Here is a 144179-nt window from a genome sequence, read left to right on the forward strand (position 1 = left end):
GGATTCAGGAACTCAGCTGGCTTAATATGGACTATTTTTTATTTCCTTAGGTATCAGCTTCATTGGTTGCCTGATTGCACTGACCGTGAAACATCATGACCTCAAGTGCTGCAGCATGAGGCAGGTCATGTGAATTCAGGAGCCGTGCAAACACAAGACTGGCTCTGTTAGCATTAGTGACAAATAAGGTAAATTTAAACTGTACCATTAAAGGCCTGAATTCCCACTCTGTGTGAGCTGTGGTTCAGTAAACCCTAATTATCATTCTTTTGAGATTATGTGAAGGTGGAAGGGCTAACCCTTGAATATCAGTTAGCATATTGATAAGTATTAGCAGCCATAGAAACAAAACACACACAAAAAAAGCAGACTGTCTCCAAACACAGGGAAAGAGAATTATTCTGTTGAGAAACGTATTATTTAGCCAGAAATTTGCTGCCTCATCTGAACACTGAAATCAGTTCTAGAATACAGCTATCCATTCTCATCTCAGAAACTATTTTGAGGCAGTACCGTCTAACAAACCTTTTGTGATAAAATTAAAAAGCAAGGTTCTTCCTTCTATGTCTGGTTTGAAGTCCAGAATCACTGCTCTCCATCATCCTAAATATCAAAAATGTTCAGCAATTGCCACGATTACCCTCTTTCTTCCACAGAAGATTACTGCTATACTATTAAGTAAATGACAGTTACAGATCATGTATGGTTTTCTAAAGCTGGAAAACCTGTCATTTGATTTAATAACTTCAGAGCAGTTTTCAAATGTTTACCTTCTAGATTACTGTTTGTGTGACTGAAGTAACAGTTTAAATCTAAAATTAACTTCGGATCTTAATAAGAATTTTTATTTAAATCCGAAGTTAATTCTAGAATTATCTCTAATTCTGTTACTACAAAATATGTTAATAAGTGAATAGTCTGTTGTGTATTTTACATCATATAAAACCTGCTGAAAAGAGAAACAATACATTAATGATTTATATTATTATTATTTAGAAAATTACCATATATTTTCATCAAGTTATGTGTTCAGTTTCTTGACATCAAAGAATATCATCAATGGCAAAGAGATGGGAGTTTTTAGTTTATAGGACATCAATAAACTACACATGAAATAGAAGGCAATAGCCACAGTTCATAATATGCACAATTTTGCTGAAACTGGAAGCAGAAAAATATTCTATGGTACACCATAATTCAGTCTCAGTGTTTTTGCTCTACAGTTCAGATGCAGAAGTATGAATATTATCTTAATATGCAATTCTATCACAAGCCTCCAATGCTTTACAAAGTATTCTCATTCAAGCTAGCAAGTATTGTAGAAGTTGTTTGAGGTACCTTCTCTCACTATTGGTACATAATTAAATTATTTCTTATCCACTTGATATGCATCAAAATAAAGCTTCACCTGAAAGGCAGCAAAAGGTTTAAATATTTCCTGAAAGTAGAGCAGGCATGAACAACTGGTAACCCTACACCACCCAGAATTTTCTAGCACCTGTCTGATCTGAAGTCTCATTTGTCAGTACATGGAGCAGGGCCTTCAAGACCTTTACCATACAAGCCTCGCTCATGTAGGAGTCTTGTGTTACTAAAGCACTCAATATGCTCCTCATAAAAGTGTCTCATAATTTGCTTTTCTTCATTATAAATTTCTAAGCCCATATCTGATAATTTCAAAACTTTGTAATTTAGTTGTCCTACCTTTCTCTGAGGTCCTGGTCTACTAGATCTACATATTCATTCTCATCTGCTCCATTTCAGTTGCTCAACTACTTTAAGAACAAGATTTTTCATGTCCATTTTCTCTTTCTCTTAGGGCTTCAAAATTTCTGCTGGTGGTTTCTAGCAATCAAATAAAGAAAGCTATGAACACAAAATCAACAGAGAAACCTCAAAACTGTCTTCCTTTCTGAGAGGGAGACCTTGGTCCTAATAATTATGAAGTCAATGATTTGTATCTTCAGCATGTTACTGCAATGAAGAGACTTGAATGGCTTCCTCCTGTGATGACAACAATGAGCAGGAAAATTATATCAATTTCTTAAAAATACAAGAAAAAAACGATACAGTGTGAATTTCTGTATACAGGTCAGACACCCATATTACTTGTTGCCACCCCATGGAGAGCCAAAAGAATTTTCTTACCTTGCTAATGCTGGCAAGCAGATCATGGAGAAGACACAGTCATCTTGACAAGCATGTGTTGCTTGTGATGAAGTTTGCATGCTGTGAAGAAAAAAAGCTGTAGAAGTCAATCCTCTTACCATTGCCTCCAGCAGAGAGGAGAATAGGAGATAATTTCCTCCCCTTTGTTGATGTCTTTTTCCTCAAAAAAGAAAGAGAGGAAAGGGTTAAGGAGCCAGTAGATCACTGTCTGAAGAAAGGCAACATCACCAAAAGCAAAGATATAATGTTCAGGATGTTACCATAACTACTTAGTGATTCTTGCTTGATGCCATTTCATAATAATCTGAGGATTGAGTTGAGGATAGTTGTGATACATGATAGCACAAATTTCTATGAGTATTTGTTTCAAATATTATCTGCTGTGGTGGTGAAGGACACTACACTTAATAAATCTTTACATCGCAGAGGTCAATATTTTCTCAAAAATATCAGCACCATTCCTTATTTAATAAAGAAAAATTAAATTCAATAATAAGAATGCTCATATGTCCTGTCTCTTCCATAACTTTGAAAACAACTAGCAAATATCAATCACATATTACAGAAAAACAATGATAAATAATCTGTGGTCTTGCAGAGTTAATAAAAATGGTTAACCAGGTAGAAGACAGACATCTAATTCATGCCCATCTTTTGGAGAAGTTTCCCAGTTAGCTTAATATTATTAGTCAACTTATTTAAAAATACCTTTTCTCAAGGGAAATATAGGTTAATAAATGCCTCCACGGTGAAAGATGGTGCTTCTCCTTTATCAAATTTCTTGAAATCAAAGAAGAAGGATCAAAATGATAGGAAACTATGTCTTACTCATTCTGCTGACAACAGAACATCTGCTCTTTCTCCTTCTTTCCTTTTTGGCTTTCAAACTAAACTAAAATGCTGTAACTGTGGGACACCGTGTGACAAAATTCCTCCTTCATGCAACTCCCACAGAAATTGTGGGGCCATCTTCAGCAGAACTCTATAAATAATGCTGGAATCTTTTTGATTTTCTTTCTAAATTGTAACATGAAATAATGGAGTAATGAAGTCAAGTGTTGTGCCTCCCTAAAATGTAGATCATGCACTACACGGGTCATATGAGCTTGTTGCAACATGTTCCAGACTCTAAAGTTGTTGGTTTGAGGGTTTTGTTCCCTTGCAAGGTAAATCATCAGCATCCTCCAGAGACCTTGCACAGGGGCGCTGCTGCCCAGTAGACTTTAGCAGGCCATCTATCTTCCTCCTGCCAGAGTTGGATATATGACGAATCAATTTACAGTCAAAAATAGGCTGGGGGGAAGAAGTTGCAAGGTACTTGACACAGTAATGGGCATTCTTTCTGTTTTATACCTTATTACACTATCCTCATCTTGATAAAGTTTATTGTTTTTCTGTATTAGTGTTCAAGTATTCACTACTTTATAGTGCTCACACAAATGAACACATTTACTGCAAAAGTTTCCATTGAAATCTCAGCCAGCTAAGCTGCATTAAGGCTGCCAATGCCTCCTTCAACCCCAAAGAGCCCAGAGCAGCAGCCACAGGGTGTGAAAGCACTTCCCTTCTATAAGGGATGGCTTGGGGAAGGTGGGGATATGCTGTTTATCACTTTGCTTAGTGTAATATTGTTAGTTGTTTAGTCAGAATTAATCTTTAGCATGTTTGTGAGATAAATATGATCATAAAAGCTAGACATTTTAAGAATTACTGGGGTAACTTAGGAAGACAAGAAGGATTAGTTTGGTCAGAAGAAAAACAGCTAGTGGCATATGCCATGATGTTTGGGGGGTTTTGTCCATTTTTGTTTGTCTTTTCCTTTTAATAATATAATTTCTTTATAGTTGGGCTTCCTACAGAAATATTTTTGTGTTGTCTTGTACAGACCTCAAAGATTAATGACATTTTCATAAGCTTTTTTCCTATAGTCTACTGTATTAACAAAGAGAAAAAGGTATTTCTTAAAAGGTAAAGTTGATTTGTAATATTCTTTTCACAATATAACTTTCAGTTGATTTGGAAAGAGATCAAAGGAAAAAATAAGAACCAGAATATCATCTGAAAATACACCATACTTTTTTCTGAAATTTGAAGCCTTATTTCAATAGGCAGGAAGCAACAATAGACATATGCAAATTTAGTTCTTTATAGTCAACATTATTCCAAAAAAGTATGTTTTTATATATGCTGTGATTCAATTAGTTTGTATACTAAATGTTAGAAATATCTACCATATTCTTAGGATTGTTTGCATTTGAAGTTACAGTGACTTATCTCTTCAAATAAAGATCTAGGACTACTGTAGAAATGAACAGGTATTAAGGTGGGTCATGAAATTGCACTTTCCCATATACTCATACATACTCCAAGGCATCACTTCCAAACATGGTAAAATATTCACTGTCAAATGTAGTTCTGGACCATCCTGGCTGCTTTGCTGCACAGTGTGAGAGAGAGTGGTGGATATGTCTGGCTTCTTCATTCGAGCACATGGTTTCAAATTTGTGGATTGAAAACATGCAAAGGAACAGTAATGACATTCCATAACAATTAAATTTCCTTTTTTTTATCTCCAAGGTAAATCGTGAAAAAAATCAAAACATATCTCTAATATATTTAATCTTTGAATTAATATGGGTGACTGATATTTGGTCAATTTTTTATGCTTTAGAGGCTAAGACAGATGTTCAAGCCTGCATTTTAAACAAATATATCACAGCGAAACATAAGTTAAGTTTGCTTGACACTTATTTCTCTTACTAGATTTTCTGAAGTAGATACTACTAATTTTATACTTGCAACTGGCTTTTTTAAAAGTATAATGTTTGCTATGCTGATGAGGATTTTTGTTACTTTTATCATTTTAATATTCATTAGCATTAGTTAATTAGAAAACTAAACTGATATTTCTATCTAACTTTATATGACATATCTGAGGCATTGCTCTTTGCTTTGATGTTGTTAAACAGACCTTTATCCCCACCCATTTTTTGTTGCTTTATTCTCCTTAGGCTATATTGGCACTTAAATATTTGCAGTTCCCGGAGTGGTTTCCCAGTTGTGGATAATTTGGAGAATAATCAGGCTAATGTAATATTATCTATCTTTAATGAAATACTTCTGTTATGCTTTCTAGAGGTGGAATTTAATACTTTTGGGATACTTAGCGGTGCAGAAAACTGACTGTACCTGTTTTGGGGGTGCAAATCTAGTATTACATAATAGCAGCGATGACTGTATTTCTTAAGAACTGGATGACTCTAAAAGAACCCCCACCCCCAAAATATTTAGAATTTCTTTCCTTGGCTCAGCCTATGCTTTACTTTTAGAGCCAGTGCTGCACTGCTTACAGGAGCTTCTCTGACCACACTTCATCTCTGCTTTGTGCTGAACCAGCTTTTATTTTGAGAAAAAAAATACATGTATAGCATTGTTCATTTTTTTCTTGTGTATTTATTCTCATTTTCTTAGGGAATGACCAAACAATTAAAGACAAATATAAACCACACATCCAGTAGTATTCAGCAAAGAAAGAAAGCATTCTTTTACTTTGTAAAAATACATTGATACATAGCATAATGACAAGATTCATCACGAATCAACAGCCTTGTCCAATAAATTTTTTTTTGCTGTTTGGTATTTAACATTTTGATTTGAGCATTCCTTGTTATAGAATGGCATATATTCACTCTGTAATAACTTCAGGAAGCTTTCATAACACACATTTAGCCAGACTTAACAACATGTGGCTTGTCATATCTTAGTTCTAAGCTCTTTTAAGGTAGCTTTTTGATTTTTGTCATGCCATGCTCAGTAAATTAACACACGTTTGGAGTTCTCTGCCCCTTGGAATCCAGATGTTTCAACTCACTCACCCGAGATTTAGGCAGGAGTGCTCAATTCAAAGTTCTCCAACAGAAAAGGGCTTTTCTACAGTTGGTGGGAAAGCTGGCCATCCATTAGGAAAAATTAATTCAGCACTCAAGGAAAATATCCTTTACACAGTTTAAGGCATATGGTTCATGAAAAAGGTGCCAGCTCTTGGTGAGGGGGATCATACAGTTTTGAACAAACTGGTAAGTATGGTTAGCACTGTTTTTAGAAAAACAAAAGGTCTTCCATGGGTTTGAAAGAGAGATTTGTGAATCTTCACAGACATGCATTCTGTAATGTTTTATTCTATGCTTTTGCAGTTTAGTGCAACCTAAAATAGATTAGTATAATGTTTGAGTTACTTAGACTATCAGGATAACAGAAGTAATTTATTGTCAGCTTCTGTATTAACTTTCTGCAGACATATAATTTCAGCATTCTGATTTTAAAAGAGAAGTACCACATTTGTTTAACAATACATCATTTACAAAGGGGAAAGTAAGACATAAACTAAACACCCATTTAAGACAATGCACTCTGCACCTGGAGGCAAGTTCTGTATGCAAAAGAATATACATATATATATATATATTTATGTACAAGCACCTTCTAAAAATCAAATCGCTGCAGCACTTCAGTTCTGAAAATGCAAGAGGCTTTGCTAATTGCCTGATACTCCACTCTATTATATAGTGTTTCAAGATCAGTATACATTAGAATGTTTTGAAATCTACACTAGGTCAATGCAGTCTAATTCTTAAGCCATGAGCATTTAACATTAAGTTATAAACAAAAACAAGCAAATAAATTCAATGTAGGTGAAAGCAATGTCTTATTTTCCTTCACTAGTTCCTAATACTTTAGGGAAGAATGACCTGACTGCTTGGAAGATGGATTGATTTTTGAAGTCTGGAGCCTTACACCTTCAATAAATGCAGACTGGCAAATATTGCAGCATGATACTAATAGTAGGCAATGAGGCACTGCTAAACCATTTCCTGGTTGATTTTTCATTTGTATTTAAATAAAAATGATTGATCTGACATTGAGGAAGCATCAAAATTAAATGGTTTTAAAATTGCATCTTTGTCAAATGTAGGTTATTGAATCCAGAACTTGAGAAGCTACTGAAGCAGAAAACAAAAAAGGAGTGTATGCTCACACAAGCTAAATTCCTTAAGAAAATGAACCTAAGAATTTTTTCTCCCTATGTCCGTTCGTATCAAACAGATTTCTAAGAATACGTATACTTAGCATTGGTGAAAAAAGCAAACTAGGGCAGGAAGGATCCAGCATAAGGACAATGGAACTGATGTAGAGTCTGGAGCACAAGTCTGATAAGGAGCAGCTGAGGCATCTGGGGATGCCTTATTCAGCTTGGAGAAAAGGAGGCTCAGGGGGGACCTTGTCACCCTTTCCAGCTTCCTGTAAGGAGGTTGTGGCCAGATGGTGGCCAGTGTCTTCTCCCTGGCAAGTGACAGGACAACAAAAAAGCAGCCTCGATTGTGCCAGAGTGTTTAGATTGTATATAAAGGATAATTTCTTCCCAGAAAGGGCAGTCAGGCATTGGAACAGATTGCCCAGGGAAGAGGTGGAATTGTCTTTCTGGGAGCATTCAAAAGGCCTGTGGATATGACATTTGTTCTCTTAGCCACCTGACAACTATGTGGTACATTCTGTCAGCCTAAAGATATGCCCCCTTGTCCTATCTTTACATGATCTTGTGAAAAGTCCCTCTCTAGCTCTCCTGTAGCCCCACTTTAGGTAGTGGAAGATGGTATAAGGTCTCCCTGGAGCCTTCTCTTCTCCAGGCAGAACAGCCCCAGCTGTCTCAGCCTGATTTCATAGGAGAGATGCGCCAGCCCCCCGGCCACCTTCGTGGCTGTCCCTTGACAGCTGCAGGAGGTCCATGTCCTTATGCTGGGGGTCCCAGCACTGAATGCTCCAGGTGAGGTCTCATGAGAGCTGAGCAAAGGGGAAGAATCACCTCCCTAGACCTGCTGGCTACTCTTCCAATGTAGCACAGGACGTGTTTGGCTTTCTGGGCAGCAAGCTCACATTGCTGGGTTATGACAACCTTATCATCCACCAACATCCCAAGTCCTTCTTCCTGGAGCTGCTCTTAGTTGGAACATGAGACATGTTAGCTGTCAGTTATCTCCTTACTTTCTACGTGCCTTACCATAATTTTGAGAAGGGTCTGCTCTGTTGCTGGGTGCTGAGGTGACTCACTGTCCGGTTCGGCTGTCTGTCTCTGCCTGGACACAGGTAGGGTGGTTCTTGAGTGGCCCGCGCTTCAAAGGACGAGTCTGGACTCTTCGGTTTTTCAATCTTCAGATTGTTTATTATTTCTTATCTACAGAATTTTCTGTCTGCCCAACAGAGGTCTGACCTGCAAGGCAGCCAAAGCACTCTGACCACCCACGGGGTGGTTATGTCTTTTTATACTAAAAACTATGTATATGATATTTACCTTTATTTCCCAATACCTTTCACCCATATTAGCAAGTGCACCTTCACCATGAACCAATCTCCAAATGCCAACATCACCACAGGAAATGGATGACAAGAAGAAGAAAGAAGAAGGACAAGACACGCCCTGATCCCTCCATTTTGTCTCCATAATCCCCCTGTACCAAAAACCCCAAAATCTACATTTCACCCTATAAATGTGTCTTTCTTGCACCCTTCACTCCCAAGTGATTCTCACATCCTCAAACAGATGTCACTTCCTTAGAAGGATCAAAATCAAGGAACCAGACACTCCTGGCAACATTCCAGGATTTCCGAGCCCCCCCAAGGGTTGTCTTGGTAACTCTGGACATCCGGAGTGATGTGCTGAGTTCCCACAACTCACTGGCCTGTAGTTCCCTGAGTCTTCCTTATTTCTCCTTTTAAAAATAAGATTGATATTTCCCCTTTTCTACTTATGGTAAGTCCACTTGACCATCACAACTTCTCAAATATAGTGGCTTAGCCTCTTTCTCCACCAGTTCCCTCAGGACCTGTGGATGAAATTCATCAGAACCCATGGAATTGTGCACCTTCAGTTTCCTTATATGTTCTTGAATCCCATCTTCTCCTACAGTGGGTAGTTCTTCATTTTACATATCCCTGCCTTTCCCTTCTGTGACTTGGGCAGGGAGGCTGGAGTCATCTGCCAAGAAAGACTGAGGCAAAAGTGTCATGAAGTACCTCAGCTTTCTCCATGTGCCAGGTAATCTCCTATCTTCTTCTGGAGAGGCCCCTACATTTTTCCTAATGATGTACCTATAGAAGCTTTTATTTTTGCCCTTTTGTCCCTGATTAAGTTTAACAATACCAGTGCTTTATCTTCCCTCGCTGACACCTGGGTACTCAGAGTAGTTCTCCTTATTTCTCCCAGAATACCTGTCTTTACTTCCACACTCTGTAGGCTTTCTTTTTTAGTATTTGAGTTTCCAGAAACCCCTTGTTCATCCATGCAGGTCTTCTGTGGGTTTGCCTGATTTCCTTTTTCTTGGGATGCATTGCTTGGAAGAGGTAGTCCCTGACTATTAACCAGCTTCCCTGTGCCCCTCTCCAGGGCTTTATCCCATAATAAAGCGGACCCTGGAAAGACCAAGTCAGCTGTCCTGAAGTCCATGGTGGTGAACTTGCTGTGCTCCCTCCTCATTGCCCGAAGCATCTTGGACTCCACCATTTCATGGTCACTGCAGCCCTTGAGCTTCACATTCCCCACCAGCCCTCTCCTTGCTGATGAGAATAAGGTCCACCATAACCATAGCACCTCTCCTCACTGGCTCCTCAATGACTTGGAGAAGGAAGTATTCACCAAGGCATTCCAGGAACCTCCTGGATTGCCCATGCTCTGCTGTGTTGCTCCTCCAACAGATGTTGGGCTGGTTGAAGTTCCCTGTGAGGACCAGGGCTTGTGAACATGAGGAGTCTCTCTTCTCTGTCTGTGGAGGGACTCATCTTCTTGATCTTCCTGCTCAGGCAGCCTATTGCAGAACCCCTTTGTAATGTCACCTGCCCCTGCCCGCCCTTTACTCCTGACCTATAAGCCTTTGATTAGCTCCTCATCCATCCCCATGTGGAGCTGTATGCATTCCAATAGCACAAGACACTTGTGTACACAGAGGCATTGCCCTCTCTACTACCATAAGCCAACTGACAGGCCAGAGTGGCTGGAGTTCCTTTGTGCTGTCCTTCAGGAGCTTTCTTACTGACCTGCTATCCCTCTCTAGGCCCTGAAAATCTCTTGTTAGCCCTGGCATCAAAATAGTAAGGGATGGATGGACTGAGGTTCCCCTTCCCTCAGCAACTACAGTAGCTCTTAATGTTCATACCCAGCAACTACAGCAGTCCTTACTGCTCTTCAAGGATGGAATCCAACACTGACTTTTTGTCTAGTGGGAGAAATCGAAAATCATGAAGAATCACACCTTGAAGTATGTTCTGTAAGATATTAGATAAAGCTCCAGACATGGGAAACCTTAACAATGATACAAGCTTCTTGACTCCAGCAAAGATACACTGAAATTTATTGGCCAAATTTTTGTGTACTATTACAGTTTTTGCTATTGGGAACAGGCAGGGTAGGAAAGGGGATGATATTCTCGGCAAAAGAAAACAGTGGTGCTAACACATACATCCTGACTTTAAGGCATAGGTGTATGTCTCAATGCCAGTCGTTTATAAAGAAGCACACACAATGGTAGAACATGTTCCTAAGATGTGCCTAATTCTCAATGGCAGCCAAGGCATCTTAAGCAGTACCTTGAAATATTGGGTAGAAGCAGACACCAGGGATGCACGTTTTCAGATTGAGCAGATTAAATCTGTCAAAATTAGGAGCTAGAAGCTACCAAACAGAGGGCACAACCTGAATGGCCTTCCATGAACCGGCCATTTCAGCTGTGACCCATTCCTGTAGGAACAAGAGCTACTTTGCATGAAAGCACCGTGGAACATTCTACTTCTTCATACCCAGAAAAGCTTGACCCAAGCTGGAGCTTGGCAGCAGCTCACAAACGTGCCTGACTGTGCCAGCAGGCAACTGGGATCCCCCAGAAGACCGGACGGGGCTCTGCCGAACAACGCGGATGCCGGAATCGTTCGGATCCGGAGGTCTCCCCACGCCCCACACTCCCTCACCTCCAGTCCCCTGCCACAGCGAGCCGTGGGCAGAACGGCGGAGTCTCCAGCCTGCCCTCCCTCCCTCCCTTCCTCTCGCTTCCTCTTGCAGCCTCCTCTCTTCCACGGCGGAGGCTGCCACACACCGACCGCCGACGGGGCGGCGGCGGCAGCAATGGGGACATCGGTGCGTGGCGCCTCCGAGCGGCCGCGGAGCAGCTCCCGCCGAGCCGAGCCGAGCCGAGCCGAGCCGAGCCGAGCCGAGCCGAGCCGAGCCGAGCCGAGCCGGGGGCGGGCAGCAGGGCTGCCCCTTCTCAGCCGAGCAGAGCGGAGCGGCGGAGGGGCGGCGGGAGCTGGCTCGCCCCGGGTCTCGAACGCCGGGGCGGTGCGGCCGGCGGGGGCGGAGCCGCGCCCGTGACGCGGCGCTCCGGCGGCGGCGGCGGGGCCGGTGGCGGCGGACGGGCGGGGACTCTCTCGGCGCGGAGCTTGTGCGCTGCGGCCCCGGGAGCTCCGGCGGCAGCGGCAGCAGCCTCCGGCCGGGGAAGGAGGTGCCAGACTCCGGCGTCGCGTGCGGGTAACGAGGGGGAGCGGAGCGGCTGCTGAGGCGGCCGGAGGAGGAGGAGAAGGAAGAGGAGGAAGAGAGCGGGGAGCAGCGCCGCTCGGTCGGCCCGGCGGTGCTGCTGCCGCCACTTCCCCGCTGGGCGCTCTCCTGCCCGCGAACTCGATTCGCTCCCGGAAACTCTCGGCTCTCCTCTCAGTCGCGCCGGCGGAGTCTCGACACGGCGCTCGGTCCCTGCAAGGCGGGTGGGGGGCAACTTCTCGCACTTCTCCGGAGAAAGATTTGGGCCGCTCCGCTCCGGGGGCGGCAGCGCCTGCAGTCCCCGCCGCGGCGGGAGAACTTTCGCCTCCGATCGCGGGGCGGCGAGAGGGGCCCGGGTACGCCGCCCGAAACGGGAGCAGCGCGGCGGCGCCGGCCCGGCAGCCGCGGAGATGAAGCTGAGCCGGCAGTTCACGGTGTTCGGTAGCGCGGTCTTCTGCGTGGTGATCTTCTCCCTGTACCTGATGCTGGACCGCGGCCACTTCGACCACCCGAAGAGCCCCCGGCGGGAGGGCACCTTCCCCAAGGTGAGCGGGGCGGTGGCCGGGGCGCGGCGGGCGGAGGTGGAGGGGAGGGCGGCTGTGCCGCCACCTCCGTGCCCTGGACGTGCCGCTGCCGGAGCGCCGAGGCGCGGCGGCGGCGGGGCGGGGGCCGAGCGGGGCCGCCTGCGGGCGGCGCTGGCGCTGGTGCCGGCCCGGCGCGGGGCTGCGGCGGGAGCGGGCACAGCCACAGCCGGGCGCGGGGGCTGGCGGGGGCTCGCCCGGCGGGACGGGACGGGGCCGCGCCGCGGCTGCAGCGGCTCCGCGGGTGGCGGAACAGGGTGCGGGGCGTGCGCGGGCAGGACGGGGAGAGCTGACAGCTCGGGACCTCAGCCGTGTCAACAACAGGTAGACTTAGGGAAATGCTGACTTGGTGGCTGCTTTCCTTTCCGCTGAGCCGTGCTTTGGAACTGTAGCTGGCTGACCCGACTGCTCCTCATGGTTAAACGACGCAGTACTTCAGTTCCTCACTTTCCTGTGTTCGTTGCGTGGCAGAGAAGTTTAAAAGCTGTGTGTCGTGACTGTGTTCTAATAAGGAATGTTTGCCCGTGAGAAGAAACATGAATTTCAGAGGGGACGTGATTTGCTGTGCAGAACGGCACAATACTGCTGGCTACACACAGCTGTATGTTCTTATAGACAAAAAACCCAGCAAAATCCCACAATATAGAATACAAAGTTCTAACCTATTTATGCTTGCACGGTACTTATTTTTATTTTTATTGGAAACAAACCGAAGGAAAGTATATTTTAGTACTGGAGTGAGACTTCAAGTGAATAAAAGAACTCTAAAAACTTAGTTAAAAAGTAACAATTGTCTCTCTGTTAGAACTACTCTTGTTTCATTCAATGCAAAATTAATAATTGAGGACAAAAACCTCGACTTAAATGTAAAGAAAGTGAGCAGATCTGTTCTGCCTTTGTTCCTTCAACTTACAGTTCAGGGGTCAGCCTTCAGTTTTTGCGGGAAGGAAGAGAACAAGAGGAAGAGAAGAGGAGCAGGACAAGGCTGCTACAGCAGCTGAGTCTGTTCAGTGTGTAACTCCAGCAGGAGGGTAATGTCACATGCCTCTCTTGTAACAGCTAAGTACAAGTGCTGCTTTGGGAATATGGGCAGTATCTTATGTGAGGAAATCACTTAATGTATCATTATTCAGCCAGTGAGTTTAATACAGGTGTGTGTTAAAGTCTAATGTTAGATGTTTGGTTGAAGTACTTGAGTGAACAAGAAAGATTTATTAGATGTGTTTTGTCTTCCATTGTCCTACAGTGTAATCCTGGTCAGAGGTGTAACATGGTTTTACCTCTTGTGACCATGGGCTTGGTACCTTGATCTGTTTTCAGGCCTATTCCTTCTAGGTGGTGTAGTCAGCTAGAGACAAACGTTTCTCCTTTCATCCTCCTCCCTCCCTTTGGTCTTCTAGAACAGTCTGTCAGTGTTTACTCTTTTTGTCTTTTCCATGCCTAGATTTCTTTGAAGCTTCTGATTCTCACTGGAAAAACTTCTGCCTTTCGAGGGTTCTTCCTCTGGGTAAAACAGTTACCTTTTCCTTTCTTACTGCTTTGTCTTTTGAGGAAGTTATAGATGAAATTCAAATGTTTCACTTTGTTACAACTGTGAAACCCCTGACACCTAGCAAATGCCTTCAGAGTTTTATAACATCAGTTTGAAAAAAATGCAAAAGATAAAGAGTGAAATAGAAGCCTCTAGAAATATGTGAAAGAAACACTTTAATACTACTACCTCAGCTGACAAAAAGTTGTTTGTGTTACTGCAGTGTTGCCAGAGCTCAAAGTACTCTAAGTCAAACTAGCCACAGATGTAAAACCTTCAGGCTGTTTTTGGTTGAAAAAAACTATGGCAGCAGACTGTCGATTTAAGAATGCATTTTCTTTTCCAATGACAAAGGTCAGAATTTTTTAGCTTGAAAGAAGGAAGTAAGATTTTTTTTTTCTTTCAGATGTTATTGGTTTGTTTCACCTCATGCCTCTCTGATTTGGCAATGTGCTTTGCTGTTTCTCTGTGCAGCTCTGGTAACAGCACACGTCACCTTTCATGTCCCGGAAGTTGCACATTGATTAGTTTGTTCTTTCTGACCTACGTGGCTTACAATTAGCTCAGAGAAGTGGGTACTTCTGGAAGCAGTCCCTTGTTTAGCTTATAAGCATTTGCTATCTAGGTATTCTGTTTGAATTCTACCAGAACAAGAGATGGGATTTTTCAGCTGGTAGCATCTGTTGAGCTGCATTCACCTAAAGTGTCATGGTAACTAGTGCCAGTAGTAAAATAAGTTATTAGAACTGCTGCTCCATTTTCATTACCACATTTTTTCCAAAGCAAGGTGCCTTCTCTTTTTGTGGTCTCAAGGTAGCTTGCATCAGACTCAGTCCTCTTTTAGGCTTCTCAGTGTAGGCCAATAGGGTCAAGACAGTGTCCTCACAGAACTTGCTCACTTGTTTGAGAGTTCAGGACACAAACAAAAATGTCTTGCAGAAATAATTTGTGGGCAAGAGCTTCCAAGATGGATAAATATCCATAGTCAGATGGCTTTATGTTCTCTTTGACCAAGTATTTAAAGGCTTTTCACTGTGGTACAAAACAGAACCCATGGTCAGGCTTGTGACACAGCAGTAACTTTGTGTCTTTTTTGGTGTTTGTGTTGCAAAAGCTGGCATCAGTAGTCAGTTTCACCCTGGATTCTTGTCACGCCAATCTATGCTAGGGTGTCATCAAGGCAACTGTAATAGAACTTTAGTTAAAGTGCTTTATATCCTTGTCATCGTTAGTGGTGTATTTAAATTATAATAGCAGAAGATCTCTATGTTGCCATAGAATGGAAGCTACTGTTAATTTGCGGGAAAATAACACCTATAATACATGTAGATCAAGGCTTACTGACCTCTCCTCTGTAACTCCTGCAGGTACCTTTCTGGACCCTGCCTGTTTGTCAGGTGTATATTTTTCTGGTGATGATCATATGACAATCTTTATCTGAGCCTGTTCATAGCCATGGGATGCTCCTGTCTCAAGACACATATCAGAATATGATGAGCCCTAGTGTCCTGTCTCAAGTCTAGGAACCATGTTACAACATTGGGCAGAGACTAGCTCAAGGTGCAGGGAGCGCCTTAGGTGCATTTTTAGGTTATTATTGTAGCAGTTGTCTGTACAGATTCTGGTGTAAAATTCTTCTAATTTAATATAATGGAGAAAGAGCTGAGTGTATTGTTTTTGTTATAATACAATATTATACATATAATGCAATACAATTATATTATATTATATTATATTATGCAATACAATATATAGTATAATTATATAATATAATACAATACAATAAAGCAATAATACGATATTCTCTTGGAAATCTTGTGTGACTGCAGGCTTGAGGAAGTCTCAAAGTGGTGTTTAGACCTATGACATTGCCTGTGTCATGTGTCACAAGTGTCATGTATGAGGGATGTGTGGGCTAAACTGATAACTGCTAAGTGAAAGCTACATATAAATCAAGTCTGAGAAGACATCCATAAGCAGCTTACCTTATAGAACTTGTGTTATTGTGTACAGATGAATAACAAATACTGATAAACCCATATTAAACTGTTCTGGATTTTGGACACATATAGAAGAATAAAAATAGTGTAATGGCTTGTGGATTGTTTATTTTGATTCTAGATCAAAATAAGGGTCTCACCTAAGCATGCATGGCACACACTCAAAGTCCAATTAAAAAAAGTGGAAGTTTTGTTTGTAATAGTGTCTTGCATCAGATATATATGCTCTTTATGTAGTCTTATGACGAAAGTTAATTTTTAGTGAATTTTGTAGCTAAGCAAGGGGAAAACAGCATCACGTTGAATTATCTGCTGTCACTACCTGACAGGTAATGCTTTGAACTTGAGTTTTCTCCTCTTGCCACTTTTTCACTTTACTTGGTTTAGCTTTTATGGGACAATATCTCTGCACTGTGTTAAATGTTTTTTCTGGAAATACATTTTTGAAAGTCAAGACTGCAATGATTCTGGAAGGTAAATGGACCAGCACCAAAGAATGCTTCATTTTGTCTTTACTATTTTCTTTGAACTTTATTAAAAGGCAAAGCAGAAACATTCAGGAACTACCAAGCTTACCATTTTCTTTTGACTAAACAACTGTTATTTGAATGAGATCTCCTTTCCACCTCTGCGTATTTTCCCCACCTCTCTCTTTGACCACCATTTTTTGTAGCATACTCTCATCTCATGTGTGTTAACTGCTTTTATGAACTCACCAATTGCCCTGCATCAAAGAGAGAGGTGATCAAGAGTGTAGTTGTTCACAGAGTGTATTTGTTTTTTTGGTTTTGGTTTTTTTTTTTTTTGCTTGCACATTTTGTGTAAAGTTCTGGCTAAGCAGCAGTCAAGCAGAAGCTATTAGTCTCTTTCAATTAGTCTTTAAATCTGGTGTGAAATGTTGAGAAAAATGTATTTTACAGAATACATAGTCTACAAAGCAGTAACTCAACTATAATTGAGCACATCCTTCTGCTACCTAGAGTTATTGCCTAACTTAATGGTATAAACTAAACAGAGAGAGGTTTTCTAGTTTGTTCTTACTTTAGCTTTTCTTTGTCTAACACATTAAGTTTTGACTTGTTTGAATGAAAATAACCATTATTAAAGTTCCTACTCTTAATGGCAAATAAGTTGTGCTTCACTTTTGTACTGCTAGACGTTTAAATAAAGATTCAACATAGTAGGGAGAAGAATCAACAGATTCTCATCAACAGATGAACACAAAATATATCAGTGACAGTAGTACCGAATATTTTTCAGTTTAATTGACTTTAAACTGAATATGTCTGGATTTCTTTTTCCTTGCCTTCAGGTCTCTGATGATGGTGTCAAAACTGGTCCTTAACAGCATGCCTTATATTTGTCTCTGTAAATGCTATGAAACATAAGTCTAGTGTAATAGTACGTTAAACATTCTTGTTATTGCTGCCTCTGGTGGTAAAGCAAAATGTGAAAGTCTATCAATTTCTTAAAATCTATTGTCAGGCTGTTGCATCTTTGAATCAGAACTTTATCATTCTCTGAAGGGAACAGACTTCTGTAGTTATTTAATTCAGAAGATTTCCAGTGCCTCTGTAAAGTGAGCTTTCTTAGAATAATACTTTAAGGGTAGGAAATTCCTAACAAGGTCTCTTATGTTCTTTCATTGTCACAAATCCACAGAAGCCCTCTGCACGGATCAGCAAAGCCTTCAAACCTTGATTTGTCCTTTAACTAATACATTGTATGCTTGTTTTTTGTTCTGTATCCTGCTTTGCAAAGAAAATACACGCAGAAACAGTGTACTCAAATATCAAGCTTTGATCATACATTGGGTTACATTTTTAACTTTTATCTGCTTGTTTTTTCTGTGCAGGAGGTGAATGTTTAATTGTATATTTAGTATGTTCTGTTCACTATACAGTGCTCTGATAGCGAACAAAGAATGCCTCCTGGTGTTACCATCTTGATAAACTGGCATCTCATCAGAGTTTATATCAAGATTTTGGCAAAGATAGCTCATGATTTCTAGAGATGTACCTGGATGTAGTCACTGGCAAGACTGGTGAAGAAGACTGTTATGATGACTGCCATTCAGTGCAGCCAGAAAATGAGGCTTTGCTTCCTCACTGCTTACTGTAGTGAATGTGTATAGGCAATGACCTCAAATTACATGTCCTTTGGAGAGCTCTGTCCCTTGTGGTGCTCCACTTTCTTCACCACAGTTCTTTGGTACACCAGAGACTCTAATGCAGGACACTGGCAGCTCCTTTGTGGTCTCCTTTTTCTCCATGTGGGTGAGAAAGGGAATGGGTTCTGGCTTGTTTTGAACCCAGCACTCAGTGGTTGCTGGCTGAGTCTGGATGTAAATAACCAAATTCTGCTGACATAATATCAGAAGCCTCTAATCTGGATTTCTCCTTTGCCTGCCTGTTTCTATGAGATCTCACCTGTGGCCCTGTCATACTCCCTCTTCAGTTATTTGAGCGACATGTCTTTTTCCTGATGAAGTGATCACTAGTGGTCTGTTGGTCTGCATTTAGAGAAGGAGTCTGCATTCACTCAGGAAATGAAAATTCCAACTACCACCTTTTCTGCAATGTACGGTGTTTAGATAGGAGAAACTGAACACTCTCTACTTCCTCAGAATGAGACATGTTGGACTGTCATTGTGTTACTGGGCTTTCCTTCATGTGTTGGGTGTCACTGTGCTCCTTTCTGGAGAGTCCTTGCTGCGAATCAGACTGGTGTCAGGAGCAAACAGAGAAGGACAAGCAGAGGGCAGTGGGAAAGCAGACTGCCCTGGAATATTTGGGGCATGAAAACTGCTGAAAAGTTCAGAGTGACTGAAGCATAAGGAGCTGTTTATGTAGCTGATTCATGTGGTGATAGTGGCAGGTTTCTCAGGGCAGCTAACAGGTGTGGACACAGGTGTTCCAAATGGGAGGAGGGTGTGTGGATCTGTGGTGCTTTCACATGAGAAAATTCTGTTGGTTAAGGCAACCTTGTGTAATCACAGGGGGGGCGAACAGGTGTGCTGCTCATGTGATGCCTTTCTCCTACCAAAGCAGCTGTACCTACTTTTGGTAGATTTATTGGCACTTTGCACTTCTTGTAGAAGTGCTTCCTATGCTGTGAAGTAACAGAAGGGTTGGCTTTATTGCTTTTTTAAAAAATCTTTATTTACACATTCAACAATGTAGATTAACAGAGCATCCTTTAGTGTTCACTTGTACTGGGATATACGTCATGTATCTCCAATTTTTGGTGCATTTAGGCATTTCTCAAAGTCTTGGATCAAGGTTCCTTCTTTTCTGAGAAGACTTGATGCTGTGAAGTCAGGGATAGTTCTGCTGACATTTACGACTTGTGTACCTACTAAAGTTTTGCTATTCAATATCTACAAAGCCATACAGAACCCAACATTTCAGACAGAATTGGTGCATCTCTGCTCAGATTAAAAAAAAGTTAACAAATCTACCTGCTAACCCTCTAATGTGTGGAAAAATTGAAATTTTAATTTAAAAGAATACTGTTGGAGTATGATTTTAGTAATGGTGAGGATCTCTGTTTTGTCTTTTAATTAGTGTCCCCTGTAACATGCTTATAATCTGTTTTTCTGGTAAGACAAGGTCTGTTACTAGCAATTAATAAGATAAAACAGCTTTAGAGTAAGTTCAGTTTGGTACTGTTTAGCCTTGATATTTGAAGTCTGCTGCCTTCCTTTAAAAATGTTGAAACTGAATTTATTTTCATCTGTTAAACTCATTGTTTTGAAGAGTTTGCCGTGTTTTTCACATTCAGCTCATATTTTAAAATAATTTTACTATTGAACAGGCACTATCTATTTAAAATTAATAAGAAATAGCGAATGTGCAATGAAAATAGACCTAGCTTTTGCATAATTTGGATCCATGTGAAATTTTCACCTTGAGAATGGATTCCTGACATAAATTATTTTCATACTGAATGGAGGCTGGGATCTATTTCTAGTCTGAGATGCTATTGCATCTTAAAGTTAATTCTCATGGATCTGACATTTCACAACAAAAAGCAAAACCATTTTGATGATCTCAAAAATTTGTTTTCCTGCAGTTTGAACTTGGGTATTGCATGAAGTCTTGGTTGCATGTTCTTAACTGTAGCTTTTTATTTCGTGTTTTGCATTCAAGCTGAGTTGGCACATGGCATGATTAAAAGCTTTAGAAGAGAGGCATGGTGTATCTCACAGTCTCCAGAAAAGAAAGCAGACTTTTCTATATTAATGTCCTCTGTTAGGTTTCATAATGGGACATCTTTGTAAGGATTTCTTTCTCCAAATAACAGAAGATCTATCTCCACAGTTAGAGTAACATACTTTACCAGACTTCTGAAAATAAGTGTCGTAGGTAGTCTGAAACCTTGCAGCTTAAAAATTATTGCTGGGTGTTTGTAGCAACATATGAAGTTGTTGATGTTTGAAGGTCATCTGGTAACAAATTGCTATTTGTAGACAGAGAACTTGGTTTACAAAGCAAAATATTTTGTCACATAAAAACCAGTAAACTGGTAGAATTGTTATAGATTTTTCAAGGTTTAACGTATAAAAAGTTAAATGAAAGGTACGTCTTAAAGACATCAAATATGACATGACCTCCAAATTTGGAGGAAGTTTATATCTGTCTTCTGGAGACTGGCATTATATGCTGGTGGGAGGATCAATCAAACACTTATTTTATGAGGTTTTTATTTGTTTGTTTTCCACTGTGTCTGTTGTTTTCCTGGAGAGCATATAATTGGCTAGATGACATAAACCAGATGGGTGGTGTTTTATCCGACCAGTGAGTTCACAGGCTATTGCTAGGCAATGTGAAACTTTTTGTGGAAGAAGGTGTAAAATACTTCTACAGCATACATAGATGAGAATAAAAATTTTAAACAGTTGTCTGATTTTACAGTTGTAGAGACAGTGTTGATAGTGATGGGATAGGTGTGAGCAGTACTTTACCTGCTTGCACACTTGATAACTCTGAACTGTAGATATATGCAGTGAAGCTGGGAATGATTTGTATGGGTGGCAGCTGTGCTGTAACTTCCTAGGAATCTAAAGATCAGAGCCTCTGTTGGGCAGCCTGTAAAGCCCCTATCAAGTATTGTTTTATATACGTTATTTTTAGATTGAGTGGCATAATAGGCTATTAGGCTTTATGTAGAGAAGCCCTTCTTACTTTCAAAATATTACAGATATTGCAAGGGAAAACACTAATTTTACATAGAAATGTGTACACAGTATCTTTAACAGCATTTGGAATATTTTAGTCTGGTTGTTTCTTTTGTGCCACCAGGTGGCATGGGACTACAGTCTGTTTATTCTATTTTTTTTTCTTTTCAGTATTCCATCATCTGCATATTGATTTCTTTTTGTTTTCACTTCATTGATTTTATAAGTTTCTAGAATTTATCTTTAAACTGTTGGGATTCTAGGATGTTGCTCCTACATCTCATTTAGCTTAATCTGGTTTTGTCGTCAAAATATATTTTTGTCTTTTTTGGAAACAGTAGCTGTCTGCCTGTGTTGCATTTTAAAACCTGTTACTGTTTCAGGATGTATCAATCTCAGAAACAGAGACAAGCAGTGGACCGGCACTTTACACAGCCCATAAAATGCAGAGAAAAACTAATAGCATTAAAGAAATACTAAAACTTATTGTCTGAAAATTATTAAGAACTTCCATAAAGGCAGAATTGTAGTTATGACAGTTTAGAATCCAAAAGCATGGTTGGTAACTCTTGCTGAGTGTTTGGTTTTCTTTTTTTATTTTTTAATTCCTGAGGACTTTGCAAAGCCAAGGGAATTTGAAAAAATGTATACATCAATTGAGAAAGGAGACATAATCCTTGCAAGCTACAGCTGCTGAAAAGAAAAAGGCAAATATTTCAATTATATTACTGTTGAAAGCGAAAAAAGTGTCATGTAAAGATGTTGTTTCTAATATTATATTACAATCCTAAGAAAATAAGGCAGTGGTGCTGGGAAAAAGTCATCAAAACCATAAGTCACAGAGTAACTGTCTACTGAATCAATAGTATTTGTCTTGAATGTAATGGTAAAATGTAGATACCTGAAACTGAAGCAGGTTTTGTTGTTATGACAGCTGCTTGCAAAAATATCTAATAATGTGTTGTATATTTTCAGATCTGAATTCAACTTTAATAATAGAGAGTGACTGTTTTTTTTTTGTTCTCTTGTCACTTCTTGTTACATTAAAGCCATTCTGAGGAAATAAATTACTGTTAATGATGATAGATATCTCTAAGGTCATATTAAATAATCTGACCTTTTTGATGCTGTAAAAGCTAGCACATTCATGTGTGATAAAAAGCATCCCTCAAATAATTTGGAAAGAGTGGCTAGTCCATGAGGGAGGGCAGTTTTAGGGTGTCTTGATTGGCTGTGTTTCCTCCTGCATCCCAGCAATAGTGATTAGACAGCATTAATTTGCTTTGTGGGATCTGTCTCTTCCAAGTTGCACTGGGAGATGCATTGACTTCTTTCAATTCATGCTGGTGTTGTTCTGCAGCCTTCCTCTTGTGGAGCTCTCTAGAATATCTATAAAATCCTGTTGTTTGGCGATTGGAGATGACCTTCTGGCTGAAAATGCCCTTAGCTTGATATGTCTTTTACAGGATTTTCTTGATGATTGTAATGGTCCAAATATACCGACTATTCCTGTGATCAGGCTGTTAAGGGATCTCTTACATCCATGAAGTTCTTTTGTTAATTTCTCTCCAACTTCTGCTGAAAATCAGAAAAATGGTATTTATATTTTACTTGTATGGGAAAAAACCTAAAATGTTTACAATATCTTCTTAATCCCATCACGATGTGACTGATTTGTAAAAAATTGCTTTCTGTTTGATGTTCTGATAAATGAAAAGATCAGATTTTTCAAAATGAAAGATGTGAAAAAAGTTGTATTGGATATAATTGCTGCTTGACAGCATGAGACTTTAAAGAGTATCTTTGTATCACTGATTAAACCTTGCGCAGGGAATTCAAGTTTGCAGAGGAAAAATGTATCTTTTGCTATTTTCTCTTGGGCTGAAAAGAGAAAGTTCCCTTTGTTGCATCAATTCCTTATAAGTTTGCCTTTATGTAAAATATAAAATAAAGATATATTTGAATTTTCTGTGTGATCACATACTATTGTGAATTGGTTGTTGTTGGGTTTTTTTGGGTTTGTCAAGAATTTTTCTGAGAAATAATTAAACTTTGCTTTTTATTTCTCTCCCCTAGGGCCAGCTTTCAATATTGCAAGAAAAAATAGATCATTTAGAACGCCTGTTGGCAGAAAATAATGAGATTATTTCAAACATACGCGATTCTGTGATCAATCTGAGTGAATCAGTAAAGGATGGACAAAAAAATCCAGAGGCTGTAAACGTCGGTCAAGGATCTGTTTCTGAGCTGTTCCCTTCTGCTTCAGCTTTGCTTGCAGTTGATTCTGAGGATTGTTTGTTTGCTTCAAAAAGTGGAACTCACAGTTCAGGTGTACAGGTAAGCAGTATGTCTTTCTGATTCTGCTGGAGTTTTAGTTGCCACTGTATGTTTAAATCTAAAAATGTCGAGTTGCTGCTAAAATCTTGATACTAAGACATAATAGAATTGTTGAAGTGACTGCTGTATTTAACAGATGTTATGAAACTCTTCCTTTATATCTTTTTTAAAAGTTCTCTGGAAATTGAGTAATGATTATGAAGCGCCAACATTTGAGAAAGCTTAAAAGTTTTTTGTAAAAAATAAAACACCCCACTGTGATTATTGTCCCACCAATTCTTTGGAAACAATTTATTTGAGTATTTATTTGAGTTTCCTCAAACTCTTCTAAAACTGATGAAAAATAAACTGGAAATAGTGGATAGGTGTGGTTTAAATAGCTTTTACTTTTAGGGATGTATTTGTAGATGAAACTTGATGGGTAGGTAAAGAATGTGCAAGAATTAGTAATTTCAAAAAAATCAATATTTCATAAAGGGTCCTGTCTTCCCTTTTGAATGTCATTTCTGTATTTCAGCATTCCTGTGTGTCTTCAGTTTGTATAGGCACTTTGATCAGAAAGGAGGAACATATACCATGTTGACTGCTTGGCATAAACTGTGGAGGTTGAAGTTTTAAAAGTCAAACACTTCAAGTTGAATTTATTTTACTTTCTGGTGATGCTTTTGAGTTCATGGACTCTTATATATTCAGTTTTAATGGAGTGATTCAGGAGCACTGAGAATACTCTGTGAAGTTTGTGATCTGTACTGTTTTTGTGAGTCTTGTGGGAGTACTATAAATATTCATAGTGCTCTAAAGCAAAGATTAAATTTTGAAGTCCAGCTTTCTCATTTTAGAATTTGAAGTATTTCTCTTGCAGGAGAAAGACAGTGGACTTCAGACAAATAAATGCACATATTAGAACAATTTTAACCTCTGATGTATCATGCTTAATACTTTTAAACTCTTCAGGGATAGGCACTACCTTAATGTCTTTTATAGAGAAAGCAGGCTTTTTAAAGGCAGTATCTGAACACCTCTTTTTGTGTCTGATATGCATCAAGACTTCTGTGCAGGGAAGTGAAACATCTGGAGCTGTGGTTACAGGCTTTCAAGTTAGTGGTTTATTAACAGGTTATTCATTGTACAATCTATTACTATGTTAGGTGATGTACTTTGTTATGTGCATTAAAAATAAGTTCTAGTAAATGAATTTTGAGATAAAATGTGTTATCTTAAATTCTTGGGTATGTTAACCGGTTATGAATGGAAGGTAAAACATGTTTTCTAAAACTGCTTTTTGTTTTTTGCTTCACACATGGAGAATACAAGAATATACACCTGCTATCACCCAACTACCTAATACCTACCTAATGGAGATCTATTGTCGCTATACTGCTTTTGGATAATTTTCTTTGTTTTTATGTATATTTGCATGTAGATAAGAAGAAAACACACTGTTCTCCTACTCACACTTTCCTTTCTTCCTTGTGCAGGGAAGAGGACTTTGATGTTCTCTGTGTCATTGCATTGCACCCTCTGCTCAGCAGGTTATTCACTGCCATCATTAAGTCACTTTAATTGTGCTTCTGTACACAGTTAGTTTCTCACCCTATGAGTCTCAACTGCATTTCAGTTATGGAATCTAGACTTGTGTTTGACTTTAAAAGACCTTGACTTTAGCAGAATTCCTCTAGCAACACGTTAACAAGCTGATCTAAATCACTGATCTAAGTAGTAAAACTAAAAACAGTTTTACTGTTTAATACTTTACCAACCCTGATGTATTCTGCATGCTCAGTTAATTTATTTGAGACATTTTCAATAATTATTTTGAGCACTTTTTGAAAGAAATATGTGTTAATTTCTGCTGTTTGTAGACATTAACTTAAACCCACAGATTTTTACATTACTTCTCCCATATTTGTCTCTCAGGTGGGTATATGAGAGACTAGAAAGTAGTAAGAGCTAATATAGGTGAGATTAAGTGTTTGGATTTAAAAAAAAACTTTACAGAATGAAGGCAAAAGAATTTTCACTGAATAAATCATGGAAGTTGATTATAGTCTCCCATAATGGAGAAATCATTGTAAGAAGATATTCAAATATGGATTAAAAAACCTTGTGATGATACATTGAGAAATATTGCTAGATTTGTCACTCAAAGATATGTGATTTCATAAAACAGAAAAACCAAGTTTCTAACAAAATGAGACCAAAGGATGAAGGATGTTTTTTTCATGGAGGAATTGTAAATCAAGAATTGTTTACTTCTACTTGTGCTGTTTGTAAGTTGTTAGAAACCTGTAACAGAACTGGAAACTGAAAATAGAGGTGACTTGAGAATGCTATAATTTAAATCAGGTAAAAGACTAATGTGTACTTTTCCCCCCAAAAGATAAATAATAGAGACAGATAATAAACTAACAAAAATGAAGACGACTAGATTCAATATGGATATGACCTGATGCTTTTTCAGTCTAGTAGTTCAAGAAGTATCTGGCATTTGTGCTCAGAGAAGATGGAATTCTCAATAGACATCATGCTGAGCTTGAAGGTCTTTTAAATAATACAGTGAGGTGTCTCCTCCTCTTGTCCATTTCAACTACTGAAGCATCTAACATCAGGCTTAATAATGTTACTCTTTTTGAAAATGAGACATGAATCACTCTTTGAAAAGGTGGTTTGAAGAGGCACGATATATGCTTTTATTTCTTCTGAGAAGTAGTTTAGTATTCACTGTTAAGATGTTATGATGTTTTCATGAGGTTTATATAATTTCAGCAGTTTGAGTCCTTCAGTATAGAGAAAGAATAAGCCCATGTAGAAAAAAGACAATGAATGACCTTCCCAATGGTTTAATAAAAAGCTTGTAGAAGCTTGGCTATCTTCTGAAGCAGCTACAATGAAGACAGGCAGCATCCTTTTTGAATTTCTATCTGTCTACTGTTTATAAAAAGTCCTTTATTGCTATATCAGTATTTTATACTTAGATGTGAATCTAAAATATCTCTGTGAAATACTTTCTTTAACCTCTTTTGCCTTTTGCTGACTGGCTTGGAATTTATTCTTCACTTGCAATCATGTAACTTGTTTGAGTGATGATGCAATTTATAATTAATCCTTTGCACAATTCCTACTGAGGATGGTGTTGTACGAAAGAGAAAAAAGATTTAACTTCTGTCTTTTAGATTTCTTTTCGTAATTGTAGGGATTCCAGCCTGATCTGGCTTTAGTTGATTTCAGTGGAAGTTTTTGATGGTTTTTCTTGTCTTTTTTTTTAACTGCTTTTAATTAACCTCTGAATCTGAATGGTTGAGGTTGCCAGGGAACTCTGGGTGTCATCTGGTCCAACCACCTGCTCAAGCAGGGCTACCAAGAGTCAGGTGTCATGGATCATGTCCAGGTGACTTTTCAGTATCTCCAAGGATATGGTGAGTGCACAGCCTGACTGGGCAACCTTTGCCAGTGCTTGGTCACCCTCACAGGCAAAAAGCTTTTCCTGATATTCAGGAGGAACTTTCAGTGCGTGCCCATCACCTCTGATCCTGTCTCTGGGCACCACTGGAAAGAGACTGGCTCTACCTTCTCTGCGCTCTCTGCCTTTGGTTTCCTGGGTGGTCCATCTTGCCATTCTTGAAGACAAGAGTGACCTGTCTTTCCTCCAGTTTTTGGGCACTTCTCATCACCATGATCCTTCAAAGCCTTTTAAGTGTGGCCTTGCAGACAAAAGCCAGCACTCATGGGTGCATCCCACCAGGGACCATGGACTTAGATATGTCTGACTGGTTTAGGTATTCCCTGAGCTGGCCCTGTTTCCAGAAGAAACAATCACTTCCCTGATTGTGCTGGCCACATTGTCTCTGATACAGGCCAGGATACCTTCAGAGAGGCACTCCAGCATGCTGATTTGCCAGGAAGGATTTTGGGGATTTCTGTGTGATTCTGTCTTGTAGGTACTTCCTTGCTTGTCTACAGATGTTGGAGGTGATCCAGGTTTATTGATTTCTTATACTTTTCTGAAAATCCTTCCATGTGACATCATTCCTGACAGCTACTCCCTGACAGGGCTGCTGTTGATTCTCTCAGTCCCCTTTTATTCTTAGCCAGAAGCTCCTTAATAGTTCAGCTGTCTTCCTGGCAAAGGTACCTCTGCTGCCCTTAGCTGGATCTCTTCTCTCCCAAGCAGACACAGATCTGAAAACAGGGTCAGAGGACCCCAACACCAACTCTGAGGCCAATTATTTATCTATACTAGCAGTGTCCTCCTCTCACCGTCTTATCCCCCTCACTGGCAGATAGAAGAGGACACCACCTGTGACCTTGATTACCTGTAGAATTCTGCAGTCAGTTTTGATGCAGTCTGTGCTGCCTCTGGCAGTATCACTGATCCTCACATGGAAGTATAACAAGGGATAGTAGCCATTGAGTTGGACAAGCTTCAGCAGTTCCTCTACAATACCCAGGATTTACGGCTTTGCAAGGCAGCAAACATCTCTAGATGATAAGTCAGGGACTCCAAGTCTTATTTCCTGAATCACAGTTTCTGTCTCTTGAGCTCATAGTCATATCAGCTTGGTTTGAAATTGCTGTAAAGTGATAGATGTCAGGGAAAAAAATGATGAATGTTAAGACTGTAAAAATTAGTATCTTGAAGAGAGCAGAAAGTTGCTTGTTGAATTCAGACTACATCCATAAGAAAAACTTGTCAGAATGTGTGGAATTCAATGAATTACTACTTTTTAAATCAAATCATATTTTCATGGTTGGAATGTCCAAAAAGTTTATCAGTATTAAGGCCATTCATTGTTAACTGGCAAATTTACAAAGTATGCACTTAAATTTTCTTCAGAACATTGTATTGCAGAGAAAAGATATAGTTCTTCAAACTCAGGTTTTAGATAATACTATATTTAGAAAATATGAAATAATAAAATATTATCTATATTATATATTATATAAAATATGTATTATTTATTATTTATCTAATATATAAATTAGCCTAATAGGTATTTACAATATATGCTATTAGGCTGGCCAACTTCAGCATAAACCTTATTTGGGCCCTTCATGCTGACTGTACAGAATGAACAGATGTTCAAGTATTGCACAAAACCTGTGTTTTCCACTAATCAATATTGTCCAAAGATTGAAGCAATCCTGGGGAACCAGTGATGTGATAAGATCATCTCACACAGGCCAGAGATGCCTGGTGTACATGGAATCCCTCACAGGTTTTAGGTATCTAGTGCACATTGCAGGCCCAGCTGAGGCTCTGCTAGATGTAGGATTACTGAGTTGCTTTCCCTTCTTACATTACTTAGTTTCCTTTATGCCTTAAGCTGAAGGCCTGTGGTTGGATTGACCTTTTCTGGCTGTCAGATTCCAACCCATCCAAGGTCAACCCACTGCTCTATCTTTAAGCAGAGAATCTTTGTCTTGAGGATTAAGAGATAGGGAGTGGTATGGCTAAAACTTGGACTAAACATTGCCAGAGTGAAATAACTGTGGGGATTCTTTTGTTGTTCTTATGAGGTGAAAGGGCAAGGAGTGGAGATTTACCTTGTGTGTGGGTGTTGTAAAAAATTCCCTTTCTCGGGATTTTTATGTCACTTTGATTTTAGTATGGGAAATATTGGGGATTTTTTGTTAATGTTAATGAAGTTTATGTGATGAATATGTGATGAATATATATTTTATTGACTGTTCCTAAGTAAGTGTTTCACAGAAGTGAGGGTGGAATGCTCTGGGTGCAGATGTCCAGGTGTGGCAGTGAGGGTCTCCAGTAAATGTGAGGAGAGGACAGACCTGCCCTGTGCCAGACACAGCTCCAGACCCACCACAGGGTACAGCCTTCATCAGCAAGGTGTGTCAGTACCTCTGGCAGAATGGGTTTTAAGAAAGGGTAAAATGCTGCCTGACAGTCTAAAGGCTAAAAACAGGGGAGGAACAATTCTATGAACACCCTGGTCCTTGATGAAGGAAGCAGAGAAGGCATTCTAGTCACTGGAGCAGGTTGGGAAGACCACAGTGGAGAAAAAGTTTCCCTGAAACTTGTGTGGGATCTCTCCATAGTAGGTGGATATTTTCAGGAGGAACTGGAGCTTGTGGGGGATCCATACTGGAAGAGTTCCTGATATGCCATGGCTTGTGGCTCTCATGCTGGAGCAGGCAAAACATGTGAGAAGGAGAGAATGACAGAGAGGAAACATCATTGACTTATCTCTCACTATCCAACTCTATTTTAATTGGCAACAGATTAATTTAATATTCTTAAAGTCAGGTCTGTTTTTCCTGTAATGAAAATTGGTAAGTGACCTCTCTGTTTTTATCTTCTCCCATAATAATTTATATTTCTCCTCATGTTCTGTTGATGAGGAAAAATGAGAGATCAGCTGGGTGGAGGCCAAAGTCAACTTTTGCAAGGCCTTAATTTTTTTAGTAGGATATTTGTTTCAGATGTCGGTAGTTTTTTTAAGTTTTCCTAGCAGGACAGAAAGCACCTTACCACTGGGAAGGTTTAACTCTTGTGGAGTTGAAGTAGTGAATGACTGCTATAGAGTCCTTTTTTTGTGTAGATGTATTGGTTTTCGTAGAAAGTTTGTCAGGTGTACAATTGTATTCTAACATAGGTTTGGAACTGATTAAAGTTTAATTATTAAACTAGAATGTCAGGAATTGATTGTCTGATGTCAATTCATGTTTGTACGTTGCTTTCTTTCTTAAAAGCAAACCAGAGCCTTACAAAAAAAATTTTCATGAATCTCATATTAGTAGACTCTCTTTGAAGCTATATGGTGTTCCCTAAGTTTCATAGGAACTTGTTACAATAATTGTAGAGTTGCTTTATTTGTCTGTAACCTTTTTATTTGCATTGACAAGTGAAATATGTCCTTCCTTGTACAATTAGTGTACTGGGGAACAGGAAATTTATAAGAAGCTTTGTTATAGCAGTTGGCTGTAGTTATCGACATTTTTGCTGATAGCCCCTTTCAGTTCCTTTTTGTGATTTTGATGTTTGCCTCTATCTCTCTCTTAGTCATGCCATTACTTCTTTCTCAGTTTATTTCCTTCATTTCCTGCATTCCCCTGTCTAGTGTACTGTGTTATTCTGTATAATCCTCTTCATACCCTCCTGCCCAATACCATTGTGAGCTGCCATAATTTTTATGACTTAAGGCTCTTAATCCTACTGTTTATCTAATCAATGTCAGTTTTCTCAGAACAGAGCCTGCCAAATGCTCCTCTTCCTGGCAGCTGTGTCTTGGGTGTCCTAGTGTGATTTGAAACTTGCTCTCATTTGTCAGTTTTCTATTCATTTGGCACATCATCCCTCCCTCTGCAATGAACAAGCTGATCCATTTTAGGTGAAAACAACTTTACTTTTTAATAGCAGAACTGTTTCTGTGAATTCATGTTTTATATTCCTTTAATTTTTCTGTTTTAGATGCTGGATGTCTATGACATTCTTCCTTTTGATAATCCAGATGGTGGCGTTTGGAAACAAGGATTTGATATCACATACAACGAAAATGAATGGGATAGTGAACCACTTCAAGTTTTTGTTGTGCCTCACTCACATAATGATCCAGGTAATATATTAACTGAATTGATTTGAGGATCTAGAGACTTTTGAATTAGGAAATGCATTGCCATTTCTGGTAAGATTTGGATTTTTTTGAAACATACCAGTTAATATGTTAGATTTAAGTCTAGCAAGGCAGTGAAACATGTTTGATTTAAGTATCATTGACTTCCAATGACAACTGTTATGATACAAGTTGTATGTCTACTGAATTTATTAACTGGAGCAGAACTTCAGTGTTGAAATTGAAAAGTGATGAAATTCTGGTCACACATTCAGTTTATACATTGCTGCATTAAATACCATCAGTTCTTATTTTGATTTGTTGGACTGTCATAGATATTTAATCCTCAGCCTGTGCTAAAGAAATGTGCCCCTAGAAGATGTGACAATGGCAAATCAGAAGGTTTTGACACTTTCTTCACATTTTTTGTGCACGCCCCCAACCTATAGTGGGATAATGAAAAGTCTAGATTTAAACAGAAGTTTAAGTATACCTACATAATTTCATTTCCACCCAAGTGGGTTTACAGTGTAATAAACAAAATGGAGAAGTGTTCCTTTATTTTGGAATGACTTCTTGATAAAATTTACCAAGAAGTGAATTATATTGCTACACTGTGGTCCTGGTACATGTACACTGACCATGAGAATGTGCTCTCTCGTGAATATTACCTAGGAGGTGGACAAATCCTGTAGACTAGGGGAATTCAAAGGTGTACTGGGACATTCCTCATTTACGAGATTGGGTGTTGTGTACTGTAAATAAGTTTCTGGGTCTTTGGGTAACACTTGCAGCTTGGCTGTGGGTAGGAGCATTTGGGCTATATGGTACCTGAAACAAGAATGTGTCTGGTGAGTGTACTGGCCAAATATCATCTGTTTAGGAGATAATGTCTGGGTTTTTGATGGAGTGGCATGACATATGATGTGGATTATCCTACATTTCATGGACTGTCTGATGGGGCAGAGTGTGATGCATTACTATACATACCCTGAAAGCATGAAGAAAACATGCTGGGAGGGGGGAAGGAAAGGCAAAGCTAGGCATTCCTGTAGTTGAATTTTGTAACGATGTCTTTTCAGGCCATAAATCTTGGAGAGAGGCTGAGTAGGAATTTATGATAGAATTTGTTTTATTTTTAGGGTTGTGTTTTGTTCTAGGGGGGTTGGCAGTTGCATCTAACCCTTCCCCTTACTAGGGGTGTTGGGGCTTACTAGGGGTGTAGCAGTGGTTGACTAGTAAGTTTAGGGGTCTCCTTTGTGTCTTTTTTGCTTGTTATGGTTTATTTAGGGGGGATGTTGGTAGTGTTTGTTTATTCAGTGTCATTGGTGGCGGATCCCTATCCGGAAGCTTGGGCTAATTGGGGTGTTGTTGCTTATGGTCTTGGGATAGGGTTGGTTCTGGTGGTGGGGCTTGTTATACGGGGTGTGTTGGGGTTATTAGCGGATGAGGGGATGGTGAATAGGGGGGCTCTGTTGTTGGTCTGATCAGATTTTAGTGGGGTGGCTATGTTGTATTCAGAGGGAGTGGGGTTGCTTTTGCTTGGGGGGTGAGGATTGTTGTTGACTCTGTTTGTGGTGTTGGAGCTTGTGTGAGGGTTGTCTTGGGGGGTGATTCAGGCTCTTTAGTGGAAGGGTCAGGAAGTATTTCAGTTAAAAATGCCAGCTTTGGGAGTTGGAGATGAGGGTTTGAATCCTTTCTTCCTGAGATAGGATGGTAGGGTAACTCTAAGAAGGGGTTTAGTCTTCAATCTTTGGCTTACAAGACCAATGGTTTTATAAACTATTAGAGTTAATTAGAGTTTGAGTAGTTTATTCTCTAGGGTGGCTGCAAGGGGGAAGAAAACTAGGATGATTGTTAAGTGGATGAATGAGGCTAGTTGGCCAGTGATGATGAATGGATGTTCTACTGGTTGGCTGCCTACTCAGGTTAGAATGAGGACATTAGCAACTAGGGTTCAGAAGAGGATTTGTGATAGAGGGCGGAAGTTATGAATCTCAGTTTTGATGTATGTAGCAATGGAGTGAGGAATAGGACGAGGATTGAGGCAGCTAGAGCTAGTACACCTCCTAGTTTGTTTGGAATGGATCAGAGGATTGCGTAGGCAGATAGGAAGTATCATTCAGGTTTGGTGGGTGGGGGAATGACTAGTGGGTTAGCTGGTAAAGTTTTCTGGATCACCTAAGAGGTTGGGGGAGAACAAACATTATGTCCTAATCAGCTGGGAGCACTGGTTGTTGTCATAGTAAGCCACAATTAAAGTAATATTAAATTTTACTACTGTATATCTCTCTAAAATTTAATTTGTTGTATGAAGTACTGTGGATCTGAATGAAGGTATAAACATAAATGGCTTTTATTTGCACGTATATAACATTTTCAAAGAAAATGAATGCTGGAATGTGTAATTACTATATTACTGTCTAGCTATGACAGGTAAATTAATGCAATATGGATATGGTAAAAATATTCAGAGCAAATAATCACAGTATAGACCTAGATTTGCCTATTTATTGAGCTATCTTTGAACCCATGTCTGTCTGTTTCTTCTGTGGTTGTAGTTCTCCTAAAGAGTTCCCTTGAAAGAAGCAGCTCTGGCACATAATGAATCAAAGCAATCCTAAGGCAATATACAGAACTTCTCATTCTCTTGGGTCTACTAGAATGGGGTGTGGAGTTTATCTGTCTCCCTTTTTTCTGCTGAAGCTGTTGGGATCACATCCTAACTGGTACAGGACTGTTGGCAGTCTGCTAGAGGCCAGTGGCCTGGTGTCACATCTGCCCTCCTGGAATGTCTTTACCTGAACTGAGCAAACACCCTGGGCACAGTGTAGGCTGAGGTAACTTCTCAGGCACATGAGGTTTAGGAGCTGCAGGGAAATATCCTGAGGTAAGCTGTGAAGAGATTTGCTGATAACTTCACCTGTTTCTGTTCAAGTCATGAGGTACTTTTTCTGCAGGTTCTAGTGATTTCAAGGTATGTAAAGATATTTACCAAGAAATGGGGTCAGTAAAGGTATATTAGCTGCAGAAGCTTCAAATTCTCATTAGATTTTATGTTTTCTCATCTGAAGCTACTTCCTCTTTAACTTTTCACATAACCATTTATGCTAGCGAGAATGTGTAGCTCAAAGGCAAAGAAAAGGCCTTGAAACAACTTTGTCTAGGGAGTGGCATCCCTGCCCATCATGTGGGGCTAGAAATTGCATAGTCCTTTGCAATCCAAGTCATTCTGTGAATCTGTGAAACACAATCAGTAGGGAAGATGGTGGGTTTAAGTTCTACCTTCTTTTTTGGAGGATGACTGAATGTGCCAGTGCTCTGAAACACTTTGTGATGCTAAATCTGGGTTAAATGCTTCTGTGTGAATTTAACCATGACCTGCAAACTTGGGATCTTCGTGCTTCTCTCTGCAGTAGCTAAAGTGTTTCCCTTTTGGGAAATGGGTTGAGAGTGGGTCTCCTTCAGACTTGTGATCAGTAGTACCACAATTACTTTAGTTGCTGGCAGTTGATAAAGATTTGAGCACCTCAGTAGCATGTCTTAATCTTAAATCATGGAGAGAAGTTTCCTTGTTGTGTGAGATTATAGCTATCACAGATAGGTGGCAATTCTGTCATGTGCAGATTAAGGAGTGAGCACATAACCTACTATGCTCACAGAGCCCTTGTGTTGGCTCTCACCTGCTTCAGCTGTGGTGTTTTGTGGCTGCCTGAGGTGGAGGAGGCAGCTGAAATGCAAAGGGGAGAGCTCAGATCAGGGCTGGCAAGATTGTCAGCCAGCACAGATGGACTTGAAAGACGAGTTTTGGATATGACTGGAGGGAGGGAAAGTCACCTCTAGCATCTATTGATCTGAAATTATTTTGGTAATGGCTACTCATTAAATTAGTTAAAAATTGAGACATGAGCTTCCTAAAATATGTGTGTACCAGTATCTCACTGCTGAATGTGGTGGTTACAGACCTAGTATAAGCCGCACTTAAGTGGAATTGAAAGTGACTGAAGTAGATTTTTCTCCTGCTTCTCAACCCACATGCAAGTGTATGGGCACAGAGTTCAGAACTAAACACTGCTTTTTAACACTTCATCAATTATCTATGACATTGGTAATTTTGCCTTACAACCACTCATGTTAATCATCTTTTATTATTTAAGACAGTCTCCATTTCTCAGGAGGAAATCTATATAGACATAAGTCAGTGTTAAGATATAAGAAAACTTAACCATGAAATTTGATGCTGTTAATACACCGTGGAGTTTCATGTACATTTTCTGTTGACCGGCTCTGGATATGTTTTCCTCGTGACTTCTTCACCAGAAGAGAGATTGCTTAAACTCTTTTCTGACCCACCAAAATACAAGAAATGGGCAGCTCACAAGTTTTTCTTGACATGCTGAATGAGGGAAATTACAGCTTTATTCCTGGCTTATTTTTCAGTATTTCTGTGTTTGCAGAAGAGGTGCAGTTCCTTTGGAAATCAAGAGAAATGTTACAGAAAGGACACTTTTGACTGCTCATCAGTAGAAATTTCCTTTCTAAGCTATGATGGCAGCAGATTTGATATGTAAAAAAGCAAAACCAGATCTTGCATAGGACTTAAAATGTAAGAAGTCTATAATTATATTTTGGTAGTACCTCACAGATCATGGCAGATTTTACTTTTTGTGAAATGTGCAATCATTTGAGTTTTTAGTTATGCTTATGATACTAAGCCTGATAAATCAAATAATTCTTGTTTTACCTTGAGCAGAGATCTTTTACAAGTTAAGGTATGCTGTTGGAAAAGTAAATACACTGTCTTACTTTTTTAATTTCAGTGTATTTTCATCTACCTTAATTATTTTATTTTGGTACTTATTTTGCAGGAACAAGAAGCTCATCTGTCTAATTCCTTTTGAATCAGAATGAATGTGCTAACACAAGAATGTTTTTTCATTTTTCTGTTTCACATAGTCAAATCAGAGAAAGAAAGTCCCCTGAAACAATCTTATACAGCTTTCAGTTTTAATTTGAGATTGCCTTACCATCGGGTTTTTCAAGTTTTATTTCACAGTCTTGCTGTGAGTCATTCATCTTTGTTGAAAAGATACTTTTTGGTGAAATTAGCACTGAAGTGTTATGTCAGAAACATCCATAAAATATTAACTTGTATGTCAGTTCTGTATTTTACATCATAGAATGATGCAGTACTTCTAAATTAAAAAAAAAAAAAATGTGTGTATTCCTTACTTTAAAATAAGTGACTTTAAAAAATGCTGAATCTACAAAGGAGCTAATCCAAATTATTTTTATGTGTAATCCTACTTACTAAAATGTAAGTTGAAACTTAGCTTTTGGATTTATTTCTGGTATTTGCCTTATTGTTATTGCTTGAGTATGATCAATTAAACACACATGCACATCATGCTAAGCTCTTTAGCGCTCTTCTTTTAGAGGGAAGAAGTCATGGCTACGTATCCTTTAGTTTGTTTGTGGTTTTTGTTTGTATTTTGTGGAGCTTGGATGTAATTAAGAACAAGAATATCCTCACAGTTTAAGACACTTTTTTTTACTTCCTCAGCTATCAAAACAGTCACTTAAGTCTTCTTACAGGAGCTAGTAAGTTGAGAATCAAGCATAAATGTAAAAAGGAGAAGAAAAAAATTACAGATATTTTTTACTAACTTGGGTGTACATTTTGAAGACCAAGAACTCACATTCCACTTATATATTTGCTAAGAGAATGCTTTTATTTTCTGGAAAACTGTATAGTGCTAGCTGAAATTTATTGGTTTTATTTAATACTGACATAAAATAAATTAATTATTCAAGTTTCTTGTGTTGCAGAAAGTGTCACTGATGGGTGAATTTTAGACTCAGTGAAATTAATTATGATCTCCTGAAAAGTGAATCAGAGATGCAAACTTCTATCAAAAATGCATTAATCTAGTATATACTGGCATAGTATTTCAGAAGTTCATGGGATGATCTGCCTCTTATTAATACAGACTTCATCAGAAACAAGAAATTTTTTTAAAAGCACATTTCCTCTTAAAGAGTGGAGGGTGATTTGTGGAAGTAAGCAATTGAAAAGCCTATTTGGTTTTATTTCAACAGTTATTTTAAACCAAAAGGCAAGAATGCAAATGTAAACAACCACCCCAGGAGTCCTGCTGTTGTACGTCAGCAGTACCTAAATACTTTTGTTAGAAATGGATTTGTGATCCTTGTCATGATCAAATTGTTAAGTGCTTTTGCTTAATAAATAATTTTGAATACTAATTTATCAGCTTCTGTTCTGATTTTGTCCTGCAAGGTTCCCTTTATCTCTACATCTGTGTCAACCATGCTAAGACACAAGACTGCCTTTCTGTAGTGCAAGGAGCTGAGAGAGCTTCAAGAAAGAATTTGAACTTTAAAATGTAGACAGGAATAGTGACAAATCAGTTAATGAAATATTTCAGGATTTTTTGCAGAGCAATGAGTTGTGTTGATATTCAGACATGATTCTTGGAGTCTGCTGTCAAGCCAAGTAAATTTACATTACAGTAGGGGAAAAAATTGATTAAACAAACAGCTGCATAATGATGATAAATCTCATGTAGTTAGGGACAGACAGCAAGTTTCCACACTTTTGAGGACAAGTGTGAGAGAGAAGATCAAAAGGCAAGCAGCTCAGCAGTGTGTACCCTCTGTTGTCATCACATAGGCTGGCAGAAAATGAAAGTATCTAGCAAAGTCCTCAACGTGTATTAAGTCAAGCCTATCATAATAATATGAAAGACAGTAGTATTTTTTTCTCTTGTTTACAGGGTTGTTAAACATTGGAATGGTGGAGTCACCATCCCTGGAGATTTAAAAGGAAATACTACATGTGGCACTCAGCGTCATGATATGATTTATAAGGGGTTAGTCAGAGTTGGACTTGATAGTTTCAGATGTCTTTTACAGCCTCAGTGATTCTGTGATCTTGTGACTTTTATGTTGACAAAGGGCTTTATGTACATTTAAACCACCAAGTGTTATTTTGTTTTAATAGCATACTTAGTCTTGGTAATCTCAGCTTTAAACTATTGCAATTTTTCCATGTGTAAACTGTCTTTATATTGAAAGTTTCCTGTTTGAAATGCACTGGTAAATCTTTTCTTTCAGCCTAGGAACAAATTCTTAGTTTGTGGATAAGCACAAAATGAACTTGAGTTGAAGAGTCTTATGTTGTATTAGGGACTGAAGTGTGAAATAATACTCTAGCTAGCAACTGTACATTGTTTTATCCATTATTTTGTTTAGTTTATTTTTTTAAATATATTTTAATTGTATTGTATGTCTCCATGCAAACTTGAAGAGTCTCTGTAAGTCTTGGGGTTTAGAGCAGGACACTTGAGGAAGGATGTGAAGGCACTGGGATGCACCCAGAGGAGGGCAGTGGAGCTGGTGGAAGGGCTGGAAGGGCTGTCTAGTGAGGAGCAGCTGAGGAGTTGGGGTTTGTCCATTTTGGAGAAAAGGAGGCTGAGGAGTGACCTCACTGCTCTCTGCAGCTTCCTGGGGATGTTGTTTCAGAGGCAGTTGTATAATTCTCTTAACTTTTTTTTGGTCAACCCAGAAGTGGTCAGGCTGTTGGACTAGATGATCATTATAGACCTTTTTCAGTGCAGAATGTTCTGTTCAATTAATAAAGAACTAGATGTATGGTACTTACATTTCAGAGGGCTTTCTGTTGGCTTCCAGCTAAATCTATGAATACCTGTGAAAATTTCCTAGGACTCTCTGGAGTGTATTCAATTCAGTGTGTTACCCATATTACAGTCTTCCTTAGCTTAATAAACGGAGTGTGTTAAAACAAAACAATTTTATTATAACACTGTTCTTCCTACATCTCACTGTACTCTTTTGTCAGCTACTTTGACATTTAAATCAGTGTTTCAGTTAGGCTGGTGTATTAATGTATTGAATGTTTCCATAGAGTAATTTAATGTAAATTTGCTTTTACTGGTGCAATATAAAATATTTTTAAATAGTTTATTATGATGATATTTTTCTGTAAAGGAAAATCATAGAAATGGTTTTAATTTATCCTCCATTAGTTGTGTGCTAGGCTGATATTGTCTCTTGCAGAAGAAATTTCTAGCATAAAGCTATAAACTGGTAGTCTAATACATGTGGATATTTTTAATGTAATTATCAGTAAAATATTCCCTTGATTTGTTGAAAAGTAAATGAGAATTGAGAAAGAATAATTTGCTATGTGATCTCAATTCTTTGAGTGGAAGCATCTATTAAAAAAAACCAACCCAGACTGAAGTGGGAAGAGGTCAGAAAGAAATCTGATTACAAATTCAGATTATTCATCATGGTTTTTTTTAGCCTTTAAACTATTGCATAGCAATAATTTACTGCTTTTTTTTTTTTTTTTGTATTAAGCTGTTTCCATTCCTCTACAGAAAGTATGTTTTGATTTTATGCTTTAAGCCCTCATATTAACTGCCTTGACATAATGCATTTTACCCTTTTTAGACAGATTAGACCCCACTTGTTGATCTGTACAGAAACTTGTATCAAAGGTGATGAGTTTTCTAGATGCTAAACGTCTGTAAAAGAAAAAAGAATGACCTAGAACTTTTCCTCTGGAGCGTTACAGTTTTATTTCTTCTTTTGCAAATTAAAAGCAGTATTTCTGCATCTACCTAAGAAGAATGTTTGAGTTTTTGTATCCCTAAAAGAAAGTACAATATATCCTTTCTGAGTCAATAGTCATACTTTATTTAATTATGAAGTTTTTTTTAAACTAAATTTGAGAAGTATTTTTTAGTAGTTAAAGTTTCTACACTTATCTAACTTCTTTGAAACAATATAATGTCATTGCATAACAGTCTAACCCTGTATCCTATAAGCAGACTAGCACTAGCAGAAAGGCAGTGGCTCTGCAGAACTGAATTGGTAAATCAGAATGGAATTACAAATAAGTATAATTATTTGGAGTGCTGTCTTTACATAGTGTGGAAGCTTTCACAAAATCTTAAAATGGGCATACGTGACAAAAGCTGATAGGAGTAGGAATGTGACATTCTACAGTAAGTAGTAAGTAACAGACTTAATTTTTTCAGCTATAGTTGAAAGATTTATAGAAGCTATATAGAAGAAAGATTTTATGCGATTTTTATTTGAATAAAAATTTGTGAGTTTCTTTTGTGGATAAGTACAAAGGGTTTATATATATTCTGTAATGCAAGGTATTATGAAGAGGATGAAAAATTTTAATTTCAGACTGTAAAGTCTGAAAATGTGGTTAAAATTACTTTTTCCTTTGCATCTCACTGAAGCACAATTATTTGAGAAGTATTGTATGTATTCTCTTGATGAAATTTTCTATCATGCAAAGTATAGAAGAACTAGAAAGTGAAAAGACTAATAATTTCCATATGTTTATACATTTAGAAAATAAAACATGCAATCTTTTTAAAAAGAAACTCCTTGGAAATTTACCACTTCAAGCTGTCCATGACACGTAAAGCTTTTTAAGAATAGTCTTAGCTTTTTCTGGGGAGTGAGAAGGAGCCAGTTCTCTCAGGGACTGCTCTCTAATGAGACTAAAAAGCTAGTTCTCTAAACAGGCTGCATTTATATTTTCTTTTTCCTAGGTTGGCTGAAGACTTTTGATGATTACTTCAGAGATCAGACACAGCATATTTTAAATAACATGGTTATAAAACTGCAAGAAGACAACCGAAGGAAATTTATATGGTCTGAGGTTTCCTACTTTTCAAAATGGTGGGATGGAATAGATAGCCAAAAAAGAGACGCTGTTAAAAGGTTTGAGTACTGAACTTTTCTTCTGTGTATCTTGTTCTGAGATTTTGTGTATTTGACTACACTGTAAACTTGAGATTTCACTTGTGATGTGGAATTACTGGAAAAACCAACTAACTGCTTCAGTTCTGACTTTTTGGGCTTGGTTTGGTTTTCTCCCATTTGCAAAATAGGAATCTGCTCAGGGAAGTGGAGACAAATTCTGAGTTGTCTAAAAATTTGACTAAAAGTTCCCATGTACAACTATGAACATGTCATTCAAATTGTAAGGGAGTAGCGAATATATTTGAAATCACACTAAGGAATTTTCAATAAAATAAATACATCTTTCATACTAGTTATTTATATAAGGTATTTTTTTCCTTTTATAACACACATGAAGATTTTATGTGATTTTTATTTGCATAAAAAATTGTGAGTTTCTTTTGTGTTTTAGTACAAAGGGTTTTTATAAACATGCATCTGCTTTAATGGTAAAGTAGTATGTACTCTACACCCTTGCTCTTCTTAGCCATTTTTGAAATCACAAGTCAAAATGGAATATAGAAGTAAAATGTTTGCCTAGGCATTGAGATAAGGAAGCAGGCTGCTTGGATAAACTTGCACTGTAGATCTAGTTTGGAGTTTTCAAAAACTGGGGATTTTTTTTCTTCTTTTTGCTTGCCTTTTTTCCTTTTTTTACTTGGCAGTTCTTAGCTGATCCTTGTGATAGACTCCTTCTTGTGCCCCTCTTTGAGATGCATGTGTTGCAGTACGCATTAAATCTGTGAGACCTTCACAGACTCAAAGTTTAGGTAAAGGTGGAAATTTTGGAATCTAGGCAAAAAGCTACTTATTAAAAAAATTCTCTGCAGTGGGTGAGTATTATAGCACAGCTGTGTGGTTTTTTGACATAAAAATATCTCTTGGAACACAGTAAAGAGTAAATGACAGTCACTAGGGGAACTATGTCCTCTCTTCAGATGAGTCAGGTATTGGTTATGCTGCACTTGAGACTGGAGAAGACTTGGAAAAGCTGCACTTGAGATTATTTTTGTTGCATGATTTTCATTACTCTTATGGGTACCAGCTGTGATGGGACTGAATTTTGATCAGTTCACTGCGTTTTTTTTTCTTGAATTTATTAAACACTTCCATGCTGGTGAACAGTGTAAGAGCTGAAACTGTAGGGACAACCTGGTGCTGGGAGTGTGATCTTTATGTTCACTGACAATGGAGAGGCTGGGTTGTACTGTGACCTAGTTCAAGAAGGCATTTTGATGAGTGAGGTGTTCTGAAGTGTTTGTAAATACAATAAACTTCCAAGATCTATCAGCTCTCTAAAATTCTAAAAAGAATATTAGATTAAAGGTGGGGAGATATTTCAAGCAGTGCTTAAAATGTGCAGTGTCTAAGCATCTTGCTCAGTTGGCCTTCAGTGCTGTGGTACATTTGTTTTATTTTTGTAATCTGTTCAGGAAACAGCTTTCTTCCTGATTTTTAAAAAAATCTAATATAGTGCATGCAGTAGAACTGGTTTTCTTTGCACAAGGACATTAAATACTTCACTGTTCAGCAGTTCATTTTTTCCCTGTTTGATTAAAGAAATATAGCCCAGTGATGGAAGTAGCAAAAACAATATAGATTTTGGAATCACGTTGCTGGTGATTGCCTGTTGAGTATACAGAAATTGATTTTAAGAGTGTGTTTTCATATGGAAGATTCTGAATATGATTTATATATTTGTCAGGTTAATAAAAGATGGACAATTTGAAATAGTAACAGGAGGATGGGTCATGCCTGATGAAGCTTCTTCTCATTATTTTGCTTTAATTGACCAGCTGATAGAAGGGCACCAGTGGCTAGAAAAGAACCTTGGTATGTACATTAATCTAAAATTTAACTATGTTAATACAAGAAGTCAGTGAGAAAATACTTTTTTTTTGTTAAATTTCTGAGGTGCTTAGAAGGCTCTTTTTACTCAGCTTTCCTGAAACATTAAATCAGTTACAGGAAGATGTTGGATCAAGTCTGGTATTTGCTATTCATGTTTGCTGATAAAAGTTCCTGGACAAAGTTATTTGAACAATTTTATGCCACAGCATTTTGTCTTGATCAATGTAAGACATACATATAATATTGTCATAACCAAATATTAACACTAAGTTATGCTGAATTTTAGATCCCGTGTCTGGTTGCAACAGCCTTTGCCTTTTCTGTCTTTTGAATATCATGACCAAATTCTTAAAATTACTTAAAAATTGATACTTCTTTTATGTGTTTGGATCTGTTCTGCCTGCTCTGTGTTCATTATGTTCATTGGATTCTCTTCTGTAAGGCTTAAAAAAAAATATATATATATGTAGCAGCAGTAGTACTTGTAGTTATAAAGCCTAAACCCATAGTAATGTTAGAATGGAGGAACTGCTGACTGCAGTTACATTGGCTGAACTGTTTTGCTGCCTTTGGAATGTTCTTTTGTTTAATTCCATAAGAGGAGAGAAACCTTTTTATACAGAAAATATTTGTACAGTGATTTTAATAATAAATTGACATTATTTCACCCAATTAACTGAAATGATTTTGGAAAGCTGTTTCACTGTTGTTCTTAGATTGCAATTTCCATAAACACAGCTTGACATAATTGGGGGGAAAGGGAAGACCTACTAAAAGGGTAATGCATTCCTTACTGTGTTTTTTTTTGAAAGACAAAACTGCCAAAGGAACCATGTTGATGAATTAACAAGAGTTAGATGTAGCTTTTTATTTACTTAGCATAAAGTTCAGTGAAAAGAGAGTATTAATAAACAGGATTCTATTGATCAACAGACCAATAAATTAAAAAAATAGTTCTGAAAAAAAAATTAACATTGTTTAAATAACGGTGAAATTTCAACAAGCTATTGCATTTATCTATGCACAGCTAATAATTTTCTTTCAAATTTCTTTTTTAAATTGTAATATGTGTAAATATCTACTTTAAGTGAAAGAGAATGTGTATCAATTAATGATTCCATATAGAGAGGTTTGATGCAAATTTGAAACAGTGTAGCAGTGAGTACTTTTTAAAAGTCTTTAACTTTTTTAGAATGCCGTACTTATAAGATATTTTGTTTGTTTAACTGTTTAATTCTAGTTTTTTAATTCCAGGGTTCTGCAGAAAGTTTAACACTGAACTGGGTATATAATCTTGGAAATGTTGTCTTGTACTCTCATTTGAATTATTGGAATAATCTTCTTTGAGTGAAAATTAAAGCTTTTTCCTTTTGTCAACAGGAGTAAAACCAAAGTCGGGATGGGCAATTGATCCATTTGGGCATTCACCAACAATGGCTTACCTTCTGAAGCGCACAGGATTTTCCAAAATGCTTATACAGAGAGTTCATTATTCAATTAAAAAACATTTTGCAACACAAAAGACACTAGAATTTTTTTGGAGACAGAACTGGGGTATGTGTTCTTCCTTTATGTCAATTTATTTTGTTAATTTACACAGGTAAAATATGAAGAGAACTTGTATAAGTACTGTGGAAATATTTACAGACAAGATTTATCAGAGTTTGTCTAGACCTGAAAATTTTAAACTTGCAATTCTGTTTAAAAAAAGTCTTTCATGTAGCTTAGATTTATGAGATTTTTTTTTTCTTTTTCCTCCTCTTTGAATAACAGAAGGGGAAACGAGAATATTTGGGAGTTAGGAAAGACACTAAATGTAAAACTGATATAATTGCCATTGTTCCTCTGATCTTCCTTTCTTTTCACTTTTATTTTTGCTTTTACCTTCTCTTGTTTTTTCCATTCTCTCATATTCCTTGCAAAAGTAAAAGGGGTGAAAAATTCTTTTATTCAGTTTTACTTTTCTTCTTCCTTCTACTCCTTTATTTCCTACTATGTGGAAATAAAGTGTAGGAGGAGGAACATTTCAACTAATTCAAATATTGTGCTAATGAGGCAATGACAGGAGGGTGATTGACTTTTGGTTTGGTTTTTTCATTGTTTTGTTTTGACGTTTGGTTTTTTAGAGTTCTTGTTTTAATCCACTCAAAGTTTAAAAGATGTTTATTATTATTGTGTTTTAGTACATCTAAAATTCTGAAAATCACAAGTTTTATCTAGGTAAAACACACCTAACGTTTGTTCCTGTCTTTCCCAATCAACTGGTGCTTCACTAGAACATTCCAGTCTTGGTCGTATCTCTGTTTTACCCTCTTTGTACACATAAGGTACATACAAAAATAGACTCAAGCTATGGATATTCAAAATAAGAAATTGTCTTGGTGTGGTAGCTTTCCAGTACAATCCTTGGAGAACATGGGAGTGATTTACTTTCGGCAAATCTGAAAGGGTTTATTTTAAAGTTTTACTCTATTTAATTCCAGATTTGGGATCCAGTACAGATATTCTTTGTCATATGATGCCTTTCTATAGCTATGATGTTCCTCATACTTGTGGTCCGGATCCAAAAATCTGCTGCCAGTTTGATTTTAAACGACTTCCTGGAGGAAGAATAAGTTGCCCTTGGAGAGTCCCACCAGAAGCCATTCATGCTGGAAATGTTCAACACAGGTACAGTTTTTACATACTCCTCAAGGAAATAACCTTAAAAAAAATGCAATTATGCTGGTCGAAGATGACATCTGGCATAGCTTGGTGAATTTAGTTCTGTTATGGTTCAACCCCAGTGAGCAGCTCAGCTCCAGTAAGCTCACTGCTGCCCTGGTGGAGGTGGGGAAGAGAATCAAAAGAGTAAAATAAGAAAACTCAGGGGTTGAGACAAAAAAACCCAACCCAACCCAGCCCAAAAGGCTCTTACTCCTAGTAAAGCACCTCACCAAAGCAAATAGTTCATTTGTTGTCTTCTTTTTCTAGTAAATTGCTTAAGTGAAACTTTTTAGCTTCTATCCAATTAGCTATTCTTAAGTTTGAGGTGAAGTCCCCAAGGTCCTATAAGGTGTCTTTTTGCCTAATTGAGGAGAGAAACTTCTAAGCTTTTTTCCTTTTTAAGGAGACAAAAGATAATTTTGTCACTGTCAACAGGAGACACATTCCTACAGTTGAGATGCAGGAGAGACCTTGGCTCTGTGCAAGCCCTGCTCGGGATTAACAAAATCATCTCTCTGTTGCCAACCCTGTCATCAGAGCAAGTCCAGATCGTAGCACCATACTGGCCACTGTGACTCTACCCCAGCCAAAACCAGTACAAGCTTTTAAAACAAGCTTGTCATGGGTAAACAATGCCTATTACATCACCTAGTGTTTGCTTCTTAGTTGGGAACGTAACTGTCAGTGAAATCAGAGGAAAAGTTATTCTTAAGGAAGTGGCATTTTAAAAATTTTTCTGTTCATGATATATGAGAACATCTCTAAATGACAGTCAGAATACAGTCATCTGTTTGGACTCGTGTTACTGGTTTACTGTGTTTTTTGTGAATTTTATGAACAGTGATCTGTTCCCTGCAAGTGAAACACTTCAGGGGCAGTGCAATGTAGTGTGCTGTACAAACAGTGGGATATTTCCTGTGCTATATCCTTGAAAAACTTGGCATCCTGTGGCCTAAGTTTCCTGAGGTGTAAACCTTAAGTTAATCTGATTCCTGTTTTTTTGTACCCAGGGTGAAAATTCCTGTTTCTTTGTGCCCAGGGTGGAAATTCCTATTAACCTCAGTTTTACTTTTCAAACAGGAACACTGAGTTGTTTTGCCACAGTTAAGAATCAAATTTACACTTCTACAAAACTGCTTCTCAATTTTGGGTGATGGGGTGGATAGTGGAGGTAGCTAGTTGGCAAGGGAAAGTAAAGGAAATAAAAGGAAAAAACAAAAGAAAGGGAAGTGAGTTAAACGGCCAAACGTGTTTCCATGAAATAGTTGTATTCTGTGGTCCTATTGCTATCTTCAGGCTTCACACTACATCAGGTTTCCAAAGGTAAAAGTTCAGGCAGCTGTTTATAATTAGTGCAAATTGCTGAGCATAACAAATGTATTAAGGTGAGCAGGGTGACTTTTTGGTCCTTGGTGCTGAAGTTTTAAAGTGATGATGTGATTATGTTGCACTGCTTGTCTACATGTCAAGTATGGATCACTTTTTTTCTGAGTATAAATTCTGACAAGCATAATGAAAACTTCACTTAAACAAAATTCAGTTACAAAATATTACTGAAGATAAAACCAGAATTAAACAAATAGTTTACAACTGCTGTATTTAAAGGTAGAAATTGGTATGATGATAGGAAAAATGGGGTTTTAATAAAGTAAGGAATAGAAAGATGATGATGACAGGAGAAAGGTAGAAAAATTGTGACACACCTAATGCCTATTGCATGGGAAGGAAAATTCATATGTCATTACATCAAAGTTTTAAAAAATAAAAATCTTGACTATATATCTCAATTAGCTGAGACAAATATTTCCTGAAGAGCAACAGCTTGTATAACAAATACCTGAAACATAGAGGCTATAAATATAATTTAGAGTGTCTGCTTGAAATAGTCTTTTACAGGGTCTTGGTTTTTAATTATTCTTACTCCCTGCACTTCCTAGATACAACCTTTGCATAACAATCTGAATTAGATCTTGTAAAAGAAATGGGTTTTCACATGTCAAAGGATATTTAAGAATAAGACAAATGGGGCAGGGATGTAGTGAACATATGATCAAGTTGAAGTGATTATTGTCTCAATATGGCCTCTGAAACTTAATATTTTGCATCAGCTTCTTTTAGATAAAAGCAGTTTTGTTGTCTAACAAGGAGTTGAAACATCAGTATGCTGTATGATACCTATGGGAAAAGTGAAACTAACATGTGGTCTTTGAGTTGGAAGCCTGGATTATTTACATTTGGAACACTCGAACCACACTTTTAGTGTCCAGTTTCAAATAAACTCACTAAAACACAGGAAGTAATGTTTTGATGGAGAATGCTAAAACATGCTATGTGTGTTTTTTGAAAAAGCTGGAATACTGTAGACAACCAAAAATGTTATTGATCTGACCTCTATAATATTTCACAGTTGTTATAATGAGGAGATGTATGAGTTCCAGAATTGAAAAGTCTATCTTTACACCATAAGTTTTCCAAGGTTATAGGTTTGCAGCATTCTAATTAATCTGCCTCTTATCTCTGATTGCTTTAAGACTAGAAAAATACAGGACATCCGTGGGTTGGAAAAAAGTTGATTAATTTAATAGACCAGGTTTAGATTACTGATCTTCTTTCATGCCAAAGCTAAAACAAAAGTAATAAAACCCAGATCTTGAACACTCAGCTGGGACTGTTGCTTTTGATTTCAATACTCTTTTGGCCTTATATGTATATTAGAGATGCTGAGTTGAAAACTTTGGTCTTGTAGTTTCTAGGATTTCTCATTGCCTTGCCACTTAAGTTGTGACCTGGTAAGAAGGAATGAAGCAGCAACCTAATTGAAAACCTGTACTTGTTTAATTACATTTCATAACAGCTGAGGGTATAAAGACTACTATTGCGCTTTGCACTTGCCCTGATTTGAAGCTGCATCCTTATCCATATGTTTGAACACTGATGTGTGAAGTTTTTCACACTAGGAAGAAAAAGCAGCTGTTGGTTGTTGTTGTTGTTGGGTTTTTTTGTTTGTTTGTTTGTCTGAGGGGTTTTTTTGTATTTTTTTTCTGGGTTATTTGCCTTTTTTCCTTGAATGGAAATGAGTTGTTAGCAGAAGCACAGTTTCTTTCAGTGTGTGTCTCTCTCTCTCCCAAGCGTGGAATAGGAGAGAATCTTTGCTGCAAGTTATGTGCTTCAGAGAAGTAGAGAATGGACTTTCCTCTTCACCAGCTGCTGTTCAAAAGCCCAGTTTTTCCCTTCAGCTTTTATATCTTTATGCTTGTATTGTATGGTCATGTGGTGGTTAATGTCTGTGATTGCCTGCCTCAGGTGGCTATTGCTCCTCTTCCTTTGACATAAGAAGGGTCAAAACCAGCCATGTTTATTGTTTTGGTACTTAGTTAGTCAAATACTTTTTTTTTTGCATTAAAAGGAGTTGTGGTACAAAAAAATTTTCTTTATTTGTGAAAGGTCTCAAGCATTCAGTGATAGCCTGAAGGCTTGAAAACAAAAAGTTTGTTATGGCTGATCTCCTGTGTGGTTTTCAGATTTTCATTCAGGTAGGCAGGATAAACATATCAATTCTATTTAATGGGGGAAACAATAAAGGAGGAAAAAAAGGAGATTCAGTGGAAGCTTTTTTTTTTCTCCAGAGGTACTTTTTGTCTTCACTGTGCTCTGTCTGGATCTTTATGCAGGCGCTTTCACACTCCTGTATAAATTAATGATTTAGGAAGTTATTGGAGAGAAATGTAGAAGGATATCCTAAATTGATGTTCTTTGCTGTTCTTGCAATTAAAAGTTGTTCACAATTGAGGAAAATCTTGCTGTTCCCTTAAAAACACATAATAATCCCACAGTTATCAATACTTTAGGAAAGAGAGAGCAGCAATACTGATAAGTTTTGCTGGATACTTGGAGAGAAACCCAAGGAGGACTTTGAAGAGAGATGTCCAAGTCAAATATCCTGTTACCTGTAACCTGTATTTTTCAAGAGATTCAACACTAAAGTATGTTTTCAACCATAGCCTATATGTGGAAAATTTGAGTTAGACTGGTTCCTTAGAAGGAAGCATTGCCAAGTCTTGTGTTTTGCCAGTTGTTCTGGTAGCTGTGTGGTGAGTGAACTTCTGTGTTTAAATCTTACAACCTGTTAAAAGTCATGGAAAGTATTGGTTGGCAATCTGAACTATAAATCCACTAATAGACAGGGGACAGGGGGAAGCCACTAGGTGGGTAAATTCTAGTCTCGTTAGAGCTCTATAGATCCTTAACTGAAGTTAATATTGTGGCCCCTTTCTCCCTCCAGAACACAGGCAGACCTTGTGTCTATGCAGTACTTCTGCAATCAGATAAGCTCTGACATGCTTCACAAAGAAGGAGGGGTTTCAAATATATTGGACTATAAATTCTGCATAAATGTTTAAACAGCAATTCTTCAAGAGTGTCAGTTGAAAGGTGATTTTGCTAGATCTATTAAAAAGACTTGAAGAACCAAAAGAACCTCATTAGAATCTGAATTTTATAGTATTTTGTCTTTAAAGTCTTGGAATTTGTATTTCTGTTTTCTCAAATATGTTACTATGGTTTTTATATCCTATGAGAATTATTTACAAAATTTTAATTAGAGGGTATCAGCATCTGAAGATGCTGATAATAATTGTGACTTGGAGGGGGAGGATTGAAAATGGACTTTTTCAGTAACCTAGATACCAGTCCTGTGATTCTTAATATTTTGCTGCTGTGGAACTGATAGTTTACCCATCCTAGAATTAGTAGGTGCCAAAGTATAATTCTGCAGTTTTTTCTGTGTGTGCACGTGTGAGTATTTTGTTTCTGGATTTGGTAGGTTCGGGTTTGTTTGGGTTTTCTTAAGGCCAAAACAGTGGGTTTAATTTTTCAGGACTCAAAGATTCAAGAAGGAAGGCTCTAAGACATGTAAGAACCTGGCTGAAGGGAGAACAGTGATTTTTACCAGCAAACTTCCTCCTGCATTGTTTCATTTTTTTTTTTTTTTTAATTTGCAAGTCTGGAGTTCCTCAGAGATTAATCTGCGGGCAGTTTTTCTGCCAAGGACATGATAAGCAAAGTATCAAAGGAAGGTGCCAGAGGGGGTGGAAAGAGCTTGCTTATTATTGTAAATAGGGGCTGGAGAGGATTAGGATTGTTATCTAAATATAAAGCAGGTAAACATAATTTGAACTGGAGGTTAGTTTTGGCACAGGCACAAATTGATCCAGACTGCCCTACTGCTTGAGATGAAGCTTGATAAGCTTATTGAAGGATTTAATTAGCGTGGTGTTTGCAACAATAGTAGGTTGAATATGGTGTCCCAATGGGGGGAATTGCATCCAGCTTTTTGTTACGAAGTGAGACAACAGAGTTTTGTATGTCTTGTTTGGGGGTCATCCTAATGCACAACTCGATATCTAAGAATTGTCTTGCCAAATGCTGACTTTTTTCCCTCTGTCTTCTGAATTGCTCTTCTTTTTCTCTCTCCTCAAGGGCTTGGATGATATTAGATCAATACAGGAAGAAGTCAAAGCTTTTCCGTACAAAAGTTCTGTTAGCTCCACTTGGGGACGATTTCCGCTACACTGAGAGCTCTGAATGGGATCAGCAGTACCAGAATTATCAGAAGCTGTTTGATTATATGAATTCTCGTCCTGAGTGGCATGTTAAGGTAACTACAACACATTTTCTGGTTTGTTGAGAAAACTGTATTTCCCAATATTCTGTGATTCTTCATGGAAAAAGTAATTGTGGTTAGGTTTGGATTTTTTTTCAAATGTGAATCTTTATATATTATTTAACAGCAGATTGATGTGTCTTGGTGGCTTACATTTTTTTTACCTTTACTACCTTCTCTTCCCCCAAAACAAAAATGTTGCTATTAATAATATTGGCTTGAAAACGATAGACAGTTTCCAAACTAGATTAATTTGAAGAATAGCTAGTAGGTTTAATTGTTTTCTTAGACTGTTTTCACAGGCTTCAGGCATTGTTACTTAAGACTCACAGGCTTTGTTAATTTTTAATTAACATTAATAATTAATAATTAACAATAATAATTGTTAATTATTGTATTTTCTTATTAGAAGTTCAAGAAGATTTTGCTGCTTTATTTGTGTCCTCTTGGTTTTACATCCCAAAACAAACCAAAAATCTTAAGGGATGCCATTGCTGGCACATGTTGTTGAATACAATAAAATCTGAGACTGAGCTGGCTTCAAAAGCACTGAATATATTAACACAATTATGAAAGGAGGTACCACTTCAAATCGATGATTTTGTGTAAGAGTTATAACACAAATTCATATGCTTGAGTGTGTACTTCTTGAAGTACGAGGAGGCCCTAGGGACTTCTGGTACTATAAATGCTCTCTGTATTCCGACAGCTTCTCATCATCTTTCAGCATGACATTAACAAATGGGGGCCGCAACCTTGGGTTTTTTGAGTGTTACCTGAGAGTGCACTTTTTGCTTGCTTTTACATTTAGGCTTTTTTTTTAAACCTGGCCTGGTATCTTTCTCATGGTTTGTGCGTGCATCTGTTTTTCCTTATATTTTCTGAGACTTCCCCTGATTCTTCCAACTGTGCATTTGAGTAGTGACTGTAGTATGTTATTACTTTCTGCTGACTTCTGATCCTACATAAAATGTTTTCTTTGGATTATATTTTATTTGAAAACTCAATTTTATGTCTTTCCCATGGGATGTGGGTGACATGATGTATGGTGAAGGACCACATGTCTTAGTGGAGGGAGGCAGACCTGCAGAGTACTCTTCAATTTTTCTAAATCTAAAGCCCATCTTTTAAAACTTAAGCTTGCTGCTATCACTAGCTTTACTTCTGTCAAAAATGTGTGTTCTGTACAGGTAATTACTCTTTGGATACTAACAGCAACATATTTTCTGTAGTTCTTACTAACCTGGGCTGGATGATTTTGTCTCTGGGGCAAAAACTGAAGGCTCTGGCTCTGAAGTCATTCTTCAAGAACCAGTGCTGTCCTAAGACCTCTGAAAGTTCTTCTGAAAGGTTCTGCTCAGCCCATTGTCAAGGATTCTAGCAAGTCTGCTTCATTAGGCTGGTCACATTGTCCCTTGGTTCCCTCATGGAAGTATCTGACCCTTTTTCTGGTTTTTAATACCCAGACAAAAAGAAACAAAATCCTCTGTGACTGCTGCTTCATACCTAGGGTATTTTGATCAGCTGGAACACTGTTGGCATCAGAGCATTTCTCCTTTCCATTTTGTTCAGATACTTAGGTTTTCCTCTCTCTTTTTTTGTCGTTCTTTCTTTTTTCTTAGTTGTTTGTTGCCTGTCTGTTGGGGTTTTTTTGGTGCTTTTCTGGTTTCGCTTGATTTTTTGTTTTGTTTGAAACTGACGTCATTTATTCTTGAAAATATGAGCTTAAATGGAGACACATTTTCTTTCTTTCCCACTCTTCTGCACTTTCCCTAGTGGAATGTAACTCCACAGCCAAGTAACAGGACATGCTCAGCTATGTAAGAGTCTAGATTATATAAAGGAAGAGTTCACATTTCTTCCTGAAGTGCTGAGATGCCTGGGATATTACTGCTTACACAAGGGAGTGCCTACTCTGCCTTTCTGATCTGAAGGGAGATTTACTCTTTCAGACAGCTTTTTGTGATGTTTATCTAGTGGATATATCTGTTAGCATTGAGATTCTCCTGCCAGCCACTATTCTCTTCTAAAAGTGTATGGTACATCACTGTAAAACATACCTATTTTGCTCTTGAGGAATTCAATCTCCCATTCAGAGATCTCCTTTGCATCTATTATACATAAATTAAGTTGAGTCTGTTACTATGCCAATAGAAGACTCTACCAGATTATTCCACTGTTTCCATTCACCTGACTTTGATGCTTCCTCTGGTGAGGTTTTACTCCTCTGATTCAATGCTGAAGTGAGATCGTCTCTTGTGTCTTCTCTTGGTGTGTTGGTTTTGTTTTTTATTTTCTACTTGTAGGTGCCTGTCCTAGAAGACCTCATAAGACAAAGTTTACTATTGGTGGGATTTCAGGGGCAATATTTATCTTTGCTTTACTGCCATTTAAACTGGCAAGTTACTATATTGTCTCCACCTAACAAATGCTTGGATGATCTGAACAACCTTGAATTGAAAGTGTTTGGGGTTTTTAAATGATTAAAAAGTGTGATTTTGTTGTTACAGTGAGAGTCTGATACTCCTTATATTCCAAGTCACTTTAAAAAAAGATTTTTACTAAAACTTGATTTTGGTGTTATAAATTGCAGCATGCTACATTGCATACTTGTTAAACATAATAATAGTAATAGGAAATAAAGTTAATTGATATTATCATCATAGTTTACAGTGATGATATTTCTGGTAAATATATGTGGTCTTTTGTCCTGCTCCAGCTTCCTTAGTTTTTTTTATACTTTCATTTGAAATCCATTTTGCCATCTATGCTTCTTTAACAACATTTCTCAATACTAACAACATTGATGCCAATCATTTATTTACTCTATTTTTCCCTGAATCTTAAGGATACCAGTTCTTGACCTGAATTTTTCCCTGAATCTTAAGGATACCAGTTCTTGACCTACTCTGTAAAGATCTGCTATTACCATGCCAGAGCATTTTTAAAAATGACCAGAAGCTAATTAATTTTTCTGCTCCCACATGTTACATTTCTTAATGCAATTTCTTTGTATAGAATTTAAGGAATCAGCTTCTGAAAGCAAATGCTGATTTCTTTTTTTTTTTGATCAAAAGCCATCCTTTGGGTTAAGCAAGATCTGGAGCACAAGAGAGCTAATTTTGAAAACACAGGATTAGGAGAACTATGTTTTTGTTGCATTACAAAAATTTCTTCCTTAGCCCAGACAGCTGCTTGGGTAATATTGAGGTGTTGCTTAGCTTGTGTATCACTGACTTACTCATAATATATGAAACAACGCTTCACTTGTTTGTTGACATTTAGATATTATTTTATATATCTATTTAAATAATAATAGTAAAAAAATCATATATCTTGAATTGTAGAATGGTTTTGGTTGGAGGAGACCTTTAAAACTGTCTCATTCAACTGCCCTGTAATGAGCAGAGACATCTTCAGAGATTGCCCCAGAGTCTCATCCAATCCAGCCATGAGTGTTCCCAGAGATGGGGCATCCACCACCTCTTTGGGCACCTTGGGTGTATCACCTCCCTCGTATTAAAAGTTGTCTTTATATCCCGTCTGAATCTATCCTCTTTTAGTTTAAAACCACTACCTCCTGTTTTAGCACAAGAGGTCCAACTAAAAGCCTGTCCCCATCTTTGTTGCAAGGGCCCTTTCTGTACTGAAAGGCTGCAGCAAGGTGTCCCCAGAGCCTTCTCCTCTCCAGGCTGAACAACCACACCTCTCTCAGCCTTTCCTCAGAAGGAAGGTGTTTCTTTGACCACTTTTGTGACTCTTCTCTGGACATGCTCCAACAGATCCATCTCTTTCTTGTACTGAATTGATATGCGTTTTTTGAAAATACTTCTTGTATTGAGTTTTGAAATGCTATCCTGCTTGTCTGAAAAGTGTGCAGAGGAACTTTAAAAATTTTTAGTATAGGTTTTCTGCTATTAATCTGCTGGAAGAGTTGTGTGTTTCTGAAATGTATATGGAACCAAGAATATTCATTGTCTCTGTATTTTCTGCATAATGAAAATGGAACTTTGTTACAGTAATTTTAATTTTCATTCAGGCCCAGTTTGGAACTTTATCTGATTACTTTGAAGCGCTGCTCAAAGAAAGCAATTTAGGTGAAAAGAGCAGCAATTCACTTTTTCCTGTTTTAAGTGGAGACTTCTTCACCTATGCAGACAGAGATCATCATTACTGGAGTGGGTACTTTACATCACGACCCTTTTATAAACGCCTGGACAGAGTCTTGGAATCCTACATAAGGTAAATCCTGCCATCCAGTACCTTCATAATAAGTTTCTTGGCACACAGGAGAGATTAATGTGTAAGTATTTGTCATGGTTTAACCTCTGGCAGCCCCTTGCTCGCTCCCCCACCAACAGGATCTTGAGGAGAATCGGAAGGGTGAAGGCTACAAAACTCATTAATTGAGACAAAGGCAGTTTAATAGGGAAAGCAAAAGCCACACGTGCTAAAAAACAAAGTAAGGAATTATGGCTATGGTGTGAACTTTTTTAGAGACAAGTAAAGAGGTTCTCAGAGGAAGCTGAGAAATAGCCAGGAATAGTGAGTACCAAGTGATCTAAGGCTACTATTCTTCTGAAAACTGTCTGCATCTTCTTCAAAGAAAAAAATTGTTGCTGAATTTTGGTAAAGGAGTATTTAAATGGTTCTCCCTTGTAGCAGACATCAGATGATTTAACTGTGTTATAGAGCTCCAGAAGGAAATCTAGGGCAGATGGATATGATGTAAATCCTGAACATTCCATGTATAGCCTTCCTGAAGGATTACAATTTTTTTTGCTGTAATGGATGCTGCAGTATCCAACGGGCAAGAGAGGTGTGGAAAGTGGCATTTCCAAGCAAGCTTGGAAAGTAGTGTTTTGAAGGCAGATACAAGTACCTTTCAGAAGAGGAACTGTATCTAGCAGAACTTGTTTTATTTCTTCCAAGGAATCCAGTTTTTAGTGCGGTAATGTGGATGATTCATCATAGGAATCTTTAATTTTCAGTGAAAATAACGTTGTTTAATACTGCTGTTGGAGAAGACAAGATGCACAAGAGAACAGAAAAGGAAGGACAGATAATATTTTTATAAATTGAATTATCTAGCTAATTGTTTTTTCAGTTTAGATTAATTTCCTTTCTGTTTCTTAAAATGCACCAAGGATATAATTTCATTCAGCTTCATCATAGTCTATTTTTTCAAGATTTTTAGGTTTGGTTACTTAATTGTCATTCTCCTGTTTTTTATTACATAGATTACAGAAAATTTCATATGAGTTTGTTTGTAGTATTTAAAACTTTACATTAATAAAGAGATTCTTTAATTTAAATGTTTCAGTTGTCTTCAACTTCTGAAAAAGATATAGGTAAAGAATCTCTGGAGAAACACTAGTCTGTCAGTGTTCTTATGTATTAAAGTATAGTTTTAAAAAGTACCTGGGAAGTTTTTAGTTTTTCATTATCCTTTGTAAATAAGATCTAAGAAAAAATGTATAGATGTGTTCTCATTGTTTTAATATCAGGTTTTTTGTCAGTGTTGTTCTCCGAAACCATGAGAATCTTCATGAGGGTTACATTAGCTATGAGAACAGCAGGAGTAGGGTTTTTATCTTTTATTTTTTATTTCTTTAAAGTCAAAGGAAGTACAGTAGGATCATATTTAATCCTCAAATTGATGATAATTATTTCCATAGTATGTTTGAGCTAACACCCCTCTATCTATCTGGTGTATGTCCATATTTGTGAGAGAAGGAGCCATGAACAGACGGTAAATACATGTGTGTGTGTGCTCTTTACCAAGGATGAAGGTTTTTAACTTCCAGCAATACTGGAATTAAGCTGCACTTCCCTGTTACATAATAGCCAGGAGATAATGTTCAGCCCAGGACCCAATATCAAAACTAACCATTTAAGCAAGAGAAGAGTTGGTTGTTTAAGGTTTTTCCTGTTTGAAAAGAGTTTTTTTGGGGATGGTGTAGTAAGGAAGTGTAAGAAAGCTTAAGGATTTTATTATAGAGATTGAGAGGGATTTTAGTCATTATTGACTTTTTAATCTCAAGTGAGAGATGGATGGATGGATGGATGGATGGATGGATGGATGGATGGATGGATGGATGGATGGATGGATGGATGGATGGATGGATGGATGGATGGATGGATTGAAGCAGTTTAGAGAGTGATAAAATATGTGGCCAGAAGTTTATTCAATATAATGAAAAGATTCAGAGAACAGCAGCATAGTTGGAGACAAGTTAGGGACACATTTTTTTGTTTTATTAGTTACTAATGTAAATAGGGAAAAATTGCATAAATCTGCAAAAAGAAAATTGAACTAATTTAGAAGGTGAATACTACCGTGATACTTCTAACTTTACAGATGGAAAATTTTACATCTTGAGAGTTCAAAATCTCTTGGAAATATTATTTATTTAGGTTAAATATAAACTGGACCTAGGTAAGGTAAGTTAGTGTAGGCCTTGACAAATAAGCAAAGCAAACTTTGGTCTATTTGCAGTGTCCTATCAGGGACAGATGCTACAAATTAAAATGAAGTGGAAAATTTCTGAAAACTGTATTAGGTCATCTGCAGTATTTTGAAACAGATGTGAGAAAACCAAGGCTTTATACAGCTTAAATGGAAAAGTATTAGATGCTTACCTGTAAGCTGAAGTGTTCTCTAATACAGTGTTGTATTTCTGAGTGTCTTTCATCATTGACGATTGAACCTTTTTAGTGTTTAGAAAAGTATTGAGATACGAAAGGAAAATTCTGCATCTGAGAGATGTCCTTATTAATAAAAAAGAAAATTAAATTAAAATTATTTGTGGGGAAGAAACTCTCACGTTATTTTGAGGACTAAAATTTGTTATGTTCTCTTCTTTATAGCAAAGTTAGGTCAGTGTTTAGTGGCTAATTTGATTTTTTAAAAAAAAGGTAAAATGCTTTAGGACAGGGCTTATTCATTCACTAGATGAGTGACCATCTGATGACTTTTTTTCAACTAAAATATTTTCATTTTTCTTTCAAATTAAACTGCAAGAGGACAAAGTAGGAGGGATTCATAGAAGTAGGAATTTGCATTAAGCAACATTTAAATTACAGTGATTAGGGTTAATCTAGCACTGGTAATTAAATATAGGACTTAAAACTTCTTAACACCTTGATTTTGTATGTAGTTTATGAGCAATTATCTAACCCACAGGAGCAAAGTCTTCACCTGTTCGTGAAATATTGACAATATGAGAATAGTTTAGGCTGTTACATGTATACTGCATCTTTCAGTTTACTTGGGTACATGGTAGTTGCAGTTTTTATATAACTGTTGCCTATGCATTGTATAAAGATGAAGAGAAAATTAAATCTAAAGGAATTTTTCATGTTAACAATTAATTCCATGCATAGTCTGAAAACCAAGTGTTTTTTGTTAATTTTTTTTTGTTTTCTATAGTTTAAAATTCCACACATGCCCTCACTGACAACTTCTGTAAATAAAAAAGTTAACTTATTTTCCTTTACTTTTTAATTTATTACTTGTAGGCCTGGAAGTTAACATTACAAGAAAAATAGTTGTTGTGATTTCTTTGCTTTTTATGTCATTAACCTGCATCATCTTTGTTGCTTCAAGTACTCAAGAAATGTTCATTAACCTCTAATAAATTTTGAAAAATAATCAGGCACTTTTCAGACTTGCAAAAAGAGAACTATAACATTTTAGGAGAAGATAGGAAAAAAGTTAACAGATGTTTTCCCAGAATTTATGCAAGCATTTTTGTCATTTAAATATCCATAATAACTGGCAATTATGGGGATATTTTTTGTAAAATAAATTTAGATTCTCATAAAGCAAGTGAAAATCTAGTGGTAATATTTTAGTGCTAGGTTTTTGCAACAGAAATAGAAGAGAAAGGCTCTGCATTCTGTTCAGTGTAAGGTTTCGGAACCCAGTGTTCTCTCCAGGTGACTATGTAGTGAGCAGGTGCATGAGAGGGTTAAGCCTTTAGAAGAATTTAGTTTGCTTTAAGTGCAAATGGCAGAATAGATATTCAGTAGTATACAGATTAGGATATTTATTTAAAACAAATTTATTTGATTAATAAGTTGTTTTTTGAAATGGAAAATACATGCTTCTTGTAAGGCACTCTAACGATGCTGTGAGGTTTTAGGACCAATTCCATATACCTCTCACACATCTATGACTGTGTATTTTGGTTTGCACTGTCATATTTTTATTTTAAAGGTCCATTTTCCACCACAGAAGTCTGGCAGGAAGCTAAAATGTACAAGAACAAGGTTTTATAGAGCTTATGGAACTATTTACCATTTATTCTTCAGATCAAGCATGTATTGCTTTTTACATTTTAACCCTGTAAAAATACTTGGTTATTCTCTGCAATTCCAGGGCAGCTGAAATTCTCTATTCCTTGGCTTTAGTACAGTCCAGTAAATCTGAGAAGATGAGTGTATTTCCTTCTGTGGATAACTATAAATTGCTGACAGAGGCTAGGAGGAACCTTGGACTCTTCCAGCATCATGATGCTATTACAGGAACAGCCAAAGATTGGGTAGTTGTGGATTATGGCACCAGGTAATTTATTATATATACATAAACTTAAATCTTAATCTCCTTTTGCATTTTTAAAATCGAAGTGTTTATTTCAGACATACAAATTTGATACAGCAATGTGCTCCACTGAAAGTGTAGAGGTGCTCTACATGAGAAGTAGATTTGATTACTCATGCTCTTCATTTAGGCAATATTTTTGAACCCTCTGAATAAGAATTTAATGTCCAAACAAAATTTTGATGTTTCAAAAGGTAGACACATTACTGACGTTTCCTTAATAACAGAATTTTTCTGCACTAAGTAGGAGAAGTTTTTGTATTTCTCTGTCATAAGCAATAATCAAAGATATGCTAATTTAAGCATATATTCTTTGGAAAATCCCACACCCTCTGTAGTCTACGTATCTTAAAAGTGGGAAATCTTTTTTGTGTTGAAAGTCTTCTACTTGTCTGTCATTGTTTATTGTCTCATCTGGGGGGTATTTCTAAGTATTGAGAAATTCTGCTAGTGTCTTCATAGAATTTTTTTGAGAACTTTTCATGATATACATATGTCTATGTATACACATGCTTTAATTTATGGGTTTGTTCAGTAAATTGCTTCATATTGGAATGTTAAGAACTAGTAAATTTGATTAATTGAGGTGATGATGGTAGACTGATGATAGAGCATGTTCATTAAATAAGTAATTGTTTTAAATGCATCTAAAATACTCTTGTTTAAAACTATTTTATGAAAAGTATTTTTAAATTCCATACTTTTAATCTACTATATCATAAGTATTCACAATGCACTTAGTTATGAGAGAGTGAAATAAAGGCTTTTTTCACTTTACAAATAAAATTATCCAGCTCTCTCTCCTCAGAAATTTGTAGACATCCTGGTAGTTTATATAGTTTATAGCTTATATTTTTTGTGTTTCTGCTTGTTCTCTTAATCCTGTGTAAACACAGTCTTGACATTCTGACAAATGTTTCAGGCTTGTCTCCACTATAGAAACTGAAAATCAAATATACAAATTGCAAACTTTCCTAAGATTAGCATTTTGAAAAAATACTTGGTATTCTGAGAATACACCTTTGGTAGCACATCATACAGGAGGAGCTGTACCTCACTTTCAGTATGCAAGACAAGAATATAATTCAGAATATTTCTGCATTTTTCAGGCTGGTCACCCATTGCTACTAACTGATCTTAATTTCATGATATATTGATGCTAAAATTCTTATTTATTTTTCTGCAACTCATAATTTTTGAGTTCTTAAATGTTTTTAAATTTTGATGTTACAGCATTGAATAAAACCAATTGAAAACTAACTAAGATTTTTAATGTTTTAACAGGCTTTTCCATTCAATAATGAATTTGAAGAAAGTAATAATTGACTCTGTTCATATTCTTATCCTAAAAGACAAAAGTGCTTATAACTATGACACAGCAACTCCACTCCTGAAGATGGTGAGCTCTCTTCCTTGATTTTTTCCAAAAATGAAATGTGAACTATGTCTTTTGAATTCAGTTTGAGTAACCCTGGGAAATGTCAGAATTAAATTTGCACCTAATGCCTTCTCAAAAATGTGCTACTTATCACTCTTTGCATTAACTGAAGATATTGGAAATTAAAAAGTGAACATGTCAGCAGTTGATGCTGAAAAAAGCCCACATGGCTAAAGGAAAGGGACTTATTTTGTTCCCCTTTTTGAGTTAGATGGTAAAAGCAGGTGTTCTAATTTTCTTGTGGGCATGACTTAAGGGATATACATAAGTGAATATATAACAGTATGCAGTCCTGTAATTTGACTTCGCTTCACAGAGGAACGTAATAAATGTGGGAAGAAGAAAATTCCCATCCCTAACAGAAGTCTAATCTTAGTTTGCAAGATTAGGTCAAGACAATACCTCAATACAATGCTCTTTTTACTTTGCTGAAATTATTTGAAACAGGAGTGTTCAATGAAATGGATGATAAAGTCAGCAATGGATCCTCATGTATCATTTTGAGACCTATTTTACAGTAAAGAATACCTTGAAGAAACACACTTGCTAATATTGCTTCCTTTCAGAATTCTTAGTTTCCTCACTTTCTGAACAAAAGTGCTCTTGTGTGACAGCTATGAATTTTTAGGAAGTCTACTTAGTGCATTTACCCTGAAGATAGACAAAATGACATGCTTTAAGTTCTTTGTGCATAAGCACAGCAGGGTTAAGACAGTCTTTATGATATCATTATCTCACACTTCTGACCTAATAAACATGACATACATTCTACGGGTTTAGTTGTGCCAGGTGTGTCATATCTTGAACTATTCTTCCAGTCACATGTATATATAAAAATTTTTGTTAAAATAGTTCTTTATACTTTTTATTACTTTTATACAAATATATATGTAGAAATATATGCTGCATGTGTATGCTACATGCGTGTGTGTCTCAAATATATTAATTTTTCTCCTCTTTGGAAAATGAATGTGCACTTTCATATAGTGGGAATATTTTGAAGGCATTCATGGGATGAAGGTTTTACTGCTGCTCTGAATTATATTGGAAGATGTTGTGATGTTACATTTTAATAAACTTCTGTTGTTCCTGTTCTTCATCAGTCTGGATTAATACCACTGCATTGTAGAAGCACTAATTACTGTTTCAACTGTATATTGCCTAGGAGCATACTAATTCAATAAGCTATTATTACCACTGTGAAAGCAGAAATTAAAAAGGAAGTTGTTATTGCAATGAATTTATTGTGTCTATATAAAGCAAAAAAATAAGGTGATTACAAAAGCAGATTAAGATTTATCTGTTTGCCACACAATATCTGCAGTGTATCATTAATCTAGTATCTCCACTATGCATTGGAAATAGCAACAAAAGCTTTGTAATGTGGTATTTGTAGACTGCTAACAGGAGAACTTCAGGATAACTTACAGAACACCTCTGCAAACCTTGAGTAAGTTGGAAGTTTAAAGGCATTCGTTTTGGAGTGGTACTTTGGTGGCTGATGGAAGCTGACATCAGGAATTGCTCAGAGATGGGCATTCAGAATGAATGTCAAGAGAGTTGAGAAAGACAAATGATGAAGACTGTAAGAATGAAAGTGGCTGTTGTTTTTGAGGGCTGAAGAAGTCAAAAACACTTAGATGAACAGAGCACAAGACCATAGCAGCAGCATTCCAGCAGGTAGCAGGGACAACCAGGGAAAAGTTCCCTTTCTTGGAGGCAGAGAAAAGGAAGTTGGGAATAAGACACTATTGAAGAACTCTGGAATGACACCACTTGCACTTTTTCTACTCTTCTTAATTATTAGTTCCACACAAAAGCATTCATGGTTTTCTCATGAATTCTTTGTACTTCTTATGTTAAGTTTTACAAACTCTACACTAGTAAGCAAACAATCAATCACTTGGAAGGCAATACACTGATAATGAGAAGACCCTTAAAGATCCCAGAATGACCCAGCTTTGGTTGGATCGTGGATGAGATTGAAAATCTAAAAATAAAACTACAACCATTACACAATTCCTGTACATTAGTGCAGAAAGAAAATGTAAATGTAAGTGACAATTGCTAGACTTGAAAAACATGATTTTAAGGATGTTTTGAGAACTGACAACTCTACACTTCAATTTCAAAGTCTGTAGTGGTCACCATTGTAAGAACTGACTGGAATGCACTGTGAATCAGCAGTTTGGCTGTTCTCTTAGGCTATGCAGCAGTGACAGCAACGTCTTGTCTCTACCTTTCCTCAGTGGAAGTGAGCCCTGTGCCACACCACACCCTAAATTATGTTTTTTGAAACTTTTCTTTTTGTACAATATAAGGTAACAATGAGAGCTCACAGGAGACTATACAGTGACTGCTTGTGGTAAGTGCACAGCAGCATATTGTTTCAGAATAAATTTATAGTAGCAGAAATTTAATAAAAATATGTGGTAAGTATTTGCAAAATTTGAAGGAAGTTGGTGATTATGAAGGCTTGTATGCAAAAATGAAATTTTTCCATACAAATTATTACAGGTGTAATAATTTGATAACGGAATCTAATAAGATCTTTAATGAAAACTAATATTTCCCAGTGATTTGGTCGAAGTAAATGTCTTACTTTTGTCAGTGTGAAGTACTTAGTTTATTAAATTTTGTTGTTTGTAGTCCTCAGTAATGGGCTAAAATAAGATTTGGTTTCTGGTGTTATCATGGTTTTGTACTCCACAAAATGCATATAATAGGCAAAGCTCATATATTACTTACTGAAGTGTATTCAAAAGCAAATTCAAAGATGTTCTCTTGTAGGATGATGTTCAGGCTTCTCAAGATTCTTTGCCACGCAAGACAGTTATAAAGCTGACATTGCAACCAAGGTAAATAATTTATATATTACTCAGTGTATGAGATTCTTTTAGCAATATATGGGTTTTCACTACCTAGTAAGTAGTTTTAATTAGTAAGTTACTCCGGGAGATTATGCTAATATTATTATGTCTCATTGAAAGAGGACCCAGCATGTTAAAACTACAGGCATTTCTCACATACCACAGCTGAAGTAAGTGTTCTGTTTCTGTGTGCTTTTACAGCATTGTAATACTAAATAAATTGTGCTTGAGAGAAGCAATAGAAGATTCTAAATAGGCAGAATTGCAGGTGCCTTAGTTAACTCTGTGAGCAAAATGTTAAGTTTTTATAAGGCCTAAAAATTACTGTTTATAAATACTGAATTGACTTTAAAAATCAAGTAGAAGATAATCTAGGATTCTGTTCTCTCTTAACTCCAACTTTCTGTTCTATTAAGAGGAGTTACTTTTTGTTTATATGTAATTGTAGGGTATTCAGCTGAAATTGGCATCCTGCTATGTCCATGAACACTCAGTATCCCACCTGAAATAATGTACACATTCATTTAAAGTGGCTGATCCAAATAAAGTGAATAAGATGTCTGGGTATGAGAACTGTTGTCTGTGCAAATCAAGTAATGCAAGGTTTTTGCTTACAGAACAGAAGATTTAAGATTCATTTAAAAAGCGGTGAATGCTGTTTTCCTGATGTTAGTATCTGATTTCTGTAGTTCGAGTGGCATGCTAATAAGACTTACTTGCTTAATTGATGCAGATGTCCCACTATTCAGCTGACTAACTTCTGAAGTGTGTGTATATATATATATATATATATATATATAGTTAAAATCTTTGAAAAAGTGAGTAAGGTTTAGTTCTTGTGACCTTTCTAGAGAAGCTGTCTTCAGTCTTCCAGCACTAAATATACATAATGTGTCTAGTGTATGCTTTTCTCTAGAGAATGCTTTTTTAAAAAAAGGACTAAAGGACTTTTCTTATTGGAGTGCTACAGAGATGCTAATAGATTATCTTAAACTTGTCCAAAATGACCAAGAACTCAGGTGCTTATTAATTTAACAAAAATGTTTTAGCTTTTCAAAATTATCTCCTCAGGTTTCTTCACTGGAAGAGGATTGTATATGTAGTATATAAGCACTTGGTTGGAAGCAAGTTATGATGTAGATTTTCTTTGCCATTTGAAGATAGCTTTGTTGCCTTTGCTTTCCTTACCTAGGTTAGCTGTTGAAATTTTCCCTGTGCCCTTTTCATCCCCTAATACACCTTTTGTTTGCATATAGTGTTCCACTTTTGTCTCTGCATAATATGCTAAGTAAGTTTTTCCCTTTTTGATCTTAATTAATTTCAGATATTTGCCCTTTTTTTTCCCCTTCTGACTTGTAAATTAAATAGATATACATGACATTACCAATAATATTGTTCTGGGTAATGTTGGTAGTTTCTAAACTGGTCTTAGCTTACTAAGAAAATAGTACTAGTATAAAATTGCTAACTTTGTTATCTGGTATTGTGAAGATACCATACAGTCATATAAGGTATGATATATGTTCCAAAGACTGCAGTCAGAAATATGAGAAAAAGATTGAAGAGGGGGAAAAAGGAGACAGAAAGGGCAAAAAAATATTATAAGAGAATATTGATATTACTGACTAAATCCTGGGGTTTTTTACATCCTTTTTAGAAAACTTTGAAAGTGTTTCACATAAATGTTTTACATAAGTGTACAGTACTTCCTGTTTAATTTGTTGTTAAAGTTTTTATTTGAATATCTCTTTGTTAAGCTGTTTTTGCTTATAAAAATTAGCTTAGTCTCTTTAGACTTCTAACTTTATCTCTGGTTGTAGTCTGAATCTCCACTAAATTTATTACCATTGGGAAAAGTGGTATGTAAGCTGTCACTGTAACTACTAGTTAAATCTAATATATGATTATTATGATTGTGTCTGAATTTTCTTGTAGCATTTCATGAGAAATGTTATTTTCAGTAGAAGCTTAAAATCAGCTCAATAAATCTATTATTAAGAATTACTATGCTTGAACTTCAAACTTTAAAGCTTTTAAGAAGGAGACTGTTTTTTTTCCATTTAAAATTTTGGAGCATCAACAGACTTTAAAAACTGATTTTCACTAAAAATTTGTTATTTGCTTATCTTCTGTTCTTAATCTTCTTTATTATTCCTCTATGTGTAATTGTATCTCTGGATTTCTTTCTGCTAGTGTGTTCTAGTATGTCATTATATGGCATAGAAATTAAATCAGTGTAACTGGCAAGATGTGAAAATAGCTTTTCATATTTTTGCATTTCTGTGTCAGAATTTACAAAAAAAATCTGTATTCTATCTTGGTTATTCTTACATAAGTGTGGGTCATATCACCTGTGCTTTTAGAGGGTGATGGGAAACTCATAATGGCTTTTCAAATTTCAGGTTTTTTTCTTTTTTTTTTCCCTTATTTTACTGATTGCAAATATAACCAGCTTTCTACAGGACCATAGTTGGTAGTGTGCTTTTTGCCTGTTTCATCCATCCTTTCTTTTGTGTACTTTTTAGTTAAGTGTTCTCTTCACTTAACTAGTTGGTGAAGTTGTAGTTGGGAGTGAAAACTGATCTGACAGACTGAACAGGAGAGCTAGGACAACTCGATTACATGGAAGAAAAAGAAAGCAGAAAGAGATCTCTCATTCAGTTGTTAATGTTCCAGTGTGAAGTATCTCCGTATCGTTGTGTAGTTGAGAATTATATTTCAAACTGCTTCTAAGCAGGTGCCACCTGTAACCTCTTTGGTATTGCTTCTGCCCACACCTGTGCATCTTTTCTCTGTAGTGCTGTTGTGATATCTTAATGAATCCAGAAATGTATTTTTAAAGTAATGTGTTCATTTTGATGAAATAGGTGTACAGCATATTTTAGGTCTTTGACTCCATGACCTCAGGATGACTAAGTGGGCTAATGATCAGGCTTTTGAATACTGAAATTATGGAGTCTTTAATTACATTAAATCCCTTTTAACTGATAAATGAATTTACATGATTTTTTAAAAAATATTTTGTTTAGCTGAAAATGGAGCTTTCACAAGAAAATATCCAACTAGATATGGAACTACTTCAGTCTTGCTCTGAAGTTTAAAATTACTGCATGTCCTGGAGACAAAGCCCATTGTGTGTGCTGCTAAATTGGTTACTGGCTCATACTCTCTTACTGCCCCCCAGCTATTTAGTATAATAATAGGTTTTCAGGAACAGTCTACCAGAGCTCATACTTTTTGAATGGCAAAAGACTTGCCCTCACTGGACTTGGTGTGTGGGGGGTGTGTTTGGAACGCCTGTTGTTTAGGCTGTCAGCAGCAGATCAAGGGCATGGTGACTGTGAGGGGAAGGGTTTTCCAGCTATTCCTGTCTGCGCTGTTTTCTGGAGACAGCATTGCAGGGGAGCATGCTACACGACCAAATGACTCGATTGAGTGTCTGCACCAGCTTGCATCTTGTAGTGGTCATGTTTGGCTCAATATGGTGAATCATAGTGAAAAGGCCCAACAATGGCAATTAGGTTTTAGCTCTTCTTCCCCCTTCTCATTTTAACTCTTGAACCTTCACATACCTATCTGGGCAGTTTCAATACTGAGTTCTACTGCACTCTATCCTATCTTCCTATCTGAACTGAAGATACTATGGTAATGAAAAATTTTTTAAAAATCATCTATTTAGGATTTTTTTGTGCTAAACCAGCTATTCTTATAATTTACCCACAAATAATTTTTGTCAACTGATCTTAGAGGAACAATATGATATGATAACCTTCTTATCAGGCCAGTTTTATAGCTTAGCAGATTATAAAATAGCTTAGCTAGCTATTTCCATTAGCTGAAATATTTAGGTTGCCCAGAGGATTAATTATGGGAGGATATAAATTATTTCCTCAAAGATCTGTTAAAGCAGTTTAGTGATATCCACATTATAAAAGAATGTTTCCTTTTTTCAAATAGAGGCCACAAAATAATCTTGGCTATTATCCTGACTTTGTTATCCATGAGCAGGTTTTGGCATAAAGTTGTATTTAATAAAGTTTTGGCGTAAGTTGTGTTTATACTGTTAGGTCCAAAATGCATGGTATTTTTTGAGAAAGAAAATCCCAATTTACCTCTATAATTTTTCAACTTGATAATATTTTCAAAAATTCACTTGGCAGGGTATTCACTGCTTTCTCAAGACAGCATTTTAATGCAGAAATTAAAGCTATATTGCTAACTTTAATATGCAATAGAGAATAATGTACCAAAGTAAAAAATTATTGACAGAGCAGTGGGTATGGTACTGTGTTTGGTTGGATGACTACAGCAAGAATAATTTGAGAAGGAAACTTTGTTAGTTGCATACCATAACTGTGTCTTTGTGAGCTTAGAATGTGACTGGATCAGGGTAATATTCTTCATTTGGCAATTTTTGCTTTGGTGGTGATTTTTTTGTTTCCTTCCCCCGCCCTCCCCCCCCCCTCCCCCCCCCCCCTTAGACCTATGTTGCCAGTTTTGGTATAATTGTATCTAAACTTCAGTCCAATGTATTTACAAGGAGAGGACTCTCCAACAGCATTTGACATTTTAATAATAAACATCTTAAATTCCTTTTATGCTTGCATGATTTCAGAGGCATATATTCCTAGTTATACTCCAAGACTGCTGGGAAAAAAAAGTACAGTGGAAGGAAAGGTATTTTCAAAGCTCAATGAAGGAAAAAAAAACAAATTTAAAGAAAACAGAAAAGAATACCATGACATTTAAGATGTGTTCATAAATATTTGTAGCAATTCATGCATTGTTAATGTGCACACCTGTTTCCCAGAGAAGAAAACAGATCTTGAAAAAACAAGCAAACACTAACCAAACCAATACTATTAAGTTTTAATTGGATGAACTAGTGATCACAAAATGTACAACCTTGTGTGTTTGTTTAAGTGAAACCTCTGTATTTGTATCTTTCAGGGAGGTGGGCAGGATGAATACTCATTCAGTCAAGCCTTAATACTCACTGTTTCTATTAAGAAACAATGCTTAATTAAGCCCATCTATTAAGCACACAGTAGTGCAAGTAGGTGAAAAATTAGAAAATACTTTAGAGGTGATATATGAAGAGCGTGCATTTAGCTTCCAATACCCTGGCTGCTTAAGTTGGAATACAGCCTAATGGTTTTTTGAAAATTACTTTAAAGTGTTAATCTCAGTGTTCAGCTGCCTGATCAATTTACTAGATTTCAGGTGACCTCTAACTGCCAGGAACATGTTCTGTTTGTAGTAAACTCAAGGTCATTTTGACTAAATTGATGGGATATTTAAAAAGCATTCTCCTTGGTTTTCATGATGGAAGAGCTGTTGCAGAGGCAATGAAATGCTTGGCTGACTCAGGATAACTCATCTGAATCTTGAAATGTTACTAAATGTGAACTTGAAATAACTGTTTTGGTAAAAATCACTCTGGTAAAAGTGGTGCACATTCAAATTGAACAAAAAAGCATGATACATTCATTCATTCTGTTTTTTAGGTGGAACTTAGTTGTGCAAATATCTTTATGACCAAACCAGCAAAATCTCCATTGACAATGTCTAATGGGACAGGAAGTGAGGGGTATGGAAGAGTTTCACAGTGCCTTGATCTCTTTATTCTCACTCTTTTTGTAAGGTCCTAATAGTTTTTCAGAGATTTCTGTATTTTCTGTGTGAATTTTCTACTTTTTGTGTTAAAAAAACATTAAAAAATATAATTCATACAGGCTTATCTCAGAACTGACTCCAGGTGCTGGTAATTGACATCTCCTTAAAAGTTATCTATGAAGTCTAAAAACAAAACAACAAATAAGCTCAGAGATGAATGCCTGGTTTTGTTTAAGGGCTTTAAAATTGAATGGTGGTACATTTTTTGAGGTACGATAAGTTTTCATTGTGAAGAAGAAAAAAGCAACTTTGATTTACAATTAATTGTACTTCAAAGCTTTTTGTGGAAATAATTTTTATTTTTTAAAACTCAGTTTTTGAATGCTATGGTTCTGAATTCAAGTTATTCTAAAAGTTGTTACATTTCAAACTTTTAAAGATTAATTTTTAGTGTATAAAAATTCTTATACATCAAACTTTTTTTCAGTTTTTGGTCATAATGTGGATGAACCAATGACAGTCTGTTCTAAATGGTTTTGTCTACTGACTGTCTTTGAAATTGCCACTGCAAAATTAAAGCAGTAAATAAGTTCTTAGTTTGTAGGATTCATAGGATCTTTGCTGTTTTTCTAAGTTGCACAAATTTAGTCCTTTCATTTCAATAAATGGAATATCAGCATCTTTTGTTGGGGTTTGCAGTACCAGTACAATCAGACATTGAAGGTGTTTGATGCTTCAGTAGCTATAAAAAATTACAAGATTTAAATAAAATATGACAATTAGGTCTTACAATAAATTTCTGGTTTCTTCTGAGAACACTGCAGTGGAAATATCATGAAATGCAGAAGAAACAGGTGAACTAAACATACTCTATGGGAAGGAAAAGCCTGAGCTTGTTTTCAAAGCACAGAAAGGGATCATTATGAAGGAGCATGGTAGTGAATGGTTGAATACAGTTGGAAGATCTGCATTGTATGCATGTACTTGTTGAAGGAGTTTTGGAAATAGGATATACATATTTTCAGTATATTAGCACATTTGTGTATTATTTCTTTTTTTTCTAGGCACTGGCCCTTCAGCCTTTTTACTGGAGTTACCTTGAGGCTGTATCGTAGTTAGTCCAAGGCTCTCAAGGCACAGACTGCAGTGATATGGAATACTTAAAAGTCTTTCTGCTCTTCTGAACCAGATTTTTTTTCCCTTCTAAATGCAGATTTATAAAGCCTGCACTACAAGAGGAACAATGAAAGGATTTTAGTGAAGGTACTTCCTGACCCTGAAAAAGTCAGGGGGCTTCAAGCCCATCTTGGACCTCAGAACATCTCACAACTTTGTGGTAAAAGAAAAATTTAAAATAGTGCCTTTGGACTTAATCCTTTTATCCTTAATTGGACAGTAGTTATGTGCTCCAGATTAGGATATATGTGCCACTACAATCCATCTAAATCATAGGAAGTATGTGTATCTGGCATATGTAGTAGGTACATAACGTTTAAAAGTCTTGTCTTAGGTTGATGTTGATTCTTTTCGTGTTCTCAAAATATATAGTTCTTGCTGTGCTGTTGTCTGTGTTTTTTGTGAATGCTGTTTTCTTGAGGTTGTTCCATGGTTTGTTCTTGAGAAAGCCACACAAAGGTCCTGTTTCCTGTGAGAGTGGAGGGATGGATTGTGTGCCTGTTGTCTGCGTAATTCTGCGCCTTTTACATGAGCAATGGATATTATAAAGATTTCTCTGTAGAGTTATAAAGGAGAGAATTCATTGTTTTATTAATGAGTCTGAAGTTAAGATTTGGGGTTGTCATTAGGAAGGGTAATCCTACAGTGATTCTGAAATGTCAAGCTAAGATTATTTTTTTATAAGCACAGAATCACTGGTGTTTTTTTTATTTGTATGTTAACCAGAACTGTCAGACATTAATCCTTTTGGAAATAATATGTAATTTTAGCGTAGCTCTGTTTCTAAACTACATTTTCTTTTCAAATGCTGTTATAATTATGGCATTATATTGTGTTAGTTGCAAGTCTACTGAAGTAGATTCATGTGAATTTACTTATTTATTGGAAGTATCTCCTCATTTCTTGATGCCATCAGTTTAATAGTATAATGAAAAGCTGATCCCTGGATAATAGGTTCTGTTTCCACCTTTTTACACCTTATGAAAGTAACACAAGTTTATGTTGTTTGCTGGTAATTTGAGGTTAAGATTACCATCCTATTAACTCTTATGAAGGTTATTATTGATAAGCTTCAAAAGATGTCTTATTTAAGAAAATGGACATTTATTTATTCATATATTATAACATTTTATTATATATATTCAGGATTAATATTCTACTCTACAATGAACAGATTAAATGGATTATAATTTGCTGCTTTGATGTAAAGTGATTTTCTTTTCTTGTTACATTTGTGATAGTATTGATGAACTTATGAGATGCTTATCTGAATGTGATATAGAGGAACGTATTAGCATTTATTTAATTTTGTTAGGTAAACTGATAAATCTCCTTTGACTTTATCCAGCCAATTAAAAGACCCTTGGGGGAAGGTATTGGAATCTTCTTTTGGGGAAGAACCTGCTTTTCTCTGGCTTATTAGAAAGCTGTTTGTTTAACTTGATTTTTAATAAACCACCCATATTCCTACTGCTCCAGATTTTGTGTTTACATCTGACACTATATCTGAGAGCATAGGTCCTAATCATAAACAAAAGACTTTTCAATTTAATTAAATGTCTAGGATTGTATAGTTATGCATGCAAATGGTTTCAGTATCTACTGTATCTCAGAGGAGGTATGTTTAATCTCTAGAAACTATTGAAATTATTTTAATATTATTAGGCGTTGATTAAGCACAATTCACTGTAGTTTCATATGTTGCTTTGACCTTAACTTTGTGCTACCTTCACTCAGTTAATAGACAGATTTGTTGATTGCCCAGCTGTTTTCTAAATGTTCATTGATAAATGTTCATTGGTAAATGTTGGATATCATGTATTATTCAAATTAAATCCAATCTGAAAAATCTAAATCCAATCTAAATCCAAATTGAATCAGTCTGAGTAGGGTGGAATTTTTATTGTGCAAAGTAAGGCCAAAAAACAAGTAAGGATTTCTTTAGGCAAGATATTAAAGTCACAAGTAATTTTCTATCTGTCATGCTAACAGAGTAGAATGTAAATAGATTATAAAAGTGGATGTCATACTGGCAACAACCACTCTATATAGGATTAGTATTTAAAACTGTCTTGGTAAACTGGAGACATTATTTCATAATCAAAGAAGCAGGCAAGTGGAAGTATTGCACATCACATTGAAAAGTAAGGTGTCGACTGACCAAATGTACATTAGTGAAGCAGAAGAAGACTGCGATGACAGAAGATGGCATTGATAGAGTTACTTGTACGGTATCAAAGCCAAGTTTGCTCTTGGATGATTTAAATGGAAATGTTTGTAAAATGCAGCTGAAATAGTGTGCTGTACTCAAAGTTATGAAGGCTTCATCAAAAATATGGGGTGAGAAGTTGGAAAGAGTTAATAGGAAAGCAGGAGCACTAAGTCAAAGAAAGCACCCAAGAGGATCAAGAGCATCATCTATTTAGCTTGAAAAGACTGATAGTATGGAAGATAAGTCTATAAATGCACGCAGGTTTGTTACAAACAGTCATTGTACATACAATGGAAAATAGGAAGACATAATTGGAGAAAATGTTGTTTACAATAATTAAAAATTTATTATTGTATTAGAAAAAACTGGTGCTTGAGCTGCAAAACAATATAGTCAGATTTGGACTTTTTCAAGAATAGCAACTACAGCATTTTTCAAAGTTTGCTCTTCTGATTTCTCATTTTGTCTAAGAGGTCAAGCTACAGCAACCTCCTAGTCCACAGGAGGTTTTGTTAGTATCTAGATTTTCCTTTGTCTCCTCAGTTTACTCTTGGGAGTCACAGTGGAAAAGGGGTATTTTGTAGTACCTAACATGATCTAAGGTTATAGAACAGTGTTTTGTGCATAGACCTCTGTTTGACCAGGTGGAATAAGGAGAAAAAGGGACTGGTTTAAGACATATAAGACCTTCCAGTGATCTTAAAGACTGCATGATGTTTGTATAAGAGCTGGTAGCTCTAATGAGAGAATATTTCTGCTTAAGAGTCGTGCACAAGCACAACAATTTATTGTTTATTGTACAGAAAAAAATGGAATTTTCTGGTCAAGACAAAAAGGTCTTTTCCTCTGACAAAAGCTATTTTGTCACTTGGCAAATCTGTTGTAAAAGCTGGAGTGTTCTTGTATCACTTTTGGTGAAAGACTGTCTGAGTGCTGGTATTTTAAGTGTTTTATGCATTAAATGTTTGCAGAATGATGTTTGTGGGGGTTGTGGAGGTCTTTTTTTGGTGATTTTTTAAAATTACTACCATAGATAGGTGGATTTCACGTGTGGTGAGGAGTATTGAGCAGTGCAGTAGCTACTAGTACTAACTGTGTAGATTGGTAGCAAAAGATCAGTTCTCTGTAGGAACACAAAGGATCAAGAAATTTCCTCATACTGGAAAATCCTGCATTTTACCTTTACCTCTCTACACCCCTCCCTCTCCTCATTCCCCAGAAATTCTGTTTCTAAATCCCTAACATCAGATTTCTGTAAATTAGTTGGTATGATTTAACATAGGAAGTGTACTTCCCCTTCTGGAAAAGAACCCAGAAAAACCTCTGATGTATCAAATAGGTATTGCTGATTTTGTTTCCTTTTGAAATATGAACTAGGAAGAAAATTATTTTCATATTATTGGACAAGTCTCCATGCATATTTGTTCCAAACTTATGAGTTTTTATCTCAAAATTAATTGACAAATTGATTTTGATACTTTTTGTTTCCTTTTTTTTTTAAGTAGTTTCCTACTGTTGAAAGAAGGCTGTGAATCAGATGTCACTGATAATAACTCAAGGTGCACAGAGACATAAAGTTCAGTATTTGCAATAACATGAAGTAGAAGAAGTATAATTTGAGTGAAATCATGAGAATATTTTACATTTGAGAAATAAATATTAATTTCACAGAGGGGAAAATAAGGATAGTTTACCTGCTGAGTCAAATTTTCTTTGAAATTAGTATGAGTCAGACTCAAATACTTTCAGAAAGTGGAGCACATTGGTCAGAAGATTTTCATGCATGAGGGTTTGAGTAACTTTGTCCAAAATTTTCTCTGTTGCCTAAGTTTCTTACAAAATGAATTTTGAATAGAACTGAAAAGTGTCTTGAAATGCTGTGAAACACACAGCTTCTGAAGCCCAATTTAGTAACTGATAGAAGAGCTGTAGGAAAAAAACCATTAATCTGCTGCCAAGGAGAGTGTCACAATCATGAGCCTGCACAGTTGGCTTTTGATGAGTTTTGTTCCTAAAGGAATATTAAGAACAGAACATGGATTGAGAAATTGGAAAATGTCTAATTTCTGTATAACCAGAGGAGCACTATGAACAGATAATGTCCCGAAGATTGTATATATGGCATTTATTTCCAGAACAATTATTTTATAGGCTCTATAATTATATTTTATAGGTCATCTTTAGTAATTCCTAGCAGAAAAGCATAAAAAATGGATGAGGAGACCTGTACTTAAAATGTCATGTTATTCATACTCTTGACTGAGGAGGCCTTGACCCTTACATGAGGGACCATTAGAGTTTTGAAAAGAGCTAGGTAAATACTTGATCTTTTTTTTTTTTTTTTTTTTTTACCTACCAGTTGGAGTAAGTATTCAGTAGAGTTTTCCTTCTTAAGAAAAGGGAATGGCTAATGTTAGGTTTTATTCTATGTTTTTCCCAGTGGTCCCTCTACAGCAAGGAGAGAGCTTTATAAATAACAGGGGAGTAATTTTTATGCTCAAGTTACTTATGGTTTTATTCTGTACTTTTTTAAAAAAGAGGAAAAAAGTATCTTGATGTTGTCTTGGGCTTCAATGCAAGAATAACAGTAGTCTTTTCTTCAGGGGAAGTTGTACATATTTGCACAATGAACAGATAAATGTCTGGTTCAAATAGATGGTCTGGATTCTTTTCCTGCCGTGTACCTCCATCCCCAAAGACATGCATCTGTGTAATGGCAATTCATTAGAGTTTCTTAGGATTCTCATTTTCTTGGACTTTTGGGGGCTTTTTTGTTGAAATTCTGCCATACATCAGAAGTCTTGTGGTTTTGATTTTTTTAATGGTATTTTTGGAAGCTACCATGGGAAGCAGTGCTTTATGTAGTTTAAATATTAAATCTGAGTTTGTTTCTACCTTATATACATCAGTGTTCAGTAATTAAATGTTACCGCCCACTGACTTCTCCCAGTTTCAAAGCAATTTTTTCTTGCAATTTTGAGATGTGAGACAGTTTTGATTCTATTACCCAGTGAGATTAATTTTTTTTAGAGAATTTCAGTGTTGTTTACAATTTTAAAGTTCTATCAAAGTCCATCAAGAGTCAAGAACTCAGGATACATTTCTAGCTGAATTATGGTTTCTAACCCAACAGCCTCTCTGGTGACTATTGACATATGTAGTTACTTAAATTCCTTTTCTCTATAGCATAAAGCCTTTAAATCTGTTTTCATTACTCCTCTCTTGTTCCTTTCAGAACTCACATGCATCTGTTTGTTCTCTTTGTTCTTCACTGGAAGACCACAGATATAGTATATAATTCAGCTTCATGGCTCGTATCTTTTCTCAGAGTTGGGTGTACTTGTTGCATTTTTTTCACCACTTAGGTGGTTTTTACCTTGGCCTTTATAGGAGAAGAGTGAAAGAAACTAATCAGCTTTGAAGGTTTTGTTTGTGTAACTTTGCATTAAAATTGTGCTTATGGGTCCAAAGAACTGACTCTGATGAAGCCATTTATAATGGGAAATGCTCCTATCCATCTCAGAAAGTTTGTTGTAGAAATTTTAGTAAAATTGGTCAGTCTGAGCTAGAGGTCCTCAAGGAATTGGTTCTCCAGATGTATTTGAATAAAGTTACTCTGCTGGACAGTGAACACTGTTGTCTTGAACTGTAAATCCCATGTGCCTTGAAAGGTGGTTTTTGAATAAGCCCTTATCACTTACGATGCTCTGATATTTACTAGTAGTGAGTTGTGGTTTCTCACCTTAGTTGAATGCATCCCTTATGAAGGAAGGATGAATGAACTTCAAAAGGAAGTCCTAACTATGGGGTGTTGCAGGTGTTATCAGTAAATGTATGTATCAACATATATGCCTATATGTTTTTGCATATTGGAGAAACAGAAAACAGGGATTTTTGAAATACTGAAGCTCTTCTGTTTGAACTGTATGAAAGAATATTATTTTACAAGGCAGAGATTAGAGTTGTTAGAGATCTAAATAAATAATCTTTATTCATATTTTTGTCTGTAAATATAGCTACAGCAGTTGGCATATTTTCTTAATTTAAAAATGAAAGTATTTCAAGTAAGAAGCAGTGGGGTGGGAGGCGAGGGGTGTGTTCCAGTGCTTGCTGAAAATGTTCCACAATGAGTTAAATCTTGTACTACAGGAAAATCTGGTCAAAATATTCTTGTATGTAAACATTTAATAGAGTTTATTAATGTTGTTAATATTAGATTATCTAGGGAAAGTGGTCATGCTTCTATGACTAAAAGACACCTGTTTGGAATTTCAGAGACCCAAAAAAGTATGGGAGTAAAAGAATTCAAGGTATATATTTCTAAAACTGTCTGAAGAGTTGTCAGGATTTGCTTTTCTTAAATTTCAAAAATTTGTGACGCATCCAATTTAGGATTAAGAGCTACAATAACTTCTCTTTTTCGAATGGGCTGGGAGCAGTTAACTCCTGCTCCCAGTGCAGAGGTGAAATGCATGGTCTCTGTGTGAGTGGTTTAGTCATGGTTTTTGTACCAATGCAGTTTATTTTAGCATAGTTTTAGCATTATTAGATTTCCTGAATAAACAAAATAAATTATGGCTGACTCTTGGTGCTTCTAAAGTAAAATATTTCAGATAAAATTTTTTCATATAAATTTTTACCGATAACCCTTAAAACCCTTCACTCTTTAACTGAATGAAAGATGTAAACTTAATTTTTTTTATTGGTGTTGTTGCTGAAGACCAGTTACCTGAATAATGAAAAGAAAATATTTGCTTGCTTTTTTTGAAAGACAGTAATATTCATGTTTTTGCTTCAAGGTAAGGAATAGAAAACTTTAAATATTATCAAGTTGCTTCTCTCTGTAATGCAACCACAGTGCATTAATACATACAACTTTTTTATGAGACAGCCTTTGCAACTATACAGTTTAATTGAGGTGTAGATCTTTTTTTTCAAATAAAATCTAAAATTTTTATAGTGGGATATTGTTTAAGGGTGGGAGCTGAATAGTACTGCTGAGGTAATCTAATTTAATTAGCACATTAGTCAGTGCTTTTGTATATGCACAAGAATTATGTCTTGCTTTCTATAACTACTATACAAAAGTCCTCCTGAAATAGTATGTTAAAACAAAATATTAGTATCTAGTCAAAACTCCTTTATTTTAAGTGCTGAAAATCTACTCTGTCATTGCTAGCCTCCTCTATCTTATTACTCTACACACACATAATGAACTTAAAATTCACTGATTCAAGAAGTTAAAAAATGTATATATTTTGATACAACAATAGATTTGTTTAATACAAATACAATTTAAAAAAAAAATAGCCTGAAGAAATATAATAATAATACAGCAGTTCATAAAACTGAAGGTTATGTTTATGTTTTGCTGTAGGTAAATATGTCATGCAACTAATTAAAGTTGTGAAATATGTTTCTAGCTATGGGAAGGTGAACAAAGTTTCTGGAAATATATTTTGCACTAATATGTTCTTTGCTTGGCAGATAATTTAAATTTAATGATGATGTGTAGCATTACTGAAAAAATTGTATGCATAAGGTCTCCTTTTACCTGGAAGCATAGGAATTGAGGAATTAAATTTTATAAGAAGAATAAAGAAAAAAATATGTGGTCTATTGATGGATGAGAATGAGGAATTATTTTGAGCTTTGGTGTTCAATCATCTCTCAACCTGTATTGTTTCTGACAGGGTTCTTAACACTCTTTTTTCACAGTACATGAGGAGTTCTTAAAAATTTTGATATAATTTCTATTCTCTTCCTAATTTGTATTGGGTTGAGACTGAGAGCAGGGTTGGTTTAGCTAGGTTTTTTGATTCCACTAATGTCATTAAAAAAAAACCAAAACAAACCAACAAAAACACCTATTGAGATTAACCGTGAGAAAGGAGACAGCTCCACATAACCAGAAGTGTAAATTGCCCTACCCAAGTCTAGGGGAGGTTTTTAGAGAGTCTTGCACAAGTTCTTAAAGACTCTGAAAGCTAACCCAGAATATGGTTAACTATTATATTGTCTGGTAATCTAGGAGTCTTCAGCATGAAACAGGGCAAAAGAAAGCATCCAAAGGCATTTTTGGTTGTGATCACAAATGCACGTTGAATATCATTGGTATACTTAGAAATCATGATTGAAGCAATACTTCAGGACAGGAATTTAAGGAGTTAAAAGGAAAATATTTTTTTATGGGAAGCTCATTTGATATATGGCAAGTCATCCAAAAGTTCTTGATATAAAAAGCTAATAAAGCCTCTGATTTTGTTTATTCAACTAATGAGAAGTTGGAGTTGACCTTTCATTTCATACTGATTGTGAGGTAATAAGGTAGTAGTGAAGCACTGAGAAATTTACAAGCAAGTTTGATGCAGGCAAACAAAGGAAGCCAGTAGGAAGATAAGGGGGAAATGGTGGCCTGGTCAGGATTCTGAATGAGATTTGTAGATTGGATGGATGGAGACAATTCTAGGTGAAATGGTTTGGTCTGTGAAGGGGTAATTGAATTTGAGGTTTAAGATGTGAAAGCAAAAGAAATAAAACCCTGGACAAAACCCTGAAGAATCTGCATAGAAAACACAGAGCAGAGAAGGAGAATCTACTTAGAAGAAATATGGAAGGAGTGATTTGATAAGTAAACAATGGATCTCATGGGAACTGATGTAAAATCAGATCTCATGAAGAAGTAAACTGCTTTACAGTGGGGAGTGTTAAGGAGGTTGGAGATTGAGTATTGGTTCTGCTGTGTATAGTTAAGAAGACACCAGAAGTTTTGGCAAGAGCAGTTTTTGTTTTAAAAGACTTCTTCTAAAGGATGACACAAACAGAGGGAAACTTCAGGGAACAGCTGCAAATACTGCATTCTTTGAGCTTGTCAGTGAAAAGACAAGAAGTACGATGATAATCCTACAGATGCATGAAACAAAAATGTTCTAGTATAGTTCTGTTTTTCTATACCTTACAACACATGAACCTGTAATAATAATAAAAAATATATGGGCTAATAAAGTCAGTCTTCAGCTCAGGGCTGATTCTTTGGGTTAATAGCATAATCTGTGTTCAAATTGAACACTATGGAAAAAATAGTCATTCCATATGTACCTATTAAGAAGCTATGCAAAGAGTTGCCATAGCGAATGATGCTAAATTATAATTTTAATAATTTTGTACTTTACCTTTTAGGAGAGAGAAACTAGCTCCTTTAGTGAATATATGTGTAGAACCAGTTTTCTTCCCTCATTTTTTCTAAGCTGTGTTAAAAAGATGCTATTGTGGATGAGAGCTTGATAGTTCAGCCTGAAAAATACATTTAAAATGCCCTTAAGTATCTTGATTGTGCTTGCAACTGTTAATAGCAATTCTTTAGCAATTATAATGGGAAATAGATGTATTTTTTGTAAGGAATTTTCAAAATTTCTTCGACAAATAATAGCATTAAGAAAAGATCTGCACATAATTGATGTTAAATATCCATTGTTTCTTGGTTATGTTTTGTATATTTATTTGTTGTGGTATGTACCTGTTGTTCTAACATTGTTTTGATCCTCTGTATGTAAAATTTGTGTGCAGTAACATTAAACCTGAAGGAAGAAGCTTGGTTGCCAAAAAAAAATTTAGTAAATATGTTTTTTTCAGATACCTTTTGATACATAATCCTACGGAACAAGAGCGATTTTCAGTGGTTTCTGTCAATGTGAATTCACCTAGAGTTAAATTATTGTCTCCTTTGGGAAAACCTGTTAATGTCCAGATTAGTGCTGTTTGGGATGGAGCAACTACAGTATCACATGAAGCTTATCAGGTACCCCTACTTTAAGTAAAAAACATTAAAATATGGTTTTTTATATATATTGTAGCTTCATAGTTGAAGGAAATGGAAAGTGTACTTATATATTGGGAATTCTATTCTCTGTAGACAGTACTATTAATTCAGTAATTTTAAATTAAAAAAACCCCAACAAATAAAACCCAAAACAACAACAAAAACCCCCTAAAACTCAACATGCATGTGTTTAGCATTAATGTTTCTTAAACTGATAAGCTGTTAAAATTTTGAGATATAATTTACTACATTTAAAGGATCAGTTTCAGCTGCATGACTGGAAAATACTGGATGTGTGTCTTTTCCCCTCACTTTCTCAATTGAGCTGCTTCTTCCTTCAAGTGCCAATCTCTACACACAGTCACACACGTCTGTATGTTCTCAAGCATTCCAGCTGGAACATGAAATGGCTTTTCTTGTACATGAAATGGCTTAAGCATTTACATTTAGATGTCCTCTTCCCTTCCAAATACTTAAGCTGGGCAAATATCTTCAAGCCCACCTTCTGTTTTTTTGTTTGAAACAAAACTTCTAAGAATTTTTGAGTTGTACATCATTATAGAAGATTGTCCTAGATGATCACATCACATATTAGAAATTTATTTCATTAAATTTTAATGAAATTGTAATGGTGTCTGACTGCAATAGTAACACAGTATTGCAGGCTTATGTTTTGATTCCTTTTGACGTAGGAACTTGGTTCAGGATAATATTTCTGTGAAGCTAAGTCAATAACTGTCTCTCAGCTGTGTTCCAAAGGGATAATTATTATGGGTAAACCTTGCTAAGCAGCTCAACCCCACACACTTCCTCGCTCACTGACCCAGTGGGGTGGAGGAAAAAGTTGGATGGGCAATGGTGAGAAAGCTTGTGGTTAAAGCTGAAGCTGTGCACACAAGCAAAGAAAAACAAGGAGTTCATTCCCGGTGTCCCAAGTCTGGGGAGGTGGTCAGCCATCCCCAGCAGAGCAGGGCTCCATCACAGTGACTTGGGAAGACAAACACCATCACTCCAAACATCCCCCCTTCCTTTTTCTTCTCACAGTTATTATTGCTGAGCATCATGTCACATGATGGGTCTGGAATATCCCTCTGGTCAGTTGGGGTCAGTTGTCCTGGCTGTGTCCCCTCCCAATTCCTTGTGCTCCCTCAGCCTCCTCCCTGGTGGAGCAGCAGAAAGGGCCCTGATGCTGCATAAGCCCTGCTCAGCTGTAGCTGAGATATTTATCTCTGTGTTATCAAAGTGGTTAATACTGAAACCAAGCACCAAAAGTGCTGCTATGAAGAAATTTAAGTTTATTCTAGCCAAAACCAGAACAATTAGTACTTTTATTGCTTGAAGAAGAGGAAGTGAAATTATTTGTCTGGACTTCAAATTCTAAACAAATTGCTTTGGAGATGTACCTTGTATACTACTCTTCTATGCAGATTATAGCTTCTAAAAAAAGAGACTGAAAATGAGACACTTGCTTTATACTTAGTTATTTAAATTCATGCATTTTTAAATTTAAATTTCAAAATCAAGGGATAAGTAGAGTCTGTGTGCACTTGATCCAGTACACATGCATCTACAATGAAAAGCAAATATACTCAGTACTGCATATCACAACAAACATTCCTAAGAAGATTCAAAATTGTTACTGCATTAATATAATGGTAATCTTGATGCTAAGCAAATTAGTCATGCAGATATTTCTGTTTGTTAATTCTTCATATTTATTTATGGACTATGGGAAAACTCAGCCATCCTAAAATTATTCAAGCAAAAGTAGTTGCTCTGCACATAAATTTAGTATAAAAAGTTGATATTCTGCTATTTTTAGTAATGACTACTTATTTGCTCCTAACAGATGTCTTTTGTGGCACATCTGCCACCTCTTGGGATTGGAGTTTACCAGCTTCTGGAGGATGAGAGTTCAGAAGCAGTTTTAGCTGACTATAACATATATGTAAGGAATAGCAGACAGGAGAAGTCAGACAGAGTTTTCAAGATAAAAGAGATGCAGCATTCTGTGGATAATATAATCTTAGAAAATGCGTACATGAAACTATGGTTTTCTGGAATGTCTGGATTACTGGAGGTATGTTATATTTTATTTCAAAACACTATATTTTAGTTTTTTGTGCTGCTTTATGGAAACCTAACATGAATCTCTGTCCTTTTAGAAAATAAACACCAAGGAAGATGGTAAAAATCATCAAATGAAGGTGGAGTTTGCTTGGTATGGAACTACCAGTAACCGAGATAAAAGTGGAGCTTATCTCTTCTTACCAGATGGAGATGCCAAGGTAAACTTTCTGTTTACAAAGAAATTCTAATCTTGAAGTACCTTGAAGTGTTTGGCAGATACAGATTGGAAGAGCTAGTTGTCCCTAAAACTGGAATAAAAGCTGTGTGGCTAGGCATAATGACATGGGCTATTGAAATGATTGGCAGAAGTTCATACTTCCTAACCCTACATAAGAGTAAAAACACAATAGAAATTTGAAAATGTGAAAATCTAGAGAATATTTATGATTCCCCCTGCAAAAAATTAAGATGTGATCCTTGCCAGAAATCCAGTGAGATGTGACCATTCATTATCGATGAAATAAGTTAATTTTTACTTTCTATGATGAAAATGTGGATTGATTCATTTCTACATCTTCACTTTTCTGATTTTTTTTTTAATTGTGAATGTGTTGCTTTTGGTTCAGAGCTACTTTTTAAGCTGATATTGGCATACTTAATTAAGATACTGACTCCCAGTTGGTGACAGAATAGTAAGGAACTGTTCTGATTTAGTTCTCGAGGGTTATCTGTATTTTTAGCTGTGTAATTATTGGAGAGCAACAGCATACTCCTATTAGTTTTCAAATTGGAATTTGGGAAATGGCAGTGTCTTACAGTGATTTCATTACCATATGGAGTCTACTACTTCCCTTTTGGAACAGGAAGGGTGATATTTTAGAAAGCAAAAGTTAAAATAATAAACATTTATGAAGCTAGCTAGTTGCCAGTATGTTTCTTCTGAGTTTCTCTTGTGTAAACTCAAGTTGCAGACATAAGGCAAACGAAGAGCTCTATGCTTACCATTTTAGGAAATATACAAGAGTAATCATTCTACTTTTTTTGGTGGGAGGGAAAGATGTTTGGCTTTCTTTGTGTTTTCTTTTTTTCTTTTCCTATTTCTCCCTTTTATATGTGTAAATCAATCTGAGAGGAAGCAGAACAGTTTCCTTTACTTTTGGCAATCTTTCCTAGAAGCACACCTTTTGAGGTCTGTGATTTGATAGGTTTAGTGTATTTAGTCCCTTAGTAATTTACTTCAGATATGTTCATCAGGGTTTCCTTATCCTTCATTTTATATGCCATTTCATATTTCTTTTTTTTATTGTGTTTTTATCTGTGAATACTTGAACAATATCACTTAGGGTTTTTAATTTTTACCTTTCACTAGCTGCATGGTCACACTTTATTTCATTTTATATTCTAATTCATCTTTGACTTATTATTATTTAAAAATAATCACTAAATGTAGCAGTTATGTAATTTTAACTATACATTTAAGTAATTTGCTTTATGAAAATAATCTGGACAAATTGAGGTAGCAAAATGTTATGGTTTAAACAGAAAAAGTCTGTCACATGTCTGCAAGCACAATTAGAAAAGAAAAATGAAATTAAACTGCATTTTAAGTTAACATTAAAAGGATGCTGTTCAACTTTTGTAACATTTTATACAATTAAAATGGAGTTGTTATACTTCGGAAAATTCTGCTTCAGTAATATTTTGCTTCACCATAAGGCTCATTTGGCTTGCATTTTAATAACACTAATTAAATTGTCCCACTGGGAATAACAGAGTAATTCTATAGTGGTTTCTAAACCAGTTTGAGCTAATGCTTTCTGTCTTAAAAGAAATGCCATCTGTTCAGGGTTCTTAGTGTAATGTGGATTGACTAACTTTCTAAGGCCATGTGTGAATTGGCAATAGGATAGATGGCAGGCAGTTTTCTTGATTTTTGGCTAGGTGTTTTATTGTTTTGATTTTTTTCTTACACCGTTTACCCTATGTTTTTTAGCAAAAATTGCAAAGAATAATTGCTTTTTATGTTGGACTATTTTCCTTTGGTATACTCAGAAATTATTTTGCTTTGTCTGTTTTAATAATTTATCTCTAGCCATATTGCTGAACTACAACGGTGCAAAGTCCAGAACAGAGGCACAGAGTGGGGGCTCCATCCTGCAGGTCTAGAGAGATAGGACAGTCCCCCACCATGCCTTTGTCTTCTCTGCAAAATCAAAACAGAAAACAAGGCACCAGTGAAAAAGGCAGCATCTTAATTTTTTTAAATGGCAGTAAAGTGTTTGACTGATTGACAGTGTTAATGAAGTTTGGAAGGAAGGGATTTCCTTGGGCCTCACAATAAATATAATGTCCTGTTCATGAGGAGAAAACATGTTTTTTAGTTCCTGTGACTTTGTGAAGAATGCCCAACTTGTTTTTTTGTAGATCAGTGGGAAAAAACCTCACAGTATTCAATAAACTTTGAAACAGTTATATGTCTGTATTTTCTTCTGTATATTCAAGACAAGTCAATATGTGATGATTTCTTACTAGCCCTGCTTCCTATCAATAGGGAATTGAGCAAAGCAGTTTTTTCCAAAGCATCAGATGCTAAATGTTTGTGGGATCAATGTGAGTAGTTGAACTTTTTGTTTTACAAATAATTTTTTTCAGTATCAAAGTGATGTTTTTTGTTATACCTGGACTAGGAAATTTTGATTCTCCCTCAGGCAGCTGGTTCTGTGATTCTGTGTATGTACTAGTTCCCACAGGTACTTAAGCACTAACAGAATATGTAAGAAAACAGATTTTTCTTTTTTCCCCTTGCAGGATCTCTCGTGCTAGAGCTGAAATACATGATATTATCTCAGTCTAACCTCAAACCCTGCCAAATAAGGGGCAACCTGCTATTGAGAAACACTTTTTCCTGCAAGCTTTGTCCTGTGATTTTTCTTTTTTAAAATTTTAGATCAATCCAGAACATTTCATGTGTGGTTGAAAACTTTCCTCTTAGTTTTTTTGGCACCCAGACCAACAGTGTGCGGCACTACCAGAAGTTTCCTGGCCACTAAAATGGTTGGGAGTGCTTTACTTGTCTATAAGGGGAAAAGTTAATTGCCCATGCTTTGTGCCTCCAGGCTGCAATATACCATGCCATTTTCTATACAAGCCAGTAAATATTTTGGTGAAGGTGTATCTCCAGTTATTTCCACCCTTTGGCACCTGTTTTGATGTTAAGTATTTTAATATACCTTAGAGATCTATGAGGTATTATTTTGTTCCAAGTATTCTCCCTTAAAATTCCTAGCTAGCTTCTCCCCAGGCCTTCTGCCCACTATAATTTCAAAAAAAGATTGTCTTATTTCTCTTGGAGTACAGAAAAATGATTTCTGAACCCTTTGATCCACAGTTCTGTTGTCCTGTTTCTGAAAAATGCTGATTTCCAGGCTCAACAGAAGCTGCTTCACTAGGCTGCTGGATCTTGTACAATGGAATTCATTCCACTAGAGCTGAGGGGAACAGATATTACAGCAGCTATTTAGTTTAACTCTTTAGAAAGTGGAGTCTTCAAGCTGGCCATTGGATATGAAAGCAACATATTTTTATTCTAATTCAAGGTGTGAGTCATCACAGTGTACTTGATGCTGGAAGGTCCTTTAGTCCATGATTGTTTACAAAGCAGACTTAACAATGGATTGAGACAAAGACTTTGTCAAATCAGTTTTGCAAATATCTATCATCGTTTGTTCTTTCCACATTGCCTTAGACTTTCATATCAAAAGTACCTTTGCATTTCAGATCCAGGACCAGGATCCTTTCACAGACCGGTGCATCTCACCAAGGATCTTTACAATGATACTAGAATAATTGCATATTCAATGCATAAAGATATTTTCCTGTTTAAAAGCAAAAGCCTGGTTAATTGAAATGTTTTTCGTGAGGCAACCTGGGCAATTATCTCTTTATAGGTTCTGAACTCTTGGTATTTCTCTTGGTAACTATCAACTAATCAAGTTCTAGGATTAGTGCTTTTCTAAGCACTAAATATGAATTTGAAGGCTTCCCTGTTCTATCACCACCATATTTTTACTTCATTTTTCCTGCTTGCCCAATAATCAGGGAACATCAGTTGTCCTTGAGAACTTGAGTATACATCATATTGCCACTGTTTCTATCAAAAAGAACTTGTCTGATCCCCAAAACTACGTGATACCATCTGCCTTTGTAAGCTACCTTCCTCTTTTGGGCCTTTTCTAGCATTGTGACTGAATTGGAGGCTTGCAAACTCAATGCATGTCCTAGCAAAATTAAGAATTATTATTTTTTAAAAATTTATTAGTTTAGGCAATATTTGCAAAATAACTGTTCCTTTTCCATCAGCCCATCTTTCTGTTTAGTTTGGAACAGTCTATAATAAGTTGCATTTATCTTCAGAAGAGGAGCTAATTTCCAGCCTGGAGCTTCAGGTGTGTGAACTTAATGTTTGTGGCAATATCCCAGAATCTGAGAGCTGATATACCCATCTCATTTCAGGTTTGTGTGTGTTTTGATAGCTGTTGGCAATATGCTCATGTTTTGTACTAAAAAACTCAATGGAAAAGAGTTCCTCCAAATATTTGGGTTTAGGGGTTTTTTTAAATTTTTAATTTTTGAAATTACTTCAGGTAATTTTTTCTAGCAAGTGCACAGTGTTTTATATTCCTGTCACTCACCCAGCATCTCTCCATTTTGCTGGCTAGCTCCAGCGAGAACGGAGCAAGAAATACTCTTAAAAACTACATAAGACCATAAGATCTGTGTTACTTTGATAACAGAACATATCTGGCAGTCTGTTGTCCATGCAAGTGACATTCTCCTAGGTCACAGGTCATTGGCTTGTCCTGATGACCTCTGGTTTCTCAGTTCCTTTCTGAGAGTTCCTTTAGGTGGTGTTTCAGTCTGTCTTTACTAGCTTGAGTATCTTCATGTTGCTCTGCCCTGCAGGGAGGATTTTGAAGGGTTTGATTACTCCACCATTTGTTTGGTCATCCAGTTCCTCCTCTGTGGGATTTTTAACTTCTAGAAGCCAGGTAGTTACCAATTAAATTAGTTTGTCTTCTTTGCTTATATGTGATAGAAAAGCAAATATCAGTCTCTTCTGCCAGAAGGGGAGTATTCAGGCTACAGTTATGGATACTGTCAGTTTTTAATGGAAATAAGAGGTTCTAACCTAAGATCTGGTCTTCAAATTTCTTTTATCTCAGTATATTAGCTCATCTGTCTAATATGCCCCCTGAATGCCATAATCCTTCTGTGTTTCTCACCTAGCAAATGGATTTTGCATAACAGATAACATTTGTCTGTCTTATTGACAAGATGAGATCCTATGGAAGTATTCCATAATTTTTTCATGTGGACTTTTAAGAAATCTAAAACACTATTTTGAGGTTTTTTTATTGATTGACTGGATAAGATTTTCAGTAGGAAAAAGCCTTTTCTCCCTAAGCCAAACAATCTTCTTAAAGCATAAGTAACTGTGATTTCTCTTCCAAACTCCTGTACAAAATATTCCTGCAGTTGATAACTGCAGAGTTGCCTCTTGTACCTCTGGCAAAGCTTTTATTAAAGAGTATTCTGCAGCTCTAAGAGTAAGTACGTGAATACAGAAGGTGAGCTTTTCGCCCCGAAAGTCCCTTTCAGTTTTTTCTTTTATAAAATACTTCTTGAAATCTTCCCTGTTATACATACAATTATATGCTCAAAGAATATTGGATATTTACCTGTACTTGCTCTTCTCTAGTGTGTTTTGTCTGTATGTATGTGAGCTTGATCTCTGCTCTTCCTCAAGCTGCATCTGTTCTTTGGTGTCATTGCTTCAACAAAGACCATGCTCTGTCCTTGTGGCCTTGTTATATACAGAAATAAGACAACCACCCTCTGAGAGCTTTCTGCCTAGATCCCTCTGAATAATGTGTTTTTCAAGCAGTTGGGTTGTGGTTTTTGTGAGTGAAGTCTTTATTTACAGCTGTTCCCTATTGAAGTAGCTGCATGTGTTGAGTTTTCATTTTTGGCTTGTACACTCTCAATATTTAATTCATTTTTACCTTTGCAGCCATCCATTTATTTCAATCTGGGGATGCAACACACAGTTGGGATCAATGTTGTTTTTTTTAAAATAGTCACTGTTTGCCTAGCCAAGACTCTAAATACTGTGACTACATGGAAAAATAATTTTCTTCATCTCTTTGGTTTGTTGTAAATATGCAAAATTTGTCCTAGTCTGTGGGAGCCATGGGTAGTAAGTCGCTGTCCTTATTGACATTTCATAATGATTCCCAGCCCTACCCTGCATTCCAGAGAGTTCCTCTGACAACTCTGTCTGCTTCTGATGAAGAAAAATCTTACTCTTCTATTTTCAAGGTATATACAAACTGATCTACACAGCAGAGTAGGGGAGGCTTTCCTTGTCCAGTGTGTACCACTGATGGAGGTAGTCAAACTACCTGCCCCAAATTTTGAAAGTACAGTATTTGATTGATGGTTAGCAGTTATAATTTTTCTAGCAAAAGAGCTCAATCCAGATGCAGTATCAATATATTCATGTGCTTGTCTGTAGACTTGTATCGCTTAATCTTCATAAAATGCTTGTGAGATGTGTAATGAGACTTAACCTAATTTTAGCTGAAGAGAATAAAGGACTCTGAAGAGAAGTTGCTGAGTTTCAGATTAGGAATAAATTTTAATCTCCAGTGTTTTAGATCTAGAATGGTTTAAAAAACCCACTATTTTAATATTTATTAAATACCTTAATTTATTGACAGTGCATTTATGAAAAACTTCCAAAATACTCACTCTGACTTTCTGTTTTCTTTTTGTAGCCTTATATTTTTACAGACCCACCTACCATAAGAGTTGCTCATGGAACAATTTTCTCAGAAGTTGTTTGTTTTTTTCACCACGTGACACATACCATGCGGCTGTATAAAGTCCAGGGTAAGAGTTGTGAAATTCTGTCTCTCTTGGCAGTTATTTTACATCACAATGATCTTGGATCCTACCTGCCTTTTTAATGTTTAAATTCACCTCTGCACTAGTGCAGAATTCATGAGACTGAGGTTATATTGACTCCAATACACTTTGCTCTGTGCTCTGCGATTTCTCTCTGAGTATCATGCTAGACATTAAGCTGTTATACTTAAACTCAACTGATTTGTTAGAAATACCTCTTCAGACTTTACTGACTCATCGGAATGCTGTAACTAGCTACACATTTTGAAAATCAGAAAAAAAACTTTGAAATACCTTGGAGAGAATGTAAGAATATAGTTTCTTTCCTAGTTTCACATTTACTGACAGAAGTACAAAATATATCAGTGACCTTAATAGAGAAGTCTGTTTTACTTCATAACTTTAGGCTTTACTTATTTATTACCTCCCTTTGTATGTCCTTTTTCTGCTTGGGAGAGCTCATGACAGAATTTTCTATGTCTGTTGATAGACATCAGCACCAAACATCAACTTTTTGGCTCTTAGGACATAACATCATACCAGTTTTCCTTTGTTTCCTTTAGATTTCTTTTTAAGTTGCTTGTTTCTCTACTGTTCAGCTACTGATTTCCAAGGAAATTTTAAGTAAACAGTAATTTTGTAAACTCTCTACCCTTCCAAACTTGATGGAATTGGCCACTGAAAAATGTAAAAGAGGGAGGAAATCATGGTGCAATTGTATACAATTATTTTCATATGGAAACTCAAGTTAACATGCTTAAGTGTATCTTCCTATAATTAAGAAACATACATTCATTATTTATATTTACTGGAATTATTCTGAAATAAAGAGGCACTGATTAATGTTTTCAGTTGAAGGAACTTACATGTTTTGTATTACCAACTTTACTGTAGGAGTCAAAATTGTCTTCATGTTTTTAAAAATCCTATTTATCATATTTAATTATTTTTCCTAAACAACTTCTAAAAAAAAAGTTATCAGTACTTTGAAAGTCTTGCTTGCTCTTCTCCTTCTTTCTTTTAGGTTTCAAAAATAGTAATGACATCATCTGTTTGATTTGTTTTTTGTTTGTCTTTTGTTTTGTTTTAGTTCTAGTGTATTTGTTTTAGTTCTAGTGTAGTTCTAGTGTTTTTGATCTAGAAATAAAATTGATTCAGATGCTTCATTTTTGTGACTTGTACATTGAAGTGTGAAGTTGCTGGAATTTATACATATGCCAAAAGCTCATCAGAATTGAGTTCCCAACTGATACAGTAATTCTGGATCAAACATTAACTCCTTAGGTACACACGCCAAGAGTTTGCATTCATTGCTGAACATCCTGAGGATGTTCAACTTATATTCAAAACTATATATATATATATATATATATATATATATATATATATATATATATATATATATATATATATATATCCTGTAGATTTGTTTTAGTGACAAATAGTTAAAATCATCTTATGATGAAAAAAGATACTTTGAGGTCAAGAGGTACCAGGTTGCCAAGATTGTGGAAAAAAAAATTACGTTCCTCTGTGAGTTTTAGTAAATTAAAATTGTCAGCAAGGGAAAAAGCCTGAAAAGCCTTTTTTTGGTTTTTTTGTTTTTTTTTGTTTTTTTTTTTTTTTTTTTTGTTTTTCTTTTTTTTTGTTAGGGAGAGGTTGTTATTTTAAAGTGGATTAATCTGTAATACTCCTTTTTCTTTAATTTGCTACTAAATACCTGCTAGAAGTATTTCAGTTCACAGAAAATGAGTTGTCAGTGAAAATCACTTGCTTGCCAATTCCTAACAGTTAAAGTTATCTTTCCTTGTGAGTGTACTGTCTACTTTTTTCCTTTGGTTTTTCTGGCAATTCATCACAATGTTTCAACACTTACAACATTACAAATGTAATGTGTACATGGATAAGTCCTGTACCATGCTTCTACTTTGACAAGAAAAAATTATGCAAAATATATTTTATATATTGTGTGTTTGCTCTTTGGTGTGTTTTTATCTAAATTTCTTTAAGTGTTCTTTTTCAAAGTTTAAAATTTGATAGCTTTGCATCGTTGTTTTGCTGAGCTCTATTTCCTTGGCTTTGTAATTTATAGTTATTAGTTATATTTATTAGTTATTTATATAGCATTACTTCAATTAAAATAAGATATTTTGAAGTCTCACTAGACATGTACAGTAACAAAACATGTGGGAAAAAATCACTATGTGTATAAATGCATTTTGATTTCAAATCAGGATCTCATCTCCTGTTTTAACCTACCTCCCCTCCTTGCCAAGCGGTAGCAAGACTGATTGTGTGGCTAATACAGCTGTTGGATAGTACTCCCAACTCCTACATCTTCAGCAGTTTTGGGGAAAATAGCTTTTACTACTTTTGACTTTAAAATTCTGTTGATTTTGGGCAGAAAATACCCTGGGTTGACAACTCTGTTCAGTAATTGACCACCGAGTGATTTTTAAATTCAGCCATCGGCATCTGTTTTTGATATTAGCATGATTTGGTTAATCTTTTTATCAGAAGCTTGTCATAATTTATTCTCTTTATAGTGGTATTTTTATATACTCAAATTATGCAGTACAAAAATGATGACAGTCTAAAGTAAATGACTTTATTCTTCTTCAATGTACTCATGCTTTTAAATATTTGGGAAAAATACATGAAATATTTAGAAAATCTGTTACTGAGAGTATCATAAGTGGAGCATAAAAATCCACATTTTCCAGAGTAGGTTTGGGAAAATAGAACTAATTAGCTGAACCAAGTGTTTTTCATTTAGCACTGAAGTTTAATAGCCATTGGTAAATGTTAACATTTTAACAGTTGCTGTACTTCTGCAGGTGGCATTTAGATTTTAAAATAGATGTGGAAACAAATACATATGTGTTCTGCTTGGTGCAATTCTTTTTGCAATCATTAGTCCCATTAGATTACAGAAAAGGTAAAGTGGTGGTGCTGAACGATGGTATAATTCCACTCCAGACTGTGACTTGAACTGTTTGAAAAGGTCAGGTTATTCTTAAAGGTATTTAATTTTCAGTACAAGGCACTTTAGGAAAAAAAAAATCTCACCGAAAAACTTGTCTGCCTTTTCAGACACCTAATCCATCTTTTAATAAATATTAAACTTTTCCCTGTCAACAAAATTTTGTGTCCTGCTTGTGGTTGTATCAGTTCAAATTTCTTAATACACTGTCCTTAAGGGAGATTTTTATTTGATTAAAGGAGCTGCTCAAAGTTTCCTGCTCAGTTGAACAGTTCTATCAAGAATCTAGTGACTTCATTCTTGTCCGGGAATGGGGACAGCTGCTAAAGAGTGAAGGGGAGAAGTGACTGACCAGGTCTTGCGCTAGCATATTTATTTAAAGACAGTTCTCAACAGCTGCCTGTTGTTCCCTACTGGTTTGCTGGCACCCACAGTAGTTCTTACTGTGTATTGCTCCTATTCCCCTTCAGTGCTCTCTTTCAGACTGTCTGTTCAATTTGTACCAAATTAGAAATATTGCTCTATCATCTATTGCATAACTGTCTTCCAGTATCTGGTTAGGTATGAGAGAAAACAAAATCTAGATCACAATCTAGATCTGTGTCCTGGGAGCACAGTCATTCTTATACGTGTGCAATCACTTTTAGAGATTTTAAATGCATCTTTTTCATGTAGGTTTGGAAGGTCAGTCTCTTGAAGTTTCCAATATTGTGGACATAAGAGGAGAATATAATCGTGAACTTGCAATGAGAATTTCATCTGACATAAACAGTCAAAATAGATTCTATACTGATCTTAATGGATATCAGGTAATTACCATCTTTTAATTGTAAAAGCTTAGGGTGTCAGGTTTTGACTGTCTAAATGTAAAGAGCTTATATTAAACAAACTCTCATGTTAAAGTACACTAATCATTTAAAAGGAGAAATGCTTTTTAAAAATGTACCTGTTATAAAATTTGATGTAGACCAGACTAAGAAGTAACTGTGTGCTAAGGAGTGCACTCCTTAACTGTGTTTAAGTAGTTTGTTGACTATTCTTTTAAGTTCTTTTTAAGAGAAGAGTTATATACAAGAAGTTATGACAAGTCACCATGTAGCTAGTTGCTTATATATATGCATGACTTCCTTTCCTCTGCTTTGTTTATTTAGTTAAAACCCACACCTAGTGAACAGCTGCTTACTGCTGTGTTGTAAATAAATGATGTATTTTTTGATGTATAATGCTTTTTCTGTTGGTAATACATCTGAGGAAGGGGCTATTGTCTTAACTTGAACTGTGCAGTACACACAAAAGAGAAAAATTAGTTTTCCTTACATTTCTTGCTAAAAATAGTTTTGCAAATACGGGGAGACTATGACTCCTGAATAAAAGACTACTGGATTTCCAGTTACTGTACTACTGCATTTTGCTGGAGAGAGTGAATACTTAAACATGAAAATAATTTTAATACTACTACTCATTTGTCATGTACCATTCAAGAATTTCAACAGCATTTCAATAAGTGCTCATTATAAACCAACAGTTCCTTTTCTGCTGCCTTAAATCTATTCACTGCTTGCTCTCTAGAGGAGAATATTTTTTCTCTCATTTTATAACTGTGATTATTCCTTTTTATAGGTTGCCTTTTTGTAGGTTCCCTTGATGAATCTTTCACATTTTTTCTTAACATTGTTTGATCTAAAAGTACACTCTAGCTACCATTTCCAAGGTGGTAATTTTAGCCACAAATCTCAAAAAAGCTAAATAATACAGTTGAGTGAATGCTTTCGTGATGGCTGGTCTTCCAAAGCACATGGGATAAATGTCTAAAAATATCTTTGAAATTTAATTGCATAAAAAGAATGTATGTTTTTGAAGTTTGTGTTCATATTGCAGATCCAACCTAGACAGACGATGAGCAAGTTGCCTCTTCAAGCAAATATCTATCCTATGACTACCATGGCTTACATCCAAGATGTTGGTGTTCGTTTGACACTTCATTCAGCTCAGTCCCTAGGTGTTGCAAGCTTGAAAAATGGTAAATATAAGATGAAAGATATGGCAAAGGTCTCTCCTTCATGATATTCTAAAATAGTTAATTCAGGGATTACTATACTTACCTACAAGCATTTGAAGAGAGGAAATAAGTTTCTCTGATTCTGACAAGTTTCAGAGTATATCCATTACAGAGGAGGAAGAGGTTGGTCCCACATGAGATCCTGTCACCTTCAAGGAAAGATCTCTCTCAAACTAGAGGAAGAGGAAAAAGATTGCAAAAAAGACTGCAAAGAAGGAGCAATAAATTGTCAGAACCAGCTATTGTTCACCCAAGAACTCTGGTGGAATGAAATAACAGAACTAAAGAGTTTATTCTTTTTCATACTGCCCTGGTAGGAGAGGACTTAAAAAGGATGCTGATCATGTTTTTTTTCTGTTTGTTTGCTTTAGTGTAGGCAGCACTAGTCTTAAGGTATATACAGCACAGCCTAACTTCCCTGTCAAGGAAAAACAACAGCAACTTTTTTTGAAGATTAGTGTTAGTGAAATAAAGGATAAATATGACCCAGGGTAAGATTGAACATACTTCTGAAGCAAAATGATACCTCACAAATTTAATGGAGTACTTTGACAGAGGTGATGAATATGTTGACAAGAAAAATCAATTCATATTAAGAATTCCAAAAGAGACACAGTCTTGCTCCTTGGAGCAGAACAGGGTATGATGAATGGCCTGGAGGACTGGAAACAGAGGACAGTTAGTTATTCATTCTATCAGAATGGGGGAGGTATTAAAATAAAGCTAGTGGTAGTGGGCAAAATAAGGTATATAATTTATAACTTAATATGTATAATTTTTTGCTGTAATATATGTTGTCAATTTAAATTTATATGGTTTTGGACAGTAATGGAATGAATACTCAGAAAAGAAAGAGTCCATCAGAAACTGCACCAAAACCTACTTCACAGTTTCTTTTAAGAAAAATGTCATAAATGCTCTGTTCTTCCAAAAGGTGAATACCATGCTGGATTGGTGGCAGCATTAGCAAACCTAATTCACTTTAGGGCAAGAAATTAACACTGACCTGTACAGTGATGCTGTAATAAAACCACGGTGGAAAATATCAGCCTTCTGTTCCAAGTCTACCAGATACAAGACCCAAATCATTTTTTCATGCCTCCCCTTGCTGGAAACCCACTCCTATTGGCCTGATCCTGTGAATGACCCTGACACCACTGATGTTGTTAAGCACTCATTAAATGGGTATTGGAGACTTAATTAGTCTGCAGAGGCTCTATTACCTGATAATAGTATCTGTATTTGTTTAACAATCTTAGTCTCTGCATCACAAGATAATGCACCATCTAAATCCACAGACAGTCCCACTTTCTGCCGTTAAATTGGGGAAGTTAAGGCTAGCACTGTTCGACATTTTGCAGTTAAGCATCAGGGAGAAACTGACCTTCTGTGAGCACTTGTTTCAAATCTGTCAGAGGACATTATAGGCTTTTTACCTACTCCAGTTAAATAAAGGAGCAACAGATGTATTCCATACCTGACATGATGCTGATTTCTTGACTGTTTCACTCTTTGACAAATTTTATTATGTAATTTAAGATACACCAACATGAAATATTTACTCTGTGCCCACTAAGAAAAAACAGAGAATTAATTAATCTGATTTGTTATCATTAAGTAATATTTCATTAAGTTACTAATTGGCTACCTTGTCTTGAAGGCATGTTGGATTCCTCAAAAAAGAACAGAAATGAAGCTGAAGTTTCAGAGGTTGCAGAGTATCATATGCTTCATGACATTTTTTCTGAAGGTCCTTCAGGAACTCAGAGGGATCATGGAAGAAAATTCAAAAATCTTACAGTTTAGGCAAGCAAACCTAAGTAACCTAACCTCAGTAGCTGTGTGCCTTTGTGTCAGACAGGTGTCTCAAGGCATAACCCAACATCTGAAAGTTACATGCACAGTACTTTAGTTCAAAATAGCAGGCTTTTTCTTACTCATTGTCAGCTGATTTCTGTCCTGGATAGACAAATCTGTTTGTACTCAAGGGAAGGGAGGAACAAGTATTTGAGAAAATCAGGTAAGTGTTTGTAGAACACTAAATTATAAAAAAGACTGCCTTAGTAAGCAGCCTTTTCTAGAAGCTTAAATTGTGAACTTCTTATTCAGGAGGCAAGCACGTCAGTCTTCCAGTTTTATTTAGAAAATATGTACACTTGTTTGAAGATTCAGTGTGCAAAAAATATAAAAGTCTTAATTACGTGCCCCAGTCTGGTTATATATTCTGGATATAGAGACTTGAAAAATAGTGAACTTCACCATCCAGGTTATATATAATTTAACGTCATGCTTAAAGAGCTATTTTGAGTGGCCATACTGCAGTTCAGTTTAAACTCAGAATTTCATGCTCAGTGTTTATCCAGTGCAAAGTTCTTTCCTATTCCCACAAGTGAATTTTTCTATACAAGAAGTGATTGTGATTATTTATATACTCCTGTTGATACCTTTTTTCCTTCTGGTTCAAGTGTGAAACAAAAGAATGGAGTACAAGGTGAAGATAGTGCCTCTCCAGAAGGTGTCTCCTGCTTGGAAGTGATTCTTATGTTGGATGTTTGATTGCCAAGTATCCTTGTTGCAAATAGTAGTTAATAGTAATGATTTTTCATATTAAACTTTTACATAAACTCTGAAAGTAAAAGCTGTTGGACATTCTGCAGTGACAATTTTTTGACGTTTATAAACAGCCACAGTCTAGTGGTATTAACTGTTTTAATAATCAGCTGTAATGATACTGATCACCCCTAGCTCTTCCAAGCTCAAGAGAAATATTATGATTTTTTAAAATAAGTTAAATTTTATGGCAGGTTATTTATGTTTAATAGAACCCTTACCTGTTCTTGATACTAGTGTAATGCTCATGTTGCTGTTTCAGGTCAGCTGGAAGTGATCATGGATCGTCGGCTTATGCAGGATGACAACCGTGGCCTTGGACAAGGTGTTCAAGATAACAAGATTACAGCTAATGTCTTCCGACTGCTGTTGGAAAGAAGACATGGAACAGATGTGGTAGGATTCACTGTCTGGAATTTTTATGCCAAATAAGATGCAAATATTAATTTCTGTTGCAGCAGTGAAGAACTCAGTAAAGAAATTATTCCATGAGCTGTAGAACTCAGGAAATGTAGCTTCCAAGGGAGTTTTGTCACCTTGCTTTCATATTCTGTTAGTAAAGACTTCATCTCTCACTTTTCCTGCAGTACTTAGTTCCACACTCACGCTTCAACAGATGAGTGGGGGGATACCATTGTGGAAGTCTCTTTTTTTCTTTTTAAATTAATTTTTTACTGAACAACGTTTAAAAAGCTAATCAGTGTGGGTTCTGCTTCTTAACAATGTTAATTGAGTCTAAACAAAGGTTGAGAAATAATGTCAGTTGAAGGGGTAGAAAGAGAAAACCTCTTATAAATATAATTTTCTTAGAGAATAAGATTCAAGTGGAAATATTTAGATGGCAGACATAAAAACCTTTTGATTTCATTATGATTCTTGGGCAGTTGAGACCATTTTGTTGTGCTTTTTTTATTTGCATGTATCTTACTTTGCCTTTTTGTATCCTAGTCTTTTGAATAACCTAAATTTTCTTTCCACTCTTTGTATTTTCTCTTTTTTTAAAAAAATCAATTTTGAGAAGGACAAAATCAGAAGTACATCTTCGTACTGAGGAAGAATCATGATGACAGCACTGAGTGTATTTTAAAACCATTGCATAGTTAAAGATGAGAGGTTGTATACCAAGCTCCTAATGAATATGCAGATAAATTGGAATTAATTCTGGTTTATAATGGCTATCATTAACCACTGTGAGAGTATGATAATATCAAGCTTAAAGCTAATTTTCACCATTTAATGATTGACAGTGGAGTTCTTTTCAGGTTGTACATGTCATTATGATTTTCTAGTTCCTCATCATGTATAATGCAGGCTGCATATTAACTGCATTTATCAGTATGATGTGCAGCTACCCAAGCTAACCTGAGGTCAGCAGCAGTCTGACTGTGACAGCAAGAAGCATTGCACAGGTTACTCCATCCTTCCAAGAGGAAACCTGCAGAGGGATCTATATTGCCACCCAAAAATTCCTTAGTACCCAGGGTAATTTGTGTTGTGTTAAATTAGAATGTGGACCTGGTAAGTAAGAATTATTGGACATGCAAATCTATGTTTACATTAGAAAATAATTTGAAACAACAGAAGCAGATCAAATCAGTTAGTGTCATAATGCTTGTAGTGACATTGTGCGCAGTCTTGGTGCTTTCTGCAGAACCATAAAACAACTCGGTAAAAGGCACCTCTGGAACACTTCCAGTCCAGTCCCTGCTCAATGCAGTCTATTTTTCTGTCACAACAGACATAAAAGGTTAGTCATCCATTCTGACCATGATTCTTATGTTAGATGTGATGGGCTAGGGCATGTTTGGTGCCATACCTCCAGGGGAGCTCCTTGTTTACTTCCTTCTAAAAGGAAACTAGTCAATGCGCACTGAGATTTCTCTGCTAAGTAACACAGGTCCCCCTTGAGTGGGGCTGGCCACAAGTTCAATTTCAGAGCAGCTCCTGCTAGAAGCCAAAAGACTCCGTTGGAAAACATTTTGAAGTCACCTCAGAGAGAGTAAAGGCAGCCTAAACAATGCTGGGATTTTCTAGTTAATGCAGTATTTACATGTGTCTTTGCATATATTTGCCAACTTTTTTGTGATACAAGTCAGGTATCATCTCAGCAGAATAGCAGTGTAATTCCCTTTCTTTGTTAAAATCATCTGTCCTGGAGATTTGAAAGCTTCTGTACAAGTTACTGAGAATCTTTCAAAGGAGAAGGGGCAGTTACCTACTACAATCAAAAATTTCTGAGCTCTTTTGGAAACCTGTGTTCCAGCATCTTTCTTTCCCTATAACTCTTCATGCTGAGCTTATGGTTTTAAATGGCTGCAGAGGACTTGAAGGGCAATTTGTTCTTTTACACTCTTGAAGGGACTTCACAGAAAGTGGAATTAGAGCTGTGAGGGAGTAGGCACAGTCCAAGAGGCAGCTGATCCAATGTACAAGCCCCAGGAGCCAAGAAAGATGTTTTAAGGAAACATTTTCTTTCTGTTGCTGCACCTGGAATTCCCCTTTTGTATATTTAGAATGTTCTAGAAAATTGTTTTTCAAACAATTTGTAACATTTTCTGATTCATGTTACTATTTCAGTGTTAAAGTAAGAGTAATTCTCTTTCTGTTTCTTAGATGTGCAATCATACTTTTTTAGCCCAGTTATTCAGAAGATAGTTGTCATAATAGCTTAAAAATAACCATGTCAGAAAAAATTATGGTGAAATTATATGTTGTTTATATATGTAATCAGCTACAGTATGACTCACACTGACCCTGATTTTGTTGTCAAGCCCTATTTTATTATTTACTTCAGGAGCCACTGGAAGAGAAAGTTTTGACCATTTGACATCTTTAGCATTGCAAGCTTTTCCTAATGTATGTTCCAAAACATTTCATTCTATCTTTTCTCAAAAACAATTCTGAAGAACAGGATGATTGCTGCTCTTTGTGAAACTTCCCTATAAAAGGAGAGTATGTGAAGTGTCACATGTGCAGTTTAGAAAGAATTAAAATAATTGTGCATCACTGGTGAAATTACTGTGGAGAGTTTTTGTTATCCAGTATCTACCAACATTTTATTTTCATTTATATGTCTAAAATACTTCTTCCCTTCCCCAACCCCACCCTGATCATAATAGCTTAAAAATAATTTTAATAATTAAATTTTAATGGCAGGGTCAAATGAAAAGAATGTCCTGAGGTGTAAGACTCATTGTGCAGTGAGTGGATAGAGTGAAATTCTTAATAATTCTTAATAAACAATGGTATACTCAGTCTGTATTCTAATAGGTTCTTAATCCTAACACTACCTGAGTTTTGGGTTTTGAATTCTAGCTCATCTAATCAGTCATAAATACTCATTCAGATTTTGTCTCTGAAAAAGACTTCAGGTTGATGTGTTTTGCTGAAGCTTTTTGGTATTTGTGGAGAAGGAAGAGACTTGGGGGGGGCGATTTGCGTTTATATGTTCTGTTTAGTTGTTGGTGGATTTTTTTTCCCCTAAGATGGATACTAAAGGTTTATTCACAATGACAGTATTGTTTTTAACAGTTTTATTGTAGTAAGAGCTGGGCAAATTTCATTTCACTTTACGTTATACTCATTTATTGATAGCTATGTTCCTCAGGCTTCAGATTTTTTTACTGTATTTTTGATATAATTTCTACATACATCTTTTTATTCTACTGGAAGTGACTAATGCTTCTTATATGCTCATTTTCTCCTTGCAAACATTTTTCAGCTTGAATATCTCTTTGAATAGTCTTCTAAGACTGTCTTCTCTTTCTTCAGATTTTTAACGAAGAACTGAATTCATGTCATTTTTAAATTGAAGGGATAAATATTTAGCTGAGAATTAAACTGAATATAGTTTATTAATACTTGTCAAAACAGTAAATGTTTCTGTCTTTTTGAAAATACAGACTACTTTATATTTATTGTAAGTTTTGGAAAAAAATCATTAATGCCCTTTTATTTTCTGAATCCCAGCATGCTATATCAGTACAGAAGTGAAAGAAATAGTAATATATTATTTCATCAAAGATGTAGCTGGAGAAAAGATGCCATACCAGGCAAACACTTCCTTCTACAGACTCCTATTTCATACCTTGTCTTGACTAACTTAATTTGTCTAACTGGGTTTATGGACTAGGCTTAAGCAGAGAGCAGAGGATTCAGTGGCTCAAATGGCTCTTACTTTTGTATGAGGTTGTTTAGAGGAACGATAATACAGTTAATAAAATCACAAATATGTTGGAGATAATCAAACTCACTTTCTTCCAGCACATAAAACTACTCTTTTTTTACTACATCTCTATAAATGCCCACTTTTTCTGAAAATTTATGGTTGGTAATACAGCCATTTTTGTCTGATTATTGTGTTGATTTTGCCCCTTCTTGATGTGCTTATTTATAATGCATGTGCATGTTTCTTGCTGTAGCAAATAACATATATTATACTGTGCATTGCTATGCTAGATGTAACCATACCTTAAAAACTTATAATTAACTCATAATTAACTTGATGTTTTAAAAAGCAGAAATTTGACATTGGCATAATTATTACAATTTAGATGCTTTTTCAAGCCCATGTGTGACAAATTCAGATACTCTAATATAATTTTTAATTGTAAGTGCCACAATGAACTCATCAAATATGTATAAAATTGTTAGGGTGTCGGGGGTTTATGGTGGCCACAGAAGGTACAAAAAAGACATTTTCCTCTTGTTTTCACACAAAATACTATGGATCTTCTTTAGAGTCTTACCACATATATTTACTAAGGGGTAAACACTAATTTTGTATTTCATTTGAAGAGATATTTAGGTACATGTTACTTTCCAATTTTGCTTAAAACACTACTTTTAATTCATTATTGCTTCTACCACTATATAGTTCATAGTGTGTTTCTTATGGAGGAACTTTGTGTTCGCAAATCAAGAGTAATGTTTCCATCTCTTTATCTACAAATACCATCTGTTTTCAGACAAGCACTGTCATTGTTTTTATGTCAGGGCACCTTACAGCTTAATTTCCTTCAAATTTTTTTTTCATGATACAGTGACAAAGATATGTTGCAGAAAGCTATTAAATAAAGACTGCTTTGTCTGCAAGCTCCATCCCTATGTTCCTCGTATGAAACATTCTCATCCTGTAATAGGGCAGCAGCCACTTGACTCTTGGGTTGAGCAAATAGTACAGAGGACTGCCTTCCTCTGGGTTCTTTTGTGTTCTTTTTCATGTAATTATGTACATCTCAACAGTGAATTATTTTCATTGGTTTGATTTTACCTGTCCTCATTTGCGTGTACCTGTCTGCTGGCTCTGGTTAGAAAGAAATTTACCTCAGTATTATGCATAGTATAAAACCTTGGTGTCTCCACTTGCAGTTCATACAATTCATCAAAGGATGAGGGTAGGCCTCTTTATTGTCTTTTGTGAGCTTATTTGAGCTAGTGCAGTTTGAGGTCTGAAATTTAAACCTTCCTGTATCACCACTTCTAGGAAGGGTTAATTCCTGCTGCAAGATCTGATTGCAGGGCAGAATCCTTCTGAAAGTAGGGAGAAAGTGTACAAGTCTTCTTCTTGTATTCTCAAATGAAATTACTCTCTGGGAATAACCTCCTTGTTACATGCAAGTTTCCTCTAGTAGCAAATTTCCTCCACTTTGCATGAGGAGCAGAGTTCCAGTGCCTGGAAATTAGTGGATATCACTGTGGACTTTCTGTCCTTACCATCGGTTGTTTAACTACTTCCTCAGTCAAAACTGAACTCCAGAAAATTTCTGATTGCTGTTTTCTACCATCATTGGGATGGGATAAGATCTTGCCAATCTTCTAGGAAAAGGTCCCTTCCACAAGCCTTGGATGGGGGATTTATTTAGGCATTAAGCTGCTCCTCCTGTGTCATTATTAAATGATAAACTCTAAGAAGAATTAGAATAGAAGAAATAAAACTGGCAGGAAAGGTTATAACTGAAGTATAAAATACTTTTATGGCTAAAGAAGCATCGCATACTGTCTATCTGCTTTTCTGATCACTTTCATCCAGCTATGTTGATGGCTGTGTATTTATCAGCCTTAGTAATTGTGGTGATGTGCTTATGATCATGGTGACTGGATACTTTCTTTACCATCTGCACTCTTCCATAGACCAGCAAGCAGATGTTCTCCAAATGATCTCTTTATAGAACATGATTTCTGTTATGGCACCTGATTGAACATTAACTATACTAAATGGAGTCACCTAAGAACAGTGATAGGTGGAACAGTGGAGCACTAGCTGCTCCTGAGACCATGAAAGGGAGAAAATTAGATTGTTCCTGGTGTGAAACCCAACAAGATGGATCAACAGAAATTGCCTTGGACAAAGAAAATTCTGGATTTTTAAATTTTTTTTTTCTTTTTTGTAAAACAAGAGGCTAGTTATGGAATGTTAAGTAGACCTTACACAGGAGGGGAAGGATTGAGGAGTAACAAGTGAGAAAAGTAAGGGTAAAAGGTGCATAAAATGCTCTGATGAAGTCCAGCACTTGACCACCACAGCTCATTCTAGATTATTACATCTGATTTATGTGCAGCTCAACTTTTCTGAATCTGTGTGAGCCATTAGCCATCTTCAGGTAAGACTAGGAAACAAACAGAGGAAGTGGTGTGTGTGTGATGTGTGTGACAGCTATTGGAGAGAGATACACTATTGGACTGAGGGACCAGTACAACTGGCAAGACCTGTATTTTCTGTGTGTGCCTCTAAACAGCAAACTGCAAGCTAACAGGTCACAGGCCAGCTCCTGGAAGAAGATGAAGTCTGACCTGGTGAATCTTTAGGAAGCCTAAGGTCCAGACCTGGTTATCAAAAGGGCTTAAAGTCCACACCAAGGTATCAGTGGTTGTTGAGTGTTCTTGTGAATCAAGAACGTCAAGGTCTTGAACTTCAGACCTGGTCAGTTGGAGGGCACAGTCAGGTTTGGATTGTTGTTCTGCTTCTGTTTCCCAAGTGCTCTGCTAATGTAGGTTCTGGAAAAAGTGCTGTCTCTACTCACATGTAGGCATGGCCATGTGTTTCCATATATGCCTAACAGGAATAATGCTCTTCCTTACTCCTGCATGGTCTTGGAGGAGCAGAACCATGGAAGGCTCCTATCTATCAGCCTGGAATGAAAGGAATCACCTCTTGTTGGACATCATCAAGTTTGGTTCTAGCAGACTGGGAAAAATTCCTCCTATGGACGCAGATTTCCCTGGATTTGGTTAGCTTCAACAATCTCAGGTTTCTCATCTGCAGTTTTAGTGTCAACTAAGGATTGGTACAGAAAATATGTGGTGATTTTAGAGTCACTGAGCCAACACCCAGTCTTGTGGATATTTTATGGTGCCTCAGAATTTTCATTTCTTCTATAATCAGCCTCCAGGAGCCCCTTTCAGCTAGTGCAGCAGACATGCATTTCCAATGCATTTTCATTAGCAATGACCAGGTGAATTGGTAGAAAATTTTCCATTCCCTGGGGTAGAGAGATTAAATTAGATTTACTCTGCTCTCATGAGTTGTCTTTTGCTGGTCACTTTAATAGCTATCAAAAGACCCTAAGCACTCCAGACCTTAGTTCTCAGTTAAAGGACTTGAAATCTCTTGCCAAAAGAAAAATATGCTTTGATGTGCAAAAATGTAACATAATTGTTGGTTTTTTTAAGTGTAGACAAAAATATGTATGCAAACAATCTAAATCCTTATATATATATATATATATATATCTGTATTTTTGCCCCCAGCATTTCAGGAAAGCCAGATTCTCTGGTATAGCAGAAAATAGTCTGGCATCAGTATCCTTCTTTATAGTCTTTTTAAGATTCCTGGAATTTGCCTGTTCAGTACTCACATTTATGACTGTTATTTCTAGTTGCAACTTACCCATGCTTTCCTAAAAGTCTAACGGGTCTAAGCCTGGATTTTTAGCTTCATAGATTACATGAAGATTGTTCTGGTGAAGATTTTTGTGCAGCTTTGAGGTCTTAGATGTTCTGAATCCCATAGTACAGAGAAGATCTTCTTATCACCTTCTTTGATTTCCATACAAAATTTCCTCTGCAATCACCAGCCATTTTCAAAGCTGCTTGAAGTCTCGGTCACTGTTTTCTTTGACCGATTTTTACCTTAACTTGCGCTCTTGGACACTGAAAAGGAATAATTTAGCTCAGAAGATTTAACCCAACTTATGTTGATCATTAATTGCTGTTTGTTGTATTAGAAGTGTAAGACCCATTATCTTTCTTCTTTCCTTCTGAAAATCACTAGTAGTTGTTACAATGGCATGCAAAAATCTAGCTTCATGTATCAACCTCAGAGGAAAGGGAATGAATCATCCATATCTGGAAGACTTTCAGAACTTGTCAGACTTTGATTATTCTTTCTGTATTGCAGTGTGCAACTTTGAATTTAAAGCAAGAACATCTGATTTTCACTTGGTGAGATAACAGCCAGGCAGTCTTGCATGGAAAGCCTGTAACTTAAGTTGAAGCCATTTACTATTTGATGTCAACTTAATGAACTAGATTAGCGTCAGTTTGAAACAAAACCTGAATTTCTCTTCTAAGTCATGAGCCTTAGGGCAATGTGTGTATAGAGCACTGTGCGTATTTGTCACTCCTTCCTGCTTAAACTCCACCTTCCAAATAAGGTGAAGTTAAACTCCTTCCTTCACAAATAAGGAACCACTGTAGTTAAGGATTCAAGCTGTTTGCATTTGGTGAAAAATGTAATTAATTTTAAAGCTTAGGCATCTGCCCTTTCCTGTCACTTATTTTTGTCACGTGTTGTAAACCTGTTATTCACATAATCAGTGATATTGTCTGCTGTTTGTTTCTCACCTATGAGCAGCCTAGCACCGTATTGCAGAATCAGTTTCTCATATAGAAGCAGCATCACATCAAACATACTGATGTATTGTCAGTCTTTGAATTGTACAGAAAGAAACAATTGTTTTTCCCTGTATTTGTCTTTGGAATTCTTTGATTTACATTATTGATTGCTGTCATTTGTTAGTTTATGATAAAGATAATTTAAAATATTTTCTCCATATTCTTTGGTAATAAAAATGCTCTGAAAAGCATTTTTGCTCCACAGATTAGATTTTTCAGTCTAGAAACATTCTCCTTTGAAGAGTGCTGCCCATTGGTTTTCTGAACCTGTCAAGAGAGAAAGCTGATAAAAATTGTTTCTTGACACAACATGAAAGAGAATGAGAAACTTTTTATTTCCAGCAATAATCCAAGTGGTTTGGTATCAGGCTATTTTAGTCTCTATCCCTTGATTTAGCAGACCCAGAATAATTCCTGTTTCCAGATTGTATTTGATTGTTCTTACACACTGAGTCAGCATCCACATTTCAGCTTGTTAGATTAAGTTGTGTGTATGCCAATGAGGGTTGGATTTACTGTTATGATTAAGGTTTTTTTGGGGATGTTGTCACTGCAGAGAAGACTCTGGAGGAGGAGAAAATAGTCAAGAGAATGTGATTTGATAAACTGTCTGCCTCAGTTTCCTTTTCTTAGTTTTATATGGGAAATTTTAGATTACTTGTCTGTGTTGAAAAGTTCATTCATTCTCCATTAGCTAAATTAGTGTCCAATTATCGACTCCTTCAGCTTTACTTTCTTCTCTACAAAATTTTCCATTGATTTCTTCTGTTCAATTACAAAACGATTTCTGAAGAGTCTAATTAGCATTTTCGCCCTCTAATTAAGGACCTTAGTTGGTTAATTTAAACTCTTAGCAGAAAACCCTCTGAGTCTCGGAGGCAGAGCGGCAGCGCAGGACGTGGAGCAGCAGTGTCAGGGAACAGTGGACACAGCTCCAAGCTGGTTTGTGGGAATGGTGAATCAGGGCAGAGGTGGTTTGTGGGAATGGTGAGGCAGGGCAGAGCAGGTGCGGGCAGGGAAGCCATCGACAGGGAGGAGAAGGCAAGGAAGGGTAGGGGGTCAAGCTGACCCTCTGAGTGAACCCCTGATCCCTCCAAGTCCAGTGCCCCCTTGTGTCTCATTACCTGCTTGTATGTGCTGAAGTCCCTCCCACAGCCCGATTTCCCTGGCATTTTTTCCCAGGCTTATGGCCATCTACCTCACTGGCAAGTGGTGGGGGATTGCTCACAGCCCAGTTGTGGAAGCTTCTCTCCCTGACCAGCTGCCAAGCAAAGCTTCCCTGGGGACAGGGCTGCCAGCATGTGTACAACCCCCATAGGAATCCTTCAGCTCATGTACAACACATAAATAAAAATCAGATTCGTCCCCATCACGCATCCCTGGAAGTCTTCAAGGCCATATTGGATGGGACCCTGAGTAACCTGATGTGGTAGGTGGATCCCTGCCTGTGGCAGAGGGGTTGGAACAAGTTGACCTTTAAGTTCCTTTCCAACCCAAGCCTTTCAATTATTTCTGTGAGTATCAATAAAATAGCTCATTTCTGATGTAATGATCTTTTATAGATGAAGGTATTCTTGAAACTTGTTGCAAATTGTGATCCAATACTATATTGGATTATAGTTTGTGTCTCCTCAAAACTGAAAATTTAGAATTATTTACCTTACTTTTGATGACAAGGGGAGATCCTAAATGAGGCTTCATTTATGTTTACTGTACAGTCATTCAAGGGGTTGTATGTCAACACAGTTTCCAATTGGATAACTGTATGTGGATGTACTGTAAGATGGTTAAAAAGGCGGTATATGCTTTGATTTGAGCTCATTAAGCCAGCACATCCTCATCTGGCATTCGTCAGATTCTTGCCAGTACTTAATGTTTGTAAGGCAGCCAGAGGAGCTCCACTCACACTTTGAGTGATAAATGCTGCCATGGAAATTGAGGAAGTGATGTCACTTTTGAGAGAGCAATACTTTAATTAGATGGAGATTGTGGGACTACATCTTTTGATGCACATCAGCAGGGCACTACTGAAAGGCATCCACATGGTGAAGTTGTGCATAGAGTAAGTATTCTTCCTATTACATTGTTTGTGTGCAAACCCTTCTCATCTCTCTTTCCAGACAGTCCTTTTTAAATTCTGGATCACTAGACTTGAGGGAAAAGATATACTCCAGCCTTTGAATGATTGTGATGTACCTAGGGGAGAGTGTGATTTGAAGAGTCCCTTCCCAGTCTTCTGTGAAAGCATTGTCTTCACCATGCTTGCAAAAACACTTTTTCCCTTGGTCTCCTGGCAGCTTTTGACACCTTCTCTATGCTCCATTCCCACTGCAGTTATGCAGATTCAGGGAATGACTGCACTTTTTCTGCTGGTGCAACCATCCAGAACTGACTGTCGTTCCAGATGTGGGAATACAAGATTCAATATAAAATCTCCCCCTAAGTCTTAGTTCCAATGTGGATAATGCATAAGAACAATGTTCCTGCTGGTGATATGACATTTAGACAACAGTGAGAGCAAAAATGAGCCAAGGTGAATCAGTTCTGGATCTAGCATTTGCCGGTCCTTCAAGGCTGTGCTTATCTACAATATTTTGTTTTAAATAGTGTAAAAGGACGAATAGATTATTTTTCTGATTCATGTGTGATTTGTAAGATGTTTTAGAAGACCTCATTTTAAGTTCTCAGATGCAAGCAATCAACTTACTTTACATGGGGGAAAAAAAAGGTGAAAGATGAGAGAATAAATGGCAATTAAATGTTTTGACTGACTTTAGCACTTCTATGGCAACACAGTGAACAGTGTTCCTTTTGGGGTGAGAAAATGAACTCTTCTTTGAAATTACATGCATCTGCACATTTTCCCTGTGTATAGAGCATGTATTCAGGCACTTGAATGGAAGACTTTTCTATTAAGCTGTACGCAGAGCAAGATTGCTCATACTGTAATTAGAATAGAAGAAAATCATTGCAATGAAGTCTACGAATGATACTGAACTTTTCAAGGTAGTGAAAAAAAAATCAAGGGCTAAATTGAGGAATTAGAAGACTCAGTACTGATTAAAGATGCCATGAGATGATGGAATTCAATAGAAATAAATGCAATGACACACATGGAGGAGCAATCCTTTACAACAGTCCACTTTTATCATTTGGGATTCATAATAGATTCTTAAAAATACTAAGCCTCAATGCTTAGTAGATACCAAAGAGCCAGAGTGTTATTTATTACTAAGGAAAGCACCAAGAATAAAACAGAAATTACCATCTTTCATTGATTCAGGCCAGGAATATTTTCAGTTTCTTCACTGTCAGCCGTATTTCGTGCTACTGCAGAAATATAAATAAATATGCACACATGCAAACACACCTCAAGACAGAAATTATTGTTAATGGTTTTCTGTTATAGGCTGAAAAATAATCTTCCCCTTTGCTTTAAATGTCTCCTATTTGTTTTTTATTTCCATATTTCCAGCCTATCATAAAATGCAAATGTAATATATCAGTGCTTAAGATACTATATTTTCAATAAACTTTCTACAAAGTTTTCGCTGAATATCACCAACAAGCAGGGATTTATCTGATTAAGTATGCAAGGGAAAAATAAGAGCAAAAGAAGTTTTCACTTCCATTTCTAGTCTTATCTTCACTGACATTCTAAAATAGAAATTGCCTGTTTAAAGTTCTTTTATTTCCTTTCCTTGGCTTCTCTGGAGCTTTAACTGGTTGTTGTGAATGTGTAAGATTTGGTCATCTCAGGTTTGTAAGGCAACCTCTGCAGCCAGGTAAAAATAATGCAAATATGAAACTTTGGAATGTACAAAATTTGTAAGATATTGAGATAAAATACCTTTGGTTCCTTCTGGCATGACATTGAAATAAAATTTCTGGAAGAAATCTTTTGCAATGCAGTCCAAGACAAAGATGCTAGCTGTTCTTTCTTCCAGCAATAGTTTGAGAGAAATAGATTTAAAATAGAAAGAGGGATTTGGGATACAAGTTGGAGAAAGCAAGAAATACAGGTCATAAAATAATGTGGAAAAGGAGGCCTGCAAAAGGCTGTCTGCCTCTCCATATGCAAAGAGATACTGAATAAATAGGAACAACTTGCTAAAGTAGTAACTAATTTCTTTTTTCCAAACTGTATTGTTCAAATATCAAGGGCTAACACAGAATTTCTGTAAAAATAGGTGTCATCATAATTTTGAAAGATTATTGTTTATAAAAACAGCAAGTATATCTATCAATAGAAGAAAATTAATGGATGACCAAAATTTTCCAAAAGTAATTGAAAGGGCAGTCTAGAGATTGAAATTTTCTGTGTAACTACTGGAAGTATAAAGTAAGTGAGTTTCAAAATTTAGACATGATAGTATGTTAACTTGAATCATTCTTTTGTATTTTGCAGAATGAAGAGAATGCACCAGTCAGTTTTCCATCACTTCTTAGCCATATGACTTCTCTCTTCTTAAATCATCCTGTAATTCCAATGACAACAAATGCAGATTCAGGTGTCCCAGAGCTGATAAGTACTTTTGCTCCACTGATGTCGTCCCTGCCTTGTGACATGCATATAGTCAATCTGAGGACAATCCAAGCAAAGGTAAGGTCAAACCACTGATTTTTGCAAACATATGATGTAGCTTATTGATATAAGTACTTATATAAGCTTATTGTAAAGTACTTTGTGAACGGGTTTACATGATATGACAAACTGCAGCGTGATGATGAGCTTTTCATAATTCTGCAAGAACTGGAGACTTGTGTCTGTCTGAATAACAAGAAATGAAGGGATTGTGTTTTTTCACAACATATTAGTACACATAATGCAAAATTCTGTCTCTGGAGGGGGTACCTTTCAATAAGTTCCCAAAGTTTGAGAACCATTCATATACCTCAGCCTTTTCTGTACTAGAAGAATTAAATTTAAGGTCATTGGAGTTTGTTCTGAGTATGTTTTTGATAAAGAATATAGTTTTAAACCCAAATTTTATTGTTAAAATGTTTTTAAGCTTAGTTACATGATCTAATTGAGCTATTCTAATACCATCTCATTATTGGTTCCTGTGAAAATATTCTCTGGTAAGGAAACCAAAACAAACAAACAAACAAAACCCAAACATCTAACCAACACCAAAAAACAAACTAACAAACAAAATACCAGCAAAAAATTCAAACAAAAAAAGGATCTTCTGTTCTCAGTGTTTTTCTCCTTCAAAGGAAAGAAAGGTATGTAACCACCAGAATTTAATTTTCCCTTTGATTAACTGAGGGACTGGAACTCATTTTGCATTATTTTCCTGCCAACTGTTCTATAAATTATTTTCAGTTTTTCAGCTACTTTAAAAATGTGATTGTGTTAACTTTAGGTTGTACTGCAGGGCTATTCACCAGTGCTGCTAGCACAGTGCAATCCCTTTTTACTTCTGGCATAGTTAGATACAAACTATTTGTCCCTTTTCCTCTAGAGTCTCCATGATGGCTGGGCTTGTCTGTATTAACATGACATTATATTCTGTTTAATCTGATCTTCATTCTGTTTTAATCTGTATTTTAAAATTTAAGCAGTGTTTGCTTTCTCATGCTTTCTGTGTAAGTAGTTCAATCTTGTGTAAGGCCCTTCAGCTGTGACTGATTCTTATTCTGAATTTCAAAGTGGAAGATTTCTTGATTTTATGGATCTTGTGCCTTTGAAAAGTTAGGAATACCCTGATACTAAATTAAATCTTCACATGAAGTGAATATTTCATACTTCGCTGTGTATATTTTCATTTACTTCAACCAGCTCAGCATTACAGGTTGAATTTTGAATTTTGAATTTTAGCATTACAAGTTCAGGGGCAGACCTTCGTGAACATTTTCCTTCTCTTTTTGCAGTGTAAATCCATCCCCTGGTTTTTATGATCTGTGTATGAAAGCTGTGAAAAGGCAGGCTTGCTTAGTGCCTGCTTTCAGAATTCAGTGTTACTACTTCTAAATGGATTCTCTGGTTTTATCTGGGCTGTTCAGGCCCCACTGTCCCAGCTGAAATAGGACTGTTTGAGACTGTGATCTCTCCTCTGTCCTCAGCTGTATGTTTCATTGATTACTGATCGACGGCTCTTGAGCTGGCAGCATTAATGTGTCCACTTCAAAGTGAGAGCTTGCAGCAGTCATAGGATGGGAACGCTAGAATGTTCTTCCCCACAGCAAAAATGGTGCTATGCCATGCAAATAATTCTGTAAATCTCTCCTCATTTTCTGCTTCCATTCTCTTGCTTCCAAGACTTTGAATGACAGGTGACGTAATTCTGGCTAATTGAAACAATGAATTTTTTTAATGGAAATTTATGCCTCTCCATTGCTTAAACTGTTGAAGTTGATTTTTTTAGTCCATTACAATTACAGAGGAGAGGGTACCAAATTAAAATAATTGTTAATATTTAAGGTAGAAATCAGAAAGAGTATTGTTTTTGTTGTAAGACATCTCATCTTGTCATGGAAGAGTCCAGTCCATTGGGATTACATCATTTAAAGATTTTTTTCTTAACAGAACTCCAGCTTTTCAGACTACAGATATTTTACCTTATGTAAATAAACTGGGATTTAAGATCTAGAACACAGTAGATTTGTCCCTTTATACTAAGCATAAATACATAAATTTGCCATATTGCCTAAACTTTTCAGTGTGTGTCTATTAGCTTACAGTAATTGAACTTAAAAAGAGTTTAAATGTTTTTTTTTCATCAAAAGTTTAGAAGCATTGCCCTGGGATACTGGTTATGAGAAAGCCTAACAATTTTCTTTTTTTAATTTTCTTATAAGGTCGCATTTTAATTCTCAGAGATCAAAATCAAATCAAACTTTGTCAGCTCTTCTAAGAAAGCTTGTTAGAGATTTAATAGCACAGTCTTTAGGGCTTTTTTGTTGAATAACAGTGCTGTGAAGTTTTACAAGTTTAAGAATGTTGTAACTTGTTGAAAATTGAGGAGATTGTTACAGGTTTTCATGCAGTTAGCATGGTCATGTTTAGAAGGTGTATTTGGCATAAATTAAGTTCATCCTTGCTAAGACATTCATAAACCTTAAATGTATTTAATCTAATTTACATAGAGATGATATAAGAACAGGTAAGTTAAAGTAGATGTGGAGGCTGTGACAACTTAATCTTTCACCTGCTTTGATAATGGGTTAGAACAGCTTTATTTTTTTGCAACGGTAAAAAAATATGTGCGTAGTAGAAGGTGGAGTACTAAATCATAGATATTTATACTGACCAAAACACTTTTACTCAGGGTATCATTAATTGTGTGTTACCTTTTTGTTCTAAATCTTTTGAATCTTAATAAGGATAATATTTAATTCTAAAAAATTGGGAGATGAAATATTCATGCCATCATTTGAAATGCATACATGCATCTTTTATGCAGATTACTAGAAGATAATTTAAGTGAATTAGAGGAAGTGTTGATACCCATTACTGGCTTGTCATTTCTAACATTAATTTACCCCATAGGAAGTTAGGCTTTTTCAGTATGAATTTTAATGTTTCCCTAATCTGATGTTTAAGCAGACAGTATTATTTTGTGTGCATAAAAATATCTACTTTTATGTGCAACACTGTCACATCAGTGACAATGAAAATCAAGTCAGGTGTTTCATAGTGGTGGGGGGGGGGAAAATATCACAGCTATTACCTCACTTCATTCAGAAAGGGGTACTGCTGTTTCAGTAAGCAGAATAAGAACTTCTTTAGCCATCACTGTTAATAAATACTGGAAACTTTTTTTCATATGCTGAATGTAGGCATTATTCATAAATTATAAAATTGATTTTAGGTGATTATAAGCTATTGTTCACAAAATCTTTTGAAGCAGAGTTTTATTTGTAATTTGTAAGCTATGCAGAGTTTCTAACTGTTAGTGTTTTACTAAAAAATACCTAATTTCAACTCCAAATACTACTGAATAAATTTTTTACTATTTTAAGTGAGGAACCTAAACCCATAAAGTTTATAATTTTTTTATTATATGAATGAGTACTTTATACTATGAATTTATTGTACTTTGATTCTTTGTCATGCTGCGTTTCAAAGAAGCTGGTACAAGCTGATCCATGATCACCTTTATGAAAAGAAATTTGGATCTCTTAGAGTAAGACCTTTTGTTTGGTACACCTTCAGGAGCTAATGCATCACAGAGGGCCTAATTCTTGTTGGCATTAATTTCTCCAAGCACAGATGCATTCTGAAGTACCAGAAATGAACTTAATTCATGGCCAATGCTTTTGTGAAAAAGCACCAGTATAAGAGAAGTAAACCAGAAATAAATCACAGAAAAATAGCCTGAAGAACTGTCATGGCTTTTGATAGAACCATCTTTTTTATGGTCTTATTATATATATAATAAGATTAAGAGCGGAAGAATGTAAAACAGCAGTAATTAAAGAAATAATGTATCATATTAAATAAGTGACTACAGTGAGTGTAGGGGTACAGCCACAATAAAGATATTGAGGGGCTGGAACATGTCCAGGGGAGGGTAATGGAGCTAGAGATGGGTGCGGAGCAGCTTACTCTATAATGTCTCTTGAGGCTCAAAAGCACTGAATATCTTAGAGATAAACATTACATTTTTTATATGTGTACCTCAGTGTACATTTTTCTGGACACCTTAAGGTGAGTTAGAGAGCATTTTTGCTATATGAAGGTTTGTTCAACATAATGCCATTGAATATTTAAAACTGAGTATTGCAGTTAACATAAGATTTCTAATTTGTTTTCTGTTTTGCCATCTAATTTTTGTGGGGAACCATTTAATACAGGTATGATAGCTACACTTCAGTCTTGAGTCGTGAGTACATGTGCATCTGATGACCTTTAAATTCAATGACTTATATTTATATTCATTACATTAATATTTATATTCAGTACATTATATGTTTCAACTCTTTGCCATTTACTTCTTTCTGTGTTTAGCTGTATAAATTTTTTTAAAAAGACACGACAGTTCAATCTAGGCTGAACATTTTTTAAGGTGTAAATGTCTCTATCCTCTGTATGATAAGTATAATTTTTTTTATGTCCTAAAATGTGTTCCTGACTGATACTTTGTGAGTAATATTCTGTAGTGTTTGTTTGTAGGTAGATACCAAACCATCTGATGAAGCTGCTCTGATTCTTCACAGAAAGGGATTTGATTGTAAATTTTCAAACAGAGACACGGGTCTGCTCTGTTCTACCACTCAGGGAAAGGTATGGTTTTTAATCTGTAGGAATTTTTAAATAAAATTTTAAAATAAGTTTGGGATTTTCTTTTGGGTGGAAGAGTAAATATTGTTTTATTTTGAAACAAGAAGGGTTCAAATCCAAATATTTCTAGTAATTTTGAATATACTAATTAAATTACATTGAAAAGTAGTGAGTGACTACTGTCTAAAAAGATCTAAATTATTGCACAGTATTTGATCTATGACATTTAAAAATATTCAAAATCTTTGGCATTAGAATTTCTGGTTCCTGCAAGGAACTGTACAATTTTATATTTACTGCTTTTTCTAAATGTAGTTTTTTGTTGTTTTTTTTTTTTTTTCCCTCCAGATACAGGTCCATAAACTCTTTACCAAATTCAGAGTGGAAAGTCTTACACCCACATCTTTATCTTTGATGCATTCACCTCCAGATGCCAGAAATATAAGTGAAATAAATATGAGTTCTATGGAGATAAATACGTTCCGGATTCGGCTGAGATTAAATCCTGCTTTCATACTCAGATAAAGAAGAATCTGCAATTGTATCTCCTCTGAGTTTCATGTGCAATAAGAGGCACATTAATGTTATTCCAGCTTCTGGATACTGTGAGAAAAAGATGCATTCTATAGTTTGCTTTTTTTTTTTGACCAACACAATGAAAAGCCATGTGCAAGCAACTTTTTTTTGGTTCGGATTTTTTCCCCCATAAAATAGCAACATCATTATCAGTTAATACAACAAATGAAGAAATTTCTATGGATGTTAACCTCTCAACAGATTAAATCTCAGGTTAAATGCTAATTAATCATGTTTCTGGTGTTTTAATTTTCATAAACAGGGGATTAGATTTTAAACAGCCTTCTTTTCCTGATTGTTGATGAATTTATGTGTGAAAAACTCAGTGTAAAATGTCCTGATGCAGCTTGGAAAAAAAATGGAATAAAATGTTCCTGTGTAGTAGCTAATGTCCAAATATCTGCAATCACTTATATAAATGACAATAATCTCAATTTATTCCGCAATTAATTTCAGTTTATTCAACACAAAGGGGATTATTAATTGTGGTAAAATGAAAGCCTGCAGTACTTGTGATAAGTGATGGTAGATTTTAATACTTCTACCATTCACCTGAGTTATGTAAATAGAAAAACCTGAACCTACAAAGTAATTTTGCAATGGAATTGTTTAATAAAACTCCCATTTTGTTACTTGACACACTGGGATATGTGCAATTATTCCATTACCATGATGAGAAATGTTCATAATTATCATGAATACAAGATTTTTTATAAAACTCATTTAGATACCAGTGTCCTCTGAAATGAGTTTTCTATTTCAATATTACCATATCAAAATAAATGTGCCTTATTTTTGATATGTCTTGTTACAATTTTGGTGTCTATGTTAATGTTTTCGGGGAAAAGGTAGTTTATATAATACTTAAGCTGTGTATCTCCTATTTGACAATGCTGGCCACACTGATCTATGTACTCCTGCACCAAGTTTGTGCTACCTTATTCTGAACATTTTGACTATTTGAATGTATTAATATGATGTTATAACCTGAAACACCAACAAAAAAAGAATTACTGTAGAAGCTAAATTCAGCTGCTTTCAAGAAAATTGCAACTTGATGCAAAGAGTTTATAGTAAGCAAGATAGAGTTTGCAAACCCATCAAAACATGTGCTTGCATGTCACAGACTGTGGTGACCTGTTAATTCCAAATCATGTGCCTATATTTTAAACAACATTTTACAAACTTACAACCTCACTTACATTGCCAGTGTTCATGTTACTGAAGAATGGAGACTTTGCTTTTTCCCATATTAATTCATATTTAGTGCTTAAGCCATCCAAGTGTGGAAAGCATTTCCCTAAGTAGAGCTGCTGTTTACAGTTATATATATATAAGCATTCACTTGAGTATGATCCCATTTTATAGTTGTCATTTATTTTCATAGCTCGTTCTTCTATCTCTCGCTTGTGCTCTACTTTTCCATACCCTGTTGCTTATCCTCAATACTAATGCATGAAAAGTCATCATAACTGGTAAAAATATGTGCTAGCTCTAATATTGCTTCCTGTATTTAATTTCATCATTGTTGTTCAACAATTATATCAAATATCAAAATCTATCAAATTATTTCATGTAGCTACAGGCTATCTAAAAATAAAATGAAAGTCATACTTAGATTTTATGCATTGTCACAGGTTGGATCTCTGTTGAGATTGTGTAGATTTTCTTAATTCAATCTACTGTGTGTTTTGTAGTAATGGGAATACTTTAGTAGGATCTGGTGCAAGTTACATCAAGAATACAGGAATCTCTAACCACAAATGGAAGAATCAGATAAATCCAATAAATGGATGTTTTCATGCAATAAACATGTACTGTAACTTCTTAGAAAAAGTATTTGAAAATGCTGGACTTTGTTGGAACTGAAAGCTTAGTAGACTTGCCAGCAGAAATTTCTCATAACACTTATTTTGTTGCTTCTTCAGAATTAAAATGTTTAAGATACTTTCTTTTATGTGTTCTGTGCAGGAAAACATTCAAAATACTGTTTCAGTCTTGCCAGACAGAAAAGGAAAATTTTGATGCAATAAAATTTTAAAGTGTTTTGCCTCTTGGAATTGCTTTGAAAGGTTTTTCATATAGCATTGCTTCTTTACTTTTATCATCAGCTGTATAATCACTGTGCCTGAATCTTCCTTAACCAGCAGATGTAATCCTTGTTCCTTTGCCTTTTTTTTTCTTTTTTTTTTTTTTTTGTGTAGTGACAGCTTCAATTTAAGATCTTTTCCTGAAATCCCTTACTAAATCAAAACTCGAGTCAAAGTCTCAAAAAGAATTTTGCTTGAATTGGTTCAGAATGTTGCTGTCAATGAGGTTGTGTTTTCCTTGGGTTGCGTTTTTTGATGGATTTTTGTTTTGCACAAGTCTTAATGAATTCTTATGTTGTTTCTTTGTGAATTGGCCATATAATTCAATTTTATTATTTTGGGGTATTTTTCTGTTTTTATAGCTGCTGGGTTTGGAGCTATTTGTTAAGAGAAGCAAGCATCTTTACCTTGCCAGTATGATTTTAAGTACAGTGCTGTGTAAGAAATGGTTTAAAACCTTGTAATTACTTTCCATACAAGAGTTGTACCTGTTTTGATTTTATGCTTTGGGGTTTTTTTACGTTCATTTATCTTAATTTTCTTTGGTTTACTTGCTCATATTATCTGAAACAAACTGATTTCAGCTGAAGGTTTTTGATATTTTCTCTTGGAAGGTTTTATATCTTATGGGGATATGTAAAATAAGATCTCTAATAAAAGGTAATGTTATTGTGAGATGTGGTCAGCGTCATCAATGCCTTGGTTTTAACAAACTGTAGTTTGTTTTTTTTTTTAAATGAGAGAAACAACAAACATAACTTCTTTGAAAAGGTTGATATGTCAGTATCTGTTGGGAATGACAGTTATCTGTAGTGAGATCAAAGGTGCAATCTATTTCACAGCTGCTGAAGAGAAGAGGATAGATACTCACTTCAGAGATGTAAACATGTGAGATTGCACAGTGTGGGAAGGAAATGGGCAGCGCTTTTGCAAAGGAAGTCATGCACTGACTTAATAGAAAGTATTAGAAGGTTTAAAATTCTAGAATTTTTTTTACTTGAATCAATGTTTATCTTTGAAGCATTGGGGAGCAATGAAATGGAAGTTGTTCTTGTAAATTAAAAACCACACCATTAGAAAATAGCAAGTCAAAATAACAGTTCAACTGTAATTAGACTGAACACTTTTTAAAAAAATTATTTAATGCTAATATAATGTTCTGTAATTGTGCAGGGCAAATTGAACAGGCGTAGATGTTTTATGGGTTTGCTTCCCAAAGTGGTGGTGGAGCTTGAACATAATGACTTGCAAAGACAATAAAGTATAAATTTCAGTCAGTGCCTGAGGCTATTTAATGTTTGTCTGGATAGTGTTAACTGTAAATATAAAAGCATATACACACACAAAGTAAATCCACATAATTTTAAAGCTGATGTTTCAAGATAAAACCTAGAAGGCAGCAATGGGTATGGGTCTAATTTAAAGCAGCCCTTCACCATTTTAAGGTCATCCTATTTTGGAATCCATATATATCAACATGTCCATGTGGATAGAACATATTCTATTAATTCCAGTAATCAATAATTTATTCTTTTACTATATGAAATTATACTAACTATAATTGATGTATGCCTGTGCATTGTGTTTTAAAAAACATGCAGGATCCCTCTCTATATCTTTACTGATAGTGACACTATTGCTCAGATTAAGTGGGTTATTTGTCTCGTGATGGATTATATATCTATATGGTAAAATACAAAACATAGAGTCAGTCATTGACTGTTGTTATTTTTGGATAACTATTCTGTTATAATATAACAAATTTCAAAAATCAGCCAAAGGCATTAATTTTGTCTTCTAAAAAGGGAACTTATAAACATAATATATTGTCTAGAATAAGCCCAAGTGAATGGAGAATTATTAGGATTTTTCAGACAGTTCTGTTACTGGCAAAAATTTGTCTGTCCCCAGTTTCTCTGTAAATTAAAATATTAAATTTTGGACCTGTAAGTCTTTCAATATGCATATTTTAGGAAGGAATAAATATTTAAAGTCTATATTGCATCACCTAATCTTTGTACACCAGAATTTCTCTGGAGCATCAGTAGTGCATGATTTCCATTACTCCCCTTCCTTTAGGTAAATAATTTAATAGCAATAAGAGTAGTAAGAAATTAATTAATTTTTTTTTAAATATCCATAATTTATATAAAATTATGCTATTTGGGCTACAAAAGCAAAGACCTTTTTAATTACACGTCAGAGCTTCTGGTTTTCAGTATAGCACATTCTTCCTCTTATGCAGTGCCTGTTAATGTGATGCCCAGTCTACAAAAATCATTCATATTTTAGGTATCAGTAGACTGGAGACTCTGGTCACAGTTTTACCTCCACCATTGCCACTCCTTTTGCATCAGAGACATCCATCATACAGGAAAGCAAGGGAACAATGGCTTTGTTCCTTTCAAATCATGACATGCAAAGTCTCATGGTCTCCCCAAATAGCTGGTCTATTTTCATTTCCGTCTTACTTCTTTTGTCTTATCTCCATTCTTGGCATGCCAGCTAAAAGTGTGGGCATTTGTAGGCTCTGGCACCCACACAGCCTTCCAGCTCTGCCCATTGCACATGATGGAACTCTCTGGAGCTGGGTATCTGCAGTGTCAGCCAGAGCATGGGGTGTGATAGATTCTTCAAGAATTACATGTTTTAAGTCTACATCAATGATCATGCAAATGCTGTGCATGTCCTACTTGCCAGAACTGCCTCGCATCACTGGCCTGCTCCTCAGAAATACACATCTTTGTATCTCAAATCCACTTGAACATGGTTCAGTGCCATTCTCCCTTTTTCGCTTCCTCAATTTCATGATATAAAACACTTCGTTTCAGGACGTTTTGGTCATCCTGTAACCTACCTTCCAGAAGTCCTGCATATGTTCAGAATGAATAATTACCTGTCTTGCAGTTAAAAATGTCTAATGAAGATAAAATAGATCCTAAGTAAGCTATGTTGTCTGAATCACTTGCAGTAGTATAGAGACACACAGCTTTGCAAACACAAGATGACCTTTTTTTCCCAAAATGCTTTAATACCTGTGACAGTGAAAAGATGCATTATCTGTGTTCTCTTTTGTTTTAAATTATTTAAAACTATTTATTTTATAGGCTAAAACAAACAGTATGAGTTTAATGGAAGCAATTCAGATTGATAGCAATGGTGTCAAAAAATTGAATACAGCTGTCAAACATTCTTAATGGAGCATGCTAGTGAAAGTCCTTCAACCAGATAAAGAATTAAGGTTTGCATGGCAAAAGGATTTTGTTTGTTTTGACAAACAAATCAGTCCATTTGACTGACCAAATCAGTCTCATTGCTTTTTCTTGTCTATTAGTAAGTGTATATTAGTAAGACTCGGCTAGTATAATGTGGGAAAGAATCTGCAAAAGCTCAAATGGAGCTGTAAGGCAAACTTACTCAAATGGGTTACACAAGAATTCTCAAACTATTAGCCTAATTGGCATTCAAATACACAAAATGAGTTGGGAATTTTTATTCATCAAATATTGGGCCTTTGAAAGATAAGTCAAGTGATAATAATTACATTGTGTTGGGTTTTAAAATAGGTAATCAATATGTAATTGCTGATAGGAAAGGTACCTTACAGTTTGAATTTTTTTACATTTTTAAAGATACACTCTGTGCAAAAACTCATGATTTGCAGCTCTTGATAGCTTTCCAGAGAGGACACATGAGATGTAGCTGAAATGGGAAATCTGTAGTTTGGAAAGTTTTAGTTGTTAAAGCTCCTGCAGATGCAGATGAGAAATGGAACTCTGTTCATTTTCTGAATATTTTTGATAACTCTTACCCAGATGGTAGGATATTTTGATTTTAATATGTGAAACAGTGAATCAAATTCCTTCCTAGGCAAGAAGGAAAAGTGTTCTGTCCTTGATGCTGAAGAGCATTCCTTGATGATGATATACATTTAATTGGGGAGAAAATAACAGCTCTTCCAAGATGGGATTCAGAGCATTCTTCTAAATCCAAGAAAAAAAGTCTGTGTTTAACTCACCTAGCAAGAGTTTAGTAGAGGTGTAAGTGTGACAGAAGCACCATATAAATAAGGATCAATAGCTAAAGAAAAGACGAGATATTCCACAGGGCTTTGTCAAAATCTATGTGGAATCTTAGAGCAGCCCTCGTCATTTTCCCATGTTTTAATTAAAAAATTAAAAACACCAAACAAGCCCCCATCTCACCACCCCCAACACACATCCAGACTCTGAGAATGCCGTGTCATCTCTGTCATGACTTTTAAAATTTGGCAACATAATGTCTGTAGAATTCCAGTTCAATTTTCTGTTGCAAATTATGATCAAAATATAAGTTTTTTTGGGCTTTCTAGTCACAGTATTTTCACAGTGGCACTGCCTAAAGCATTATGTGCCCAAAGCCTGGTGACTGTGGTGACAGGCTGTATTTTGGATATGCAGGTCACCAAAGAACACAGTTGAAAAGATGCTGGCTGTGTTGTGATGGGAGGTGTGGAACTGTGGGTGGTCAGGGTGTGAGTTTACAGTTGCTCTAAAAGTGAGAGCAATCAGTAATTTAATGTTGCCTTACATATGGATCAAGTTGAAAACTGAGATTAAAAGAATTTTTAACCATTGGCATTGTTGCATAGTAACTTCGCACCAATGTTTTGTTTAATTTTGTGTTCTACACTTGGCTTTAAAAGTGGGTACTGGTAAATCAAAATTAATCCAAAGGGCAAAGGGAAAACAATTTTGTGATAATGACAGAGCTTCAACAGAGCAAAGGGATTTGTCTGAAATTATGCTTCTAACCATGTTTGAAGGCTCTTGCTTGTTTGTTGAAGGGTGCTGTCTTGGTACATGTTGCAGTCTGAATAAGAATCAATAAAGTCTCATTGATCTGTGAAAACACAAAGTTGTCAATATGATCAAATGGGAAGAAATGTGAATAATATTTTAAAAATTAAAATCTACAAAGAGAAATTTCCATGGACAGAAATGGAAGTGAGAAAGCAGACAGCCCTAGAACACAATTTCCTAAACAGACATAAATGAAAGGAGTTTTGTTGGACTTTGCTTCACACATCACCTGCTTATAGATTTGCCAGTTTTTCAGAAGAAACACCAATGTATATTCTAGTGGTCAAGGCTGGAAAAATTACAGTGGCTGTTCATATGCTTATCTACCCACTTTTTCTTTCACACTGGACATAGGTTTAGGGACACAGAGCTTATTTTAAGAATTTATTGAGAGAATCAAGTATATAGTAATTTTCCCTACTGTGCGTATTGCTGTTACTATGGGAGAAAGTCTGTAGTTACTACAGAGTTTTTTGGTTCAATCTAATGAACAAGTAAACACTTGTTAATCAGCAAATCTGAAATTCTACTGTGTTCATTTTGAATTCAGTCTTTGTTGAATTACTTCGGAAAACAGCAACACATTTCGGGTGAAAAAGAATTGCTTTGCTCTGGGAGAGTTATGTCTATGGTCCAATGATTAAAAGAAATATAAATATTTAAATTCCTACTGATGGTAAAAGACTTTAAAACTCCTTGCACTCAAAAGTAGCTAATTTTTTTTAAGGAAAAGAGACAAGTGGATTTATGGAATTGGAAAATCAACAGGAAAGTATGTATTCTAGAAATATTCTTCACTTTCAAATTAATGATAAATTGTTCCGATCACACAGAGAATGATTGAATGTCAAAAATAAAGTTTTTGACAGGGGAGAGAAAAAAATGGATGATGATCAGAGCATGGCTCCACTGCTCATCACAGGCAGAAGGATCTTTTAAGATTATTTCATTATTTTAAATTGTTGGATATTCTACAGTTCTAGAAACTTCAGTCAAGGTAAAACAGAATGAAACTGGGGAAAAGGGAAATTTGACAGTTGGAAATGTGCAAATACTGGGACTGAGAGAGCATCTAGCCAAGATGAGGTCACTGGGAAAACAGCAAAGTACATTGGTGTCAACAAATCTGTGACTTGGAATTGTATGAGGACTGAAACTTTACAAGAATAAAGAAAAGTTCATAGTGAATACACATTTTCATGTCTATTAGAGACCAAGGGAGAAATGTGAACCTGCAGTTCCTTGGTAAGGTGAAATATTTGGAATCTAAAAATTCATACTATTTTAAGAAAGATTTGTCTTCTACCAATAGGGAGGGGACAGAAGGGATTGGCATGGTGGCTTTTGTGAGATATTTGTATAAAGATGAGATCAGTTTACAGCATCTGCTTGCCTAAAACCAGTCAGTATTGCCTTGGTTGACAAACAGCCACATTTCTTATAGCCAGACAGCAGCAGATAACCTTAAACACCTCTTGCTTGGAGATCTTGGAAAGCACAGGTGGATTTCTATCATTGGAAAAGTGTGCAGGTCTGCCAACACAAGCCAATAATGGCTCCAGTATGAGAAGATAAATATGACTCTGACTTCTGTCAAGCCAAATGGAGAAGCCCTTGACAAAAAAAGGTTATTTGATTTGCTTCACTCTGAGAATAGCAGCTGATACAAGCTCCTATCTGAAAATGGGAAATAAAAAATCTTAATGTTTTCACCCAGGTAACAAAACAGTGTCTAAACTAAATGTAGATCTCAACAGTTTATCTAAATGTCTTCAATTTAAGTCTGATTAAATCTGTTTTAACATAGGGGCCATGCTACTGAAAGCCAAAAATTTGTAACTGTGAATTCAAACAGAAAAGACAGAAAAGAGATTAAAAAAAGGCGAACAAAATAATCTTTCTCAGTTTTACTTTCAATGATGGCTTAGGTTGGTAGCTAAAACCAGACGATGCTTTGTTCAGTCTCCATCAGGTGTTTGAATGTTTCATCTTGATTGAAATTATAAAAGTTTCTTAATACCATCACATGCCCATGTAGTAATTTATTTAAATATATATTTTGAAGTCACTGGGATTTTGAAAATTAGAACTCAGGCTTTGATCATGTCTCTCTGAGACACAAGGGACCAGTTCATAAAACAGAAAATGTGTTTGGATGTGTTTGTAGCAGATTTTGTCAGAAAAGCAGAAATATTAAAAGCATTAAATAATTTCATGTAGGAGCACACTCAATGGCAGCAACCATGCAGACCAGTGTGGAAAGGGAAACAGTGGCCACACGAGGCTTTTTCTTTTGTTTTTCTGTGTTCAAGGAGAGGAAATACCTCTTCAGAGTGACTCAGAGAATTTTGTTCTTAGGTGCACAGAAACAGTCCCTGCACAGCCCTTTCCAAGGTGCTTATATGGATCATTTGGGGCTCAGCTTTATCATTGGAATATGATATCACATCAAGAGATCAAACAGATTTTACACAGCAGTCCTGGAGCCAAGAGGATGTCTAAAAATAAGAATTTAAATTAAAAGAAATGTAACAGAATATAAAGACAAATTCAAAAATATATATTTTGGGAAGTTGTGATCTAAAAAATTTAGTGTCAATAACAGCTGTAAGATCAATGCTAGAAGATAGTCTGTGTGTAAGAATTCCAAATAATTTGTTTACACAGGATGCTTTCCCAGTTAATGCACAGGTGTACAAGTAAGGACGACATTCATGCGCTCTGCAGATATTGATTACAGTACAAGACCACTGGATCTGTGCTCTTCTCAAAGCCTGTTCAAATTTATGTAATCCTCCTATAGAACAACAAAGGGAGAAAACACAGTTACAAATCATGTACCTTTTCAATTTAGTGAATGCAGTGATCTTATTTCAATTTATGAGTTTGCATGCTATAGGGTGCAAGGGAATATATTGTTGGCTTAAATTTTGAATTTCAGGAAATAATTTTATTTAGGACAGACTCTCTTGAAAATAGAATATTTTATCAACATAAACTAATGTGAGACAACTGTTCATAAATTTAAAAGATTGATTTTTATGTAACACTTCTGCACTGTTTCACATTCTTGAAAATTATAAGATCTTTAAATTAATTAGTGCACCAATCAGTTTAAATGTTTTTTCCTTGAAATTTATATGACTTAATCTATAATTTAAAAGCAGAATCAAGGAATATTACACTTTCAGTCTAAACTTATACTATCTTTATCTATGTACTAAAATACAGGCAACCAGAGCATTCGCATCTCATTCCTGTTGCCATGACAATGGCTTTAGTCCCTCTTTTGTGCATGGAAGGGCTTGCTTTCTTTCTCCAAGCATGATGCTCATCTGCTCCAAATTCCTTACATGAAGAAAGATAAGATAAGGCTAATAGAAGACTAACAACAAACAAGATAAGAAAACATGTGTGATTGTAAGTATGTCTTCGAATACAATTGAGGGAAAGTTATGAATGCAAAATTTCTTTAAGCAAACACCTACACATGGCCAAGCTTTTCTGACTATACATCTCTGCTTTTGTAAGAAAACTAATACAGTTAAGAAGCGGATGTGTGAATTTTTATACAGTTTTCACCATAATTTCAGATTTCTGCCTGGAGCCAGAAGGTCAAAATAAAATGTCATTTACATTCCTGAAGCTATAACTTCAGTGTCTTGTCAATTCAGACAAGAGAGAGAATTGCTATTGCAGATAATTTTCTCCATTGTTCACTATTTAAATACTTCTGTTCATCTGCACAAGCAGTCTTCTAGTGCATCATCACTGCATCAGAAAAAAACATGTCCAAAATTATTTCCATGCTGTTTACTCCAAGACTGTAAATACAATTGTGAGTTTAGGAGAGAAATTGTCACCATTTCTTCTTCATTGTCTTAAGAGTTTTTTATCTCAGAGTCCTCTACCTTTTAGCAAATGGTGTAACATTTCACTGGAAGAAGTCTCTGAGTCTTCCCAGTAGCAGCATTCAGTATATGTAATACTGTTACTGACCTTTCAGCAGCAAATAATGGGAATTCTTGCAGTTGTGGACCACATCCACATCTTGTATGTTACCAATTATTCTACTAGCAAGCAAAGACTGCTATCCAATTTTTTATTATCAGTTGCCAAAACTTTCATAAGAAAGTTTACAAGTTAAATCATCTATGTAAAAAAAATTCACTTAGTTTATGTATAAATCATTCTGGAAATTGTTTGAGAGTTTAATAATCAGTTCTTACAGCTATCACCATGAGACACTGGATTCACAGAGAGGATATGTAGTGTAAAAACAATGCCATTAACCTTCTGTTCACTTCCAACAGAAACAGAAGATTCTTGCTTCCAAATCATTTTTATATTTCTTTATCTGATTGCCTAGAAGGGAAAATATAACTAAAACCTATAGCTTGCCATAATAAGGCCAGAAAGGCCCTGTGCGTTATGATGATATTCACTTGCATTACTTGCATTATAATGAGTCAGTTCTGGTTCAATGAGAGTTGGGAGCATTCATTGCACATTCATGCAGTGTCCTGCAAACTGTTCTGTCATTTCCTGTGTGGAAAAATGTTATGTTGGGACAGCTAGTTATATTTTTCTCTCCAAAATTAAGTCTGATGTAATCCATTACAAACTGTGGAATGGAACATGCTGCCTCTCAAAGAAATGAGAGGCGGACACCATTCTCTCTTAGCATTAAAGTTTTCTTGGCTTTTCCTAATTTTAGATTTGTTGTCTCTTACAGATCCCAGTCCTTCATGATGATGCAGCCTCAATTGCTGTCTTTTTCAGCTGTGTAAAGTTCATGTGCTGACATTGACTGCTCTGCTGGAGGTTGCACTGTGGGTTGGGTCATTAGGGAAGTGATCTGGGGAGAACATGTCTGCTTTTCCTTATCCTAAAGAGTGTACACTCTGTGGTCTAGGTTTTTTTGTGAGAAGCTTCAGGTCACTTTCCAGAGGGCTCCTTCTGTTTGATATTCATATCAGTCAGTAGTTAAGTATAAATTTTAAGTGTTCACCTATTTCAACCAATTCTTTGTGATTTTAGGATTCTCTAGCTGCAGACTGACAAGACTGAATTGTTCTTGAAACAGAAATTTGGTACTTAATTTCCTCACAAGATGGAATTTCTAGGGATTTACAAGTGGACACTCTTAACTTTAAGGGCTGTAGGGGTAGGTAAGCTGTACAACCCTACAATTCAGTTTTGGTGTCTCACAATCTTAATTCTTACTATTCATTCTGCTTTTCTGTGTGCTTTACAGTAAGCCTAATTCTGCTATTCTCCTTTAAGAATACCAAAGGAAATCACATTATAAAACTGCTTTAGTGTTTTCCAAAGGAATATTTTTTAACAAGAAACAATATCTTTACATTATACATTAGATGCAGAATATATTTTTAGATTTTATGGAGAACTCATTGTTGATACAAGTAATAATAATTATCTAATAAACACTCTTATACAGTAATTAATTTACATTAAGACAAGCAAGATAACAGAAATGTCGCACTAAGAGGAAGTCGGTTTCCAGTGAGACAGTAGTGTTAGGAGAAAAGGTGTTTGACTGTGAATTTTAAGGTTCCTCCTCTACACATCAATCAAATTCCATCCTCATTCCAGTATACAAAGTTCTAACACTTCTGTTGGCCTGTCTGGTACCACAAAACAACTGCACAGAAATTAGAAATTACTGATGATTTTAGAGATTCAATTGACTCTTCACTTTCTTGGAGTATTCTACTTTCCAAAACAGAGTAGCTTTTGGCTTTGTAGAACCAGATGCATATTGATATCTATTGCAAACCTTGATTTCATTTTTTTCTTACTGTCTTTTAAAATAATATCTATTAATATTAAGCTTTTAGGCAGTGGAGCTTTAATTTTTTGTCAGTTCAGGTTAGAATATTGCTTATTGTAGATGATAACCACGTCTGTTCCTGGGAATACACAGGATTATTTTAGGGTTGGAGAGAAAAGGGGATAATATAACAAACAAATGTGCACATGTAGCAAAACTGTGGGAGGCATTCTGGCTCAAATGGCTGGGTCAGAAATCCATATTTGCAAATTTTCTTAAATCTAGATGAGTATGCAAAAGAGATACTTTTTTCATGAACATTTTCCTGGGACTGAATTTCAAACTATATAAAATTTAAAAACGTAAATAAAGTCTGGATGTGCCTGCTTCATTTTGTCTTGCAGCTGTTGAAAACAATGACATCCAAAAAATTACATGAGCAGGGACAGCCAATTTCATGTCTCTCAGGAAAGCTTTTTTTTTATTCAAAATTGATATATTATTGAAAATTTTGTTCTGTGACAATTTGTGCTGGCCAGCATGATGGTGGACTAGAATAAGTAGGATATATATTAGAAAATGAATGTAAGCTAAAATAAATTTATAGATGTTCAAGAAGACTCTCCTTTTCAGCAGCCCCAAGTGTCCCTTGGCTATCATCTATATTTACTATGATTTTAGCTGACACGACACGAATTGCTGAGACTTGCACTTGTTTACCAACTATCCAATTTAGCTGGGATGTTTGTATTGCAGGTTCTTGAATGAGTCTCAGACAATGACAGAATCTGGTGATGGTAAATTAAAATACGTAAAATGGATAATTCTTATTCAACTTCCACTAGACTGGTGCGTAGGGATTTTCTATAGGTAAAAGTGAAAAATATGGCTAATCTCTGGTGTCAAAGGGGTTCCACCCAGAAGAGCCCAGTGCCCAACACTTGCCCTTGTTGCTGATAATCTGCTTGAGTTGTGGTGAAAAATTATTCTCTAATACACTCAGATGTGGATGACTTCTTCAGGTGGATTTCTCTGAGCTGCTACTGAGCACAGTTGATCCTGACTTGTTGGGGGCGTGGTTAACACCCAAAAGTTAGCTGCTGCATATCGGCCTGGGATCAGCTGCCTATATGTCTGGTCTGCTTTTTCTTTTTTTGCCAGAGAATGCATAATTAAAAATTGTGACCTTGCAGTGTTAGTTCCCCTTAGATATTTGTTTGAAACTCACTCTATCATCAGTACTGCAGTAGATGTCATACTTTTTTTGCTTTCTTCAGCTTTTCTTAATTTTTAAATTTCTTAGTAGTAGTTCTTTTTTCTCTTCACAATTTTGTACTAGCCAACGGCTGGTTGCAATAGATCAAATCAAAAATAGGATTAAACTGTTGAAGATATGCTAGATAGCATCAACAAATTTCTGTCTTTTTGCTACAAATAATCCCCCAATATCAATTTTTGAGGGCTCTGCCTAAGAGTTTTTGGAACCTTCCCTGATGTGAATACCTCCAGAGATGATCACTCAGAGAAAGAAAAGAAAAAAAAAGGGTGCTCTCTCTTTAGAGATATTTACAATATGTACATTTATAACTTACCGTTCTATCTGTCTTCCTCAGAGTCCCAACTCTAGATTCTTGGACTGAGAGGAAGTGATTAGCAAATCTACTAATTTATAATTCTATATACATTGGAAATAAGAGCAGGAGGCTTTCGTTGATTCAGGATGAGAGTGCAAAACTCTCCTGCTGAATAGTATTTACACTTGTACCCACAGCACAAATATCTATAAATGGATGCAAATACAAGGTTTGGCTTATTTTAACAGTAAGGACAAAGCACAGAGACTGTTGTATTTACATCCATACTCCTATTCCCTGGTAGTCTTACCATCTTCAGATCCACCAAGAGGTGTCTGTTCATTTGTCTGGTATCAAAGTTATTAACAGCAGATAACTTCTTTAGAAAACTAACAGAATTACAGTAGTCTTTATCTTCTCTTTTATCACCCCCCAACCCTCCCCCCCCGACCTTGTCTTTCATAAGATTTTCTCTTAACTGCTTATTTCTAATGAGATGGGAAGGAGTAATTTTTTTTTCCTTTTCTTTTTCTCCTGTTTCTTTCTATCTATTTATCATTAGACAAGACCTGTATATTCAAAAAGAAAAGACCCTAGTACCAAATTAATCATATTCAGAAATTATTACAGAGCAATTCTTTTTCTGTAAGATTCATGACTGGTTATTTCTGAGTTCATCCTTTTAGAGGCATAAATAAGCAAAAGCACTTGTCTATGATTGATCTATAACCTAGCAAAACATATCTAATGTTTTTCTAGGCATCTAGGTAGCAATTAGTCTCAGGAAAAAATCTGAAAGAAGAGAAAGGGTAATACCTTATTTATCATATGAAATATTCATTAGTTTTCCTGAAGGCTTCCTGCATAATTCATATAAATATTTGAATCACCTGACCAACAGAGACACTACAAAGTTAATGGTTTTTATGATGGTGCACTTACTTCCTTGTATGCAGATAAAAGTTTGATGGAATTGATCTCTTCTGATTGTAATTTGTTTTAAAGATTTTCTTTTCAACTAGGTCTTCTGGTACAAGAAATTCTCTGGATTGTCTTGAAAAGGAAAACACCTTTCCCTCATTTTTCTGATTTTGTGTTATTCCTCTGATATTGAATCCTTATTTAAATGTTTTTGGCTTTCAGTAGCTTCAGGCTTGCACAAAGATTAAAATCCTATTGGCATTCCCATAGTCTTTGGATATCTTTGAAACTAGAGTCTTTTCTCTGAAATAGTTCTGGCATTTGCTGTAACACTTTGTCCAGACTTCAACTGACGTTTCAACAATTTTAGTAGACTTAATGCTTCAGTATCTTCCCTCAAACATATCTTCTGTATTGGCATGGAAATGCCTTTATTCAGAAACACACCTTTAATTCTGGGCATGCATATCTACTGAAGTTTTTTCTTTATTTTTTTATGGGTTTATAATCTTCTGGCACCAACTGTACTTTTCAGGCTTAGGCATTGCAATACATTTACAAGAGACAAGACAAATGGACTGGGAAATTAATTTCAGAATATGGAAACTTATATATGCATACAAAATTATGGGCTATAAAGTAGCTATTACTGAAAAAAAATGGTGCATGTCTTTGAAAATGTCAGATTGAGTGTTCAGTAGCAGATAAGAAGAAAATCACAGCACTGGACTATATTCTTAGAAGGAGAGATAAGGAAAAAAAAACCCAAACCACACCAAACATACCAGAAAATATTAATGAGAATTTGCATATATCAACATTATGTCCCTGTATTTAATATTTTCAATAGTTCTAATTATTTAATCTTTGAAATGTTATACTAAAATTTGAAAAAATATTGGGTACGGAACAGAGAAAATTAGAGTCACTTCAATATGAGGAAAGATTGAAAAGCTGAGACTCATCAACAAAATAAACCCAGAAAAAAACAAAAAAAAAAAACCAAACCAAAACCCCAAACCAATCCATAGAAACAAACAAACAAACAAATAAAAAAAAAACCCAAAAAACCCAAAGAACCAAATGAAACAAAAAGAAAAAGAGGACATAGCTTCACAAAGATGTCAGGCAAATTCAGAAAGGAATCTGATGGCTGTTAAAAACAAGAGCCTGAGCAAACCCACAGTTCTGGGAATTCCCAAGCCCTAGGTTTTTGGAAGACAGGAGACTATATTTGGGAAGGGGTTATTTGGGAATAGTGGTCCTGTGCTAGTATTCTTGTTAAAAATTATGTATTAGTTGCTGTTTGTTATACCACATGCAGTCCAAATCTGACCAATCTGATCAATTATTGTGAAAAGTCATTTGCATAAGATGTAAATCATCTATTTCTTTCCCCTGCCCACTGTATGACTATACTTATCAATAGCATCCATTTATGCAGAATTATGTAGAATAATTCTCATTCAAGAATCTACTGAAATCTACTGGTTGTAAGAAAATAGATGCAGTTCAGATACATGGACAAAAATTTATAAGTAAGCAGAAGAGAAGTTGTGTAGTATAACCACATTGTGTATCATGTCAGTCAATCTCACCCAGCTGCCCACTGAAGTTTGGAATAAGTACAAACAATAGTTTGCAAACAGAGATACTCCTCCAGATACTTCTGAATCTTTGGTGTAAAGAAAATGAAATGCCTAAACATGCAGGGAAAAAAAAAAAAAGTGGTTATTTTTAATGCCTGAAAGTAGGAATGACTGTTTCTTTTCCCCCCTTCCTGTTTCTGACTATTAATTTTAAACTTGGAGACTTGAAAGCTATCATCTGAAAAAATAGCAGTGGGTTTTTCTCGGGTCCTCAAATATCCCCTTAAGTCTTACTAGGTAGCTTAACTTATTTAACTCTTGGCAACAGAGGCAGTTTAGACTAACACAGGATTTCTTCCTTTCTCTTTGCCTCGGTGTGAACATCCTTCCCTAGCCCATCTATAGGTCATATATCAGGAATCTTATGTTCTTTAAACCCATGTGTCCTGAATACATGCATGCTCCTATTCACATGATACAGACACCTGGTCATATCAAGATGAGGACAGCAAGAGCCCCTTGGAAGAGCTAATAACAGGGAAGACTCTGCAGCTTTCCCAGAATATGCACCCAGACTTCCCAAAACAGTCATCAGGTTTGTGTCCTGCTCTCTTTCTGCATGCTTGGGAAGAGCAGTGGTGTAGAGTGGGCCAGAAGCCAAGCTGTTTTGGCAGTAGCAGATTAGCATGCAATGAAAAGACATCCATATGGCCTTTTATATATTTTAGCTGGAATGTAGCCATGACCTGATAAAACATAGAATACATGGCACTGGCACATTGCATCAGCATACTCCTTCTCTGTTTGCCAAGGTGGATGAAAATGTTTAAATACCATCGGTTCTAAATCCAATACTTGAACAATTTCCTAATTGCCTTTCTCCAGAACTCTAACTCTTCTTTCACCAGAGCTCCTTGCCATCTCCTTTTCAGGCAGCTGATTTTTTTTTAAGTTCACATATTAATTCCCAGTGCTCGCTAACTTTGTGTTCTTTCAGGCTGTTTAATTTCATCTATTATAGATGTTTATACACTGATATTTATTTTTCTGTCCCCAAATGATGAGAAAAGCTTCTTTGTGGTATGTTAAGCCACAAGACTGCTATGCTGCTTGAGCAGCATATCAAGGGATTTAACTAAACTGAATATAACACATTAATAATTGCTAAAAATCTTCACTAGTAAAGCAAAAGAGGGAAGAGAAAAAAAAAGCCACTCCTCTATTCTTCAAATGAGAGGAAATTCACAAAATATAGTTCATTATAGTTAAAGAAATTGCCTACTTGCCACAAAGTTGTCAAGACTAGGGACTGGGACATCAAAAGTCCAGTGCTCAGAACATCTGAATTAATTTTTTGGGTAAATTTGAGTGAACACAATTTAATCTCTTCCATCCGCCTGCTGACACACGAACTCTGCAATGCCTTGGGACTCAAAACAAAGCTGGCACAGGAGAGAGAAGCAGATTCCCTCTTTACCTCATCTAGTGAAACAAATCCATGGCAGAAATGCTATGAGTGACTGAAGTCATCCTGGTAGGCTTGGAGAGATTGGATATGGCATGTCAGGGGGGAAAGAATCCTTTCAGAATTGATGCAGTACTCTGAATTTGTGGTATTTGTTAGTCACTGTCTTTGCAGCTATGTTATAATTCTACATATGGTCAGCAATCTATATTCATCTGTAGATGAGAATCTGCAGCCCCTGTGTAGTTGATTTTGTAACACGGAATTGATACTGTTTGATATGAGTACTTTCACATTTATCCCTTCATTTTACTTTACAGCTCCAGCCTACTAAATATGAATTTTGTGTTTGGTAAATCTTCTACTAAAGATTTGTTGAAAGTCATTGAAAGTTAAATTCATAAGCTGCAACTATATTCTGAATGACTCTATCCTTCTCATCTGTGCTTTATGGAGAAAAATTCCCTTGGAAAAATGTAGATCTTGAACTAGGGCACTAACAAAGGGCGATTTCATCATGTATTCCCAAAAGGCCTTGAGGTGAAGTTCAGACACATTTCAAGTAACTGCATGGCACAGGTATTGTGCTACCTGGTTACTCCCATAGCAAATAAACAGATCACAGACCTTTACATCTGTTCTTTCTGTTTGCCTTCTGCAGGAAAATAATCCTTTGTTGATGGTTTTCTATTCCTTTTTTGCCAGAAGCTTAGACCTTCCAACCTAAGTGATATGTTTTAACCTACTTTAATGCAGCACATGAGAACATTATTCCTGCAGCTAGGAGGGAGAAATCTTGTATTGATCGAGTTGTTTGGGGTTTTTCTATTCACAGGAAACAGGACAGAAGTCTGCATGCTTATAAATAAAACTGACTTCCGTGTACTTCTGGGAAGACAGTGCTGTTCAGGTTTTGAAAGTATCACCATTTGATAAATGTGCAACATAAGCACAAAAATTAACTTTAATTTTCCCATTAGGAAGAGAAGAACAAGTTCAAGAGTGGTTATACATTAAAAAATGAACTCATGGAGATTATTTGAAGAAGGGAAGACCTTGTAAATGGAAGTTGTATGGGAAAGGAAAAAGACTGGTCTTTAGATTAATGCTTCTGTTCAATATCATTCAATTATTTGTCAATCATTTAATAAAGGACTGTGAGCCCCGGTCTGAAATTCATGGAATAATGAATAGCTTTATGTAAAACACTAAACACAAAAAAGTATCCCTTTCTGTGCACATATGTATAAGCACATAGAAATGTACTAATAAGCAAGACCATACCAGAAACTTCCCAGCTTTGGCTGGTAGTTGTGCAGTTTGTGCTGAAAATAGAGCCTTGAAAACTGGGGGATTCTTCTGTGCATAGATGGAATTCTTCAAATTAGAGTGCAAGTAATTGGCAAAATCTAAACTGAACATTTTGTAGGAGGAATGTGGAGGAGGCTGGTTGCATCTTGACTTATGTAAAGAGTGATCATTTTTTGTGAAGAGCTATTTCTTCTGAGGTTTGAAAGAAAATCAGTTTGTGTTCTGCTCCAGTTTGTAGAAACTGATTTTAAAATCAGAATCCTAACTTTCTGAAATTTTACCAATATATTGAGCAAGAAGGTAAAAAATTTATTTTTAAAGCAGACATATTTTACATTAAATAATATGCTCAAACAAAAAGAATAGATTTTTACAGAGAAATTTGCTGAACCAAAAATGTAGGTACTTCTAATGGACATTTTATAAGATTAGGTCTATTGCCTGATAAAGACATGTGAACCTGATTTCTTCTATTGTGTGTAAAGAATTTGCTCTAGCAGAGTGAGTCAGTGGCTCTCTAAGCCCCAACATAAGTATGATTAAAAAAGATAGTGTGGTATACTCAATCAAATTTCACTTATTTCAACTTGACAATTAAGTTATAATTTGGAATTTACAGATTAACTTTTCTCATAGCTTCTCATATTCTCATCCAGATATAATATTCCCTGGATCTTTGTTAACAAAATGAGTCACTCTAGGGAAGAAAAATATCTTCTTTCTTATTTCCACAAGTATTTGAAATACAGAAATAGAGTCAAAAATAGTTCCTGAGGAAGAATATATCTTTATGCTGGTTCAGCAATCTAGATAACATGTAATTGTTTTCCTACCTACCACCTTCCATTCAGTAAAGAAGCAGGCAATTTGTATTTATTTTGGTTTAATAATGGTTGTTTAATGTGGTTGTTTTTTAAAAGCTGGTAATTTTTTTTTTAATCCAAAACCAATGTACAAGAGACCGTGCTGCAGAGAATTACATTGGACACATTTTCTCCTTATGAACGAGCTGATGTGGGTGAGATCTTTCTACGCTGCAGGGAAGAATCCTGGGAAATTTCTGAACCTTTTAGTGCACAGCACTGAGACAGGCGTGGCACCAGCTGGTATCCCTGCCTGAAGATGGTAGCTTCCTCTTCACTACCACTTCAAAGGTAAAGAGTTCATACAGCAGCCACAGGATTGGCTGCATCCACAACAGGGTTTGAGTGCAGAAATTGTCATCCTGGTTTCAGACATAAAGATTAGGCCACAGAGGGTTAAGTGCTAGAAACACTGGGCAGCTGCTGAATCCCACAGGGCCATGAAATGGAGCCAGAACAAAAGGCCAAAGAGCTCAGTAGCCATAAAATGCATGGAGGTAGGGAGGATGGAAAAGTATTACTGGTATCTGCAGTATTTCATTTTGTGTCTGTAAGAAAAGAATCAAAAGATATTTTGATTATTAATCATATTACTACTGAATGGCTAACTGTGATACACAGCACTTAAATCCAACAGGAAGATAGCTGAAGCCACAGAAAAACTTCAAAGAGTATTTTTAAATTTCATGTAATAGTAAAGACTTTGAGTGTGTTGTATTTAAAAATAATGAAACTGCAAAAAGCCAGTGGCTTAATTAAAGAATTAGGAGATGAAAAATAACCTAGAAAGAGGACCCAACACTGATTAGGTGAACAAAACACTGGGGGAAGGGAAAGGAAGTGAAAGAAAAACCCAAAAATCCTTGTCTGATTTTGTCAAAGAAATTTGGCTCTCATCAGAAATAGTCTAGACCAGAATGAAGTATATAAAATGTAGGCATCACTCAAGAGCAAAAAGAATTATTTGAATAAATAAATAAATCTGAACTATCTCATTCAAATGAACCTAATTTAGAAAGACAGAGCTCTAACAACTGCTCAGGAAGATGCTGGAGCCAAGACAAAGCTCAGCTTGTGTATAAATTTTGCAAGAAACTTAATGACATCATTTTGCAAGAGTTTGCAAGGGCTTGTATAAAATGCACAAAATTGTGAATACCCAATAACACCACAGTCAAATTCTCCATTAAAAAATGAAAGGAAATAGTTATTAAATGATTTTAAGCTACACACTGATGTACAAAAGAGTGTGCTGCCAGAAGTGGTACTTAATAATAACAACCAAAACAGGCCTGGGTATCATACAGCTAATTCTATAAAACAAAGTGTACAAAGGACAAAGATCACCCCAAGAGAAGAAAGCCTAGGAGTAACAGGGATCACAGCTGTTGCCATAGGTAATACTTTTGCTTCAGCAAATATCCCTCAGTGTAATATGCCTGGTAAGAAGTGTACCTAATCTATCTGCTCAGCACAGTGATCTGAGAATGCTGCTCTGGACTGTGAACAATAAATGGAAGCCGTGCCACAAAATAAAAGCTGAAGAAGTTCCTTGAGGAAGCAGCCGTGGTCAGGAACAACACTGTGAAGAACAATTTCAGTTATTTACAGATGACTCCAAAGGGAGTATTAGCACAAATCCTCTTTTCAGCAGTGAGAAAACCACTGCTTAAAACTGCAGACCATTTGTGTGTGAGGCAAGCAACAGAAATGAGGCATATTCAATGCAGAGGAGCTCTCTAATATATAGGGCTTTCAGTCTATATGGGAAGGAAGCATTTCCCAAAATAGAACAAATATCTCAAACTATTATTGTTAGCAGGGGTCTTGGAGACTGGCATTCTTACTCTTCTCTATTTACTCCCCTAGAGAAAATGGAAAGGGCTTGTTGTTGGTTTTTCCATCTTTACAGGCTCACAAGTATTCTTAAAATCAATGAGTACAAAAACATTCAATGTGTAAGTGGTTCCACCTACTTCATTGGAAGCCTATTTCCATCTCTGAAAATTCTTCCTAGTCCATAATATGTCATTTGCTGTAAATATTATCATTTAAAATATCAGAAAGGATGCAAGATACTTGGGAGGAGCTGGAGCCCCTGGGAATATGAGTTATATAATGGAAAAAGTCCAAGTGCAATACTGCATAACTTGTTTAGTAGAAATAAAAAAAGCCCATAATCTTAGTCTCACAGATTTCAAATTGCATTGGGAAATCAACCTTTACAGTGAAGCAAATATAAATTTTTTTATATTTGTTGTTTCACATTTCTGTGTGAAAATACTCCCATGCCCTAGTTCCCATACCAATAACTGGGAGAAAGAGGAGCACAACTTGCTGTCTGCAGAGCTCATCACAGCGGAGACCAGCAGTCATGAAGTGGTTAAGTTCACACCCATGTCTTCAGCTACCAAATGCTTTGAAACTCAGAAACATGGGACATCAGTGAGCAGTGTGTATTATATGATTTCGTCTGAGAATAGAACAAACCTTATTTTGTCAGCAAATGGCATAATGCACTTTCAGGGGTGTGTATAGGAAATGGAGGGAATCTTAGCCAAAGAAACCATAGTCTGGAATCACGTGGAAGCAGGACACAGACAAATTATTCTCAGGGTGAGGAACAGAATATGTGTTATTCCAATGAAATAAAACACATATTGCTCTGAGTTTGAAATGCACTATAAATGGATCTATGCTGCCAGAATTAAGATGACTGGCACACTTTAGCATATATATCTGTGCTAGCACTAAACCAGGCAATTTTGGAGCAGTGTAGGGGAGAAGTAGGCTCGGATTTCAGGGTGAAGAGACTCACATCTTGAGCAAGTCACTCAAATTACTGACAGGTTTGCACTGAAGGGAAATAGAATCAGGTAGTTTTAAAGGCTTGTAGGGACATGCCTTCGTGTACATCAATTACATCTTCAAATTCAGTGTAGGCGTAGGATAAATGGATAAATGATATAAAGGCATTAAATGAAAGCTCCCAGTTCTAGACAATGGAAATAGTAAGAAAAGCCTGAACAAATAAAAGCAGTAGGGAGATGCAAAAAGGGATTAGGGTCTCAATGCAGGCAGTATCACAAAATGTAGTGATTTAAAAAGAAGGGGAAGGCAGAACAAAATGTTTTGAAGCGAAAAAGCTGGCTCAAACTTCAAAAAGACATGGTCAAATCAGGCTCTTGCTGTACAAGAGGGTTTTTGGGGGGCTTTTTAAGTGTGGAATTGAAGGAAACAAGTGTAGATAACCACATGAGCTCTTAGTAATGGAACTGTGACCAAGCTGTGTGGTGTGAAAAAAAGGCTGTGAACTTTCTTTGGACACAATTTCTTCATTCAAAACCCTTTGTCTAAAAGCCTGTGGGTTTCCACAAAAATGAGATTTCTAGTATAAATATATTTGACTTTTTCCTTTACAAGAATTTCTTCCTTTATCCTAACCCAAAAGACAAGGTGGGTCCAGAACTTTATTCATGTGTAATAATGAGTAAAAGAAGAAAAAGGTGCCCATCTCAGGCTTTTGCAATGCAGTAAGATGAAGAATTCATAGAGGAATACCATCAAATGGAGCAAGGTCAAAGGTATAAAGCTTTCAGTTATATCAAAAGAGTCCAAAATTTTTTCTACCCTTTTCCCCCGGTTGCTTGACATTTTAATGGTAAAAAATCTATATCTAGTTTCCAGGTGCATATTCTAGGGGGAAAAAATGAACATCCTAGCTTGATCAGAGTAAAAGCTCATAAAGAGCACAGCCTCCTAGTGAATGTACACACTAAAGCACAGAAAAGCCCACCGAAATAAGAAAAAGCAATTGTATGAATCAAAAGCCAGTGAGCCAGTGTATTGTGGAAGTAACTGCAGTTATCAATACAGGACAGTTCAATTTGAAGCAAAACCTTATGAAGAGATCAGAGTCTAATCAGAATTATTCTTTCAAATCTTATGTGTACATAAATGCAATGTGTTTCTTTCTCCATCTGAATGGATGCTAATCATTAAGTTTTGAAAAACAAAATTTTTCTGAGTAGCTTAAATTCATCCACATTCATTAGATGCTCAATTAGGTGAAGCAAGCTTTTCATCATATGCCAGAGGTTTAATTTAATTTGCCCAGGATAAGCACTTAACCATAACCATGGAACTCTGATCTTTATTTTTTAAAAAATTACTTCAGGGTAGCAAATCACAAACTATGAAATACTGGAAATCTCTATGCAGACTAAAATCCAACATTATTTCTGCTAGATCTGAAGGTATTTAATTGAGGTATTTCTGTAAAAATAATAAAAAAAGTATTAAATTCCATGTTATACAATTGCTCATTGAAGTAAACTGTCATCAATAATAAGGTAATTTAACCTTCCACTTGCTTTGTGGAGTGTACTTCAGGTGTATTATGATATTTCAGGAAGAATGATCTCTTAAAGATGATGACTCAGAGGACTTTTTCCAGTAATTTAAAATCAAAGATTAACAAAGAATTTCTTTACAAAGGGGCAGATACTCCGCTTCACTCCCTGAAGGCAAGGGAAGAATTTTTTTAATGGAATATTTTAAGCAATATCAATTATGTTTCTTTGCAGTTTTAAGACTGATGAATTAAAGGAAACTTTGATGAGAAGAAGCCTTGCTAAACTAAAACAGGCAGCTTGCCTACTCTTAGAGTTTTTTAGCTTCCTTTGAAAAGTAAGATCAAGTTAGAAAATCAGAACCAAGCAGCTGCAAATACAGTCACTATTCTGCTATTACCTGAAAGATTAAACAATTTCTCATGTGATTATAGAACAATTCTAACTTGATCCTACTTTTATAAATGCTTTCAAAGTTTGGCTATTTGATTTTATTTCCTTCTATGAAGATATTGCATCAAAAGGAGTTATCACTAGTAAATTTATATCAGCTCAGTATTTTTAGATAAGATTCCTGCAGCTGATCAATATCCAGGGTTAGATAATTTATAATAGTTTTGGCAAACTTTTTTGACCAATAAGTGACCACAGAAGCAGCACAGTATTTACGTGTCTGAAGTTACTGCTATTAAATGACTTCTGGTTCCTCTAATAGGGATTTTATGAACTGGTGTTTTAAAATTAAGCTCCACCTAAGTAATTATTATAATGATAATAATTTTCTTGCCCCAGCTGCCAAGGAACTGGATGTAACACAGGCGACCAAGAAAAGTTTTGTCGTTTCCCACGTTATATTAAGAAAATACAATTCACTGGGCTTGTTTTGAAGATGGAAAGGGTTATCAAACAGTCAACCAGGCTGCCCAGAAAGAGACAGTATCACCATTCCTTGAGTTGTTCAAAGGATCCATAGATGTGGCACATTGGGATGCAGTTTTGTAGTGGGCTTAGAAGGTTAATGATTGGGATTTAACCTTAAAGGTCTTTTCCAACCTAAATGATTCTTGTATCCTGATTCTATGCTATGTACAGCGTAATCAGCCTGAGGAGATCACTGGCTTACAATGTTGCTGCTACTTTTTTTTTTCCAAATACTGGAAAATATTTAGGTCATTAATTATATTTGTAGCCACAGTTAACTTAATTATGTAATGATAATCAAGCTTCTTGCTTCAGGGTACAAACTAATTACCCCAAAGGACATCTGCATTTTAAAGATGGCACTGCATATCTGGAAAGAGCATATAAAGTTTCCTCTTCTTTTCAGATACACTATTAATCACAAGTTGGACCAGAAACTGACTTTTCTTGTGTAAAAAAGCTTAATTGCTTGTAAATTACATGGAAGCATGGTCCTTTCTATTGCTAAATAAATGAAACAGTACCAACATCTATAGAGTTTGGGTCGTTTGTTCCAATTATTGAGGGAAGAAAAGCTGATAAGATGAACAAATATAATGGCCTAGTGCTGTATAAACCTGTTACTGCAACTTAATGGATACCTTGTCAACCTTAAATCTCTTATGAATGTGGAAATTCATGTTCTCCATACTCAACTGAGAAGAGAAGATACTCTTCTGCCAAAAAGTCTGAATGTTTGTAGCCCTGAGAGGACAGCATCTCAAAGTCAGGGCCCTTTACAGAGATCAGATAAGGTGCACAGAGTCTTTTCTGGGGTAATGCTTTATCCTGTTTTAGAAAACTTTTCAGAGTTAGTGAAGAATTAAGAGAAACAATGCATTCTGTAAAGAGGTTATTTCTTGCAGAAGATTATGAGGAACCAAAAGAGTGGCTTATCTCTCCAAAATGATGATGATAATTGATGAGGATGATGATGATGGTGATGACCTTTCAGTTGTCTCAGGAGATTTTTCAAAATGTCTTTCTTCCTCTATGTTCTATTTTGTTCTTAAACATATAAATTTTTAAGAGTTTGACTTCCTAGGAACTGAACAGTATTAAACAATGTAGTTAGGTATCTTTTTTTCTGCTAGTAATACACTGTTTCAGAAGGATGAAAATCAAAATATCATCAAAGTGCATAGCCCATGAAGTGACAGTGATCAGAACAGAGAAGAATGGTTAAAGAGTAAAAAATGAGACTGAGAATTGAATTTGGGATTTTTGTCAAATCACTAAACTTCTTTTTATATAACTGTCCTCTGCAAAAAAAAAAAAAGGTTCATATTTATTGTCTGTGAGTTTCAGTACTGTAGAGTTTATCAGTGTTTTGAGACCAATTGAAAATACTATGTATGCAAAAATACATATTTTTGTGAAAGGTCTTCAGGAATAACTTCAAGACGCATATTAAATTTGTAATTAAATACAAAATTATGTGCCTCTCTGAGATGAGAGAGGAACCCAGCTTTCAGGAAAAGTAATGGAAATTAATAAACTTGATGGCTGCAAGTTACCCAGCAGGTGACACCGTTATAATTATCATTTTCAAAGAAGATACTCAATAAGATTCAGTATTCTTCCTGTTTGCAAAGTAATTGCAGAGATTCTGTCTGTCAAAAGATATTATATGCCAAAAACCTTTAATGCGTGTACAGCTTTTAATTGGGCTTTTACTCTGCTTGCCTTGGCAAGCTCTAGGAAGCTTTAGCACAGGTTAAATAAATTCAAAAGAGTGATGAAGCCAGAGCCTTACGTCCAGTCACAGAATACTCAGGGAGCAACGGGACCCAAAGCACACACAGAGCTGCACACCAAGTGTTCCCTCTTGATTGGGAACCAAGAGTAATTTTGTCAGCAAAGCTGATCCCTGATTAGATCTCAGAAACAGACTGTGTTCATTTGAAGCCACAAGGACAGATATCACAAGGCACATATGGAGAAACTGAGTGTCTCTGCTATCAGTGTCAGAACAAGACAGTTGAAGATAATCACCTAACTGGGTCTTGGAGCATCTGTTCCTGTGAGCAATTACTCTGCTCCAGACAGTCACTGGAACCAATGACTCCCTTATGTCTTAAAAAGACCTACTGTTTTAGGTGCAGAGGAACATCTATCTCCTCTGAAAAATAGAGCTGATTCACAAAATGGTACTTAAGAAGAGGGCAGAACTAACATCCTTTATATTTATCTTCAACAGAAAAGACTGTTTTTAATGCTGAACTTGGGTTTTCTACCTGGTCACAGACATTATGCAGGCTTGTCAGACCATTCAGCATTTTCATGTTTTCGATCTGAATTATTTATTTTGCTCCTATTAGGAG

General features: G+C 36.0%; 1 protein-coding gene across 1 annotated transcript; it reads left to right on the forward strand.

Annotated features, from left to right (window-relative positions):
- Positions 1-12083: 12083 nt before the first annotated feature.
- Positions 12084-118259, forward strand: MAN2A1 (mannosidase alpha class 2A member 1). The gene is made up of 22 exons (XM_066568938.1): positions 12084-12285; positions 23108-23368; positions 30798-30942; positions 40560-40731; positions 42458-42585; positions 43984-44157; positions 45087-45273; positions 50788-50965; positions 55011-55213; positions 59355-59540; positions 60861-60975; positions 63805-63872; positions 80521-80686; positions 82557-82787; positions 82873-82995; positions 89614-89728; positions 93402-93535; positions 94605-94746; positions 97658-97791; positions 110699-110893; positions 115412-115522; positions 115868-118259. Exons 1-22 carry the CDS (start codon positions 12151-12153, stop codon positions 116042-116044), a joined length of 3480 nt encoding a protein of 1159 aa, XP_066425035.1. The 5' UTR covers positions 12084-12150; the 3' UTR covers positions 116045-118259.
- Positions 118260-144179: the final 25920 nt, after the last annotated feature.

The sequence above is a fragment of the Molothrus aeneus genome, chromosome Z (genome assembly GCF_037042795.1).
Source record: "Molothrus aeneus isolate 106 chromosome Z, BPBGC_Maene_1.0, whole genome shotgun sequence".
NCBI lineage: Eukaryota > Metazoa > Chordata > Aves > Passeriformes > Icteridae > Molothrus > Molothrus aeneus.

Coding starts and splice junctions, on each gene's coding strand:
- MAN2A1 (XM_066568938.1), top strand. CDS start 12,151: ATGAAGCTGAGCCGGCAGTTCACGGTGTTCGGTAGCGCGGTCTTCTGC. Junction 45,274..50,787: donor GCTGGAAATGTTCAACACAG/GTACAGTTTTTA, acceptor TCTCTCCTCAAG/GGCTTGGATGATATTAGATC. Junction 55,214..59,354: donor GTCTTGGAATCCTACATAAG/GTAAATCCTGCC, acceptor CTGCAATTCCAG/GGCAGCTGAAATTCTCTATT.